The sequence below is a fragment of the Gymnodraco acuticeps genome, unplaced genomic scaffold (assembly GCF_902827175.1).
Source record: "Gymnodraco acuticeps unplaced genomic scaffold, fGymAcu1.1, whole genome shotgun sequence".
Taxonomy (NCBI): Eukaryota; Metazoa; Chordata; class Actinopteri; order Perciformes; family Bathydraconidae; genus Gymnodraco; species Gymnodraco acuticeps.
The window spans coordinates 17,224-161,402 of NW_022991461.1; the positions used below are offsets into that span (position 1 = coordinate 17,224).

The 144,179-nt window shown below is 42.1% G+C and overlaps 3 protein-coding genes across 3 annotated transcripts; all 3 read right to left on the reverse strand.

Moving 5' to 3' along the window:
- Positions 1-8,499: 8,499 nt before the first annotated feature.
- LOC117532984 (mucin-5AC-like) lies at positions 8,500-32,017 on the reverse strand. The gene is given in 31 exon segments (XM_034196607.1): positions 8,500-8,638; positions 8,889-9,012; positions 9,138-9,175; positions 10,048-10,066; positions 10,069-10,168; positions 10,170-10,194; positions 10,664-10,793; positions 10,946-11,102; positions 11,316-11,555; positions 13,892-14,071; positions 14,703-14,813; positions 15,372-15,510; positions 16,939-17,090; positions 17,210-17,319; positions 17,599-17,642; positions 19,543-19,798; positions 19,905-20,031; positions 20,117-20,211; positions 20,361-20,525; positions 20,690-20,827; positions 21,032-21,101; positions 22,227-22,337; positions 22,486-22,624; positions 23,771-23,888; positions 24,004-24,129; positions 24,244-24,448; positions 27,480-27,586; positions 27,985-28,069; positions 29,364-29,478; positions 30,507-30,765; positions 31,954-32,017. Coding segments are annotated over 31 exon segments (3,888 nt in total).
- An 18,434-nt stretch (positions 32,018-50,451) lies between these two features.
- Positions 50,452-63,265, reverse strand: LOC117532986 (intestinal mucin-like protein). Its single transcript, XM_034196609.1, has 19 exons — positions 62,890-63,265; positions 61,646-61,800; positions 60,937-61,108; positions 60,513-60,760; positions 60,166-60,349; positions 59,794-59,980; positions 59,392-59,570; positions 59,222-59,291; positions 58,988-59,118; positions 58,281-58,315; positions 58,019-58,187; positions 57,514-57,606; positions 57,362-57,405; positions 55,326-55,448; positions 54,451-54,546; positions 53,950-54,078; positions 53,701-53,740; positions 53,236-53,359; positions 50,452-50,786 (listed from the first exon to the last, which is right to left on the reverse strand). Exons 1-19 carry the CDS (start codon positions 62,984-62,986, stop codon positions 50,567-50,569), a joined length of 2,496 nt encoding a protein of 831 aa, XP_034052500.1. The 5' UTR covers positions 62,987-63,265; the 3' UTR covers positions 50,452-50,566.
- A 3,049-nt stretch (positions 63,266-66,314) lies between these two features.
- LOC117532985 (mucin-5AC-like) lies at positions 66,315-111,693 on the reverse strand. Its single transcript, XM_034196608.1, has 29 exons — positions 111,594-111,693; positions 104,030-104,089; positions 103,653-103,914; positions 103,007-103,121; positions 102,629-102,713; positions 102,443-102,549; positions 87,550-87,778; positions 84,688-84,813; positions 79,791-79,908; positions 79,381-79,519; positions 79,084-79,194; positions 78,602-78,671; positions 77,186-77,323; positions 75,077-75,241; positions 74,900-74,994; positions 74,674-74,800; positions 72,887-73,142; positions 72,464-72,516; positions 71,348-71,448; positions 71,073-71,224; positions 70,828-70,966; positions 70,275-70,385; positions 70,009-70,188; positions 69,670-69,909; positions 69,178-69,334; positions 67,751-67,879; positions 67,213-67,256; positions 66,673-66,897; positions 66,315-66,575 (listed from the first exon to the last, which is right to left on the reverse strand). Exons 1-28 carry the CDS (start codon positions 111,670-111,672, stop codon positions 66,811-66,813), a joined length of 3,675 nt encoding a protein of 1,224 aa, XP_034052499.1. The 5' UTR covers positions 111,673-111,693; the 3' UTR covers positions 66,315-66,575; positions 66,673-66,810.
- Between the last annotated feature and the right edge of the window lie 32,486 nt (positions 111,694-144,179).

Below are 144,179 nucleotides of genomic sequence, written 5' to 3' on the forward strand. Positions count from 1 at the left end.
AGTTTCAGGACTTTCTGTTATAACACCTGGCGAAGTTGTTGTAGTCTCAACAACAGCTGTGGTAGAGGTTGTTACTGGTCCAGTGGTGACTTCTTTAGGTGGTGTTGTCGTTGCCACCTTTACTGTGTTCCTGCTGATGTTGTTGTTTCTGCAGGTTTGGTTGTGGTTCCCTCAGTTTCTGTTACGGTAATTTCAGTAGTTGTGGTGAACACAGAGGGTTTGGATGTTACAACTGTAGTTTCAGGCCTTTTTGTTGTAACACCTGGCGAAAGTTGTTGTAGTCTCAACAACAGCTGTTGTAGAGGTTGTAACTGGGCCAGTGGTGACTTCTTTAGGTGGTGTTGTCGTTGCCACCTTTACTGTGATTCCTGATGATGTTGTTGTTTCTGCAGGTTTGGTTGTGGTTCCCTCAGTTTCTGTTACAGGAATTTCAGTAGTCGTGGTAACCACAGAGGGTTTGGATGTTACAACTGTAGTTACAGGACTTTCTGTTGTAACACCTGGCAAAGTTGTTGTAGTCTCAACAACAGCTGTGGTAGAGGTTGTAACTGGGCCAGTGGTGACTTCTTTAGGTGGTGTTGTCGTTGCCACCTTTACTGTTGTTCCTGCTGATGTTGTTGTTTCTGCAGGTTTGGTTGTGGTTCCCTCAGTTTCTGTTACAATAATTTCAGTAGTCGTGGTAACCACAGAGGGTTTGGATGTTACAACTGTAATTTCAGGCCTTTCTGTTGTAACGCCTGGCGACGTTGTTGTAGTCTCAACAACAGCTGTGGTAGAGGTTGTAACTGGGCCAGTGGTGATTTCTTTAGGTGGTGTTGTCGTTGCTACCTTTACTGTTGTTCCTGCTGATGTTGTTGTTTCTGCAGGTTTGGTTGTGGTTCCCTCAGTTTCTGTTACAGTAATTTCAGTAGTTGTGGTAAACAGAGAGGGTTTGGATGTTACAACTGTAGTTTCAGGACTTTCTGTTGTAACACCTGGCGAAGTTGTTTTGGTCTCAACCACAGCTGTGGTAGAGGTTGTAACTGGTCCAGTGGTGACTTCTTTAGGTGGTGTTGTCGTTGCCACCTTTACTGTTGTTCCTGCTAATGTTGTTGTTTCTGCAGGTTTGGTTGTGGTTCCCTCAGTTTCTGTTACAATAATTTCAGTAGTCGTGGTAACCACAGAGGGTTTGGATGTTACAACTGTAGTTTCAGGCTTTTCTGTTGTAATGACTGGCGAAGTTGTTGTAGTCTCAACAACAGCTGTGGTAGAGGTTGTAACTGGGCCAGTGGTGACTTCTTTAGGTGGTGTTGTCGTTGCCACCTTTACTGTTGTTCCTGCTGATGTTGTTGTTTCTGCAGGTTTGGTTGTGGTTCCCTCAGTTTCTGTTACAGTAATTTCAGTAGTTGTGGTAAACACAGAGGGTTTGGATGTTACAACTGTAGTTTCAGGACTTTCTGTTGTAACACCTGGCGAAGTTGTTGTAGTCTCAACAACAGCTGTGGTAGAGGTTGTTACTGGTCCAGTGGTGACTTCTTTAGGTGGTGTTGTCGTTGCCACCTTTACTGTTGTTCCTGCTGATGTTGTTGTTTCTGCAGGTTTGGTTGTGGTTCCCTCAGTTTCTGTTACGGTAATTTCAGTAGTTGTGGTAAACACAGAGGGTTGTGATGTTACAACTGTAGTTTCAGGCCTTTTTGTTGTAACGCCTGGCGAAGTTGTTGTAGTCTCAACAACAGCTGTGGTAGAGGTTGTAACTGGGCCAGTGGTGACTTCTTTAGGTGGTGTTGTGTCGTTGCCACCTTTACTGTTGTTCCTGCTAATGTTGTTGTTTCTGCAGGTTTGGTTGTGGTTCCCTCAGTTTCTGTTACAATAATTTCAGTAGTCGTGGTAACCACAGAGGGTTTGGATGTTACAAACTGTAGTTTCAGGCTTTCTGTTGTAACGCCTGGCGAAGTTGTTGTAGTCTCAACAACAGCTGTGGTAGAGGTTGTTACTGCGGGCCAGTGGTGACTTCTTTAGGTGGTGTTGTCGTTGCCACCTTTACTGTTGTCCTGCTGATGTTGTTGTTTCTGCAGGTTTGGTTGTGGTTCCCTCAGTTTCTGTTACAGTAATTTCAGTAGTTGTGGTAAACACAGAGGGTTTGGATGTTACAACTGTACTTTCAGGCCTTTTTGTTGTAACACCTGGCAAAGTTGTTGAAGTCTCAATAACAGCTGTGGTAGAGGTTGTAACTGGTCCAGTGGTGACTTCTTTAGGTGGTGTTGTCGTTGCCACCTTTACTGTTGTTCCTGCAGATGTTGTTGTTTCTGCAGGTTTGGTTGTGGTTCCCTCAGTTTCTGTTACAATAATTTCAGTAGTCGTGGTAACCACAGAGGGTTTGGATGTTACAACTGTAGTTTCAGGCTTTTCTGTTGTAACGCCTGGCGAAGTTGTTGTAGTCTCAACAACAGCTGTGGTAGAGGTTGTAACTGGTCCAGTGGTGACTTTTTTAGGTGGTGTTGTCGTTGCCACCTTTACTGTTGTTCCTGCTGATGTTGTTGTTTCTGCAGGTTTGGTTGTAGTTCCCTCAGTTTCTGTTACGGTAATTTCAGTAGTTGTGGTGAACACAGAGGGTTTGGATGTTACAACTGTAGTTTCAGGCCTTTTTGTTGTAACGCCTGGCGAAGTTGTTGTAGTCTCAACAACAGCTGTGGTAGAGGTTGTAACTGGTCCAGTGGTGACTTTTTTAGGTGGTGTTGTCGTTGCCACCTTTACTGTTGTTCCTGCTGATGTTGTTGTTTCTGCAGGTTTGGTTGTAGTTCCCTCAGTTTCTGTTACGGTAATTTCAGTAGTTGTGGTGAACACAGAGGGTTTGGATGTTACAACTGTAGTTTCAGGCCTTTTTGTTGTAACACCTGGCGAAGTTGTTGTAGTCTCAACAACAGCTGTGGTAGAGGTTGTAACTGGTCCAGTGGTGACTTTTTAGGTGGTGTTGTCGTTGCCACCTTTACTGTTGTTCCTGCTGATGTTGTTGTTTCTGCAGGTTTGGTTGTAGTTCCCTCAGTTTCTGTTACGGTAATTTCAGTAGTTGTGGTGAACACAGAGGGTTGGATGTTACAACTGTAGTTTCAGGCCTTTTTGTTGTAACACCTGGCGAAGTTGTTGTAGTCTCAACAACAGCTGTGGTAGAGGTTGTAACTGGGCCAGTGGTGACTTCTTAGGTGGTGTTGTCTGTTGCCACCTTTACTGTTGTTCCTGCTGATGTTGTTGTTTCTGCAGGTTTGGTTGTGGTTCCCTCAGTTTCTGTTACAGGAATTTCAGTAGTCGTGGTAACCACAGAGGGTTTGGGTGTTACAACTGTAGTTTCAGGACCTTTCTGTTGTAACACCTGGCAAGTTGTTGTAGTCTCAACAACAGCTGTGGTAGAGGTTGTAACTGGGCCAGTGGTGACTTCTTTAGGTGGTGTTGTCGTTGCCACCTTTACTGTTGTTCCTGCTGATGTTGTTGTTTCTGCAGGTTTGGTTGTGGTTCCCTCAGTTTCTGTTACAGTAATTTCAGTAGTTGTGGGTAAACACAGAGGGTTTGGATGTTACAACTGTAGTTTCAGGACTTTCTGTTGTAACACCTGGCGAAGTTGTTTTAGTCTCAACCACAGCTGTGGTAGAGGTTGTAACTGGTCCAGTGGTGACTTCTTTAGGTGGTGTTGTCGTTGCCACCTTTACTGTTGTTCCTGCTAATGTTGTTGTTTCTGCAGGTTTGGTTGTGGTTCCCCTCAGTTTCTGTTACAATAATTTTAGTAGTCGTGGTAACCACAGAGGGTTTGGATGTTACAACTGTAGTTTCAGGCTTTTCTGTTGTAACGCCTGGCGAAGTTGTTGTAGTCTCAACAACAGCTGTGGTAGAGGTTGTAACTGGGCCAGTGGTGACTTCTTTAGGTGGTGTGTCGTTGCCATCCTTTACTGTTGTTCCTGCTGATGTTGTTGTTTCTGCAGGTTTGGTTGTGGTTCCCTCAGTTTCTGTTACAATAATTTCAGTAGTTGTGGTAAACACAGAGGGTTTGGATGTTACAACTGTAGTTTCAGGAATTCTGTTGTAACACCTGGCGAAGTTGTTGTAGTCTCAAACAGCTGTGGTAGAGGTTGTTTACTCGGTCCAGTGGTGACTTCTTTAGGTGGTGTTGTCGTTGCACCTTTACTGTTGTTCCTGCTGATGTTGTTGTTTCTGCAGGTTTGGTTGTGGTTCCCTCAGTTTCTGTTACAGTAATTTCAGTAGTTGTGGTAAACACAGAGGGTTTGGAAGTTACAACTGTACTTCAGGCCTTTTTTGTTTGTAACACCTGGCAAAGTTGTTGAAGTCTCAATAACAGCTGTGGTAGAGGTTGTAACTGGTCCAGTGGTGACTTCTTTAGGTGGTGTTGTCGTTGCCACCTTTACTGTTGTTCCTGCAGATGTTGTTGTTTCTGCAGGTTTGGTTGTGGTTCCCTCAGTTTCGTGTACAATAATTTCAGTAGTCGTGGTAAACACAGAGGGTTTGGATGTTACACACTGTAGTTTCAGGCTTTTCTGTTGTAATGCCTGGCGAAGTTGTTGTAGTCTCAACAACAGCCTGTGGTAGAGGTTGTAACTGGGCCAGTGGTGACTTTTTTAGGTGGTGTTGTCGTTGCCACCTTTACTGTTGTTCCTTGCTGATGTTGTTGTTTCTGCAGGTTTGGTTGTAGTTCCCTCAGTTTCTGTTACGGTAATTTCAGTAGTTGTGGTGGTGAACACAGAGGGTTTGGATGTTACAACTGTAGTTTCAGGGCTTTTGTTGTAACACCTGGCGAAGTTGTTGTAGTCTCAACAACAGCTGTGGTAGAGGTTGTAACTGGCCAGTGGTGACTTCTTTAGATGGTGTTGTCGTTGCCACCTTTACTGGTGGTTCCTGATGATGTTGTTGTTTCTGCAGGTTTGGTTGTGGTTCCCTCAGTTTCTGTTACAAGGAATTTCAGTAGTCGTGTGGTAACCACAGAGGGTTTGGATGTTTACAACTGTAGTTTCAGGACTTTCTGTTGTAACGCCTGGCGAAGTGTTGTTGTAGTCTCAACCAACAGCTGTGGTAGAGGTTGTTACTGGTCCAGTGGTGACTTATTTAGGTGGTGTTGTCGTTGCACCTTTACTGTTGTTCCTGCTGATGTGTTGTTTTCTGCAGGTTTGGTTGTGGTTCCCTCAGTTTCTGTTACAGTAATTTCAGTAGTTGTGGTAAACACAGAGGGTTTGGATGTTACAACTGTAGTTTCAGGACTTTCTGTTGTAACACCTGGCGAAGTTGTTGTAGTCTCAACCACAGCTGTGGGTAGAGGTTGTGTACTGGTCCAGTGGTGACTTCTTTAGGTGGTGTTGTCGTTGCCACCTCTACTGTTGTTCCTGCTAATGTTGTTGTTTCTGCAGGTTTGGTTGTGGTTCCCTCAGTTTTCTGTTACAATAATTTCAGTAGTCGTGGTAACCACAGAGGGTTTGGATGTTACAACTGTAGTTTCAGGCTTTTCTGTTGTAAACGCCTGGCGAAGTTGTTTGTAGTCTCAACCACAGCTGTGGTAGAGGTTGTAACTGGGCCAGTGGTGACTTTTTTAGGTGGTGTTGTCGTTGCCACCTTTACTGTTGTTCCTGATGATGTTGTTGTTTCTGCAGGTTTGGTTGTGGTTCCCTCAGTTTCTGTTACAATAATTTCAGTAGTTGTGGTGAACACAGAGGGTTTGGATGTTACAACTGTAGTTTCAGGCCTTTCTGTTGTAACACCTGGTGAAGTTGTTGTAGTCTCAACCACAGCTGTGGTAGAGGTTGTTACTGGTCCAGTGGGTGACTTCTTTAGGTGGTGTTGTCGTTGCCACCTTTACTGTTGGTTCCTGCTAATGTTGTTGTTTCTGCAGGTTTGGTTGTGGTTCCCTCAGTTTCTGTTACAATAATTTCAGTAGTCGTGGTAACCACAGAGGGTTTTGGATGTTACAACTGTAGTTTCAGGCCTTTCTGTTGTAACACCTGGCGAAGTTGTTGTAGTCTCAACAACAGCTGTGGTAGAGGTTGTTACTGGTCCAGTGGTGACTTCTTTAGGTGGTGTTGTCGTTGCACCTTTACTGTTGTTCCTGCTAATGTTGTTGTTTCTGCAGGTTTGGTTGTGGTTCTCCTCAGTTTCTGTTACAATAATTTCAGTAGTCGTGGTAAACACAGCGGGTTTGGATGTTACAACTGTAGTTTCAGGCCTTTTCTGTTGTAAACACCTGGCGAAGTTGTTGTAGTCTCAACAACAGCTGTGGTAGAGGTTGTAACTGGGCCAGTGGTGACTTCTTTAGGTGGTGTTGTCGTTGCCACTCTTTACTGTTGTTCCTGCTAGATGTTGTTGTTTCTGCAGGTTTGGTTGTGTTCCCTCAGTTTCTGTTACAAGTAATTTCAGTAGTTGTGGTAACCAACAGAGGGTTTTGGATGTTACAACTGTAGTTTCAGGACTTTTCTGTTGTAACGCCTGGCGAAGTTGTTGTAGTCTCAACAACAGCTCTGGTTAGAGGTTGTAACTGGGCAGTGGTGACTTCTTTAGGTGGTGTTGTCGTTGCCACCTTTACTGTTGTTCCTGCGATGTTGTTCTTTCTGCAGGTTTGGTTGTGGTTCCCTCAGTTTCTGTTACAAGTAATTTCAGTAGTTGGTGGTAACCACAGAGGGTTTGGATGTTACAACTGTAGTTTCAGGCCTTTCTGTTGTAACGCCCTGTCGAAGTTGTTGTTTAGTCTCAACCACAGCTGTGGTAGAGGTTGTTACTGGTCCAGTGGTGACTTCTTTCGGTGGTGTGTCGTTGCCACCTTTACTGTTGTTCCTGCTAATGTTGTTGTTACTGCAGGTTTGGTTGTGGTTCCCTCAGTTTCTGTTACAATAATTTTCAGTAGTCATGGTAACCAGAGAGGGTTTTGGATGTTACAACTGTAGTTTCAGGCTTTCTGTTGTAACGCCTGGCGAAGTTGTTGTAGTCTCAACAACAGCTGTGGTAAGGTTGTAACTGGTCCAGTGGTGACTTCTTTAGGTGGTGTTGTCGTTGCCACCTTTAACTGTTGTTCCTGCTGATGTTGTTGTTTCTGCAGGTTTGGTTGTGGTTCCCTCAGTTTCTGTTACGGTAATTTCAGTAGTCGTGGTAAACACAGAGGGTTTGGATGTTACAACTGTAGTTCAGGACTTTCTGTTGTAACACCTGGCGAAGTTGTTGTAGTCTCAACAACAGCTGTGGTAGAGGTTGTTAAACTGGGCCAGTGGTGACTTCTTTTAGGTGGTGTTGTCGTTGCCACCTTTACTGTTGTTCCTGCTAATGTTGTTGTTTCTGCAGGTTTGGTTGTGGTTCCCTCAGTTTCTGTACAATAATTTCAGTAGTCGTGGTAACCACAGAGGGTTTGGATGTTACAACTGTAGTTTCAGGCTTTTTGTTGTAACGCCTGGCGAAGTTGTTGTAGTCTCAACCAAAGCTGTGGTTAGAGGTTGTACTGGGCCAGTGGTGACTTCTTTAGGTGGTGTTGTCGTTGCCACCTTTACTGTTGTTCCTGCTGATGTTGTTGTTTCTGCAGGTTTGGTTGTGGTTCCCTCAGTTTCTGTTACAATAATTTCAGTAGTCGTGGTAACCACAGAGGGTTTGGATGTTACAACTGTAGTTTCAGGCCTTTCGTGTTGTAACACCTGGCGAAGTTGTTGTAGTCTCAACAACAGCTGTGGTAGAGGGTTGTAACTGGTCCAGTGGTGACTTCTTTAGGTGGTGTTGTCGTTGCCACCTTTACTGTTGTTCCTGCTGATGTTGTTGTTTCTGCAGGTTTGGTTTGTGGTTCCCTCAGTTTCTGTTACAATAATTTCAGTAGTCGTGGTAACCACAGAGGGTTTGGATGTTACAACTGTAGTTTCAGGCCTTTTTGTGTATGTAACGCCTGGCGAAGTTGTTGTAGTCTCAACCAAAGCTGTGGTAGAGGTTTGTAACTGGGCCAGTGGTGACTTCTTTAGGTGGTGTTGTCGTTGCCACCTTTACTGTTGTTCCTGCTGATGTTGTTGTTTCTGCAGGTTTGGTTGTGGTTCCCCTCAGTTTCTGTTACAATAATTTCTGTAGTCGTGGTAACCACAGAGGGTTTGGATGTTACAACTGTAGTTTCAGGCCTTTCTGTTGTAACACCTGGCGAAATTGTTGTAGTCTCAACAACAGCTGTGGTAGAGGTTGTAACTGGGCCAGTGGTGACTTCTTTAGGTGGTGTTGTCGTTGCCACCTTTACTGTTGTTCCTGCTGATGTTGTTTGTTTCTGCAGGTTTTGTTGTGGTTCCCTCAGTTTTTGTTACAGGAATTCCAGTAGTCGTGGTACCAACAGAGGGTCTTGATGTCACAAACTGTAGTTTCAGGACTTTCTGTCTTAAACACCTGACGTAGTAGGTTGAACAACAGCTGTGGTCAAAATTGTGACTGGAAAAACTGTGGTTCCTAGTGATCCAGTAGTTGTAAACAGTTCTGGTCCCTGGAAGTGTCTGTGTTATTGGGCTAATAGAAGTTGTAGCTTCAGCTGTGGCTCCTGAAGTTATAGTTGTAGACTTTGTTGGCAATGTAGTACCTGTCTCCAATGTTGTTGCTTTTGATGTGGATACTTCTGCAGATGTGGTTCCCAATGTCATGTTTGCTTGTAATGTAGTTGCAGCAACTGTGAGGAAATCAGACATTTTGTGAACATTGCAAAATGTGTATATTTCAGAGAACATTATCAAAATGTACCTTTTATTAAAGTATTTATTTAATTTTTGTATATGTTTTTCTACCACATAATCAACGTTTATAACATAAGTGTTCATGCTGCACATATTTTTCTTACCTAAAGTGGTCTCTCCAACCGTGCTGAATGCAAAAGACGTAGTTTGAGGGCTTGGTGTGTAGTGGTAGTTACGCACGGGTACGTTCTTCTTGTTACAGTCCCATTTGCCCCACACTCAGCTGTGATGCAGTTTCCTATCCCATCCGTGGTGTTGTAGATGGTTCTCCCATATTCATATGTGTTTCCATAAATGAGGCATGTACAAGCTGCAGTTTAAGAGTAAAATGCTTTTAAAACTTTTTATATAGTGTGTTGTATTTGTATTCACATGAAATAATGAATAAATATTGTGTCAGGCTTGGGACAGTGTATATTTTCACTTACAGTTCACATTGTATCTGCACCCTTATTCCTGAAAATGTACAGGAGCTAAAATGAGAAGATATATTTAGTTTGCATGCCATGAGCCACCACAAATATCACTTAATGTAAGCCCACCCAAAGATGTTAATAACAACGTAGGAGTTAACATGTTTATTTTCGACAAGCATTAGTTTTGAAATATGAAAAAACCTGGTCTGCATGGACTGATTTTGGTTGTGTGTGTGTGGGTGTGGTGTGTGTGTGTGGTGTGTGTGTGTGTGTGTGTGTGTGGTGTGTGTTGTGTGTTGTGTGTGTGTGGTGTGTGTGTGTGTGTGTGTGTGTGTGGGTGCATGTGTGCTGTGTGGTGTGTGTGTTGGTGTGGTGTGTGTGTGTGTGTGTGTGTGTGCGTGCGTGCTAAACAAGTTTATCTATTTCCTTTTCATCAGGGGCCCACAGCTAATAAGGTGCAGATCCCTGTACATTAAGAAGACTATGTGTCGGCCTTATATATACAATTGGACCCGCCAATCCGCCTTTTCAGTTCAACAAGACAGCGCTTTCTACATTTTTTAAAGTATCTCCTGATCAGAGGAGCTTTAGCAATATCGACTTATCACAGAACTTTATCTGAATTAAGATCATTTTGATTTGAAGTCCTCTCATAGTCTCCTGTGCTGCAGTACACTTTTTGCCTGAACCATTGCTAATGGGGGTTGTTTTACTAAAACACAATTATCACTATGTGTTATTGAAATAATTGAGGGAATGTAGATGTGCAGAGAAAAGTGCTTTAAATACAGATTTCTTCTTCCTTACGACTGGTTTAAACTTCAACTTCAAGCTTTCACATCTAAGGCATACACATTTATCGGGCTTTTGGACTTGATTGAGACCAAATTTCAATGGTATGTACAATAAATATCATGAATGAGACATACCAAGTGTTACAGTTGGTTGTGGAACCTTATCTCCAATGCTGTAGTGGGTGCCTTTGTCATCATAGCAGCCACATTGAGGCCAGGTGACACACTTCATGGTGTCTTCATCAAAGTAGGGCTGGTGCTGGGGGACACTGTGGATAGGCAGCCTGCAACACCATTATAACATTGATTAACCTATGTAGAAATAGAAGTAATTGCTTAATGGCACTATATGAATGCAGTGGCATTCATATACATATCAAAACTCTTTACTAACACTGCCAAATGCAATTTGTTGAAAGGCTTGGTCTGATTTATAAGTCTCCACCTTCCAAACAAGAACCTCGATATTGCACAGTGGTTAAAATTCAGCAGAAAAGTGCCCAATATTTCCAGTTTAATTGTGAAAAAAACAAACAGGGAAGCTGCAGGTAGACGTGCATAAGCAGTTTTGGGGGTTTCAACCGTACGCAACTTTCTCCAGTGAATCCTACTCACAGTTTTACAAAATCTCTTTTATTTCTTAGAATAAAGGTGTATGTATCAGTCAGTTGACCTGAGTTGTACTCAAAGCATGACCTTAATACCTTCCTCTAGTCAAGATGATGGCATGTTAAAATATCTGTGGAAAGTACCTTCGAGGGCAGTGATGAGCGTGGAACAGTTTCCTGAAGGATTCCTACATGTCTTCATGCAGTCAGCTCCACAAGGCTTGTAATGCCACTCACATTCACCAGGAGAGTTATAATAGTCGCAGAAAACAGCTGCAAGAAACAAAATATGTACTTCATTGCTCTTGTTACAACATTCAAGGTATTACTTCATATGACAAACTTGTTTATTTTGTAAGGCACTTTCTACAAATCCTTGAATGCTGTATCTCAGATTTTCCTGGTGTAATGGTGGCAAAACTTACGGCACAGCTTTGGAGTTCTCCATTTAACACAGGCCCCAGCTTCATTACAAGCTTTGGCATAAGCAGCCACAGCAGTGCAGAGACACTCACAGTCCCCACCAGAGTCACAAGCACAAGAGTCTCTCACGCAAGAATCAAAGTATGGACCAGGGTCAACCTTGAACACACAATAGTGTACTGTTTAGCTAAATAGTTTAGGAAAATTATAAAATGACAAAAAAATGGCGTTCCATGCTTGTAGTAGGGGCAACTATGGCATCGGGAACAAAAGAAGTCATCGTAATCAGTCCTAGATTGGGACACATTTACAAATATAACATTTTCCAAATACCACAGCATCTGATTTGTATGAGTCTGATAACGTTGTTACCTTTGAATGGCAGCTCTGGAAGGTGACACTGATGATGATGCTGCACTGTTTCTGGGACCAGGCTGCTCGATAGCGGTTCGAGGCACAGGGATCAGTGACGAGTTTGGCATTTGGGCAGTCGGATGAAACCTTCCAACTGTTTGCAAATTCTAGAACATCTGCAACTTTCTCCTGGGAGCGTGTGGTGAAGTCATTCCTGCTGTTACCGTCGAAGTTTCCACACAGACCACATACATGACCCTAAAGGGGAAGGCAAGGCAAGTTTATTTATATAGCACAATGACAGTATATATATATAGCTATGATTGGACTGATACATAGTAAGGCAAATATTCTTCACTCAGGTGGAGGTATGCATAGGCGGCGCGTGAGGCTCAGGTTTGGGAAGGCTAAATAACTTTTTTTTACCTGACGCTGCCCGCATCCGGCGTCTATAGAAAAGAGATCAACTCAGTGAAAGCACCGCCTGCTGACCAATCAGAGCTCAGTGTGCGGAGTTTAAATCTATCAAGTCATATTACAGGAAAAAGGAAATACAGTTTAAACTGCCGTATGCAGAGAAGACGCCGACGTGTCGCACTTATCATTCATATCACATTCAATCAGATCATCGATCATATAATATCACAATATTTCCTTATCTGAGTCAGCTTCTCGAGCCGTATCTGGCCGCGTGCAACACTTAGTTACATTGTCACATACTGTATGCAGACGTATTATTTTAAGCAACACATTAAGTTGACGAAACACTCAACTCAAATGTAATAAGTCAGATCCACTCGTGTCTTAGATGGGGCAGTGATATCATAAAACTGTTGTACGCTTTCAAACGCTCGGTAGTTTATTTATTTTTTAACCAGTTGTTCTGTATTCTCCTTGTAGGTATGTGGCTTGTATCCTGGATTATATGTTTAAGTCATGGATGTTTAAAGTTCATATTTGTCTAATATTAGTTTACTTTTCATTAATGAAGTATGACGCTGCGCTGTCAGTACACTTGTCCCTGTTTGTGATTGGTCAAATGTAGCTAACCCCGCCCCTTTCACATGAACGCGCTCTCAGCTGGAGAGAGAAACCCTGGCTTGATTACCGAGTTGATAACCAGCGCCGTAGGACCGTTTAGCGAGATCTCGTTTGTTAGGGTTAGTTAAGATAACTCAAACATATCCAGGGTCTGTTGAACTGGTTTCGTAGCAGAGCACAGGTGGCTAGCAGCGATAATGTCAAAGACACAGACATTATATTTTTACCAGGATGCAGTGACACAAATATTTGGGAAGGCTTAGCCTTCCCTAGCCTACAGTACCCGCCGCCCCTGGAGGTATGGCATATTCATCTGATGCCTTGACCTTTCATAGAAACTGTACACTGACGTTCCAGAGGGCTAGTTTACACTAAACTAGCTGAGTCATTGGAAACTATCTGGGAAAAGAGTTTGCACAAAAAAGTACTTGGCAGGAGTCAATCAAACGCTAGTCACTAACTTGATGAGAACAGTGACAAGGCTGCACCTGTTAGCGAATGGGCTGTTCAAGATTATCGAGGCCGATATTCCGCATTTTACAGATTATCGGTATCTGCCTTTTTTTAAAAAAAATCAAATTGCCGATACAACTTTGGCTCTGATGCGGCCGTTTTCTCTGGCTGCAGTCACCACTGTTCACGAGCAATGTCCCGCCCACAGCGCTATCTGATAGGCTATTACTGAAGTGTCAATCAACACTGAAGATTTTCCGGGCTGCAGCCAGCCAGAGAGGCGGGACCTTCTCAGATTACACGCAGGTGCGAAAGAACGCAGACAGAGGCAAGCAGCAGTGATGAGCGGCAGAGCCATACATGTGTTTCGAAGGTAAATCAGTTGAAAGCCGAAGTTCAATAAACATCCCAATCCCCTATGCTGAAGTTGCAAAAAGACCACGATCTTATGATCCAATTCTATCAGTTTCCCAGTTACAAAGGGACCGGGGGCGGGTAGCGTCTCCCAGCGGAGAAACTGTGACGCGCTGGGACGACTGGGACTGTGACGGCTGCTAGTGGAGCCTCGCAGCAACTCTGCTTTCTGCACCACAATCTGGTGCTGCTGAATTGGGACTACTAAATGAGTGAGACTCAAATATCAGAAGTTCAGAACAAGTTTTAGTAGTTTTTATTGTATTTGTACTTCATTTAAACCAGTTTTAAGATGTTGAAAAGTTCATCAAACATAAAAAGGCATTTCATAGCAGTTCTGTTATTCTACATTTTGACACCAAGATTTTCTGATTTTACTGCAAATGTATATCAGTTCCAAATATCGGTTATCGGTCTCCTTGATTACTAATAATCGGTATCGGCCTTGAAAAAGCCATATCGGTCTATGCCTAATATAAAGATACAAGTGCCTTTAAAGCTCAATTTGGTTTCTGGGTTGGGTAATACATCTTGATATCAGCACCGTGTTATTTGACTCGCTGTTATTCAGCATGTCCACCAAAAATAAATAATATTGCAATATTTCCACCAACTATTGAGTAAATCTGAAACGTAACTGCCTGTATCAATATGAACAATTAAGAAATAGAGGCATGATTTTTTACCTGGAGCTGCGGGTTGAGTTTAATGAAAAGACTGGTCTTCTGGTCCCAAACAATCACAAGTCCCGGCTTGATGGTCACCACCAGGTAGATGCCCATCTTTTGTAACCGACCTTTACCATATTTACCAACGCTGCCCTTTACCACGCTGAATTTCTCATCTTTTAATTGGAATTCACTATCCTGTGGGCAAAATGAAATCATCATGGAGTTAAACAAGTGGGAACAGGTTAAGGTTTGATCAATTTGTCTTTCTTCTCTATTTGTAACATGATATGGTAAATACCATTTAATTAAAGGGAACGTAAAATGCCTTCTTCAGAAAGAAAGAACCAAATCCAAATAGACTGCATGCTAGTAGCAAGGACACATTTTCATTTGAAGTGACATTGAATGTGAATATACACACAGGCTGCACACGACCACGGTATTCTCTATAGTTAGGGCATTTGCATCAAGGCATTACCGTAGGACAACAATCTATCATTTAAATGTCTATAATATACAGAGCCCTGTACAAAATGAAGAGACCACTGCAAAACTATCAGTTTCTCTGTTTTTAAATATTTATAGGTATGTTTTGAGTCAAATAAAAGATTGTATTTTATTCTATAAACTACTTATAACATTTATCTGTGTTGGAATTCAGCAGACACTGGAATGCAATGGCTGCCATACATGTTGAGATTGAGATTAAAGAAACATTTGGAGTGGTTTCTTAATTTTCTCCAGAGCTGTATGTTGGTGTTAGAGTGTGCCTCATGCCAACAACTTTCGGCAGAACATGTGCTCGGTGTACGTGTGTTGTGTTTACCCCCATGTAGATCTTGATGGCCTTGGAGCAGGTGGTTCCTGTGCTTCCACATGGAACATTTTCCGAGATAATTCTGAAGCTTCCGTTGCTCTGACTGCCGCCACAGTAGTCCTGAGTTAGGCATAGACACAGGATGCAATTACTGGAAACCAAGTTACAATGCTTAACTTTTTTGCATGAAATAAGACCGCATTAGAGATGATTGATCTGCAATTTTTCTATGTTACTATGTATACTTATTTGTCTTTATTTGTATTCTAGTAGTAACTATAAATGTGCTTTTCTTCTCTATATTAATAAGTTAGCTTATTCTTTATTTGTGCATGCCTTTCTTTCCTGCTATGCCACTCTTTACTGTAATAAGGTGATTTCTGATCCTGATTCTGAAGTTGTCCTCTTAAACCTGAGGGCCTCGCAGGAATGGATGCAGCATTTTATCCAGCCAAATCTGATTTGAATGATATCCGCCTGCCTTAGTGATCATAACGGACATAGTTTTTAAGTTACAGCTAATTCAGTCATCAGATCATGGTTATGATGGAAAAAGACAGATTATCGAAAGATATTTGACTGCACTGTAAACATTTAGTGTAACCATAGTAAGCACAGTTGAGACATGTTAAGGAATTCAATTGTATTCACTGTTCCTCTTTCCATCTGCCACTTTACCTGTAGAAGTGTGTATTCACACTCTCCATTGAAGTCAAACCTCTTATCATCAAACGTGACGAAGTGCCCGTCACCATAGATACCACACACTGCATCACAGAGATTGGTGGTACATGTGAACTTCCTTCCACTGCAGGAGCTGGAGAGACAAACACCGGAAATAAACTTTAATAAGTTAAACCTACCATAAAGTACATCTTAATGTTCGTAACTGGAAAGCTTAATGTATTAAAAAAAAAGATATGCAAATATATAACATTACTAAGTTTGACCCAGAGTTGCCCCATAATACCAGAGTGGATGTTTACCATGGATGGCATAGCAGTGAAAAGAGAAAGTAAGTCATTGCTATCTTGCTGCTCTGGTTTGGTTCAGATGTGGTGCAAAGAGAGGAAAGGCATTTTTCTGTGTGTGAGATATTGGAGGGTCACCACTGTAGGAACAGATAGAGCTGCAGTATGATAGCAGCAGAGATGGTATGCCCTGTGTTGCACGCATTATACAGAGGGGAGTCGCTCTCTGGGACAGCAGCTTTTTAGCTTAGTGTCGGGATTCTTTGGGAAATTCATGCCAATAATTCATTGTAGACCGACATATTTTACAGCAAAGAATCAGCTAACACGAATGTGAAATGTTTAATACAAATATCAGATATAAATACAGACATTTTAATGAAGTTTATATTATTTTTAATAGTCGTATTTAAAGACAAGGACAAAATGAAAAAGTTAAAGATAAGAAAATATTTTAAGAAGATGTAGTGCTCAGGTTAGCTGTAAGGGGAGATATGTAGGAAACTTCACAACTACAGCATCAGTAGTTCCAGTTTCTGGAGAAAACCTGCATAGACCATTTCGATTTATTACACCGTTTTAACGAGCTCAATATAATTGATCAGAGACATCAAAATGTCAGAGAGCATGTGATGAAAAACATGCCAATTTCAGTCATAAACCTTGTTTTAATTTGTTTTACAAATATTAGATGTAGAATGTGTAGTACTTGGTAAAGTACTAAAAGAATGATAAACATGTACTTGTATATATTGGATTATGTCTTGACTGATGTATTTTCTAAATATTTGTATTTTCATAAAAGGTTGTATTTCAAAGTGCTGGTACTGTTTCCACCAATGTTACTTAATTTTGTTAATTTTACAAAAATAAAATGAAAATCTTAGGTCACGGGCTCCTCCAACAGTGCAACACAATAAAACAGATAAAATAGTGCAAGTAAATACAAATACAATAGAATAGAAATAGTGCAATCAGAGTATATATACATGTAATTGGAATATTATATATTAGATAAATGATTCGTAAGTTGTAAACAGGTAAATATTATGGATGTTCTAGTTCAGGTGTTTAACAGTCTTATGGCCTATGGGATGTCCCTGAGTCTGGTGGTTTTAGTCCTGATGCAGCAGACAGAACAGTTTGTGGCTGGGGTGATGGGGGTCTTTGATAATCCTGAGGGCTTTCTTTCTGAGCCGCTGGGAGTAAAGATAGTGTGTGTATTACCCAGCAGCTATATACAATACTGTGTATGTGTAAAGAAGTGCACAAACCAGGTGTTGCAGTCCACAGTGAGAGTCTGCCCGGGCTGATAGGCCTGTCCGTTGTGCAGGCAAGGACAGCTGCTCTCCGTGACGCAGCTTCCCTGCCCGTCCGACACCAGGCCGGCAGGGCACATGCAGCCCGATGTGCAGCCGCTACTGATCTGTAGCACACCAACGGGGGCGGAAAAGGCTGTTAGTCATGTATGTTAGACATCCGCGTTAGCGTGTGTGTGTATGTGTATGTGTGTGTGAGTGTTTGTGCATGCTATTCTGTACTTACACAACTCATGTCCAGAGTGCCGCAGCTCTTTTGACACTCAGTCCCAGGGACCCCAGGTTGAACGGTGGAGCAGTCAAAGTAAGCCATTGGGGAAGCACATGATGGGGAGGCTGGGTAATAAATGAGAAACTCATGATGAAGAGCGTTGTGATCTTGTCATAATATTGCATAGTGCATTATGATTATTATAACTATATTGCACACTACGAATGAACAGGAATATCTTTCATCAAAGGATCATCTTTCATGATTTGGAAGATAATTCAAAAGGTTTGGAAATTACAAGGGGATTAACATTTAATCATTATCATTCACGAATCAAAAGTTAAGCACAATAGCATTCACCAAATAGCATTTGATTCTGTGCATATTTTGAAACATACATGGTAGTTGTTTCCCTCCTAAGCAGCTGAGGGCTCCTTGTCTGCAGACACTGTGACAAAAAGAGTTCAAGTCATCAGCTAGCATCCTGAAACCATTTGTCAATGTTTGTCAATGGAATTCTTTATCGTACTGAAATAATATTGACTTGCTACAATGTCCTCTACTGTAGCTGCCCCTCGTTTTCCATAACAACTGTTCCATTGGTAGAATAGAAATGCCTATAATTCCAGCGTGGGAATGTTCACATATCCAAAATAGATTGCTAGATTTGAAGTAACACCAGTGAAATGAAAACTCAAGCCAAGTTTCTTTTTTCATTATGTTACAAAAAAGCTTTGAATGAGCTTAATTCACTATATTAGTGTTATGATTAGGGATGGGTATCGTTAGGATTTTATCCATACCGATACTGCTCATCGATACCGGCATTTTTCGATACTCTTATCGATACTTTTCAATAATTTGGTGTAGACATGATTACAAGATGTGAAGATTAAACAACAGTCATTTTATTGTAATTTATTTGTATTTATTATTTAATGTAACTTTTTCAATGTCATACCAAGCAGGTATGAGTGTGTTCGACAGTGTGTCTCTGGAAGGGGGCGGTAATTAGGGGCAGTTCATAAATCCATGTAAACATGACCATAGTTCAGTTAAAACGAGACGCTGCGTGCGCACCTCCTAAACCGGAAGCTCCTGTCAGCTAACCATTATAATCCGTTTATTATTTATAATTGTAATGATGGATTATCAGTAATTATTTTAAAGTTACACAGAGACATTGGATTAACCGTTTTTATGCCCTTGATCACAAAACAGCAAAGGTAAGACATCATTATCATCATGGCTACGTAAAGTGAAGTTGTTTTCTTGCTCTTTCCTGGCTGCTAGTTCAGTGAGTTTTGGTCGTACAGTTACACCAATGGAATCTCAGCTTTCATGTGATATGTTGTTTGTGCAGATACAATGATAAAATGACTTAGAAAAGATCGCTTTTGCCAGTTATGTGCTAAAGTAGCCGTTAGCCCCGTTAGCCCGTTTTGCTAAGTGTTGATTTAGACTATTGGTGTTGGACTTCTGTTCCGTGTAGGTCAAATGGTTAATATCGTCTGTTAGCTGAGTTTCTTCCCGTTAAGTGGGTATGCATCATTATTAGGTTGTTAAATGTTAAGAAGCCTTGAGACGCTGTTTCTAGCAAGATGTTGCATCTGCCCCTGCTATGGTCTGCCCCCGGGAGTCTCACAATAATAAGAGCGCTGTTAGGAGAGATGACAAGGGGCATTCACAGTGGCCAATCAGAGTGGTAATCAAACCGGATACGTCACACGGGATGAGGGTTCCCAACCAACCAGAATTGTTTAAACTAAGGAAGTAGCGTAATTCATATACCGATAGCAGCACCGTTTGTCCAGCGGCTTAACGGTATACCAATTCCGTCCAATCAGGTACCGGTACTGACTTAGTACCGGTTCTCGATACCCATCCTTAGTTATGATTAAACATTTTTTATTTCCGTCATTATTTATAATATTTGACTTAGAGATTTATATCATCCTCAGGATGAGTCCTAATAACTTTGGCGATCCCTTATTATATGTACTTTATGTACACTACTAGCAAATGTTAGCATGCTATGCTAACATTCGTAACTAGGATAGTGATGGTGTGTATTAATCTATGAATCATTAACATCAGTTGCTAATGCTAATGATAGCATGTTGCTATGATATCTACCTGGCTTGTTTCCATTACAGTTCCTCTTCCTGAAATAACTCATTAGTCTTTAAACTATGTTTACTATCCCCCACTTCATTTGACTCTCAAATGTATCCATTGTATAACCCTTAAATCGAATACAATTTTCAAGATTGGCAGCTCACTATAAACGGTTATTTTATGTTATTCCTGAATGCCTAACCTCTGACATCATTACACTGTGTTTTTACCATGTGTTGCCATCTTTGTTGACAGTCTGCCCAGCAGGAATAATGGTGTCTTTATCATAGCAGGGACATTGTTCTCTGGACACACACTGGCTCTCCTCGGTCATGTAGGTTCCCTCTGCACAGCCGCAGCCGTCCACCGCGGTGAAGCTGCTCTGGCAGGAGTAGTCGATCTGGCTGAGGGAGCGGCAGGTGCGCTGGCAGCAGGTCATGTTGTAGTCATACACAGTTGTTCCTGGACATGATTCACTGAATTTTCCTAGTATGAGAGATACGATTTGAGAAGTAGCAAAATAGTGTATGTTTAATTAAATACATTTTCCATCCAGGTTAATTATTTGTTGACGTCGATAGGGTGCACTCACCACAGATGGTGTTCCTCCAGCCTCTAAAATGGATACCTGCAGCTGCACAGGCATACACATAGGCGGAGACTGCGGCACACATGCTTTCCTCACTGTTCTCACAGTTACAGCTGTCATATATGCAGTTCTGGGAGGAGACACAGTCAACATTGACATTTAACAGTACATTAGTTTAGTTTTTTGTCATTACAGCTTTTTGTGTGCAGACCTACATCTTTGTACATGCTGGGGCTAATTAAGGAATGGCAGGAAGCAAACTGTCCCTGGGGATCGTCGAGTTTGGAGCACCAGTACTTGGCATAACTCTCTGAGAGACAGAAACATACAGAAATTAAGTATTTACAAAACACTGAAAATGTCATGATGAACTCTGAAAAGTGGCATGGTATGCTTTCGCATGGTATGACCATCTACATTACACCTTATGAGGTGTCAAAGACACAAGTCTAGCTCTACCTTTGTTGATGCTTTGGCGACAGGGGTGTCCAAATCCTGCTATAATGTCGGGGCACTTGGCTCTAGTTTTCCATGAGTTGCCAAAGGCTGGAGAAGTAGCCTCCACCAGCCCACTAATCACCTTGAAGTCATCACTCATTATGTTGTTGAAGTTCCCACACAAACCTGTGGGGTGAGGTGATACATTATTTCACAGAAACCTTACATGACATGTGAATTATTATGAACAGAAACATATTAGAACCAGTAATCTAATGTAATACTATGCTGAAATCATAATGTCAAATCAAATGTCTATCCAGACACTGAAACAATAATGTAGGCCATACCAGAGGTGGTTCCTTTCAGAGAAGTGTCAGCGAAGATGAAGACCTGCATCACCGGGGACAGCTGGACCACTACTTGAATGCCCACCTTGATGTCCAAGAAGATGAAGAAGGAGGACGGACTGAAGACGCTCAGCATCGCTGCGGCAGGCAGAACACACAGGTGTCAGTATTCTGCTATAATTCTCTTCTCATGTTCATATTCTCTTCATTTATCTTCATCTTCCGCATTAATACAAATTCAACACTCTTATAACTTAAAACTAACAACTCTGAAGTTTGTAGTTAAATAAATAAATAAACATTTACAGCTGTCTCTTAATCATTGTGTGTTCAGTAACTCACGTGTAAACAGTGGAAGCATAGAGGCAATCTGGTTCACATAGACCTGCCCGGTAGCCGTCATTTTAATAACCTGAGAGTTTGTGGAGGGAGACACAGAGTATGAAACAGGAGTCCAACAATCATCGCATCTTTTGTGTGTGTGTTTAGGGGAGACACTCGTTTGTCCTCCTTGTAAGATTATCTCTATTTGTAGGGTTGATAATAAATAGATACAAAGTAGACAATAATAACAAGAAATACAAAAATAAGCTATGTGCAAGTATACATGCTCTTAACCCTTAGACCAGGGGTGTCAAACTCAAATACACAGTGGGCCAAAATTAAAAAATGGGTACTACTGGAGGGCCGGACTGGTTCAATGTTTATTCCAAAACTTATAGAAATGCACATATTAAGCCTGGAACTAACAAAGCTTAAACTATTGCCTATAAAAACAACATTAAACATTAAATAATCAGTTGCATTCATTTCTTATGGCTCTATCTGCAGCTTTTCCAGAGTCATTTCTTATGATTACATTTTCCCACAGGCCAACAACAGCTTCAACAAAACCATTTCCCTCAAAGAGAAAACAAACATGCCCTGCTGTCGTGAGAGAAAGTGCAGAAGGAAACATCCATTAAACTCAGTGTGCTGCTCTGTGATGCTAGCTCAAGCAGACACTTGGCATCTCATCTTGGGTGCCAGTTCAAACGAAATTCCATACGAAATAAATGCGGGTCATTTTTTACCCACTTATGGAAGCTTGGGGTAGTAATACAACAACTACAATTTCTTAAAATGTCAATTTAAAATTTGAATGGCATGATAATCAAAACATGTTTTTTGAGGAATAGCTGGAATATGAAATGATAAAAAAATGTAATTACAAAGATACTCTAAGAAAACCACCTCACCGGTTAAAAAAAGACCCACTTTTGCATCTAATGGTTAAGAGTTGTAGTCTTACAGCAATGTCAGATACATATGTTTTATTTTACTGCTCAATAGGCAATACGATTTTCTCATGAGTAATCTTCTTCTACTTAGTGGTAGGTTTAACCTCTGAATTACCGATGTGAGTGAGTGAGTGAGTGTGTGTGTGTGTGTGTGTGTGTGTGTGTGTGTGTGTGTGTGTGTGTGTGTGTGTGTGTGTGTGTGTGTGTGTGTGGTGTGTGTGTGTGTGTGTGTGTGTGTGTGTGTGTGCGTGGCTTACCACAGAACTGCTGGCTAAGCTCACAGTTACAGCTCTAAGGCAGGTCTGACTGTCAGCCATGCCGCACTTGACCAGATCCACCAGCACTGCAAACGAGTAGCCATTACTCTTCTGAAACACACACAAGGGCAAAACTTGAAATTAATTATGACGGAAATAATGAAATGGAGGACAGTACAATAAATAGACACAACATACTCAGACGTTGCTGTAAATAGGAAAACAATGAGTGTTGCAGTTGAGGATGTGTGTGTACTACCTTAGCCAGGACGTAGGAACAGTCCCCATGGAAGGTGTAGGCTTTGCCATCAAAGGTGTTGATGTGAGCCCCCCCCTCCAGAGAGCAGGTTCCTGGACAGTTCTCCTCTGTACAACTCCACTGTCCACTCTCACACACACTGTCAACACACACACACACACACACACACACACACACACACACACACACACACACACACACACACACACACACACACACACACACACACACACACACACACACACACAGAGAGCAGTAGAATCAGTGTTCTAGTTATCTTTGGTAAAAAGAAGCCTATACTGCATGACAATTTAGGGTAACTTATTAAAATTGCATTACTGCATGAATAATGCTGCGATGCTTTGAAACAAACCTGTTACATTTAGAGAAGTATTTTGTATTGGCTTGACTGCATGATCGGCGGTTAGAACATGTTTTTGCAGAAGGAAAGATGTCATGATAGACTATTGTATGTGCCCATTAAGAACATCAAGTGTGGAGCTGCATTGGATCAGATCTGTAATAGTAGGAACTATTGTTTATGCAGTAAAGCTGCCTACCAATTGTGATGTTGCTACTCTGACATGTTTGGGTGTTACACACATGCAGAGCATACAGGCATGAGATGTAAGATGTTCACGTTTACTGGAGTTTAATAACCGAGGTAGGAACAAGGTATTCTGTAGTCTTTCTGTGATACAAAGAGCAGAATGGAACACGTTCGACCTGTTGCCGGTCTGAAGCATAACTCTAAGGACTTCACTAAAGGTCTCACTCCCTGATAAAGGAGCTAACATGGCTTTTTCAATGCTAACAGCACAAGGGTAAATGAAGAGATTTTTTATCACAGACTATATGTAGGTCAATTACAATATGTATGGATATCATATGCCTGCAATCTGTAGTGATAACTAAAGATTTGAATGCTGTGGATTCAATGTCAATGCAATTAACTGCTTTTAATTGATTACATATATAATAAACAAATAAAGCAAAACAACAACAGCGAGTGGACATAGTGTTATATTTAGCCATTCATGTGACATATGTGTGGATTATACCAAAAGTAATTCAAGACATTAGCACTTGTGGGTATGCAATAACTGTTTCACTATACTCATCATAAAAGATTAAATAACCTGGTAAAATATAAACTAAATTAAAAGGAGATCATTAAATGACTGTGTGAACAACATGTTGAAGTTATACATTTGGGACTTCAGAAAGCAGGTCAAAATTCAGTTCAGGTCACTCTTATTCAGTTGTATTCATGTTTTCATCTTACCAGGATCTACAGTTGTCTGAGTAGGACTCTCCTGACTTGTACAACTTGTTTTTCAGCAGACACGGACACTGATCTTGTGCAATACAGCCAGTTTTACTGATGTCATCAAAGACAGTTCCTGAGGGGAGATAATAATCATTTATTTCATGTTTTACGTCAGCACCAGGAATGATTGAGATAAGTTGTGAATGAACAAAGCAGGTGTATACTGTAGTGTACAATGTGTAGTCTACCGTTAGGGCAGGCGCAGCCACTCCTGTAGTCTCTGTTACAGGTCTGGCTGGCCTGAGGGGTGGAGCAGCTGTCAACACATGGACTGCTATACTCCATGAACTCCATGTTGTTTGGACATGTCTTGGCTGTGGAGACAAAGACTTAAACATTGCTGTACCAGGACAATCAAGCCATGTTGCAATCAACACAGCAACTGATGCAGAACATTCAAGTCAACTGCAAAAAAGCATCTCTCTTACGGCAAAACGTTGCATTCCTCCACTGTTCTGTCTTGCCCCCTGCATAGACACACTGTCTGGAGTATTCTGATATGGTTTTGCAGAGAGTAGTAGGTTCTTTTGAGTAGCACATATCATTCCTGCAGACTTTATTGAAGGAGTTCACGTCCAAAAGGTCTCTGCATCTTCTGAAAGGAGGTCTGGAGAAGATCTGGTCACAGAGTTGCTGAAAAAAACAAAATCAATCAATGTGTTATAAAAATCCAAATAGCTGTTTCTATCAAACTATAAACAGATACTTAGCTGCACAATCAACTCTGGCAGCCAACTGAGATACAAGTTGACCCCTTGCTGTAGGGAAAGCCTCTGGATGTTTGCACAGACTGGGCTGACAACATCTTTTGTATTCAAAATGGTTAATGGCTGAATTTATATATATTCTGATCTCATAGAGAATTAGTTTGTAGTCTGATGATTCACTCTTCCAAGCAAATCCAGAAACACAGGTTCACTGGTTCACACACTGCTTATCTTACACTATTACAATAACACGTAATAAATGGTGTAACAGGACATATGTTCTGGTTCATATTAGTGTAAAGGAATATTTTAGTCTTGTTACAGTATATAGAGTTTAGTGACTTGTCCTCGGGAATCTGTTTCTGGTTAAAGTGTATTCCTGCCTGTAATGTGATCCATAGCTTCTCAGGAAGACACAGGTCAAGAGGTCATCTGATGTCTTGTGGGGGGAGAAGCTTGGCTCATGTGGGTTTGCAATACAACGAGTCTTTGTCTCGACATCTGGCATGCATTAAAGGAAAACCCGTGTGTTTTAGGGCCCTCCTCTTCTTACATATAGATGGGTTCTTGGCGCTTTTGTCTTCAGAGTTGGCTGGTATCTTACATGAGAACTGTAGTATACTGTGATCTCTCCGGCCGTACGAATTCTCAATAAATATCAGTGTATTGACTAAGGCGAATCCAGTTTCCCTCATTTCATGATTGGCTCAACATTGCTGCAATGAAGTTTTTACTTCACAATTAGTATTTAGTGTGGGACATGTCTCCTTACTTTAATGTTCAAAAAGCTCTCTATTTGTCTCTTACTGCCTGTGCTGCAGCACCTCTTTTCATTTGATTGGTTAACTTGGGTTTGGAACCATGGCCATGCCTCAACCACACCTCTGACCCCTCTGCTTAGCTACTTGTACCTGGTCATCCGCCCTCATTTGTCTCAGATGTCACCACAGACAGACCATGCCGAAACGTACATTCACAGTTCAAAAATTCGACAAAGGCTGAAGTTCATATTTTGAAAGAATCCACTCACCACGGCTCCTCAATGGCAAACTAACCCAACAGATTCAGACACTCTTTTTGAAACCAGTCATCCTCCAGGCATGACACATAACAGACAACAGCATAGACCCAGTGGAGACGCTCAGCGGTCAGAACAAAGGCCCACGGGCATCTCCACTCAAGACAATCTCTCCCGATGGGTTCCATCACAGGCCCTCCACCACCTCTACGGCCACAGCCTGCTCACGCAGGGGGGGTTGGGGTGGTTTGTACTTCCCTAATGCCTCCACCCTTTGTCTGTCATGTCTCTTAGATAATCTCAGTTTTTTGGCTTGTAATAAATGCTGAGAATACAAGTATCACCGGGGTCAGGCAAACTGTTCTAAAAACCCTTGGGTGCAGATACACCATTCCAGGGGGTCCAGCCTGGTCTTCAATGCAGGTGTTTAAAGTGAAAGGTGGGTATCATTCGTGTTAGGAGAAAAAAACCCTTCTGTCTTCCTAACATTCTTGACTCCGTCTTATTGGCGGGCTGTTCCAGCTCAAATGGTGGTGGTATGGTCCTTTCTTGTGAAACAAATCTAAATGCAATCTTAAAGGTCCCATGTCATGGCCATTTCTACTGATCATAATTCCATTGTTGAGGTCTACTAGAATAGATTTACATTGTTCGATGTTCCAAACTCACATTGGTTTCTCAAACAGCATCTCTGTATAGTATGTGCATTCACTCTCTGTCCTAAACGGCTTGTTGGAGCTCCTGCCCCCCCCCCCTCCCTATGAGCCCAGTGGCCGTCTGCGAGACAGCGAGACACAGCGAAACCCAGCCAGAAACCAGCCTGAGCACAAACACACACCTGCAGCACAGAGTTTGTGTGTGTGCTCACACACAGACTCACAGCCTCGCCGCGTCCCACCGTGTCAGGGAGGAGAAATCGGCGGAGCTGCAGCTGAGAAAAGATTGAGTGTGTGTGTGAGGAAGTAACGGCTCTGTGGACGTAACATAACGGCTCCACGGATTGGTCCATTTGGGTATGGACACGTCACTGTACCCAGGAAGAAAACAATGGAAAGAGAAATGTCCAACGAGGCGTTCTGGGGCAGCATAGACAGGTATTTTCTGTGTTAGAGTTTTACTCGCTACAGGGTGTACTTTGAGGGTTTGTGACTCTGCTGACCGTTTACATGCAGAAAAACCTTCATAACACAAAAGGGGACGGGTAATAACCGGAAAAGCATGACATGGGACCTTTAATGTTACATTCTGGGCCTTTTTTCAAGCTTGGCATGGATAGTATAGTATAGGGCAGTGGTTCTCAAATGGGGGTACGCGGACCCCTAGGGGTACGTTGGAGTACTGCAGGGGGTACGTGAGATTTATTTTATGTTAATGAAAACAAATATTTAAAAAAATATATATATATACCAATTTTGGGAAAAGTAAGGAAGTTTGAGCAGTGTGGGTTTTATATGAACAGAGTTACACATATTTAAAAACGCGAAGTGTAATAACTGCAGTTTGCCTCCCTGTCAGAATGACAAAGATCCTCAGTGAAGCTCAAGCCCATATTTCACTACATTGTAAGTACAACTTATTAAAAAGATGAGTTCAATGCAACTAATGTCGTCTTAGTGTTATTGCATGATGTTAAAATTGGTTTGCCATGAATTTAGTGATGGATTGTAAACATTTGAAATGTAGCATTTAAGTGTTTCTCAGTTACAAGGTTGTTGTTTTAATAAATCAGACACCGATGGTGCAGCGCTGTACTGTACCTCTTTATATAGGCATTTCTTCCCTAACTTGTGCGCTGATCAGGGGGTACTTGGCTGCATTTTTTTTTCAAAGGGGGTACATTATTGAAAAAAGTTTGAGAACCACTTGTATAAGGAATCTGATCCCTCTAACAAATGACTTCATGAGATGTTAAGGGAACTTGTTTGGAGTGAGGAGTTACCTTATCGTCACAGCTCTGGACTGTGGTGGTTGCGGGCTCCTCACAACGCTCTGTTGGCCCATCCACCTTGTGGGTGTCAGCAAAGTCGCTCACGGACAGCTGAGCGCCTACAGACAATCACACATTATGGACAGCACTTTGATGTAAATAAATACTTGGAACACAGTTTGCACCCATTTTAAAGCAGGGAGGGTTTTTATTCCTTAGTCACATGGTAGCATGAAAGCAGCATCAGCTAAAACTTCAAGAGAAATTTGCACAGGCTGCACCTTTGCTAAAGATGTCTCTTGTCCGTTAGGAATGCTATTTGATGGTGATTTATAAATCAATTAAGTTAATAAATTAAGTAAATGTTCATTTTAAATAAAAAAAATATTGATTCTATCCATCATTGGAAGAAAAGGCCTAATTATATTCAGTGTGATTATGAAACATTTAACGAGACACAGGATTGAGCTAGTGCAGGCCTGTGATCCCACGTTGAGTACAGTGAGAAAAATCTTACCATTTTTCATCAGATCATTGGGCACACCGTCAAAGTTTCCACAGAGTCCACATATCTTGTTCTGGTATTTCTCATCAATTTCAATCTGTGAACATGGACGAAATATAGAGAAGTCATTGGCGAAACACAAGTTATAAATGAATCATTCATTATTCAAAGCAGGCTTTTAAGATGAAGCAAAATACTATTATAACATATTTTGACATACCAAATAACTTTTCCTATGTAATCCATATAAGATTTTGAGTAGGTCATACTCATGTGCTCTGTCAACTCTTTGGCATTGCTACGGTAGGAGAGTAACGTTTTGCTTTCCAAGCTGGTGCATGACCTGTTATTGCAAAATGCACTCTTTTATATTCATATTGTTTGCTTATCTCTAGGACATAGCCTGTCACACAAATTCCCTAAGTGACTCACTGCTGAACTCATCCAATATTTGAGTTAAGGCTTGGATGGCATCAGATTTATATAATATGTCGCGAGCCAAATACAACATGCTCACAAGCAAAGCTTACAGGTGACCAAAGGTTATTGGAAAGCATAAACACTTTATTCTGTGTACTTTCAAATATGACATTCATCACATTAACTCATCCCATATACATGTATATGGCCAAGCTTTAGAAACAACAATAGCTAATACTATGCCACTTGATTTTGGCACTGCATTCTTTCACAGCTATCAAAACCACACACATTGGGAAACTTGAAATAAGGGATGCGGGTTTTGTGAGCAATACTAAGTTCTTGTCTTTATTTCCAAATAAATGGCCTTATAATGGTACCTTTAAATGCCATAGCTGAGCCGCTATCATTCTTTCAGATTGGAAGGGTATTAAAGTGGTACAGTGCCGGTAACTAGAAGGCTTAATATATTGAGAGGAAAGAAAGTGTATCAATTGAATCGCTAAATAAAAGTGTTTAAATGGATCAGCACCAACTCTATATTTAAACAGTTGTAGTTAACTGTGTCAAGTATGTTTGCCTTTCGTCACACGCCACTATTAATATGAGTGAACTCCTGCTCCCCACTAAACTTGTTCATTCTTCATCAACCTTTTCAGGGGTTGTGATTTCTTGGAGGAACAAGCTCTTTCAAAGTGTGGCGATAAACAAAATAGCTTGTAAGATAGGTTTATTGTTTTATTGTTTTTGTTCGATCGTTTGGGCCTTTTCTTATGAGTTGTTGCTTTTATTAAAGAAATAAATAATACGAGCCTTATCCTTTAAGAATAATTGTGTTTCTTTGTTTTCATATGTATTCCAAGCATGTGCACAAACTGGGGTTTTCTAAGGCATATGTGTGAGAAATGAAGAGTGATTTTGTATGTCAATACAGCTGAACACAGAACTGGACAGAAGTGTGTGCTACATACGTCCAGGGAGTCGTCCAGGTTCCAGGTCACTGTAATTCCCTGCTTAGCTTCCACAATGATATTAAAATCCGTCCGCATGACGCTCACGCCGAATGTGACATGTGGCAGAGTCACCCTGCAGAGAGTAAGTGTACACATATGAACAAATATGTAACATCTGGAAACTGTCTCAATGCCATTTGCAGGTTGCATAAAGTTTCTGACTAATCAAAGCTGTGTTCAGGAAATGTCTGCATTCAAGGATTACTGATTTATTACTGATAGATTGATAGAATGATTATAATATCTTTCATGTAACCAACTTAGGTGAAAAACAACAAAGTACAAAACCAACCAATAACCCAAGATTGACAAAGTCTGACTTAATTATAGTCTTTAAAATGTGAAGTGGTGCTTTTTCATTTTTCTGCATGCAAAACCTCGCACTAATTATTTATATGAAGTTTTGATCACATAGAGTAATTTTCTACCGATTGTGGATTTGAGTAAAGATGCATCTCCAAGTTATTCCCATTGTAGTTAAAGGAACTTTATATCTGAACTTTATCTGCTTGCTAAGTATCTACAACATTGGGAAAGTCATTTAAATACGGTTTGCAGTAAAGCAGTCAGAAGTCATTTGTTGTGAAGGAACCTGAAGAATCTTTACTCGATGTTGGATTTTTATAAAGCTTTCAAGCAGTTATCACATTCCTGCGATTGCCCTGCGAATGGAGTTTTCAGAAGGAGAAAGGAGTTAGCTATGTCCGTGACCACTGCAGACCCTCCATCCACAGAGGCAGACCGAGATCCAAAAATAGCTACTCCTGCTTCCATAGCGTTGCACTGAATGTAAATGTCTAATCAAGGAAACATTATCAACATTATCAACACAGTCTCAGGCTGAAAGAAGAACTAATGAGTTTTCCTTTTTTGGAAGTTTTTCCATGTACGATGTGAGGGTCTAAGGACAGAGGGTCTAAGGACAGAGGGTCTAAGGACAGAGGGTGTCGTATTGTCATACTGATAGTCTGTACAAACTGTGAAGTCCACTGAGACAAATGTAACATTTGTGATATTGGGCTATATAAATAAACATTGATTGATTGATGAGGTAAAATGTCTCAGGGAAACATGTGGTGGACTGATCTGGACTGGACTTACGTCTTGCCATCGACTATCACTGAGCTGATGGACAGCTCCACCACAGAGCCTTCAAGCGTCATGATAATTGTGCTAATGGTGGGGATGTCATCGATGACTGTGCGCCTCATTTGGAGGTTTAACTCTTTGTAGCTGTTATTACACTCGAAGACCAAGACATGGTTACAGTTGGAGGCCAGCTGGAAGAAATCTCCATCAAAGGTCTTCCATTGGTAATGACCCCAAGTCGTGCACACTCGGCCGATCTTATTTTCGTTAGCTGAAACGAGATTAACATCAGAACATCTTTTTAACTGATATGAAAGGGTGTGCAAAAATATAATGCATGTACACAGTTAACTCAGGCTCCCTGTCAGAAGAGAAGGAATTATTTACTGTAGTAAAGAGAAGACATTTTAATTGAAATGTTTCCTACAACAAAAGCAGTGCATCAGCTGGTTTAGTTCTTCACTGAATATTGAAGTCTGATGATGCTTACAATGAGCAAACAGGGACATGTCCTCTGATTGGACCCTATTATCCTAGATTAGTATTGGCCATCTGCTCGGTCTGATGGGCAGTTGGACCAGTACTCTAAGACATATTTTAGTGCTATTGGTGGCATTTTAAACTGTGACTGTTTATTAGATTGTAGCGTCTTTTTGGCCTTTTAACTGTAGAATAGTTTTAATGAGATATTTGTTTTGTAGATCTGAAGTTTAGCACACTTTGTCAATACAATATTTTGTCCACACAGACTTATTCATTTGAATGGTTTTGCTACTTTATACTGTCCCTGTCATTTTGGAATGTGCCTTGTTTTCATTTTCTGTAGCCTAATTTTGGGGGTACAATTTATTTTTAGTAAATATATACTAATATAAATAAACTAATGTATGTAATGTAATGTATATATTACATTTGTATAGTCTCACTCGTATTGTTGTGACTGGTCTATAAAATACCTAAAAATACATTTTAAACAGGTATGTAAGAAATGGTGAGATGCAATGTTAATAATCATATGCAAAATATATAGTATATTAATGCTTGGGTGAACTAAACCCAACATGCCATAGACTAACAATCAAATGGATAGGTAATAATCACATAAACTCAAACTCATCAAAATTCAAAATCTTTGGAGCTGGCTGTTGAAACATGACATTAGTCTGTGTTTGGTATGATGATGGGTAACCTGTAATCAACTGGTTCTGCAATGAAAGCCAAAGTAAGACAATTATGTTATGTAATGTATTTGTAGTTTATTTTTATATTTTACAGACAAATAAAAGGAAAATATTAAAATATATTGAGTACGTCATATTTCCTTAATCATAAACCAAAATACATTTCTGTTAACGTCCAGTTTTCCTCTCTGTGACCTTTTCCAATCATCTTTTAGTCTATCTATAATATCTATCTGTAATAGTGTGAATCTGTAAGCGTTTCCCAGGTCCCCACTCACCTATCTGAGAGACTGAGCCGACAAGCAGCGTCAGGAAGATGATCCATGATCCTATGGTCCCCATGTTTGCTCCTGAGGACTGAACCACTGTGACACTACTCACCTGGAGGGCAAATCCTTTTATAACCATGAGCTCAGAGAGAAAGAGAGTTAGGCAGCTTCACTATTTGTCCCTCCTTCACTCTAAATGTCTTAAGAGAGGTTGGTATTTGCATATGCAATGAATACCTTTGGTACACACAAGATTGCTATTTGTTTGCTCAGCAAACATATCATCACCTCTATCACTGCACTTGATCCGTTTACAGGCCTCCGCTGAACCACAGACCTTTCAGCTGGTATGGATCGAGATGAGCTGCCTAGCTGTCTTGGTGCTGTCTTGTCGTGTAAGGTCCATGTCCTGACCTTGCTTATGTGAACCCTGTGGAGCACTTCAGCAAACTTGAATTTATCACACGTTCTTTTATTCAATCAATCAATCAATCAATCAATCAATGTTTATTTATATAGCCCAATATCACAAATGTTACATTTGTCTCAGTGAACTTTACAGTTTGTACAAAATATCAGTATGACAATACGACACCCTCTGTCCTTAGACCCTCACATCGTACAAGGAAAAACTTCCGAAGAAAACCCACAGTTTAAAGGGAAAAATGGGAGAAACCTCAGGGAGAGCAACAGAGGAGGGATCCCTCTCCCAGGACGGACAGACGTGCAATAGATGCCGTGTGTAAATTGAAAAGATAATACATTTGCAACATAGGTAGGCCAAATGTTTGGAAATGCATGTGTGTATAATAGGAAGATGAATCCACGAGGATATCCATCCAGGACCTATGATCCAGGACCACAGCCACGACTCAAGATCCAGGGCTCGCGATCCAGGACAGAGGAGCGCAGGATCATCCATGACTCCGGATCCCGGCGTATATAGACACCAAAAAGAAAGACATTTGGGGAAGCTGGGTTAATCGGAACATGAGAGTACACAGGTATAGACAGAGAGAAGGAAGAAGTAAGATGTCCCCCGACAAACTAAGCCTATATCAGCAAAACTAGGGGCTGAATCTAATCAGCCCTAACTATAAGCTTTATCAAAAAGGAAGGTCTTAAGCGCACTCTTAAAAACGGATAGGGTGTCTGCCGCCCGAACACAAACTGGAAGCTGATTCCACAAATGTGGAGCTTGATAAGAAAAGGCTCTGGCTCCCATTGTACTTTTAGAGACTCTAGGAACAACCAACAACCCTGCATTCTTGGAACGCAATGCCCTAGTAGGACAGTAGGATATAATGAGTTCTTTAAGGTAAGATGGCGCCTGCCCATTAAGGGCTTTGTAGGCGAGAAGAAGAATTTTAAATTATATCCTGTGTTCTATAGGGAGCCAGTGTAAGGCAGCCAGAACAGGAGTAATGTGGTCCCTTTTCCTAACTCTGGTTAGTACACGAGCTGCAGCATTTTGAATCAGCTGAAGCGACTTGACTGACTTCTTGGTACACCCTGATAATAAAGAGTTACAATAATCCAGCCTTGAAGTAACAAATGCATGGACTAGTTTCTCTGCATCGTTTTGAGGCAAGATATGCCTGATTTTTGCAATGTTACGTAGATGGAAGTAGGCGGGACTTGACATTGATTTTATGTGGGCGTTGCAGGATAAATCCTGATCAAATATAACACCAAGATTCCTTACAGTCTCACTGGAGGCCAAATTAATGCCATCCATAGTTAGTATATCCTTAGATAATTTGTTTCGTAGATTATTTGGGCCAAGTACAATAACTTCAGTTTTGGTCGTGTTTAACATCAAAAAGTTTAAGGTCATCCACGTTTTTAAGTCCTTAAGGCAGTCTTGAATTTTATTTAGATGATTAATTTCATCTGGCTTGATTGATAAATATAGTTGAGTATCATCCGGATAACAATAAAAATGTACAGAATGATTCCTTATAATATTGCCTAACGGAAGCATATATAATGTGAACAAAATAGGTCCGAGCACTGAGCCCTGTGGCACTCCATGGCTAACTTTGGTTTGCATGGAAGATTCATCATTGACCCGTACAAACTGAGAGCGTTCAGATAGATAGGACCTAAACCAGCCTAAAGCAGTTCCCTGTATGCCAACTAAGTGCTCTAGTCTTTGCAATAAGATATCATGGTCGATAGTATCAAATGCAGCACTGAGATCGAGCAAAACAAGAATAGAGACACGTCCCTTGTCAGAAGCTATTAGAATGTCATTTGTGACTTTAACCAGAGCTGTCTCTGTGCTATGATGTGTTCTAAAGCCAGACTGAAAATCTTCAAATAAATCATTGTTTTTTAAATAATCACACAACTGTTTTGCGACCGCTTTCTCAAGAATCTTTGAGAGGAACGGAAGATTGGAAATAGGTCTATAATTGGCTAAAACCTCTGGATCGAGGTTGTGCTTTTTAAGAAGCGGTTTTATCACTGCTACTTTGAATGATTGTGGAACATAGCCTGATAATAAAGACATATTCATAATGTTTAATAAATAAGTGCTAATTAATGGAAAAACTTCCTTCAACAGCTTAGTTGGAATTGGGTCTAACATACACGTTGATGGTTTAGAAGAGAGAATCATTGAATTTAATTGTTCAAGGTTTATGGCTGAAAAGCATTCTAGTTTACTATCTAGTGTAATATTAGAACTTACGTTTCCGGGAGCTTTTGATAACACTATACTGGTCAAAGGCAAGAGGTCATTAATTTTGTTTCTAAGAGTAACAATTTTATCGTTAAAAAAGCACATAAAATCATTACTACTGAGTGCTATGGGAATAGAAGGCTCAATCGAGCTGTGGCTTTCTGTCAGCCTGGCTACAGTGCTGAAAAGAAATCTTGCATTATTCTTATTCTCATCTATTAATGAAGAGTAGTAGGCTGCTCTCGCTTTACGCAGTGCTTTCTTATATTAATTGAGAGTAATATGCCAATTAAACGAGATTCTTCAAGTTTAGTGGAACGCCATATCCTTTTAAGTTGTCTCGACTTTTGCTTTATTTTGCGGGTTTCGGCATTATGCCATGGAGCTAATCTATGTTGTTTTATTTTCTTCTTTTTCAAAGGAGCAACAGAGTCTAATTTTATTCGCAGCGCATCTGTAGCACTATCAACAACATGATCAATTTGGGGTGGTCTACATTTTGTATAAGTTTCCTCCCTTACATGCAGACATGCTATCGAGTTAAGTATTGGTGGAATCTCTTCCTTAAATTTGGCTATAGCACTAACAGATAGGTTTCTGCTGCAGGAGCTTTTGACTAATGCTTTGTAGTCTAGTAACAGTACTTCAAAAGTTACTAAGAAATGGTCGGATAAAGCAGGATTATGCGGTTCGACTAATAGTTGCTCAATTTCAATACCATAAGTCAGAACAAGGTCGAGAGTGTGATTATAGCAGTGGGTTGGTTTATTTACACTCTGACAAAAACCAACAGAATATAATATAGAGTTAAATGCGTAAGGCTATTTTTATCATCGTCAACATGAATATTAAAGTCACCTACGATAATTACTTTATCTGTTTTAAGAACCAAAGTCAAACAAGCCTGAACACATTGAGGCCACAGGCTGAACACGTTGAGGCCACAGGCTGAACACGTTGAGGCCACAGGCCGAGGAACACGTTGAGGCCACAGGCTGAACACGTTGAGGCCACAGGCTGAACACATTGAGGCCACAGGCTGAACACGTTGAGGCCACAGGCTGAACACGCGCGCCAGACATACACACCTGTCGCTGCTGTGTGGAGGAGATTTCGCAATGGAGGAGTCCCGCGGCTGAAGGCCGCCATCCGCTGGGGAGACCTACACAGCTGTTTTCTGCTTCTGCCGGTGCGGAGGCCTGATCAGGGGATATCGCGGAGAAACCGGAGTGTTGCCACACTGCTGGTTGCCTATTCCTTGTGCTGTCCGTGGTTTTGTTTCGGGAACTTCGTGGATGCTGTTGTGCTGAACTGGGAAAATGGCAAATGTCGTGTTTCTGCTGTGTCTTTTTTTGACTGTGCTGGACAATGAGAAGATCGGTAGTCATCCTGAAAAATCTGCTGGATTCGGGTCTGTTCTGTCGCCGGCAGTGGACATCCCCTGTACAGGTTCGGATGGGTTGCACAACATTTGCTGGTTGCACTGTCGCGGACATTCATCTCGTCAAATGTCTGTCTTTCTCACTTTCCTGCCACGATGGTCCTTCAGAATTGTTTTTTGAACTCTAATCTCACTTTCGCGAAGTTTTCTGGTGACTCTAAAACAGTTGACAATGTTTGTGTGTTGATTAAGAGGAAAAGGTGCGTGGTATTTTTATTGTTGTTGCTATCGGCAGTGCTGGAATTGGGCCGGTACTCACCGGTACGCAGTACCGGCACTTCTGGTTCTGACCCATGGAGTACCGGCACTTCTTGCTCAGTACCGGCATGCTGGCGGTACTCCGGTACTCATGCACCGTGCCATTACTCAACACTCTCCCGCCGTTCTTATTATACATCCATATATATATATAGCTACAGCCGCCCGGTACTCAGTAGATGCGTCATGAGGTGCCGAACGGACATTCTCATCGCTCTAACCGCTGGAGTTTCACAGCGGCTGTCAGCTGTTTACTCCTGTCATTCAAACAGAACGTGCTGGAGAGGGGGCGGGGCTTATCTTCTCCATGTAAATACTGTGGTGGAAACGACTATGTCAAAATTAACCTATTTGACCGTGATTTAATAGTAATACACGTTTCAAAATAATAATAATAATAATGCCGAAGTAACAACATACTGAAAACTGTTAGTAAAACCATGTTTTAATGCTTTACAATTTACATACCTAGATGCACGTGTGTTGTGTTTATGCAGTGCAACTCCCACCCAGTGGGTGGCTATGTAGAGTGATAGAACAGAGCAGGCACGCCCCCGAGAGAAGGAAAGCAAGTCACGTCACAAATTAGCATTTCTAAAATGTTAGCGTGGATTAATAAAAGTGCATAAAGACAGTGGTTGTCGCCGGAAGAAACTTCAAATACAGAGAATGCTGTGCCTGTGTTGGAAATTGTGTCTGATGGGGAGCTTTCTTTGGTTGATCCTCCTGCTCCAAGTTCTAGTGCATTAGCATTAGCACTAGCTCCGCCGCCTCCTCCAGAGCCTCTAACGTTAGCTGCTGCTGGCTCAACTGCCACCACCAACACCGGGCAAAGCGATGCACCTGACTGCTGGACAACGGACCAGGTGCAATATTTTTGCAAGACCAATGCATGGCTCCTTCTTAAAGATAAGAAGCTAGGATGTCGGATATGCAGAGATGTCAAATCTTTGGGAATACACACTGGACAAGGACTGAAACTGTCAACTGAATGGGGTGAGTGTGCAGTGTCTCATTTCGGTGTTGACAAGGGCAAACAACAAGCTAGCCTGAGAAAAAAAATCAAAGAACATAAAGAATCACAAGCCCATGTAAAAGCTGCTGACATCCTTACATCTGCTTCATGTGAAACTATTCAACATCAAGTGCAGTCTATGCATAAATCTGAATTAGACACCACTATCAGAGTTTTTCGAACGGCATATAAAATTGGCAAACATAGCCGGCCATTCACAGACATGCCAATTGATTTGAATGTACAGAAACTGAATGGGCTGAACGTGGGCAGGGTTTTGCACTCCAATAAAACCTGTGGCGAAATCATCGACCACATAGCTCATGAGCTGAAGAAAAAATGGCAAAAGACATTACAGAAAACCAAAGAAAACTCTGTGTTTTGGTCGATGAATCTACCACTATTAGTGGTAAAACGGTGCTTGTTGTGTGTCTACGCTCAGCATTAGCTGATGCTGAGCCCGAAACGTTTTTTTTGGGAGCTGATCGAGTTGGATGGAACAACGGCTGATGACATCACAAAGGCGTTAATGGAGTGTCTTGGAAGAGATTTTAACGAGGACTTTTTAGGTCAGTGTTTCGTTTCTTTTGCATGTGATGGGGCTTCAGTCATGCTAGGGAAGAGAACAGGCGTTGCTACCCAGTTGTGTAGTAAATTCCCAAGCCTGTTTGTGTGGCACTGCTCCAATCATCGTCTAGAGCTGGCAGTTGGGGATGTGGTCAAGGAGGTCTCAGGGCTCAATCATTTCCAGATCTTTTTTGACAAACTCTATTCCTTGTTCCATGCCTCCCCCAAAAATCAGAGGCAGTTAGCGCAGTGTGCGCAAGCAGTCGGACAGCGTCTCCTGGTGATAGGGCGTGTTTTGTCCATCCGCTGGGTGGCTTCAAGTGAAAGGAGCGTCAGAGCAGTCTGGGAAAACTACCGAGTGCTTCATGATCACTTCACAAATGCTGCAAACGACACGAGCATGGATTCCAGAGACAGAGCAAAGTACAAGGGCCTGGATGATGTGCTCACATCTGCAACGTTTGTCAGCAATCTGGGACTGATGTACGATGCGCTCACAGAGCTCAGCGACCTCTCTCGGCAACTCCAAAAAAGAGAGATGACACTGCCTACAGCAGATAGGCTCTTAACTCGAGAAATACGAGTTTTTGAATCCATGGTCACCATGCCTGGCCCACACATGACTACAGTTCATACAGCTCTAGCTGAGAAGTCCTTCAAGGGTGTTGCCCTGCGTGAGAATGGCAGGCTTGTACAGATTCATGCAGGTCAGTTTTTCCGCAGTATGGTAGAGAATCTGAGACACAGAATGACTTCCACAACCTCCTCTCATGTCAGCACAAGAGAAATCCCATTACATGGCCGGGAGGCCCGGGACAATCAGCTAATCCAGGACATGAAAGTTATCCATCCTGGAAGTTGGCCTGAAGAGGAGTTAGACGTACAGTATGGGGACGTAGAGGTGCTACGTTTGTGCGAAGTGCTGAAAGTGGACAGAAGAGAGACTGTTCAGGGCTTTCGCGAATACAAGGAAACCAGGGCATCCCGTACACCTGCTGCCATGGAGCCTCTACTGAAAGCAGTCCGAACCATCGCTGTCTCCACTAGTGAGTGTGAGCGGGCATTCAGCTGCATGAACGATATCCTTACTGCAAAAAGGAATGCTCTCTCTGTCAGCCGACTGTCCAGCCTGGTTTTCATTAAATGTAATGGACCATCACTAGGACAGTTCAATCCGGAACAGTATGTGAGGTCCTGGCTGGCAAAGGGAAGGAGAAGTGCTGATGAAAGAGCCTGTCCAGCTCCAGCCCCTGATACTGATGTCCCCAAGGCCTTCTGGAGCCTTTTCTAACAATGTGAAGTATATTGCAAAGCAGCTCACCCAGTGAGAAGACTTTTGGCATAATGTGCCGATTTGTACAGATCCTGGAGATAGAAGGACTTCAGACCAACCAGGGAGTTATCTGATCAGCTTGGTGTTCAATGTAACTCTTTACCATGGCTCAGACTTTGTTACTTGCAGTTACAGTTTCTCATTTTAGATTGTGCACATTTTGCATTTGTTTTTACATGTTCTTTGTTCATGCTCTTTATCATTTTTCTGAGTTGGAAAGTTAGATTGCATCATAGTTTACTTTATACATATTTGTATTCTTCAGTGGTGAAGTATATTGCAAAGCAGCTCAGCCATGTGAGAAGACTTTTGGCACTTTTTCGTTTTTCGTTTTCTGAGTTGGAAAGTTAGATTGCATTCAAAATGTACAGAAATACTTAATTTTGTTAAAGCTTTTTATAAAAAATGCTTCTGACCAGAGCTTTGTTTCCTTGTCATTAATGTTGAACACCACCAGAGGGGCTCTCACCTGAAAGGTCTCTGCTTCATGTGTCTTCAGCAGAAGATCTAGACTTTGATTGCTATATTTTCAGTTAATATTGACCTTACTGAGCTTTAGCCATATCCGCTGCCTATCATAAAAAATGTTAAGTACAGTGAACCTTTCTAAAATATACAGTAGTAAAGAGACAAACCCACCAGCATTATAGTAGCCAAATTCTTGTTTGTGGGCTGTATATATAAAATTGACTTGAAAAAGTTGCTGATTTTAGAGTACTGGCACCTTTTTCATTCCAATTCAAGCACTGGCTATCGGGGAATGTACAGCCAAATCCGGGTCCACCTAGTACTTTTAGTCAAATAGCTACTCCTGCTGATTTTATTTCTAGATCGGGGTTAGGTTTAATTCATTTAAATGTGCGTAGTCTGTTACCTAAATTAGATTTTGTCCGTATTTGGGCGAGTTCAACTGATGCTGATGTCATTGTCTTATCAGAAACGTGGCTTGACAAATCCATCCTGGCCTCTGACATTTACATAAATGGTTACAATGTATATCGCACTGACCGTCCTAAAAAAGGTGGTGGCGTTGCCATTTATGTGAAAAATAAGTTTTGTGTAACAAATATGGTTTCCAAATCGGTTAGTAAACAACTGGAATTTTTAGCTGTGAATGTCGAAGTCACAAAGGGTCAACAGGTAATGGTGGTGGGTTGCTACAGACCCCCCTCAGCTGTCAAGGACTCCTTATCTTCACTGGCAAAACTGTTATCTCAACTTTCCTACAAGGAAATAGTGCTGCTTGGTGATTTTAATTGGGACTGGTTAACTTCTGTGTCAGAGGACTTTAAAAACCTGTGTACCTCTTTGAACATTACTCAGATTGTAGATAGTCCTACTCGCCCAAACATTAAGTCCCCAAATAAATCCTCCTTAATTGATCTCATTTTAACAAATGTGCCACATAAATACTCATCTGTGGGAGTATTTGCTAATGATGTGAGTGACCACTGTGTTGTAGCCACAATTAGGGACACTAAGATCCAAAAAGTGAAACCACGCATTATCACAAGGAGAGATAAAAAACACTTTGTGGAGCAGGGTTTTTTACACGATCTGTTTGATTTTGATTGGGGTAAGATCAATCTGTGTGCGGATGTAGAAACTGCATGGTCTTATTTTTATCTTGGTTTTATGAAAATTATAGATAAACATGCACCTCTGCGTAAATTCAGAGTGAAGGGTCGAGACAATCCCTGGTTTTCCGCTGAACTATCCAGTCTCCTTCATGAGAGAAACAATGCCTGGGCTAAGGCTAGGAAATCAGGCTCAGAGGTAGAATGGCTACGCTTTAGGCAGCTAAGAAATAGCTTCACATCACAAATAAAAAGTGCTAAATCAAAGTTCTATTTGTCAGTTACCACAGAAAACCTGAATAATCCTAGGAAATTTTTGGAAAGCCATAAAATAGATTTCCACTGGTGATATTCCAAATGAGCTACCTCCATGCCTTACCACAGAATCTGGCATTATATCAGACAGGGCTACTATGCTCAATTGTTTTAATAAGCATTTTGTGTCTTGTGGCTCGCTGTTTGATTCTGTCACTGACTGTGCTTCTGCTTCTGTGAACGCTCCAATCCTTGAACAATGTGGTCTGGAAAACCCTTTCAGTTTTACCCCTTTTACTGTTGGTGTTGTCCATGATATTTTATCCAAGTTAGATCCTAGGAAACCGGCTGGCCCGGACAACCTAGAACCTTTCTTTTTAAAGATAGCTGTAGATTTTATTGCTCCACCTCTTACTTCTCTTTTTAACCTCTCCCTCAGCACTAACACAATTCCTAAAGTATGGAAGTCTGTTTATGTCTTGCCTTTACTGAAAGGAGGGGAGGCAACTATTTTAAATAACTATAGGCCAATCTCGAAATTGTCAGTTCTGGCTAAAGTGCTTGAACGACTAGTGAGTGAGCAAGTAAAGGAGTTTTTATGTATAAATGATATCCTGTCGAAACATCAGTCGGGCTTCAGGAAAAAACATAGCACCATCACTGCCACAATGAAAGTTGTAAATGACATCACTAGTTTTTTAGATAATAAGCAGAGTTGTGCAGCTCTGTTTATTGATCTCTCTAAAGCGTTTGACACCGTTGATCATCGCATTTTAAAACAGAGGCTACTCAGCATTGGCTTGTCCAGCCTTGCAGTGGGGTGGTTTGTGAACTACCTCTCTGAAAGGTCCCAATGTGTTCACTTTGATGGGCTCACTTCTGAGTGGTTGAGCATTTCTAATGGTGTACCTCAGGGTTCTGTTCTAGGTCCACTTTTATTCTCCATTTATATTAATAGCTTGGGTGATAATGTGGAGGAAGCTACCTTACATTTTTATGCGGATGATACTGTGATGTATTGTGCAGGTACCTCAGTTAAGGAGGCTGTTGTTAAATTACAGACTGTTTTTAACACTGTTCAGACTCAGCTCTCAGCGCTTAAGCTTCTTTTAAATGTGGATAAAACCAAGTTAATGCTCTTTTCAAAAGCTAAAAAGTCACCAGAGCCTGTTTTAGATATTGTAACCATGCAAGGAAAAAAACTTGAAGTGGTAACCTCTTACAAATACCTTGGTATCTGGCTTGATGACTGTCTTTCTTTTAAACTGCATGTAAATAACCTGCTTAAAAAACCGAGGGTTAGGCTAGGTTTTTTTTATAGAAACAAGTCCTGTTTCTCTCTTGAGGCCAGGAAAAGGCTAGTCACTGTGACCTTTTTACCTGTGCTGGACTATGGTGATCTATTTTATATGAATGCGCCGGCCAATTACCTCACCAAGATAGATGCCGCCTATCATAGTGCACTAAGGTTTGTGACAGACTGTAAGACTTTGACTCATCACTGTACCCTGTATACAAGGGCAGGGTTGCTTTCACTTACTGTACGGCGGCTAAATCACTGGTATCTTTTTATTTATAAAGCAATGTTAGGGAAACTTCCGTCTTACATCTGTTCCCTGATCTCACAGCGTATTGTAAATGGCTACTGCCTGAGATCTAAAGCTGTGGTTGTATTACATGTGCCAACTGCTAGGACTGTATTAGGAAATACAGCTTTTAGATGCGCAGCGCCGCTAGCATGGAACAGTCTACAAAAGGAATGGAAGCTAAGCAGTTTGATTCCATTTCATGTTTTTAAAGCTAGGATAGACGCTATACAATCAGAAAATATTGGTGTCTGTAAATGCTACTAGTATACAAACTGTAGTATCATATAATGTCCTTTGTTTTCTGTCATGTTTGTATTAATGTTTGGAACTAATTGAAGCAGGTCACCATTGTAAAAGAGGTCTATGATCTCAATGGGTTTTATCTGTATAAATAAAGGTTTTGAATTGAATTGAATTGAAAGTTGATAAAAACTCAGAGAATTCAGATAAGAATTCTGAATAAGGACCTGGTGCACGGTACACTGTAACAAATAAGATTGGCTGCAAAGTTTTCCAGGTCGGGTGCGTAAGACTAAAAACGAGACTTTCAAAGGAGGTATAATTTAATTTTGGTTTAGTATTGATAAGTAAACTTGAGTCAAAGATTGCTGCAACTCCACCTCCTCGGCCCGTGCCTCGGGCAATATGAGTATTGATATGGCTGGGTGGAGTGGCCTCATTTATGCTGACATATTCTTCATGTCTCAACCAAGTTTCAGTGAGACAGCATATATCAATATTATAATCTGATATTAAATCATTTATCAATATTGCTTTAGATGCTAGAGATCTTATGTTTAAGAGACCACATTTAATATTCCTGTTTTGTTGCACTGTAGTAGTTGTTACATTTACTTTGATTAGGTTATTATGTATGACACCTCTATTAGGTTTTACCTTAACTTGGCCTTGGGCAGACACACACTTTTATTATTACTGGAAAAACAGTGGTGGAATGTTATAAATACATATGTAAGTAGTTTAATTGGGTTGCAAACCCTTGGACAATAAGTGCACTTGGCAGATGCTTAAAATTAAAAATTAAAACAGTTCAAACAGGTAAGGCATATTTTGCTCAGGTACATGGGCTCATCATTGTAGTTGCTCGTAAACCCCCAACAGAATGATGGTTTAACCTGTTAAGCCCTGAGCCTGTTTTTCAGGTTTCAGGCTCGAAAATGACATTCCCAGAACAAATGACTATATCTTCACTTCTAAAAGGGTTAAATTAATCCTCTTTTTTCAGTCAGAATCAATATAGATGTTTTTATTTTAAAGTAAATTCAGATTGAACATAGTAAAAAAAAAAAAGATAGTTTCCGTCCAAAAGAAACCCATTACTTATAGTGAAAACCACCCTTGAATGATGGGATAAAAAGATTTAGGAATCCAAACACCTATAATAAGTACCCTGTATCAAGATTGATGCAAAACAAGTGAAATGTGACCTTTTTAGACTGGTTTAGCACAAAAAAAACACTTCTGGGGTCGTTTGGGTGTATTTGCCATATCTCTGGAATCCATCGGTCGATTTTGGTGATTGACACCACTCTTGAACCGTTAGAGCCAATCGAATCGAGGGTAAGTTCCTACATCCATCTAAACATTACCCATTGGTGAAGAGAGTGCAGCCAGCAAGCCCAAACCTGGAAGCTGGGTTACAGCTCTCACACACGCTATATGAAAACTCAGTTTCTGACAAAAAATGTATGATAGATTATCAGTAATCATTTCAAAGTGACACAGAGACATTGAATTAACCTTCAGCAGCATTTGTATGCGTTGTAATGCCATTGAACATAACTTTTGATCAGAAAAGTGAAGTTGTGTGTTGTCTTTCCTTGCCTTCGCTGCCGCGAGTTTTGGTCGTGGAGTGATGATACTTATACCATTGGAATCTGTGGAATCTCAGCTTTCATATTATATCTTGTTTGTGCAGATCCGATGAAGTATACAATATTTCTACCGTGAGTTATGTGCTAAGTGCGTTAGCACTCCTTCGCTTAGTGCTAAATCAGACGCTTGGCATTAGAGTTGTGTTTTTTTTGGTAAAAATTGTTCATATCGTCAGGTACCTGGTTTACTTCCCGTTAAGTGGGTATGACATATGGCAAGCCATTTGAGAATGTATTCCATATCCTTGATATCACACGCTGCCTACACTAGTTGGCTCTTTGATTTCACTTGTTAGATACATGGTCAAACTAGTTTGGTACTCTGCTTTACTAGTTAAATAAAACATTACACTAGTCACTATTTTTCAGCAACTAGTGGCACTTTTGTCCGACTAGTGACCACATAAACCTTACTAGTGACGCCAGGAGCAGCACTAGTAGCTCCAAAGTCCCAACTTGTAAGCTTTTTGATGAACTAGTGACCCTCTGACCTTACTAGTTACTCAGTTTTGCTGATATAGGCTTAGTTTGTCGGGGGACATCTTACTTCTTCCTTCTCTCTGTCTATACCTGTGTACTCTCATGTTCCGATTAACCCAGCTTCCCCAAATGTCTTTCTTTTTGGTGTCTATATACGCCGGGATCCGGAGACATGGATGATCCTGCGCTCCTCTGTCCTGGATCTTGAGTCGTGGCTGTGGTCCTGGATCATAGGTCCTGGATGGATATCCTCGTGGATTCATCTTCCTATTATACACACATGCATTTCCAAACATTTGGACTACCTATGTTGCAAATGTATTATCTTTTCAATTTACACACGGCATCTATTGCACGTCTGTCCGTCCTGGGAGAGGGATCCCTCCTCTGTTGCTCTCCCTGAGGTTTCTCCCATTTTTCCCTTTAAACTGTGGGTTTTCTTTGGAAGTTTTTCCTTGTACGATGTGAGGGTCTAAGGACAGAGGGTGTCGTATTGTCATACTGATATTTTGTACAAACTGTAAAGTCCACTGAGACAAATGTAACATTTGTGATATTGGGCTATATAAATAAACATTGATTGATTGATTGATTGACTAGTGACCCTAAACGTTTTACAAGTTAACTAGTGCGCTGCAAAAGCTCTGACATGTTAACTATTTACAAAAAAGAAGCAGAACTAGTTAACTAGTGACATACATTTGTCTGCACTAGTTAACTAGTAGCACTCAGAATTACTCACTAGTTAACTAGTAAAGCCAAAACGTTAACTAGTTAACCACAATCATATAATTTGTGTCTCGATTGCCGGTGTTCACACAAGCATACGCACACTCGCACCAACAAAAACACACACACAAAGCGGAACAAAGCAGAAACAGAAACATGTATTTTTCTAGGCAAAACACACACTGACTGACTTCCCACGGACAATATTTTAACAGTAGGCACTAAATACCCGACTGATGCACCTCACGTCTTCGAGACGTTGCTAAAAACATTGCAAATTGACAAGCTGAACTGACCAATCAGAAACTGGGTCCCGCCTGCTTCATTTGCATATTACTAGTGAACGTGTTGGCCATATGAACGGAAACTAGTTAAGTGGATACATATTGCAGCTTTCACTAGTTAACTAGTTGAAGCCTCTTTTGGTTTTACAAGCTGACTATTGAGGCTCAAATGTGCACTAGTTAACTAGTGAGGTCCAAATTGTCCACTAGATACACTAGTACAATTGTTTTTACCTTACTAGCTAATTAGTTACACACACTTTATCGCCTTAGAGGCGTCACTAGTAAACTAGTGACATGAGCAAAATGTAAACGTAGTTTTTATTAGTGTATTTTTTTTTAACATAAATTACATTTTTATCACAAAAAACGATGGACACTTCCATTGTTACATTTTATCTGGCAAAGAGTATTTTCAAAAACTAATCATATATTTCATTTATATTGTTGGGGAATGAGTTAAAGACAATATATATAAGGAATTGTGCATGTTGAATTTAGTTCTGTATTTTTTTTAAACCCTGAAATATGTCCCGGGTCAATTTGACCCGAACATTACCAAAGGGTGCGAAATGTGAACATAACACAAGGACAAACTGCACTCTTGTGCTCAGATATATAGTATATTTATATGCCCTGCACTCCAGCTTCATCCCTTCTCCTCACTATGGACATAGATGAATGCACCTGGTAAAAAACAAAACAAACGCACCCACAATGATGCAAGGATAATTTTCCAACACTACAACTGTCGTTTTATTGGTTGGAACGCGGGAAATCTGCAAACATTCATATATCTAGGAGCAAGCATCAAAATATCTGAGAGCAAGCATGCAGTTTAAGTAAAAGCAGGGCTTATTTGTGTGAGGGCATGAATGGTTTTGAATAGAAGCTTTACAACATTTGAACATGAAAAGAAGGAGTCATGCTCTCAAATTCAAAAACACACTACTGGAAAAAGACAGAAAAAAAGCTACATACTGTATAGGTGCTATAGCATCCCTCCACTGGTTACCTGTTAAATGCAGATTTGTGATTACTTTTTTTTGTAATGCTTTATAAAGTCATACAGGAGATGACACATCTGTATATTTCCGGACTTCTTTGTCCCTACTCCAATTCAGGCTTCTTAAATCCTCAGTAAAGTTGCTTTTAGACGTGTCACCATGTCTTTGACACTTCTAAAACAAACTTAAAGATGTACATATTTTCCATCGTCTTCAATGGTTTTACTTAGTGCCTTTCATTTTCCCATCGCTATCTATTGTTGAAATTGTTGCTCTGGTGGTTACGTTTTACCACACTCAACACTCAAGTCGGCTCTGGAAATTGAACACAAAACCCCACATTGTTCAGGTGTGGATCAGGTTATCCAATGTGTTTCTCTAAGGAGGTAGGATTGTTTGATTTGTGTTGATGTCAGAGGCCTGCTTAAATAATCCACAATGACTCTGCTCCCTCAGTCCAGGATATGTATCCTGTGGTGCATCTTTCAGAAAAGCTCTGATCTGCTTTGCCAGCTCATTTGTTTGTGTGGTGTCAATAAAGTCTTGTCAGCCCTTTCAATGCAGAACATGTCAAGTGAAACAATATATTACATATTAAGTTAAGTCATTTAAGAATATGACTATTTAGTTATTGCTGGAGTATGCAATTCAATGTAAATGAATATGCTATTTAAGGCACTTTATAATTTTCAGGTGAATATATTATCTTATAATCCTACTTCTATCCTAGCCTTTTCTTTTCTTTTTCTTGTCATTCTACATGGATGAAGCCGACCCTGAGCAGTGGAATAGGTCCGGTGGGCTCAGAGTCTTCTAGTCACAAAGCAGACTTGAAGTGTTCCCTCCCAGACCCTTCAGACCGGACACACATTAACTATCTGTTCATGTTGGTCACCAACTCTTTTTTTCTGAAATCCAGTTGAAGCGTTGTAAGTTGTAAGTATTTCTAAATAGGACATCATTTTTGAACTTTTGGGACCACAAATCTACTATTGTACAAAAACTCTTGTTAAATTCTCAACTCATATTTCAATACTCAAGTCATGTAAGTCAGATGTTTGTGTGCAAAAGTCCAACAATTAAGGGTATTGATCCTTCATTTATTTTTGACTTACAGCGGATTAACATTTCAGTTCCACAAATATGTTTTCCAAACAGAGCTGCTCAGGTGAGAATGTGAGCAGAGCATCGGAGCAGCTGCTTACAATGATAAGGCATTGGCTCTAAAACAACTTAAAATAAATCCTACACTTGTGTGTGTGTGTGTGTGTGTGTGTGTGTGTGTGGTCTAGCATTACTATACTTGTGGGGACCTACATCTGTTTACATAGTCACGTGTGGGGACTGGCTTCCCTTATGGGGACAAATTGGAGGTCCCCATGAGGGGAATCATTAATTTTAGGGTGAAGACTTGGTTAGGTTTAGGATTAGGGTTAGGGTTAGGCATGTGTTGGTTATGGTTAAGGTTAGGATAAGTCTCCAGGAAATGCATGTAAGTCAATGTAATGTCCCCTGAAGTACATGGTATACATGGTATGTGTGTGTGTATGTGTGTCTGTGTGTGTCTGTGGGTGTGTGTGTCTGTGTGTGTGTGTTTGTGTGTGTGTGGGTGTGTGTGTCTGTTGTGTGTGTTTGTGTGTGTGTCTGTGTGTGTCTGTGTGTGTGTGTTTGTGTCTGTCTGTGTGTGTGTTTGTGTGTCTGTGGGTGTGTGTGTTTGTGTGTGTGTCTGTGTGTGTCTGTGTGTGTGTTTGTGTGTGTCTGTGTGTGTTTGTGTGTGTCTGTGTGTGTGTTTGTGTGTCTGTGTGTGTGTTGGTTCCCTGCTCCAGGAATCCTGTTTGCTGACCTGTTTCTCTCTTTCATAACTCCACACTGTTACCTGGAGACGTTGAAAGGTCAGTGATATTTCCCCGCATTAGTAAGGGAAAGGTAGTTTAAGTGAACATCCTTGTACTAAGACTTCTAAGACTACATATTCTGTTCCACCCCGAGCCTAACAAAGACCTGAATGGAGGATGTGTGTTGTGTGACACTGCCCTGCCCAAAGATGTCACACTGGGAGTGTTTGTCTGCGACTTGGCATAGTTTCCATGTCCTATATTCTATGATCTTTTATCTCAGAGTCCTGGGCAAATACTCAGGGTTGGGAAGTAAAGTGGAAGCAGGATGTGGTCACAGCCTGCATGTGTGCAGCTGATCGGCTTCTCACACAGCTGCTTGATTGATGGACTACAGCTGAACGTGCAGAATTAAAACATCCTCGATGTGGTAAACCACATACTGTACATCTATTGTGTGCATATTTTCCCAAGGATTGCTGCTCAGACAATACCCTGAACATTATAACCTTATCAAACATTGTCTTGCCTTAAAAGCTACAATATGCCGGAAAACATATTTAAAGGTAATTCTTGATTTACAGGAACTACTATATACATATATATTTATATATACTATTTCCTTGAAATAAACTAAATGTGTAATCTTAGAAAAGGTTCCGTTTTTGGTTCGGTCAAATGAAATGCTAACTTATTCATTCAGTAAACATCTCACAATTCATGAACATGAAATATTGGAGGACACATGTGAAAAATATAGTTTCTAATCATACATTAATTTTTATTAGGTTTAAATAGATCTGTTTTTTTATCAAACTCAAATAACAATAATAAGAACAGTTATTGAAAAAAGTTCACAATGAGTAAATGAAAGAGCCACTCCCGGTATAAGTTTAACTGTTGCTTCACAAAGAGTTTGAACCAGAGGGTGGGTGCAATATTCTGTCCTCTCTGATGGAATTTTGTATGACAACGAAAATGTGGGGGAAAAATCAGCTTAGCAGGAAACAGGGACACAAAGGTCTTACATATGGGAGGATATGTGAGAAAGTTGGTTTGGGAACTCAAAGCTCTTATTGTTATTATACGATAATTACTTTCAATAATAGTACATTTATGATGTTTGGTGAAAGTGCAGTTTAGATAACTCTTAATATCAACCAGGATCAAAACAATGATTCAGAATCCAAGGATGAATTAACAGTGCATTCAGCATTACATTTAATATGTATGCTGCTTATTTGTTATTACATGATATATACATCTAAAGAAAGTCCAATTGTCCCAGACTCAGCCCTAAACATGTCCTCCATTTGATGTACCTCTGCTCTCTGATGAACCTTCAGCTACTACAGAGCTGTAGAGTAAACACCTCAAACAAATTGACCAATCGGAATTGAATATTAAACTAAGCCATGTAATAATTTATTTTGAATCAATTAAAACGGGGTTTATTGTAGACATTTGATTTAGATTTCATTTCAAAGGGTGCACTTCTCACATTGACAGATCCTCACACTCACACACTGTGCATAGAAAACAAGACATACTCAGCCTGCAGTACTGTATGATCTTTATTAAAGAGATATATGTGGGTTTATAATTGTATCAGCCCTAATACATGAGACATAAATAGAGGAAAATGTATGCAGATGATGCCTGGTTTTGGCCTTATCTCCTGCGTCGGCGAGAGCCGGCAGCTGGAGCAGAGGTCTGCCCGCGGCGCACCACAGAGCAGTCGGTGTCCAGGCAGGCGCAGGTCTCGATGTGGGTGTAGCTGAAGCTGATCTCTGTGCTGTCGGGGCAGGAGAGCTGGATCTGCCTCTCAGACGTAGCCACCTCCTGGCAGCAGGAGCAGGTGTGCTGCAGAGCTCGCATTTTGGTAGAGTAACTGAGGAGAGAGTGGAACCATGTGTGAAGATAGAGGTGACAGGAAAAAAGCTAAATAATGTAATATATTTAATGATCAGTGCACTACTCTAAGCTTCATCAGAGGCAATAACAATGATGATGTCATAGCGAAAGTACAAAGCCTGAGATTATTATTACTTGTTTTATTAAAGAACAAAACCTCTGCTCAAATCTCCAAAACTCTAAACACATGTTCAGCTCTGCAATACATTTGCAAAACACTGCACACGGTTCTCTAAGTAAGAAAACCTGACAAATTCACTTGTTTGCAGTTTTTTTTCTATTTCCTCAAAGTTTCCTTTCACTTTACTATTGATTTGACAGAGTCATCATTTTTATCTATGTGGTGTGCTTGAATATTGCACCAAAGAAAAAATAATAACAGGGTGTTTCTGCACATATTTTTGTAGACCCGAACAATCTTTATAGGCAACATTCTCTACAGCAGGGGTCTCCAACCTTTCTCCATCTGAGAGCTACTTTGAAAAAATGAAAGTGGCCAAGAGCTACTTGCATCACAGTGCTTACATGTATTCACATAGCACTCATCAGTTGAATTAAGCTACTTTTGTACACGTGTGAAATTGCAATACCCAAAGCTTAACTTCACATCAAGGTTCCAGAAAATGACAATTTCTCATATATTATTATGGCCCACATAGTAAGTACTTCACTGAAGATTCACATACATGTCCAAGAGAAAAATACATTTGTTTAACTTCTTATTACTTATTTCACGTAGTAAATACATCGCCTTAATCACCACCGTACAAGCATCTTATGGCACATGTGTAAAATAAGTGCATTCACTCTTTTTCACAGTCAGTGAGATGACTGGCGCTGCACGGAGTCCACCATCGAGGGGTCTGTTGGAGTGTACCCGCTTATGGCGTATTTCTAACACGGCGCGGAGCGCGGTTTAAGCGTGCCGTGCCGGGCCCTTTTTGGTTGCGTTTCCACTATGCCTAGTTCCGGCCCGAGGCTACTTTTTCACCCTTTTTCTGGCCCGACAAAATCGTGGTTCTATCGGGGCCAACAACCAGACTGAGTCGGGCTGAGTCGGCTAAACTAGAGAGAGAATCGCTGGCAAGGGAGCTACAACTACAACAAGATGAACATATTTGACCGTGATTTAATTGTAATACGTTTCAACATGATGCCGAAGTAACAACATACTGATACCGGTTAGTAAAAACCATGAATTAATGCTTTGACAAGTCTGCAGACAGACGGCAGGCGAACAACCTTTTAAAATGCGTGATGCATCTTCTTATTACAGACACGTGCATTTCCAAACATTCGGTCTACCTACGCTGTCAAATGTATTATCTCTTCGATTTACACACGGCATCTATTGCACGTCTGTACGTCCTGGGAGAGGGATCCCTCCTCTGTTGCTCTCCCTGAGGTTTCTCCCATTTTTCCCTTTAAACTGTGGGTTTTCTCTGGAAGTTTTTCCTTGTACGATGTGAGGGTCTAAGGCAGTGGTTCTCAAACTTTTTCTGTCAGGCCCCCCCTTTGGAGAAAAAAAAAAGTCGGGCCCCCCCAACACAAATAGTCAGGCTCGGTGGCAGCGCCAGATATTTATTTTGGGGGTGCTGTGGGGTAGCTTGACGTTTCATAGAGGGTGCTCAAACATTTAGGGTTTCCCATTAATGTACCGGTCGCTACAGTGGAATGTTCTACTGCAACAATCCCCACGCAAATACACAACGTACCCGCAACTGTTACAATGAAGGCTCGATAATCAGCTCACGGCATATAGGTGTAAGCAGGGGTAAAGTGCTATTTTATAGGTGGTGTGTGGACCTCACATAGGGGGGTCCAGGGGCATGCTCCCCCGGGAAGATTTATTTTTAAATATTGAAATTAAACGCATCAATCTGGTGCACTTTGAGAGCAAAATGAATAGATCTATGGATACATCTCTCAACACCCATTTGAAACAGAAACAGATTTACTTTTTCTTTATGTATATTTTACAAATCACCCTTTTAAACGTTATTCTTGTTTTACTGTCATATAGTATTTCATACCTGTTTTTTATTTATTCTCTTATTTTTTTATAACTATAATGATCATATAAACGTGTGCCTCGGAAATAATTGTTTACATTAATGGTGACCAAAACATTTGAGACCCACTGAGATAACACTGAGAGTCCTTTAGCTCACTGAGTGTCTCAGTCTGACAGGAGAGGACTCTCCTCCACTTTGTTTTGTGCACTCCTTATATCCTATATCCTAGCCTCCCTATATCTGTGTGTGAAATTGTTCCATCCTGAAAAACTCAAAACTAATGCTTCTGCAGTCCCTGAATTGTGTTTAGTGTTTTGAGAAAATAAGTTTCCAAAAAACGTGTTTTATCAATTGAAAAAAATGTATTATTATTTGTACCCATCCTGGGACAATGACATGAGGGGGACTTACAAGCTGAAGGTTCCACATGCTCCGGCGCAGGACGTGACATTGACAACCTCTTTGGAGTGGCAGCCCTGGCTCTCCACGGTCACAGCAGTGCTGCTCACACTGCAGGGCTGACCTCTGTGAATACCTGAGGCAGGACAGAGGAGGGATGAGATCATTCTATCTGACCTGGTTTACACATTCATAGCAGCTGTATACCCTGGAGGCTACTTCTCCTGCTTTGATGGTAGCAGGTCATGGTTGAAAAGTAATTTCTTTTAGTAAAACAAATCTCTTTGTTCAACATGAGTACTTATGTGAGCTCCTAGCTGTCAGGTAACTTCCCTGGATCAATACCAACACTAGTTGTTGAATGGCCTGCTGATCACAATGCTTCTGAATGGTTCAATCATAAGTTGACATCAATGTGAAGCAGAGAGAAAGGAGGGCCGGCTAAATAGTGTGCAGGTTCATGAAAGCAATACATACAGGTGTGGCAGCATCCGTCTGGAGCGACGGTCTCAGTTCCCTGCAGGAGACACACAATCAGATCACATCAGTATACTGCTGCTTCTCATAGTGTGTGTGTGTGTGTGTGTGTGTGTGTGTGTGTGTGTGTGTGTGTGTGTGTGTGTGTGTGTGTGTGTGTGTGTGTGTGTGTGTGTGTGTGTGTGTGTGTGTGTGTGTGTGTGTGTGTGTGTGTGTGTGTGTGTGTGTGTGTGTGTGTGTGTCAGTTACCGGTATGCATTTTGCAGGGTCGTAGGGAGGACACATGGTCTTGGCCTCAATAGTAATGAAGTGATTAGCAATCTTCACACACTCAAACTTCACACAGGGGTTCCCAGCGGGACTCCAAAGGGTTCCAGGCTAAGGAATCAAATCAAATAATTGTATTTTTTGTAAAACAGTCTCTCAAAGAGCGCTTCATCAGAGTCATCTGAACTTCATATGTGGAATGTTGCCTTGTCTGCTCTTTCTTTCAATGTGTGTGTGTCATGGAGTAAAGATCTAGTGGCATGACCGGAAAAACGTGAAGCAATGTCACACCAGGGGTTATGTTTGTTTATTTAAGTTTTTACGCTAAATATATTGCTAAATATATTCCAAAACACAGCATGGTTGGCATTAACCAAAAGCAAACAAAAAATGAATGTTGATGACGTCACAGAATCATCACATCTAACCTCTTTCACTCTCTCTCTCCAAACGAACAGCGCATGCACACACACAGATACTAACCTTTAATGCGTGTGTGGAGTTGGGCAATGCGACAACGCAGCCGACCTGGACACACTGTCCACAGCACTGAGCAGGGCTGAGCTGGTACTCATAACCCTGAACAGAAACACAAAGACTCATTTAGCACAGAAAAACAATTAACATAATACAAGCTGCTGGAGATCTGATATTAACATCTGAAAATGTGCAGTGTGAGAACATTGCAATTTGGATTCAGGCTTGACATTAGTAGTCTGTTTGGTTACAGTATTGCTAAGTTGTATTAAATATTTACAGTGGCAGTAAAGATCAAAACTAAAGCTTGGGCAAATACAGAACACTTAACCTTGTCTATGTGTGTGGCTGGTGTGAAGACAAATGTGTGTCCTAGCACAAGTCATGAAAATGGCCTATAACTGGATTCACTAAGTGTACTAGATGGTTTTAAATCCAATGTGGAAGTGTTCTGTTTTTCTTTTGCTTATCCCATATTTTATGATTGAACCTACAATCAAAGCAGAACAGAAAAGTCCACTTCAGAGCTCAGTTCTTATGGGCACTAATGTGGATTGAAAAATGACAAACAGTGCTTTCCTTTACCATTGAAAAAAGAAGATGAATGTTTCTTGGATAGAATGTGATTAATTATCATAATTAATGTCATAGAACCTAGGTAGCATGAACTTAAAAACAAATATGTATGAGGGAGCGATGTGGGTCAAATATCCAAGAGGGCACCAGATTCCATCACCCCGAAATAAAGTTGACCAAAACTATGACTTAAGTCAGTTAAGGAAACACATAACTGTATGGTCTGGCAAGTACACAGCCTACCAGCAAACACTGTGCACAGTTTAAAAACATGTCAACAATTGATTGGATGTTGAACATCTTACCACAGGGCAGTGTGTGTCACATGGTAATGGCTGACAGTCTATAATGTTCAGGTGGCTGCTGGCATTTGTCCGGGAACTACATATGCACATCTCACATGACTTCATGGGCACTGAGTCTCCAACCTGGGTAGACAGGGTGAGCAGTCAGCAAGAAGACATTTCCTCTCTTATGCAGTCCTCAGTAATACACATATAGTTATACGTTCATACCTCCAAAGTTAATTACTGTATTGTTGAGTTGTGTTTTATAAGTGTAACTGGAAAAGTGGCAACAAACATATGTTCACAATTGACCTCTGTATCGATGGAAAGAGGACTCAAACATGAACCAGCTCCTCGTTGATATTTTATGGCTTATGAATTCAACTTTGCATTTGTAAGAGAGACTGCATATGATGCAAGACATTCATAGATTCACTGAATCCAAATGTCCAGTGGCTTTCTATGTATTTGGTTTCAACAGATCTAGTGCACGTGTTTAGAAATAATGCACTTTTTGTTATTTAATATACTTTAAATACTGGAACATGAGGCAAATAAACCTTTTCCTGGATTCATTGGCAGATCTCACACTATAAGACACACCAATTCCCATCTAGATTTGTCTAAATGTTGCATCATTTTTGTATTTTAAAAGCTTAACATCAGTATATAGGCAGTACAGCAACAACCACCATACATGTCCCACACTACTGCTACTTAGTAGGTCTAAAAATGTTCTTGATGACATATGGCTATAGAAAGATGACACAGTCTTCTATGTTTTAAACGAAGCTATCTTGTAATCCTTGATGATGATGTATTCTATTCCCATCACATCATGTTAACATGTGGGATCCAGTGGCGGCGCCAGAGATTAACTCTAGGGGGTGCTGTGGGGTAGCTTGACGTTTCATAGAGGGTGCTCAAACATTACCAGCGCTACAGTTGAATTTTCTACTGCAACACTCCCCACACACACACACAGTGTACCCGCGACTGTTACAATGAAGGCTCGATAATCAGCTCACGGCATATAGGTGTAAGCAGGGCTAAAGTGCTATTTTTACAAGTGGGGAGTGGACCTCACGTCCTCTAGGAGGGACCTCACCTCCTCTAATGGGGTCCGGGGGCATGCTTCCCCGGGAAGGTTTTTTTTAAATATTGAAGTTAAAAGCATCAATCTGGTGCACTTTGAGAGCAATGTGAAGAGATCTATGGATACCTCTCTCAACACCCAGATGAAACAGAACTGTAAACAGATTTTCTATTTCTTTATAGATATTTTACAACTCCCCTTTTAAAACAAACCGTTTGAGACCCACTGAGATAACTAGACTAAAGATAACTATCTAAACACTGAGAGTCCTTTACTTCACCTGAGCTGAGGTTATCTGAGACTCTCAGTCTGACAGGAGAGAGTTCTCCCTCCACCTTGTTGTTGAAAAAGCTCCTTATATCCGTTAGCTTGGCTAGCTAGCACCAGATGCTAACCACAACGATCTCCAGTAGATAGGCCTACCCACCGGTGCGTGAGCTCTCTCGCTCGCTCGCGCACGCACACAAAATGGCTCGTGCCACACACACACAGAGCAGAGCTTGAATGAAACACAGAGACCCAGAAGTAAGCTATTATGTGCAGAATCCCTCTCGCTTTCAGTTGGTTTTGATTGAGTGTCCACACGTGGACGTCTAAGGACTAAAAAACGATCCATTTTTCACTTTGCTGTTAGCAAATAAGTTGGCGCTCTAGCTAACAGGAAGTCACTCAAGTGTCACAAAGTCATTTAGCCTATGGGTAGGTCAAAAATCGAATCGGTGCTGGCCATTGGCCTAATCATATCACCTGTGTTGGCTTTATGTTTTTGGTCAAAAATGTGTTTGTTTCACATTTGCATTGATGTAATCAATAATATTTATAATTTAATTTAATACAAATTATTATTATTATTTTCGAGAAAAAAAACAACACATTTCTTGGGGGTGCTTTGGCAATCCTGGGGGGTGCTTCAGCACCCCCTAGCTCCCCCCTGGCGCCGCCCCTGGTGGGATCTCACCTGATATTCAAGGTTGTTGAAAACACACACATCCGGAATGGGCACTGTGAAGGAAAAATACCAATTCAATTCAATGTAATTCTGATATAAAAATCCTAGTGAAAATCAACCTGGTTATTGAGTGAAAGGATGGACCAGGATGGCACACTCACCGCAGGACGAACAGCAGACTCCCACAGTGGTGTGGAGAGTATAACCCACAGGACAGGGCGGCACAACCCCAGGGCACTGCTTCACATCACACTCTGTTTAAACACAAGCCAATAACATAAGATTCATCTTTACTCTATACATTAAAAACATCCTTATCCTAATCAGAACAGGCAAGAAAAGACCATGGTTTGGTCATTTTTGGTCCTCCATTATAATTAACATACGTACAATTCTCTAGGTTGTTATCTCACTTTGAACATGGCTTCCTGCAAACACCCTGCCATACATGATCTAGTGAAACCTTAGTTCATCCTGACTCAAGCTCATTTGAAACAACCACTGCATACATTCTGGAAGCATCAGATGTTTTGTTTTCTGGATCTGTCTAACACACATGGTTCCTTCCTGCACAGAGTCCTAGCTGCCTACATTACTCATCTGATAGGCCATCCTTGGGTTCAACTTAAAAGGGACAAACACAACCTGAATACACTGCTCACTTACCACACTTATCCTCTTGACAGCAGCCAACAGTATTAGTGACTTTAACCTGACCCGGCTCCTCACAGCTGACAGGTGGCGGTGCTGGACAGGACACGTGACTGCATGTGACCTTCAGTGTGTCCTCCTCACAAATACACGCGTTACAGTCTTCTGTCCACGTGGAATTGGCCTGAGGACACAATGTTAAGGTAAGTGTGGCAGGAGGCATAGTATTATCAAAGGGTTAAGAAAAAGGGTCTGGCATTGTTGAACAAATATTTACCTTTATCCATTTTCCATTTGCCAGTCGACATATTTCTGTTAGGAGGGAAATAGAATGAATAAAGTAATATTCAATCCTTTGTGGTTTGTCCAGCCAGCCTCAGGAGATAAGGCTAGTAAAAACTGAGTGTGTTCAAAATCCTCATATCTTTCCTAATCTTATGTTCAAACTTCATATTCCAAATGATGATTAACCGTTCAAACTTAACCCATTGCCTACGCAGGTTGCTTTCAGTTTGCATGCTCTGTATTTAAATTGGCTAAGATCTAATATCACAGCTTTACTGTGCTGAATCACTGCTTGTCTACCTTCACTTTAGGTTGAATATTTTGGTTTGCATAAACCAAAAGAGGTTAAGCTAAAACCTGTATAGTGTGCAGGTTATTAATTATAAGGAAAAGTTGGCAGTTCTGTGATACAGTGGAAAATTAAAGACATTTTTAATACATTTCAGAATACCTTTAGAATGTCAGCGACAGTATGGCAAAGTAATGGTAAAAGACTTTAAGGTGAAAGATAAGGATAAGAAACACAGGTGGTCTCAGATCAGGTGCAAACCTGGCAGAAGGGCCTTAAAGTTAGTTTCCCTTACATCCTAATTGTTCTACAGCACACAAACAAAAACAGTCAGATAAAAATACAGTCCATTAATGAATGCGAGATTGCCTTTACTACTTTTGCCATAGAGAAGTGCCATCTGCCCTTACCACAGGTAGGAACACATTCATCAGAAGCGGAGGAGAGGAGGTTGGTGCCACTGGGGCAGAAGCAACCCTCCATCTTCACACTATCCATCTCACTGAACTCATTGAAAGTATGGATAAACTTCTGGTTGTACCTGCAGAAACAACAACATATTGTGTGAGAGCCAATGTTGTATGTGAGTCAAAGCATAAATGAATGTTGATGGATTGACGATGAGAGTTGGTGAATGTCTGTACCAGAGATCACAGGTAGGCTCCACCGGAGGGCCACAGGGCTGATACACTTTGGGACTTGGACATGTATATACTATAAGAGACGAAGACAGAATAAACATCATGCTTTTTCAAGTTGAGGTCATTGCTTTGATATTGTTATAGTGCCTGTATAACATAATCTAGTTGCATACCACAGAGTCCTTTGGTGGAATTCCACCAGTCGATGCATATTCCAGCCAAAGCACAGACTTCAGCGTAAGTTTGTAAGCTGATGCAGCCAACGTGATTAATGTGCATGTGACAAACGTCAAACTCACAGGCCTCCACAAAAGGAAGGTAGTCAACGACCTTGTGGCAAGCTTCAAATACACTGGGGAGTATGAGATTTATAGTCAGAATGGACACAAGCTGAATATATTGACAGAAGAGTCAGTTATCAGTGTTCTTTCATATAAAGACTGTACTTACCTGCAATAAGTGAAAGAATTTGTAAAATCTCAAAATCATCAGCTGAAATGTATTATTAAAACTAAGCAATGTTAAATCTGATGTTACTGACGATTCGAGTTATAGATTACCTATTTTCCTCCTACCTGCTCTTGATGATCTCACAGATGCTTGTATTGCAGGTATCGGGCGTAGGAGTTGTGTTTGGTGTGGGAGGAGGTTGTTTACAGCTGCTGCCGTTAGTATGCCACTCGTGTGCCATATTAGGACATGAAGAATCAATTTTGCCACTGGGCAACATGCAGTCATCTGTCCGGTTGTTATCACATGTGCCTGGAGAAACCCTCATCATTATCAATCACACTGATGGCAGAATGTGTCTAATAGGTAAAATAGATTGCATCTTTTGTAAGTATTACAAATATTCAACCTCTGTAGATATGAAGCATGTCCATCATCGACTGCTTTCCAAAGTCTACATACATTGAGATGCTTTTTATTTAAACTGCAGGACTTACCACACTGTCCCCAGGTGTTGTTGCCAAATTGACTATAGGGTAGGGCGATGCTGAATATGAGCCCTGAGAAGGTGATCTTGGCATGGATTTTAGGGATAACAAGCACTGTATCAATACCAGTGGTGGTCATACGGAAGTCACCGTTCTGGTATGCAGGACTTACATGCCTGTCATTGACGGAAATCTAAAACAAAAAGCAGAAATTACAATTTGTAAGGGTCAATGCATTTGATAATTTTATAAATAAGGATCAAATCAGTTCTGTAAGGTTCACACAAAAGGGTTGAAGCTAAGATAATCACTAGTTTAAATTTAAAGGAAGAAAGTTAATAGTTGCTTTGAATTACCTGATTTTTAAACATGCCATTTATATCCTTTTGCGTTATAAAGATCTTGTAACTTTTGTAGACGACTGTGATGGACTGAGGACAGGACAAGCCATCAGCTGCTCCACAGTAGTAGTTGTCAATCATAACACTGAAGTCATATTTGGGCGAGATCTCTTTCACCAGCCAGTAGGAACAGTTGCCTTGAAAACCATAGTAGGTTCCATCGAATGTGACATAATGGGGATCTCCCCACCCGTAGCAGATACCTTCATACAAAAAATATATTTCGGTTTTTTTATGACATTTCACGCAATTGTTGAGACAATATAAGTCAAGAATATAGAGAAAGAAAAGAAGATAAAAGATTGTTTTAGGTCAAATGCTTTTACATGTTCAACCTTAGGATTTTTCAACAAGCAACATTTGAGCAGGTCAGACTTACATTGACATTCATAGTGGGGGCAGCATCCATCATCATCCAGCACTTTAATTGCAGCAAAGTTATTTGCACAGACTACAGGCTTTTGAATAGGGCACGGTCTGGGGCCCAGAGACACGCTGCCATTTAGACACGTTGCATTTGTACAGTTACTCACAATCCAACTTTCACCATTCTGTGAGGATAATTAAAGATTGGTGTTTAAAAGATGAGATGAGTGGTTTTAATGCATTAATAACAATCAAAGGATTTAACACCTGGTTCCATTTATCAGCCGATTAAGTGAGTGCTATCAGTGGTCTTCAGCTTTATAAATGAAGGTCAGAAGGGGCCTGCTAAAACAACTAGAAGGCAGTACTGATCATGTTTCAGCACGTTTTTTCATCAAAGGATTGAATAAAAGAAGACAACACGTATAGCAACAGTAGCAATTATGACAGGAGCAGAGGCTATAGTCAGTTGCATAGTATATCAGCTAGAAAACTCCATAAGGGAGGGATGGGACACAAAACAAAGGATGTTGACCTTGCTATTTAAACAAAGATCACATTTTCTTCCTAATCTTAACCAAGTAGTTGTGCTGACTAAACCTAAATAATTTGTCAGAAAAGTAGGTATAACAATTAATAATGCACATTTCATTATCCGACAACAGTTTGTGGGTTGAACAATTGCGTATAAAAAAAACAAAAACATTTGTGTATGGAATTACCTGTTTTGGACCTTGACCTGTTAAACAAACCACAGGTGGAGGGTGTGGAGGATATGTATGACATGGCTGTCCTATGGTTACTACATGACAGCTCTCATTGCAGTACCCTGTGTAACAGTAGCCATCATGGTCTGTCTCATTGTATACTATGGAGCCTGAAAATGAGACACAGCAGGTTCGTGAAAAGGAGTCACATAATGTTATATCCAGAGTTCGGAGGGTTACCCTGAATCTATATTCTCTTAAAATGATTAGTTAAATGTTAAACAAGTTGAATTAATAACATTATTTAAGTATCACAATATAAAAGTTATGTACCTGATTACTTTCAGTTACTTTTGGATTACCTCAATATGAAATGCAATGCCATCACCATGCAAACACTAAGATGGCTTTTACTTTAACGTATCATGTAAAAAAACAAATGAAATGTAAACTTAGAAAAGAAGAAACCAAAGTATTCCTTAAATAAAATGAGTCCTCTTTGATTAAAGGACAGGCCTACAGAATACTACAGTTGAATTAAAATCAAACACAGTATTTTTGTTTAATAAATCAGATTTCCACCCACCGCATTTAAAAAAAGAAAAAAAGAGATTTAGAAAAGAGAGACTAAATGAAAAGATAAAATAAGATTCAGTCTTCCTATGATCTAATTATCTTATTTTCAAATGTATTGTTACATTGTAATCCTGCTACTAATCTCCATTATTTGTATGTTAATATAATTGAATACAGTTACTCTTTTTTTATCCTCTATTCATTACGCAGATGTATTCAGATACTGTGCATCCAAAAAATACATGCAGACTTGGGCACTCTTTATTATTAATTTACCTCATTAGACTTACATTTGTCTTTCTAAACAATTTGGAAAATAGGATTGTAATGCCAAGCTGTGACAACATTTATCAAAATTCAACTGTGCCTTTGAGCGGACGGACAACTAGCTAGCATGCTAACGTACATATGATCCATATTTATTATGGTGAAAGACGTTCTGTTTTCCCTAAACTCATTGTACCAATGTCACTGGAGTTTGTTTGAGCAACAACAATGAACCTGCATGTTTGGTTTATTGTTCTAAAATAATTTAGTATAGGATTGTTTGGTACATGCCAAAAAAAATCTTATGTAGTATAGGCCTTTTTGTTATATTTGTGTTTTTATATCACATCACACTGGTGTGTTAAATTGATATGACCCATTTTCAAGATAAATCCGTTATTATGAACAGTACTTACCAGCAGGAAATGTTGTACCATTATGAAAACAATGGCAGTGTAAAGTAATTGGTTGAGTGGTTTCTTCTGTAACTACAATTATCGTAGTGGAAGGCATTGAGGGTGTAGTAGTTGTTGCTGTGGTGGAAGTAGTAAAGGGTGTTGTAGTTGGTACGGCGGTGGAAGTAGTTGAGGGTGTTGTAGTTGTTACTGTGGTTGAAGTAGTTGAGGGTGTTGTAGTTGTTACTGTGGTGGAAGGAGTTGAGAGTGTTGTAGTTGTTACTGTGGTTGAAGTAGTTGAGGGTGTTGTAGTTGTTACTGTGGTGGAAGGAGTTGAGGGTGTTGTAGTTGTTACTGTGGTGGAGAGAGTTGAGGGTGTTGTAGTTGTTACTGTGGTGGAAGGTAGTTGGGGTGTTGTAATTTGTTACTATGGTTGGAGAGAGTTGAGGGTGTTTGTAGTTGTTTACTGTGGTGGAAGTAGTTGAGGGTGTTTGTAGTTGTTACTGTGGTGGAAGGAGTTGAGGGTGTTGTAAGTTGTTACTGTGGTGGAGAGAGTTGAGGGTGTGGTAGTTGTTACTTAGCTGTTGGTGGAGAGTTTGAGGGTGTTGTAGTTGTTACTGTGGTTGAAGTAGTTGAGGGTGTTGTAGTTGTTACTGTGGTGGAAGGAGTTGAGGGTGTTGTAGTTGTTACTGTGGTGGAGAGAGTTGAGGGTGTTGTAGTTGTTACTGTGGTGGAAGGAGTTGAGGGTGTTGTAGTTGTTACTGTGGTTGAAGTAGTTGAGGGTGTTGTAGTTGTTACTGTGGTGGAAGGAGTTGAGAGTGTTGTAGTTGTTACTGTGGTTGAAGTAGTTGAGGGTGTTGTAGTTGTTACTGTGGTGGAGAGAGTTGAGGGTGTTGTAGTTGTTACTGTGGTTGAAGTAGTTGAGGGTGTTGTAATTGTTACTGTGGTGGAGAGAGTTGAGGGTGTTGTAGTTGTTACTGTGGTGGAAGGAGTTGAGGGTGTTGTAGTTGTTACTGTGGTTGAAGTAGTTGAGGGTGTTGTAGTTGTTACTGTGGTTGAAATAGTTGAGGGTGTTGTAGTTGTTACTGTGGTGGAGGGTGTTGAGGGTGTTGTAGTTGTTACTGTGGTGGAGGGAGTTGAGGGTGTTGTAGTTGTTACTGCGGTGGAAGGAGTTGAGGGTGTTGCAGTTGGTACTTTAGTTGAAGGAGTTGAGGGTGTTGTAATTGTTGCTGTGGTAGAAGTAGTAAAGTGTGTTGTAGTTGGTACGGCGGTGGAAGTAGTTGAGGGTGTTGTAGTTGTTACTGTGGTGGAAGGAGTTGAGGGTGTTGTAGTTGTTACTGTGGTTGAAGTAGTTGAGGGTGTTGTAGTTGTTACTGTGGTGGAGGGAGTTGAGGGTGTTGTAGTTGTTACTGTGGTGGAAGGAGTTGAGGGTGTTGTAGTTGTTACTGTGGTGGAAGGAGTTGAGAGTGTTGTAGTTGTTACTGTGGTTGAAGTAGTTGAGGGTGTTGTAGTTGTTACTGTGGTTGAAGTAGTTGAGGGTGTTGTAGTTGTTACTGTGGTGGAAGGAGTTGAGGGTGTTGTAGTTGTTACTGTGGTGGAGAGAGTTGAGGGTGTTGTATTTGTTACTGTGGTTGAAGTAGTTGAGGGTGTTGTAGTTGTTACTGTGGTGGAGAGAGTTGAGGGTGTTGTAGTTGTTACTGTGGTTGAAGTAGTTGAGGGTGTTGTAATTGTTACTGTGGTGGAGAGAGTTGAGGGTGTTGTAGTTGTTACTGTGGTGGAAGGAGTTGAGGGTGTTGTAGTTGTTACTGTGGTTGAAGTAGTTGAGGGTGTTGTAGTTGTTACTGTGGTTGAAATAGTTGAGGGTGTTGTAGTTGTTACTGTGGTGGAGGGCGTTGAGGGTGTTGTAGTTGTTACTGTGGTGGAGGGAGTTGAGGGTGTTGTAGTTGTTACTGCGGTGGAAGGAGTTGAGGGTGTTGCAGTTGGTACTTTAGTTGAAGGAGTTGAGGGTGTTGTAATTGTTGCTGTGGTAGAAGTAGTAAAGTGTGTTGTAGTTGGTACGGCGGTGGAAGTAGTTGAGGGTGTTGTAGTTGTTACTGTGGTGGAAGGAGTTGAGGGTGTTGTAGTTGTTACTGTGGTTTAAGTAGTTGAGGGTGTTGTAGTTGTTACTGTGGTGGAGGGAGTTGAGGGTGTTGTAGTTGTTACTGTGGTGGAAGGAGTTGAGGGTGTTGTAGTTGTTACTGTGGTGGAAGTAGTTGAGGGTGTTGTAGTTGTTACTGTGGTGGAAGGAGTTGAGGGTGTTGTAGTTGTTACTGTGGTGGAGGGTGTTGAGGGTGTTGTAGTTGTTACTGTGGTAGAGGGAGTTGAGGGTGTTGTAGTTGTTACTGTGGTGGAAGGAGTTGAGGGTGTTGTAGTTGTTACTGTGGTGGAGGGCGTTGAGGGTGTTGTAGTTATTACTGTGGTGGAGGGAGTTGAGGGTGTTGTAGTTGTTACTGTGGTGGAAGGAGTTGAGGGTGTTGTAGTTGGTACTGTAGTGGATGGAGTTGAGGGTGTTGTAGTTGTTACTGTGGTGGAAGTAGTTGAGGGTGTTGTAGTTGGTACTGTAGTGGATGGAGTTGAGGGTGTTGTAGTTGTTACTGTGGTGGAAGTAGTACAGGGTGTTGTAGTTGGTACTGTGGTGGAAGTAGTTGAGGGTGTTGTAGTTGGTACTGTAGTGGATGGAGTTGAGGGTGTTGTAGTTGTTACTGTGGTGGAAGTAGTAGAGGGTGTTGTAGTTGGTACTGTGGTGGAAGTAGTTGAGGGTGTTGTAGTTGGTACTGTAGTGGATGGAGTTGAGGGTGTTGTAGTTGTTACTGTGGTGGAAGGAGTTGAGGGTGTTGTAGTTGTTACTGTGGTGGAGGGAGTTGAGGGTGTTGTTGTTTCTGTTGTGGTAGAAGGCTTGGTGGTTGTACTGGTAGGTGTTTTTTGTGATGTCGTTGTGAAAGTAATAGTAGTTTGTGGTGTTGTGCTGCATTGAACTGTTCTGCAACATTCTACCCTTATTTCATAATTGAGACATATGGGAGGATACTGTAAATTGTTCTTACACAGGAGTCCTTGTTTATTACATGTCACTTGTTGGTAAAGGGGAACTGTTGGATATTCCTCAGCACGACATTCCACTGCCACTGGATCCTCGCAGATTTTAAATCCTTTCTGAATGATGTGTTTGATGGTTTCATTGTCTCCAACCCCATTACCATCTTCAGGGTAGTCAGAACTTATCAATTTTGACCATTGGCATAACGTTTCATGACAAGGTGTTTCTGTAACATGTTTGGTTGTAAGTATTATTGGGGGCGTTGTGGTTGAGATTGAAGGTGTCATAGAAGGAGTAGGCTTTGTTGGGCATGCACTATAGTCACAACACAGAACTCTGACTTGGTAGTTGAAGCACAAAGCCAGTGTTCCCGACTGGTCTTCATTTCTGCATGTGAGCCCCTTAGCCAGATCACATTGTACCACTTTTCCAACACTGTCAATGGAGACATTTGGGAATTTCTCAGCTCTGCATTGGATCTCGCTTGGCTTGGCACATATCTTGTGCCCTGCCTCTCTAATCTTGTCATAAGTTTCACTGTCTCCTCCTAGAGTTCCAAGAGTTGGGAAGCTAGTATCATACCATGGGGACCATTCACAGGGATCGCATGGGACTGTAACTGTATGGGGCTCTGTGGATATACATCAAAGTGGTCTGGTTATTTAGTATATCTTACATGATACAGCTGAATATGACTTCAGTTTGAAAAAAAAGGATGTTGCGCATACCTGGTGTGGTTGTAAAAACAAAGGTGGCTGAAGACTGGCTTGCTGTAGATGTGCTTACAATGGGCATAGGTGTTGTTGGTGTTGGTACTGGGCATAAATATGACCCCTTGTCAATGGTACCATTTGTCCCACACACTGCTATGAAGCAGTTACCATGCCCATCTGTTGTGTTATAGATGGTATTGCCAGGGTAATATGTTTTATTAAAATATGTGCAAGTACAGGCTGTAAAAAGATAATATGTTTTGTTAACATAGTTACTTTCACATGACATTACATGTCACTTGTTAGACGCCAATCCAAAGTGACTTACATACATTCAGTACTGTGGGCAATCCCCACAGGAGCAATTTGGGGTGAAGTGTCTTGCCCAGGGACACAACAACATGCTGACTGCAGTGGGACTCAAACTTGCTATCCCCTGATTCAAAGTTCAGCGCACTAAGTTCAGCGCACTATTCCATTGAGCCACAGCCTCCCAGTTACTTGACATATTTGTATATTTTTACAACCCTCAATCTCTCCAAACCTTTAGCATACCTTGGGCATCGTAAAAACATTGGATGGTCGTTGAACTGCAGTTACTACAAGAAAAAAAACAGAAAATATTACTGACAATAATATTGTTTTCATTTAATTTGAACCTGCAACAAACCCATACATCCTTGACTGGACATGTATTATATGCAAGACGTACCATGTATGACAGTTTTCGGTTGTTGGCACTTTGTCAGTATTATTATAGTATCTCCCCTCTTTATCGCAGCAGCCACATAGTTCTTTTGAAACACATGTCATAGTATCTTCATCAAAGTATGGCTGAGCAGGAGGACATTTTGGATAGCAACCTAATTTAAAAACAAACAAATGGTCATGTTGGAATATTTGCCGATTCATGGGTACAACCAGATTAAGTGTTTTTTTGTACTTTAACCTGACATTGTGGTTGAACGACAACTTTTAAATAAAGAACTTTTGAGAAATCCAGCCAATTTAAAGAGACAATGCGTTCAATCAGAAATCTTCAATCTTGAATGTGTTTTTGCGGTTAGGTCAAGTTAAAAAAAGTTGAACTTACCTTCAAGAGGAGGTATCTGTGGAGAGCAGCTGCCTGATGGATTCCTGCAGGTTTTCATACAAGGAGATCCGCATGGCTTGTAGTGCCATTCACATTCTCCAGGGGGATTGTAGTAATCACAGAAGAGAGCTGGAAAATAAAATTATACTTAGTATAGATATTTAAGACTGGACTTCTCAGAGAGAGTACTGGTGATATTAAAAGTGTGGCTGTACTATTTAAATACTGGCTACGAATAAGTAGAAACATAGTATGATCAATACGCCAATTGAACGTCTTAAGTTAATGCTGAGTAGTTGTGTAAATATGCAAAGATAATATTGGTCTCCGAAGTTTTCTCTCATCAAGTCCGACCAGTGATCAGAAGTTCAGCCTAATGTCATTGGTCCCAAGCTGGCTGCCGATGTGGTATCCAGCTGATGATCTGGTTATCTAGGAAACGCCTTGTCTGATTAGGAAAGAAGCCATATATCCCACTATGGATCTAGAATTAAGTTGATTAGACAACTTTATCCATAACCAACCAGAGTTTAAAATATGAATGCACAACTAATCAGAAGACTTATTAAACATATAAACGTTGTTTATTAATATATAGTTATTTTTGGTGATGTGTTGCAACAGTGCAATCAATCCACCCTGCCAGGTTGTATTTATACTCATGTTCCTTGAGGCACAGGCCAAGAAGGTAACCCATAACCCAATCTTAATTACAACTCTTTGAAAGGCCTTGTTTTCAATCTTTAAAAACCAACCTGGAAAATACTGCAGATATTATAATTTTTTCGTTTTTAGCTTTCTGAATTTGTATTCATTTTCGGATATACCTAAATTAATACAGTTACTTGTTTCTTGTAAGTGTTTTCAGACAGGCATCTGGCAGCAGTTTACTTCAAAAACCTTATATCCAAGGGTCCTGCATAGAAGCCCCCCATCAGGACTTTGCTGGATGACACTCAAATTTGTCGTATTCGTATACTGTATTTGTATACCTGAGACAAATGTAAAATCTGTAATTTTGGGCTTTATAACTAAACTTTTAGTCAAGAGGATCAAACTGACTCTACTTGATAAGGGATTTGCTCTTTGCTTACCGCAAGGTAGGGGGCAGAGCCTTGCGGTGAAGACTGCTAGTTTGTTTTGTTTACATGGTTACCACCCCTGCTAGCCTGTGCCTCATATTTGATGCTGCTTAAATAATAAAGAAGTTATATATTATTTGAAAACAGATCATGAAGGTGTTTGATGAATATCTTGTTATTTTTCCAGTGTAGCCCTCACTGACAAAGGTTATAATATCCAGCAAATCCTTACCTTAGTGATCTTGATAGGTATGTATTTATCTAAAATAACTTTGCTTGTTACCTTATGCAACCCTGATTCATTTTGTCTATTGCCTTAAATGATTGTTCATCTTAGATACTCACGACAGATCTTTGGGGTTCTCCATGGTATACAGATTCCAGCTTGATTACAGGATTCAGCATAAGCAGCCACAGCAGTGCAAAAACACTCACAGTCTCCACCCGTGTCACAAGCACATGAGTCAAACACACATGCATCATAGTATGGAGTTGGATCCACCTATAAAAAAATAATATTATTATACAATAATGGAAGAAAAATGCTATTCTTTTCCAAGTATATTTCTGCACTCCTTTTTGTTTGTTTTTTTAAATGGTATTTTTACAGTGTGGCATTGCTACTTTAACATGAGTAAAGGCTCTGGATAAATCTTCCACCAGTCAGTCATTGAGTGAACACCCTGATAAAGGTGTAAACATGTCCATGTTTGAAGACACTTTATATAGCATAATCAGTAGCTTATGTGCTGTCTTCCTAACAGGGACAACCTTTGGGCCAGCAGGCTGAAAAGGAAAGCTCATGAATAATCTAACATGGTCTCATCAACAACCTACAGTGGAGTGGCAGGCAGAGAAGACATCACTCTGTATAAGGCTGCACTGTTTCTGCGACCAGGCCTGTCGGTATGGGTTGGTTGTGCAGGGGCTGCTAATGCTCTGATCGTCAGGGCAACTGGGTAAATCCTTCCAGCTGTTTCCAAACACCAGTGGGTTGACCACCACAGCATTGCCCCTTGTTGTGAAGTCATTATTTGCATTGCCGTCATAATTGCCACACAGGCCACACACGCGACCCTGAAAATGTAGAGGTCCTTATGTCATGGCTGTCGGCTTAAATATCAAAATGAATCAATTTTTGTGACAATAAGACCAAAAAAATGTATCCGGCGGTACCTTATATTTTGAGCTTAGCTGGATGAACAAGCTGGTCTTTCTGTCCCACATGAGAATGAGTCCATTGTTGGCTTCAACTACTAGATAGATGCCCATAGTGCTGTAACGGAATGGAACTGAATGTTCATCTCCACTTGAAAGCAGCTGGTAGCGTCCCTCTGTTAGAATCACTTCTGCATTCTATAGAAAAGGACAGATTTGTATTGTTGATATAGATACATTACAGAGAGACAGACACACAGATGGATGGATATTTGACTGTTTACCCCCAGGAAGATCCTGATTGTCTTGGAGCAGGTGGTTCCTGTGGTTCCACAAGGAAGATTCTCAGAGATAACTCTAAAGGTTCCATTACTCTGTGCACTGCCACAGTAGTCCTGAGGAAGGCACACACACACAGAAAAAAGTCATCAATATTAGTGGCCCTGCTTGACTCCCGTTCTCTGCTTTGTCAGGGATATGTTATTTGAACGAACTGACAGGGACAGTTAAGGAAGCAGGGAGGTCACAGTGGTTTGAAATAACTCTACAAGCCAAAGGACTACAGCAACACGTTCAAAGAATGGTGGTTCCTCAAAAAGCATTCCTGATTCAGATCACTGGCCCGTCCTAATAATAATTTAATGTGAATTTAAGATGTTGGAGTGGTTATCTGTCGGTCTTGTCTCGTGAAATTAAGCAAGCCCATTCAACAGTAAGGCATATATCTTTGGTTTTCTGCAGCTTAGCAAAACCTTTTGAGGGATAGGGTTAGTTATAACATATTTACCACAAGTGCATTCATCTGTTCTATCCCTCTGTTTGTGAGTGAATTTATACCTGAGTGAGAATGTATTCACAGCTGCCATCAAAGGTGAAGCGTTTCTGATCAAAGGTCATGTAGTGTCCTGCTCCGTAGACAGAGCAGGTCCCATCACACGCCTCTGTAGTGCACTGCCACTTCCTGTCTTTACAAGTGCTGTAAACAGAGAGATTGGACTTCTCATTGTACGTGTCACTCAAAGATGAAGGTGTAACCAAAAAACTCAAGTAAAAGCCGTTCCCTCCACTTGGGATTCACCTACCAGGTGTTGCAGTCCACCTTGGTGCTCTCTCCAGGCTGGTAGGAGATGCCGTTGTGAACACAGGAGCAGGCATCTGGCTTGATGCAGCCTCCTTTATCATCGGACACCATCCCAGATGGACATATACACCCGGACACGCACCCAGTGGACACCTGCAGAAGTTGTCAAACTTACAGTTATATGTTTTACTTTGATTATCCAAATATTTGATCCATATAAACTAGTAATGTATTTGCAGATAAATGTTCCTCTATGTTGGGAAAAAGGTGACTCACACAGGCCATGTCTAATGTGTTGCAGCTCTTCTCACACTCAGTTCCTTTAGCAGCTGGACCAGCAGAGCAGTTGAAAAACTCCATAGGAAGAGCACAGGCTGCTAAGAAAAGACATATCTGAAGTTACTATACTTCATTCTAAAATGAATCTTGGTTTCTCTCTTTATATTACTACTGTTGCCCTGATTTTATGCAACATCTTGCATAAACTTGTTTTTCTGACAACCAAGATAACCTTGATTAATGGTGCCTTGTTGATGGAGTATTTTTGTTATCAAGATGTAATATAAAATGTTTTTTTTTACATGTAAACAAGCCCCATCACTCTAACACACAGCCAGAGTATGTCATGTCCCAGTAGGGGCTCCGTATATCGACACCCTAACTGCAGTTATATGATTACCATCAGCTATGGCCTCCCGTATAGAAAGTACAGCAGATGGGAAGTAGCGCTTTATTCTTTTGTCAAAGCGGCAAATCGTTCTGTTTTAGTATTTGTGATGCAAACTGTCCACTTGTACATATTTTCCCCAGACTTTTTGTCATTCTGCCTGTGTGTTGTCTTGATCTGAAGAACACATCTAAAGTTTAGGCTGTATCTTGTGCGTTGAAACGCTGTACACAAACATGACGGTAACAGTGATAGTGGTTCTAGAGGCAGTTGTGTGTGGTCACAGCGACTGTGTGCAGCTTCCCACATTATTTCTTGGTCACATTCAACAAATTAGCTTTATAGGTGTTGGTAGGTCTTTTTGATCAGAGCTGAGCAACCTGCTGTCTTTTACCTGACCCAACACATACATGAGATCATTACCCCTCTAAACAGCTCAGTCTCAGACAGTGTTAGTGATCAGTATATTCTTTGAAATTGTCATAAACCGGGTTAGTATTTTCAAATATAAAACAAGTGAAAATGATGATCTATGTTGGCAGACAGCAACTTTCCAAGGCTCTAAATCTGAAAGGGATATCAAATGTTTGAAACCTGTCACAGCTGGATGAAGTCCTATTCTCTCTTAGATGCTAAAACACAACTGCTCTGACATTTCACTTCAAAAGCTACCATCAGGAAGTAAGGCAACACTCCCTTTCAGGTGTTTCTATGGTGTTACTTACATGGCTGTACAATCATCTCCCCAATGCAGTCCAGTTTACCGTCCTTACAGGAGCTAGAGGAGGAATATAAAAACTCATGAATACACATACACGTATATAACACTGCAGCGCACACTTTAAACATTTGTGAAATTCTCACTTTTTCCAGATATGTCAGAGATAAACATTAATTTGTTCCTCTCAAGCCCGAAAGAAAGGAGGGAAGATCCAGAGCTGGCACAAAAGAACTACAGCCATAATGTTTATGATCAGTTGGCATACAATACCTTTCCCCGTATAATTCACAATTATTTTAAGTGCACACATATACTTCAGTTTGTTTGCAGATGCATTAAAGGATAATATGGGGAATCATTTAATTCTACCAAATCCCATACACATGCCTGGAATAACAATATCCAACATAACAAAAGCTTTACGTACCACATGAGCCCTTGCTTGTTAACGACCTGTCCAGGAGGCACCACTGAGCCTTCGTCATAACAGGGACAAGCCGTAGATGGAACACACTTCCCGGTGTCATCCAGGTAGGTTCCCTGTGCACAGACACAGCCGTCAATGGGGGGGAAGGAGGCGTGGCAGCTGAGGTCCGTGGAGCCGAGGCAGCGGCAGGTGTGGCTGCTGGTCGTGATGCTGTCCGAGTACACCATGCTGCTGGGGCACGAGCTGGCATATTTCCCTGAGGAGGACACAGCAGAGTCAGTGCCGGCCACGTGAAGACGTTTAAAAGGCCAGTGTTTTTTAGCCCGTTGTGCTGCAATGTCACAGCAAGATCTCGTTGTAGTTTTGCTGCAGGGCTTTAGGTTGTTGGATGTGTTTTCCTGCTAATGGTTTTGGTTAAGGGTCCAAGCAACAACAGAGTTACAACCCCCTTTTTCTGGTTATTAGTGGATTATTAACATTACTATTATTTAAAAAATAATGGCCTAAAACAACAATGTTGAAAATGTAGTCTGGCATAGCCACAGTACTGTGTCACATTATCATTCTGCTGAAGCTGTCTTCACGCCATCAGCAGTACACGGTTCTGCGCTGGCTGTGCCGTTGTCTTCCTCTGGAAGGAGGCTTGCTTTCGGTAAGACATCATAGTCCATTCTACTGTGTAGCAATGGCTGGAACAGCGTTGTTATGGCAGATTCCTTATTACAGCGTGTTTCTCGCTTATTCATTAAGGTCACACAGGTCAGAGAGGCCCATGAGTCTCTTTGCTAATTATCCATGGTCTTTGAATTATCAATAGATGTATTCATTTAAAGTGAGCTGATGCTGAGGTCAGAGGAAGTGCAGAGAGGCGCTAATTAGATAATACAGTTAAGTCTTTGTTAGTTAATTACTCCTAAAGACGTCATGAGATAATGACCTTTTGATATCTGGGACATATACAAGTATGGCATTCAGAGAGAAAACATGGCTGCATAATCAAATGAGGGTGGGTCATTTTAGAATCCTATATATGCTGGGGGAAACTTGTATTCGATGGGGCATTTCCGCGATTGGTTGCTATTGAATCAAGGTGATGTACCTCATTATTGTTTGTTGTTGTGCAACTGAATAATAATGAATCTCAACCATATCTGTGTTTGTGTTTTATTGATCTCTCTCTCTGTGTTAACATTTAAAGTTGGTGAGCCATTAATTGCCCTAACAGCGTCTACTGCGAAGTTACCTACATGATGGCAGAACTGATAGAGGTTTTTATGGAGATTTCTCAGGAACTGTTCACATTGGATTTTCAGGTAACCAGTCTTGAAACACTGATAGAGCCCATACTGTGTTCCTGTCTTGTTCTTCTGCTGATTTCTCTCTCGTCCCGCACTATGTCTTTCAACTCCATACCTTCTTCTGTGTTTGGTTCCTGTTCTTGTTCTATTCATTTTTTCACTGGGGGAATTTAAAGTTTCTTGTTCTCCACAAATATATAAAATATTACTCTGTGTTTTCTGATGGAGAAAAACTAATGTTTTTATTGGCCACAGCTGAGGTTAAATTGACCAGACTTCTTTCTGCTGATTAATATAAATGCAAATGGCCTCTTGATCAAAGTATCCTTAGCAATAATCTGCTGTTATAAAAAAAAAGCAGACTGCTCGACAATACAATATTAAAAGCAGTAAGATCACTTGTATTGTCATCATGCTGTCAGATTCAATGCTTCCATAATGATGCAACACTTTGGGTTTGACTCTGCTCCACAGTTACTCAGTGCTCACCACAGATGGTGTTCCTCCAGCCGCTGAGGTGGATCCCTGCAGCTGCACAGGCATGGACATAGGCGGAGACTGCAGCACACATGCAGTCCTCACTGTTCTCAGAGTTACAGCTGTCATACATGCAGTTCTGGGAGGAGACGGAACGGAAAAGGAAGGGCAGTGTGAGGTCATGTGACAGGCCTGGAGACTGGTCTAGGAACAGTCCACAGGAAACAGTGAGACTCACCTCTTTGTAAGAGTCAGGGCTGATCTCTGAGTGACAGGAGGCAAACATTCCCTCAGGCTCACTCAGCATTGAGCACCAGTGCTGGGCGTATCTCTCTGTCGGTGACAAAACAGGACCAACATCAGACATTCTGAAGAACCCAAAGTGTCAGCAAAGAGTGGAAAGAGTCAGACAAACCATTTTCCAGACTAAGACTGCAAGGGTTCTCAAAGCTGCTCTTAACATCGCGGCAACCAGCATGTGTCTTCCAACTGTTGACAAAACCAGCTGCTGTGGCATCTGGAACCCCACTGAGCTTCAGGAAGTCATCCGCCTGGTTGCTGTTGAAGTTGCCACACAGACCTGCAGGCAGGAACAACATGATCAGGACCCCACAGGGCACTTTACTATGTCTATCCAGCTTTCCTGTCCTTTCAAACTGAAACAGACTGATGCGTGATACATAAAAATGCCATGTCCCACACTAGAACTACACTTGTGCCACTTGAGTTAGCAAATATTGACTAATTTTGACGAACTAAAAGTTACTCAATGTGCTCCTAAGTGCATCATTAATTCATTCTTTCATAACTATTAATCTTTGAAAACAGCAGTACATGGAATATTAAAATGGTTGGTTCAAATGCTATTTATTTGAACAATATATGCTATAAGCTATATATATATTCAGGCAATATAATATAATAAGTAGGGCCGGGACTCGATTAAAAAAATTAATCTAATTAATTAGAGGCTTTGTAATTAATTAATCGAAATTAATCGCAATTTTGAGAAAATGAGAAGCAATTTTTTTCACATGGATTTTAGTATACCATTAGGCGCATTCACACCGCAGTACTTTTCCCACAAAGGTTCATGAGAACTCTTTGAACCTGGGGGTGGATTAGGCAAATGAAGCCGCTGACGTCACTTCTTCTTCTTCTGCTTTGGGTTTACTGGCAGGCCGCAAACCACTTCACGGCGTATACTGCCGCCCAAAGTCCCCGGAGTTGGGGACTGGCTTCAGTAGAAGCTGCTGGGACTCCCAGCAGCCTTCCGAGTAAATCGCCAGAACGCCGACACCTCCTCATCTCCAACGCTCCCATGTTTTATTTTGTGTTGCCATAAGTTAGTCTCTCTGCGTTTCTGCGCTGGGCTAATGCTAATGCTAATAATGCTAATGCGAGGATAATAAAATGGCGGCTTCACCAAACTTTTTGGGAGTTTTACGGGGCGTGGTTTGCAATCCGCCCAGCCAATCAGAAATATAGCTCTTTTCTCACAAGAGAGCGGTACGAAAGTCCCTGCTCTCTAGCAGCTCTCTGCTCTCTAGCAGGGACTTTCGTGGGGGTAAAAAGGTTCTCATGAACTAATTTTAGTACCTGCTCTTTTTGGTGTGAACGCGATAAAAGAGGCTAGCTTCCACGCTAGCTGCTATATGTTTTGCATTGAGGTGATACTTGAGGCTTGATGTGCTGCGGTGATATGCAAATTCCTTTTTGCATAATTTGTACACAACCGTGCTCTTATCGACGCTTCCATCCGTCCGTTTTTTAAAACAACATTTCCCACTGTTGTTCACTGTGGTTTGTTGTTGTCTGAAGTCATGAACGTTAGTTGGTGCTCCAGTATAATCGGTACGCCTGAAACTCATCCAGTGAGAAACGTTCCGCGGTGCAAAAATAAGTGCGATTAAAATGCGTTAATTTTTTTAACGCGTTAATTTTTGTGTAATTAATTAATCTTAATTAACGCGTTAAAGTCCCGGCCCTAATTATAAGGATTCACTCTGACTTTCTTTGTTATCCAGGTGATCAGCCAAGCCAGGTGGCACCTATCAATCTATATAGAGTTCAAGAATGCCTTAAGACATACCAACTTTGATGACCTCTAACTTTATTAAGGTTGAACACCTTTTTAGTTATTATTTTACTCACCCCCAAACAACTCCAAAAGACAGACAGGACTCACTCTGGATGGCATTAATTTGGCCTCCAACGAAACCGTAAGGAATCTCAGCATTATATTTGATCAGGATTTGTCCTTTAACGCCCACATAAAATGAATCTCAAGGTTCGCCTTCTTTCATCTGGGTACCCTTGCTAAAATCATCCTGCCTCAAAATGATGCAGAAAAACTATTCCCTGCATTTGTTACTTAAAGGCTGGATTATTGTAAGTCATTATTATCAGGCTGTACCAAACATGTGTTATTTGGGATATTGAGTTTACTGTTTGTAACAACAAACAGGGATCAATAGCCAGCACTATTTGAGTTCTGAAGTACAGATGACTTCAGGACACATACCACAAGTGTTGGCCTGGTAGTCGCTGGTCACTGTGAGGTGGAGCTGCATCACCGGGTGGAGCTGCACCTCCAGCAGCACCCCCACAGACGTCTGCACCAGCAGGTAGAAGGAGGACGCTCTGAAGGCCGAGATCCCAGCTGCAGGGGGGACGGGAGTTTGTTAAAAAAAATCACTTTCTGCAAGCTGTCATCCTATCCAGCTCAGAGGCAAATGGAATGACTCTGACTCTGCAGTAAAGATGTTGTTTGTATGTTGTTTGGTTGGTGGATGTGTGTAGAAGTTAAAAAGAGAAGCTCAAGTGTAGTATTACTGAGCCCATGCTGTTGATTTCCTTACCTGGAAAAAACGTATATATATACTGTATATCAGTGGTGAACCGTCAGGGCCTTCAAGGTATTCAGAGAACCAAAATCGATTTAATTATATTAAAAAATATATATAAAATGTAAATAAAATGAATAAATGAGAATGGTATCTGTGTTGTTGATCTGTAATATTACAGTGTCACGTTGATTTGTTTGTCCTTCTCGGACCATGCACTACGCATTTCAGTGGTTTTGTGTTAGAAAAGAAAGCAACCAATCAGATCTTGTTCTGGGTCTCTGGGTAGAATATCCTTCAAGGTATTCTACATCCTTGATCGAAGGCCCTGGCCGTTGCACTGAATGAGAGCGTACGTTTGGACTGACAGTTTGATCAACCAATCATATATTGATTTGTAGCCAATGGGCGTATTCTTTCAGAGTTCCCCTCGGTTCCAGGGTATTCTAGAAGGCCCGCTAGTTAACTGGCTCGAGACAGATGATAGATGAATGCGACGAAGCAATTCATGCCGTTTTATTGTTTTTAACGTTGAAATGACAAGTGCAACAGGTGGAGATGAAGTTGTTGCAGAATTGTTGTGAGTACCCTTTTCAAGACAACAATTCAGTGAAGATGGACATTATAATGCCGCGGAGGGGGGGAGCGGCAGGTCCAGTTGTGATAGACACGGTTCACCACTGCTGAATATACATATATATATATTAGGGCTGGGCAAGTGTAAGACAGATACACACTAACAATAACACACACCCCCAGGAACAAGGAGCCACAGCTTTACTGTCAGTGTGGTCGGGAAGGTTCCTAACAGATGAAATGTCAAAGAATTAGCTAACTTTCTGCCATAAGAGGAGCTATTTGAATGATTTAATGATAAGGAAAGAAGATTCAGTGTTTCCTTTGTTATCTCCGTTAGCTTAGGATTCACCGGTCCACTGTTTAATAACGGAAGGAGATGATGCTATCCTTGCAGTCTCTCCATTCAGACGTCCAGGAAGAACAACTGATTGTGACTGACAAACGCAGATCATGTAAGTTACGGTGCTACGGTGGAAGAAATGTAAGGATAAGATTAGATATGGAAAGTGTCTCACCAGCAGAGAAGGGTAACTGAGCGTAGATGCCATTCACAAACACTTTGCCACTGGGTTGGATGGTGATCACCTTCATATGAAAAGAGACCTGTTGTTATCATCTGTGTGGCGTGTGTTCATGATAAAAAAACAAGCAGCAAATCTTGTGTGCACTCCTTTACCTTGCAACAATACTTTCATAGTATTGTAATTGTATACTCAAATACATATAGGAAGCAATGGCAGGCTGGAGATAAACGATTATCCTTTCGAAAATGGTGACAAATTATTTGAAAACAAGTAAAGCAAAACTAGTGTGTGTGTGTGTGTGTGTGTGTGTGTGTGTGTGTGTGTGTGTGTGTGTGTGTGTGTGTGTGTGTGTGCGTGTGTGTGTGTGTGTGTGTGTGTGTGTGTGTGTGTGTGTGTGTGTGTGACTGTGTGTGTGTGTGTGCGTGCACACGTGCGCGTGTGTGTGTGTGCGTGCGTGTGTTTATTATACTCACGTTAGCCCCTCCAGACAAACCCAAGGTCACAGACTTAAGGCAGGTTTCACTCTCGGTCACTCCACACTGCAGCAGCTGCGCCTGCACCACAAACTGGGCTCCACTGCAGTCCTAAACACAGACACAGAACACTCTCACACTGCTGCAGTGAAACAACATGACTGCACCTAGCAGTGTATAGAACCCCAGTTGAAGAGCAACACTAATCAGAACCTTGCATGAATAGAACCCTCAGTTGCTTCAGGCTTGGGTAGCTCTGCTGTGCAAGTGTTACCATGGCATGGGTGTGTTTGGTACCTTAGCCAGGACGTAGGAACAGTCCCCATGGAAGGTGTAGGCTTTGCCATCAAAGGTGTTGATGTGAGCCCCCCCCTCCAGAAAGCAGGTTCCTGGACAGTTCTCCTCTGTACAACTCCACTGTCCACTCTCACACACACTGTCCACACACACACACACTAACTGTTAGCACACACAATTCTATTTAGCTTTTTATTGTTTCATTACTTTTGTTATGAAAGCCCTTATAAATTGATTGAGTATCAATATTTGTATTTATTTATTATATATTGATGTATTTTTGTTGAAATATTTTCCTTGAAAACAAGTTGGTTCATCTCAATAATACTCATAACAAATGTTTGCTCATAACACATTTTCCATTTGTGTGTCGTGTTCCTTTAACAACACTGAAATACTGGATGCTATACCATTTTTTGCAGTTGCTGGAGTAGGACTCCCCAGGTCGGTACGTCTGGCTGTTGTAGCTGCATGAACATTCCTTCGGCGGGACACAGCCCCGTCCATTCAGATCATCCAGCACCGTGCCTGCAGGACCGGAGAATCACTGCATTAACCCTCCTGTGGCTTACGGGTTACATCTGACCAATTCACTACTTTCATCAATCATAAATATTGTGATTTACATTTGATTTCTTCAAGGACTGATGATATCCTCCACAGTTTGAACACATAACAATGCTGATCACCACTTTCATTGAATTTTGAGTGGTTTAGTCAACTGTGGTTGCCGGTCAAATATGACGCCGTAGAAATTGAAAGGGTAACCCTAGATTACGTTTATGCATCAGATTGTACTCATCCGAAAATCTTCAACCATGTTGATTTTGGAATACTTTTTCCGTTTTTATTCATTGTATATTCTCTGCAGTTATTCATGTAAACCAGTATTAGGAGACATTGTTTACAGCCAGGGGTGTAGTGCTATTTCTATAAGTACAGGAGCGCACCTATGACTCGCACATGAATGCACGTGCACGGTTGTGGCACGACCACCAAAACAGAAACATATGGACATAGGTTACTATATCAAAAGTGTGCAAATGTATTTAGAATCCTATCCATGTGACCTTTTTTTTTAGTGGGTGGTGGACCTAACATCCTCTAGGGGGAAGATTTGTTTTTATGTTGAAGTTAAATGCATCAATCTGGTGCACTTTGAGAGCAAAAGTAGGGACTAAATCTATGGATACATCTCTCAACAACACCCATGTAAAACAGAACTGTAAACAGACTTACTTTTTCTTTATGCATATCTTACTAATCACTCCCTTTTAAAATGAATGGTATGCTCATGACACTCATTTTTAAATAATTATCATCCGATAAAACAGACCAGTCTCTGCCAGTCTTTCTTTTCTTTTTTTAATCCGATGACATTATCAGTGATTTTAAACTGATTAATTACCGAAATAACATCAACACTGTGGGCGGCGCCATTTTACCGGACGTGACGTAAACCATGCGTTTGGTTTCTAGAGATGGCAAATCCGGATCATTTTATGGACTCGGAGTCTTCTGAGTCAATCATTGAAGAGATCCGGATCATACGAGTCATTTGAGTCATTTGAGTCATATGAGTCAGCATGACCAAGACCGTAGAAATCCTACCGGTGAAACCGAAAAGTTGTTGCATTTAACCAGCATATTAAACTAACGTTACATTAACCTCCGCTACACAGTGTCTTTTGCTTTAATAAAACATGTGTGTGTGTGTGCATTTTAAAAAATAAGTGTTTTGCATTATATGTATATAGTTATTTTAATATGTTCCTGTACTTAAGCTAATTTTGCACAATTGTGTTTTCATTTAACAATAATAATAATAATAATAATAATAATTGTATAATTACATTTTATATATTCTAACTGTTTTGCAATTTTCTATCATTTGTTTCTTTTTGTGTGCCATGTTCAAAATAAACGAGTTTCCAAGTAAGATCCTTATTGGAAATGCAGATATTATTACAGGAGACTGTTGCACAACATGACCATTTTGTTAGAAGTCTACACTGAAACTTAATTTAGAGCCGGAAAAATCGCGGGATCCGTGAATCCAGGTCAATGATCGAGAGAGACCAGTAGCCTACGAGGACTCAGAGCCGTAACTTATAGCAGGCAGCAGATCCAGAGATCCAGCAGACTCGTCCCCATGCACGAATCTACAGCAGACTCAGCCCCTCCTCCGGCTCGCACGGCTCCCGCGAGTCCCACGGCTCCCGCGAGTCCCACGGCTCCCTCGACGAGTCGCAGCAGACTCAGAGATTTGCGGACTCACGGCTCACTCACGGCTCACGGCTCACTCACGGCTCACGGCTCACTCACGGCTCCCGCGAGTCCAACGACTCACGGCTCACGGGACTCTCGCGGGAGCCGGAGGAGGGGCTGCATTTGCTGTTGATTCGTGCATGGCGACGAGTCTGCTGGATCTCTGGATACAACAACGTTGTAATGTGATTGTACACGTTATAAAGAGAGTAAAGAGTGACGCAATTTATAGTTTTAATTGTTACGTCACATCAGGTGTAGGACTCAAAGGACTCGGGTTAATCGAGAGGGAGACTCGTCACGACCGGCTCATTACTAGGATCCGGGTTAATGATCCGGATGAATCATGACTCGCCCATCTCTATTGGTTTCGAGGACACGTTGATGTTCATGTTATTTACTGTAGTTACTCTCTTCAAATATGCCTCATTGTATCGCGAAACATTGCCACAATTCTGATAGGAACAATCCACGGAATGCTCGGTTCCATCTGTTGCCAAAAGGTAAGCGTAGGAAGTACGTTCGGAGGCAGTGGCTAGCGAAATGTGGCCGGCCCGAACCGAAAGATCCACAGGCGCAGGTATGCAGCGAACATTTCAAGTTTCCGGACGACTACTCTGAGAGTATGATAAAACATAACATGGGATTTATTGAACAACCATTACTTAATGGATATGCAGTACCATCGGTCTTTCTGGTGTCATCACCGACCAGGACACCAGTTCGGCCAGTTGAGAAATCGCCCTCTGCAAGTGTGAAGCGACGGAGGACCAGAAGTAGTGCTCGGAGTAAGAATAAGGTATGTTATAGAGCATTTCCATTGCAGCGGGTAGCCCCGTTTAAACGTCCTTTATCGTCCAGGCCAGGCCAGTTTTTGGTGGCCTTTTCATATAGCGTAGTACCGGCTAGTGGGTATTTTCCCCCAGTTTTTCCGGCCCCATAAAATCGTGGTTCTAGGGCCAGGGACAACGAGGCTCAGTATGCTAAACTAGAGAGGGAATCGCTAGCAAGGGTGGTACTCAGTGTTGGGACTAACGCGTTACAAGTAACGCGCTACTATAACGCCGTTATTTTTGACAGTAACTAGTACTCTAACGCATTACTTTTTAAATTCAGTAACTCAGTTACCGTTACCACATGGTGCGTTACTCCGTTACTGCGTTAGTTTTTTGATATAGTCAACAGCCAGGCGAACAGAGATGAGAACTGTACTTAAGTACAGTACTTGAGTAAATGTACTTAGATACTTCCTGTGTCACATGCGGAGACGCGCTGTGGGCGTGTTTGTGTTGTTTACTAACAAGACTATCATGGCGGCGGCGGAGCTCAAGTCTAGTTTCTCCACCTGGAGATATTCTCACTATTTCACTTTTGTCGAGCACAAAGAAAATAACGTTTTAGTTAAATGAAAGTTGTGTCTTGGCGGGTCAATGATCCTATCTACTGCCCAAACCAGTCATTCAAATCTCTTAAAACATCTGCAAAAACAACATGCTGGGACGAAGCTAGTAGCTAAGACCACAGTGACTCAGCCGACGCTACTCCACCTCCACCTAAGCAACAGCGGCTGGATTTTAACCAAGGGACTGCTAGCCAGGGAAAAGTCGATAAAGCCATTGCACGGTATGTTGTAGAACACATGCAGGCTATTGCTACAGTGGAGTCACCCGCTTTCAGGGAGCTAGTTAGCATGATAGCATGTCCGGGCGGCACACGGCATATGGGACGGAAAACTTTTTCCAACTACCTGGAGAAAGAATATACAAAAATGGAAAGCCAGCTAATATCGATGCAATCCAGATTGCATATAATGCATGTCAAGTTGATCAACAGATTGTATTATTCTCCAATGCAATAACATTACTGAAATGAAGGCTATAAGGGCATTAATGGGAGCCATTTTTTCAAGTAACGAAAACGTTACTGTTCACAGTAACGCATTACTTTTGCGTGTAAGTAACTAGTAAAGTAACTGAGTTACTTTTGACATGAAGTAACTAGTAATGGTAACTAGTTACTGGTTTTCAGTAACTAGTACAACACTGGTGGTACTACATGCATACATATCTAGTAATCAAAATCATTGTATCTACTAAGTAGTACTAAGTAGGCTCGAACCTGTAGGCTATGGCTGAATTCCCCCATCCAATCTCTTCATATTGCTCAAAACTTCTTCCTCGGCTGACGAGTCCGAACTCAAATACTCCGCCAAGTTTTCGTGTGTTTACAAAGTGAACGCATGGATGACGTCACGACCATCACGTGACTACTGAAAATGGGCAAAATGGCAGCGGCCTGACGGAATATACAGGTTTTGATAAAAAAGAGCTATAAAATCATTATTTACCAGGGAATATCGCTGATTTCTTCAGGGTATGGTTTAAACATAATGTTTCACTAAATACTGAAGTTTTGATTCATTATCTAATGAGTGGAGCATTCCTTTAAACTGTATTTTATTGTACTGTCCTATGCTATGAGTTAGAATTATTTCATACCTGTTTTTAACTTATTCTCTTATTTTTTATAACTATAATGATCATGTAAAAAGGTGTGCCTTGGAAATACTTGTTTACATCATAAATGGTGACCAAACAGTTTGAGACCCACTGAGATAACTTAGACTAAAGTGAACTATCTGAACACTGAGAGAGTCCTTCCCTCACTGAGCTGACGTTATAAGATCCTCTCAGTCTGACAGGAGAGGACTCTCCTCCGCCTTGTTGTAGAAACAACTCCTTATGTACGTTAGCATAGCTAGCTAACCAGATGCTAACAACAATCCCCCTGTGCTCCGGCAGCACTACACCCCTGGTTACAGCTTAAAAGGGTGTTGAATAAAAATGTGAAATGTGTGAAACGAACACTACAGGAGGGTTGAACGTGTGTGTGTGTGTGTGTGTGTGTGTGTGTGTGTGTGTGTGTGTGTGTGTGTGTGTGTGTGTGTGTGTGTGTGTGTGTGTGTGTGTGTGTGTGTGTGTGTGTGTGTGTGTGTGTGTGTGTGTGTGTGTGTGTGTGTGTGTGTGTGTGTGCGCGTACCTGCAGGGCAGAAGCATCCATCGAGACAGTGGTTGTCGCAGGTGTGGCTGGCCTCCGGGTTGGAGCAGGTATCAGCACAGGGACTACCACACTCCTTGTACACCATTTTGTCCGGACATGACTTCCCTGTAAATGCATTTTATTTTTAGTAACATTCACTTTTCATAACTTCTCTGCTGTAGCCTGGATCCAGACCCTCAACCGCACGCCAACACTTGTCTTCTAGAAATCAGCTTCTCCTCTCTGACCTGAATGAATGGTGAATGGTTGCTTAGGGACTTGCCTTTGTAGGCTACCTGAACATGAAATCAAAGTCAATAAATACTGTGTTTTGAGTCTGACAGCTTCAATCAACACGCCCATCATTTTAGTCCTGACATATTCACAGGCCCTGCAGATGGAGACCTTGTCTTGCTTGATTTGGTTAGAGAAACAGTTGAGTCATCAGTGCTCTGGTTGAAGGGTCTAAAGCAGGGGTGGGGAACCTCCGGCCTCTGGACTTGTATACGGGCTGCAGACCATTTGATCTGGCCCTCGAGGTAATTCATAAACACACGCAAAAAATACAAATCAACTCCAAATTTAGATTTTTTAAATCTAGACAGCATTAAAACACACCGGGCAACAAACTGTTTTTCCTGGCCACTGTCATGGTCCTTGAAACCAAAACGAGTAGAACGTGTCATCAAGTGATCAAGTCCTGTAAAAAAACTTCAAACAAACAAGACTGTCCGTAGGTCCATCTAATTTCTCTTAATTTGATTCCATGTTTCCCTCACTTGCGTCTTTTCTTCGCAAAACCACGTGAAGAGAGAGGAAGCAAGGGAGCTTTCTGATCGCTGCTGGGTCGGCTGTCAGTCGCTGCAGAGAGTTTTGATGGAGTTTGGGTTTGCAGACATGTTCGCTGATCTGCTACTAATACAAGGCAAACAGTTATCTCTGCCAGAGCAGCAGTGTGTTCCTGTTCCACACACACCTGCACATTAATAACCCTGCTCTCTGTAGTTATTCTGTGTCCTGCTGAGCTGACCTGGTATACCCGCAGAATGCCTTTAAATTATTCATTTTGAATTCATAATCTAATAATCCAGGATATGATCGTGGTATTTTCTGAACACTGACAAGGCTTCATTTTTTCAGGAAGAATTACAATAACTTGTTACAGTAGGCTGTTAAACCCAATGCTTCAAAGCAGAATGAAAATGAACATAAATAGGAATAAAATAATTATATAAAGGACGAAAGTTGTATGTGGTCGGTTTTGTTGTTCAGACGTATTATCACTTATTTTTAAATAGATGATACATGCTTTGAAAAAACACCCCCGAAAGATGTTGTAACAATTGAAATGGCCCTTGATAGGAAAAAGGTTCCCCAGCCCTGGTCTAAAGTAATCACAGAGTTGCATCCAGGTTCATGATCTCCTCTCTCAATTATATTACAATGTTTGTAGATATAGCATTAACAGTGATGAGTGGTGAGCTTTACTTTGGCAACAAGTAATGCTTTTTGTCCATCAGGGAACTCCGAAAGTCACAGAGAGTCGCAACTTCTAACGACACGCTCACCAAAGTGACTGCCAGACACCATTCTCTCACAAAGAACTCACAGTAGGTCCTCATTCTGTGTGACTGGCGAAGCCACACACAGTCTAGTGTTCGACATACTTATCTCATCTTATTCTCCTTCTTCCGCCACAAATGTTGTCATGCTACTCGTTGACACGAAACACACAAAAAACACATCAAAACGTGCGGCATGACCAGGATCACGTTGCTATGTCTTTTATGAGAGATTCGCCTAGCCGTTTTCACGCAAATCGCAGAGAACTGCGATCATTTGCCCCATAGGAATGAATGGGAAATCCATTTGAACAGAGCTCAAAAACACCCCACTTTGACCCCATACAGATTCCCCCTACTTTAACGTAGGACAACAAATACAATTTCAACGGTTCTCGAGAACCGTTTAACCCTAACCCTAATATCCAATTATTAGACTAATTGGATATTTTGATATAGCTAGTACAGTTCTCACGTAGCTTACGTTTTGTGAAAAGGTCACACTGTTTCACATTTTATAATGGGTGTGTATGGGAGAGCTGCTTAAGACTTAGAGTGGGTGACATCATGGCTAGAGGAGTTTTTTTCCAACTATTGCTCGGCTGGCCACCATTTTCACTCTTCATACATCATTTGGTGATCATATTATTGTAATCAGATCAATTTGTCACGGCCGCACAGATATGCTCATTTAATCAAACGGACACATATAACAAACACGAGAGTCATCAGGTGTTCATCTGGTATCCTAAATACTCTGGGTATATACTTAGCTGATTGGAGTTACAGTTTTTTACTTAGAAGCAATAATGGAGCACAATATTGTCTACATATTCTCTGACAGACTGTCTCTCGTTCACTGGCAGGGCGTTGCCGTGGAAACACTTTGGTCTTTGAACACACCTGTCGGTCGTTAACTAAATCCAGTGGTAATCTAAAGATGTTCAGAAACGATGCAGGAATGTGGTAAAAGAATCCGAAAATGTAATAGATAAACAGTTCAAATAGTCAGCTAAAATTAATGGATATATTTTTTGTTGTACCTTAACAATACAACTATGCTATTAGTACGTACTCAGCAGGGGTAATGTTAGCATCGGGACGTGCACCAGAGTTTCAGTCACATAGTCAACATGTCTCAATTTTCTAGTTCTACATAAAATTGAATAAATTAAACATTTGCATGATGCTGAACATATACGCTGTAGTGTATCTGCTTTTTAAAACCCTTAATTGGAAACTGAAATAAACCTCCTTCACATGGAATATTCCATTAGCAGTGTGTATTGAGTGAACTCACAGCAGAGCTCTTTGGTTCTCCAGTTTTGGGGTTGTCCACCAGCATGGCTGCACTGCCTGGATAACTCGGACACAGTGTTGCACAGACAGGCGGGGTCCAGCTGCTCACTGCCACCAGCATCACAGTGGCAGAGGTCAGCTACACAGGCAGAGGTAAAGGAGGCCACGTCCAGCAAACTGTGACAGCTGCTGAACGCCGGCCCAGTGAGGATCTGCTCACACAGAGGTCTCTGCAGACACACACACAAACAAACGCAGGACATGGTATGGTGGTCAATGTATTGTGAAGATGTTTTTAGGAAATACATTTATTTGCTTTAGTGCAGAATTAACTTTGATACCAGATTTGTAGGGTAGATATAAGGCTGGCTAGAAGAAGAAGAAGAAGAAGAAGAAGAAGAATTTTGATTTTTAAAACAAATTTTATTTGCATTTGTTTTAAACATACACCCACCCTGCAAAAGAGTCGGAACAGAACTAATACATTACACAATCAAATAAATAAACAGATTTTCATGACTACCAAATAAATATTATTTGAAAACCCCATTTGAAAAGCGTTTTACCCATTTAAAAACATCCTCTTTTACACACTTTAAAAACAAAAACTACACCTATCCTTTAAAACTTCAATATTAGAGAGTCATTCTCCCCCAGCGAGCACAGAACCTGCCCAACAGCCCACACATCCAGAAACCCCTGCAGATGATTGATCAGTGTATAGTACGCATGCTCCACCCTCAGACGCGCTGCCACCAACCCCCTCAGACAGAGCACTGCATCCGTCCATCCCACTCCAGCAAGTTGGTTCTTCCTACTTTTCCAGATTGCTAATTTTGCATTAGCAAACAAGAAATTCATCAAAAGTAGGGTTTCTTTCTTTTTCAGGATGTATTTGGGGCCATGGACAAAAAGTGGTATGGAGAAAACCTCCCCGAACCCTTCCACCCACCCCTGTAACATTTTTTTAAGACCAGCCAATCGGGGACAGGACACCACTAAATGCTCCAATGTTTCTGCCATAAAACAGAACGGACAGCCCCCCCTTGTGCCTGGGTCAAAATGAGCTCTGTATTTGTTAGTGGCTATTGCACCGTGTATAATTCTCCATTGGATGTCAGCCATCCTTTTCTCAACTGGAGATTTATACAGGATCCGCCAGCTGCCCTGAGGGGAAGAGCCCAAGCCAAACACATCCGTCCACCTCGACTCTCTGACGCCTGCGAGCGAGCTGAGGTTTAACACCTTTACACAGCTAAGGTATAGCTTCTTCCCATTGCAGGAGGTGAACTTTGCAGGTGTTAGAGTCCCCAGTGATAGCAGGAGACCATCCTCCTCTCTCCATTCCCCCACCGCAGGACCCACACTCAAGGCAGGAAAAACATAATCATGTCCCTTTCTCCACTGGTCAGCCAGATCTGCATTTAGAGAAAAAGTCCGGTGGGATGGCGACAGCGACTGCCACACCTCATCTACCAAGTTCTCCAGAACTCGGTTTGATCGAATGCCCGTCACCTCAGCCAGTTTTTCTGTGGAGACCCCCGTCAAATGGCCAAGTTTTACCACTCCCGCTTCAATGAACGCATTTTTTAGGGTGGCCGAAGAGAAAAGGGTTCCAGAAAGAAAACCAGTGTCAAACAGTAGCTCCTCAAACAGCCACATCCCAGGCCGGGGGTCAGGTGGTCTGGTAAAACTCAGAATCTTCCAGGCATTGATGACTGAGCAGTAAAAAGGTGTAAGTCCAGTTATCTTGTACGCAGGGGCCTTCAGCAGAAACAGGTGTTTATCAAAACCAAAGCCCCCTGCCCTCCAGAGCAACAGCCGGGCCATAGCCAGCCAGCCAGCAGGGAGAGGCACCATACAGCAGCCGCTGAGCTGCCTGCAGTCTAAAAGCAGCAGTCCTTGCAGTAATGTCCACGAGGCCCTGGCCCCCCTCTGCCACAGGCAGGTACAGGACCGATGCTGGCACCCAGTGATGACCCGACCAGAAGAAATCCACGAGGAGCCGCTGCAGTTGTTTCATGAGGCCCGGCGGTGGGGTTAACACCTGGAGTCTGTGCCACAGAGACGAGGCAACCAGATTGTTGGCTACAAGAACTCTTCCCCTGTAAGACAGCTGGGGTAGCAGCCATTTCCATTTGGCTAATTTTGCTTGCACCTTTCCCAGCAATCCCTCCCAGTTCTGTGCCACCATGTCCTCAGACCCCAACCAAACTCCCAGGACCTTTAAACCCTTGTTTCCCCAGCTAAGGTTACCAGGAAGACTGGGCCTATTTTCTAGACTCCACCGACCTACCAATACTGCCTCGCTCTTCTCCCAATTAACTTTGGCTGAAGCAGCCTTCCTATACAAAGCTAAACTGTCCTGTAGCTCCTGGATATCTCGCTGACCCTGGACAAAAACACTGACATCATCAGCATAAGCTGATACAACCACCGGGGGGGCCTGAGCTGACTCTGGCAGACACAGGCCCCTCTGACGGTTTCTAAGTCTGCACAAAAGCGGCTCGATGGCAATACTATACAATAGGCCTGAGATAGGGCAGCCCTGCCTGATCCCCCTTTTAACTGGTACAGGTCTGCTCAGCCCTCCCCCCACCTTCACAACACAGCATGCATCACTGTACAAACACTTCACCCAGGACAAAAAATGCTCCCCAACACCAAAAGCCTGCAATGTGGCAGCCAGAAACGTGTGATCCACACGATCAAACGCCTTCTCCTGGTCAATAGAAATAATACCAACATTTATATTATACAGTTTGCAAACATCAAAAGTGTCTCTCATCAAAAACAAATTGTCCACAATTGATCTGCCAGGGATACAATATGTCTGATCAGTACCGATAAGAAGTTCAATAAAACACTTCAGTCTGTTAGCTAAGACCTTTGACAGTATCTTATAGTCCGTACATAAGAGAGCCACAGGTCTCCAGTTCTTAAGCAGGGTTAGATCTCCTTTCTTAGGCAACAGTGAAATCACTGCACGCCTACAGGAAGCTGGAAGAGTCCCTTTCCCAAAGGACTCCATCAATACTTCTAGCAAGTCATGTCCCAGAATACTCCAGAAATGTTTAAAAAAGTCTGCAGGTAAACCAGTCTATGCCCGGAGCCTTGCCGGAGGCCATCTGTGTCACCGCAGAGGTCAATTCCACCAGCGTAATGTCAGAGCCCAGGGTGTCACTTTCAGCTGGACTCAGCTGTGGAAGACCCTGAAGAAGTTCATCAGCAGCTTCCACGTCACAACCTTCGGCTTTGAACAGGTCTGTGTAGAAGGACACTGCATGCCTCCTCATCTCAGCAGGTTCAGAGGTTACCTGTCCATCGGGGAGACGCAGACATACCATCTGCTTCCTTTGGCCCACAGACCTCTCCAGGTTGAAGAAAAAGGTGGTTGGTGCATCAATGTCTCTCATGGAAGTAAAACGGGCTCTGATCAGAGCTCCCTTGGCCTTCTCCTGAAGAAAACAGTTAAGCTGTTGTTGTTTTAGGAGGGACTGTTCTATATTTCGAGCAGACACACTCTCTAACTCTCTGATCTCCCTCTCTAACTGCTCTATAGCTCTCCTAATGTTTGCAGTGGAGTAGGCTGTATACTGTTGGCAGAACACTCTAATCTGAGCCTTTCCTACCTCCCACCACTGACTCAGGGAGGGAAAAGACTCTTTCTTTGATTTCCAGTTGATCCAAAATCATTTAAAATTCTCACAAAAAGTCAAATCTTGTAAAATGTTAACATTAAACTGCCAGAACGATCTAGGTTTCTCTGTGTTGGATAAAACCAAATCTAAAGAAACTAGCTGATGGTCTGTAAAACCAACAGGTTGGATGTGACAGTTCACTGCACGAGTAATAGAAGAAGCAGACATGTAAAATCTGTCTAGCCTGGCTGCACTGACGCCCCCATCTAGCATTCTCATCCAGGTGTATTGTTTAACAGAGGGGTGTTTCATCCTCCACACATCCACTAAGTCAGCCTCTCTTATCACCTGTGACAGTAAAAGGGACGACTGAGGATGCGGCTCCCGTCCTATTCTGTCTAAAGTGACATTAGTGCAAGCGTTCCAGTCCCCCCCCAGTATAACACACTCCCCCTGTACACTAGTGTCTAGCTCGTCTTTTAATAACTGAAACACAGATACACGTGCAGGGCCCTGATTGGGTGCATAAACATTAATAAAAGTGAAAAAGAACTCTAACAGTTCCACTTTCACCATCAAGGCTCTACCTGCCACTATCTCTGTGCTGGATCACATCTTAACATTTAGAGAGGGGGAGAAAAAAACAGCTACTCCAGCACTAAGGTTTGAGCCATGACTGAGTACATACTGACCCCCCCACCACATTCCCCAGTCCGTCTCATTCAGGCTATCACTGTGTGTTTCCTGCAGAAATATCACATCTAATTTTTTCTGATTAAAGACCTCCAACACTAAAGCTCTTTTCTGTGCACTTCTACCCCCGTTAATGTTTAAAGAAGCAACCCTTAAAGCCTGCATTAGAGGAAGGAGATAGAGAAAAACAACAGACAGGTACACACAGCAGAGAGGAGACACCCAGTGTTGCATGATCATTTTGAAACTATTTAGACCTTTTCAGTTTCCCCCCTTTTTTGCTTCCTTTCGTAACTTTTTTCATATTAGTACATGCTTCCTGAGACGATAGCGTCTCTTTTCTTCCAGCAGGTCTAACCCTACAACTTTCTGAAGAGTGCTCACTGTATGAAGAAACTTGTTAGTGTCAGGGGAAAAGTCTCTCACTTCCACTGCCTTGCCAAAGGACTCATCTAAAAAGACATTAATCTCTTCCAAAGAATATATCTCTGCGTTCTGAGAGAGACTATCTGCAACTGAAACACAGTCAGAATCCCCCTCACCGTCTGTGTCCATCTCTGTCACCTCATTATTGTCTGCAGCCTGTTGAAGCTCTTTTTGCCTCCCAGAACCAGACGGCAGCTCCTGCTGTGTGCCAACAGCCTCCACCTGTCCCACAGCACCAGTCCTGCTACATCATCTCCCACCCGTTTACCTGTTTCCACATTTTTTTCTCTCACACTCACCACACTCTCTACAATCCCTGTTTCATCTCTCACGATATTCATCCCTACTTCATCCGCAGCCCCTGGGGCCCCGGCGGGTGCAACAGCAGCCCCCGCGACACCGGCCTCCGCGGCCGCCGACCTAGCGGCCCCGGGCTCGGCGGCCCCGGGCTCGGCGGCCCCGGGCTCGGCTGCCCCGGGCTCGGCTTCCCCGGGCTCGGCTGCCCCGGCGGAGCGGCGTGCCGTCTCTGTGGACATGCAACACGTTTGTGACCCGACTCTCCGCACACAAAACACTTTACGTTCCCTGAGCTCGCATAAACCATATAAAAACCCTCTTCGTGCCTCACCCGGAAAGACACATCTAGTGTCTGAGTGGGACAATTCAGAAACATGAACACCTGTCTCCGCAGAGATTGGATATGTTTTAGCTTTTCATCCTTACACCCCAGAGCAACAGTGCGGAGAGTACTGGCAAACTTACCGAAACGCTTCAGCTCCCGTTCCAGCGCCTCATTCGGAATGAATGGAGGAACGCCAGACACAGTGATCCGCGTGGACGGTGTCGCCAACGGCGACACTTGAATATATTCCTCGTTTACCATTAATCCGCTCTCAATAAGTTCCGTCACATATTTCTGGTCTTTCAAAAAGACCACGACCGCTTTGATCATGCGGGAAGCATAGGAGATGTTTACATGACCGACCTGCTCCCCCACAGCCAGCAGCACCTGCTCCACTGTGCTTGCGGCCTGAGCCACCAAACGCACTCCGTGTCTCAGAGACACCGGCGGCGCCCCGAAGGACGCCATCCCCGCCACGAGGCACGGAAAAACACTCACGAAAAAGTATTAACCGTACTTTCAAAGAGTACAAATATCCCCACGTAAGATCATACAGTTAAAGAAACGATTGAAACAGAAACAAACGAAATAAAAGTGAAAATCCCTCTTCCCTCTTCAAAAACACACCTCCACCACAGAAGAAGAAGAAGAAGAAGAAGAAGAAGAAGAAGAAGAAGAAGAAGAAGAAGATTTTTAAAACAAATTTTATTTGCATTTGTTTTAAACATACACCCACCCTGCAAAAGAGTCGGAACAGAACTAATACATTACACAATCAAATAAATAAATAAACAGATTTTCATGACAACCAAATAAATATTATTTGAAAACCCCATTTGAAAATGTTTTACCCATTTAAAAACATCCTCTTTTACACACTTTAAAAACAAAAACTACACCTATCCTTTAAAACTTCAATATTAGAGAGTCATTCTCCCCCAGCGAGCACAGAACCTGCCCAACAGCCCACACATCCAGAAACCCCTGCAGATGATTGATCAGTGTATAGTACGCATGCTCCACCCTCAGACGCGCTGCCACCAACCCCCTCAGACAGAGCACTGCATCCGTCCATCCCACTCCAGCAAGTTGGTTCTTCCTACTTTTCCAGATTGCTAATTTTGCATTAGCAAACAAGAAATTCATCAAAAGTAGGGTTTCTTTCTTTTTCAGGATGTATTTGGGGCCATGGACAAAAAGTGGTATGGAGAAAACCTCCCCGAACCCTTCCACCCACCCCTGTAACATTTTTTTAAGACCAGCCAATCGGGGACAGGACACCACTAAATGCTCCAATGTTTCTGCCATAAAACAGAACGGACAGCCCCCCCTTGTGCCTGGGTCAAAATGAGCTCTGTATTTGTTAGTGGCTATTGCACCGTGTATAATTCTCCATTGGATGTCAGCCATCCTTTTCTCAACTGGAGATTTATACAGGATCCGCCAGCTGCCCTGAGGGGAAGAGCCCAAGCCAAACACATCCGTCCACCTCGACTCTCTGACGCCTGCGAGCGAGCTGAGGTTTAACACCTTTACACAGCTAAGGTATAGCTTCTTCCCATTGCAGGAGGTGAACTTTGCAGGTGTTAGAGTCCCCAGTGATAGCAGGAGACCATCCTCCTCTCTCCATTCCCCCACCGCAGGACCCACACTCAAGGCAGGAAAAACATAATCATGTCCCTTTCTCCACTGGTCAGCCAGATCTGCATTTAGAAAAAAAGTCCGGTGGGATGGCGACAGCGACTGCCACACCTCATCTACCAAGTTCTCCAGAACTCGGTTTGATCGAATGCCCGTCACCTCAGCCAGTTTTTCTGTGGAGACCCCCGTCAAATGGCCAAGTTTTACCACTCCCGCTTCAATGAACGCATTTTTTAGGGTGGCCGAAGAGAAAAGGGTTCCAGAAAGAAAACCAGTGTCAAACAGTAGCTCCTCAAACAGCCACATCCCAGGCCGGGGGTCAGGTGGTCTGGTAAAACTCAGAATCTTCCAGGCATTGATGACTGAGCAGTAAAAAGGTGTAAGTCCAGTTATCTTGTACGCAGGGGCCTTCAGCAGAAACAGGTGTTTATCAAAACCAAAGCCCCCTGCCCTCCAGAGCAACAGCCGGGCCATAGCCAGCCAGCAGGGAGAGGCACCATACAGCAGCCGCTGAGCTGCCTGCAGTCTAAAAGCAGCAGTCCTTGCAGTAATGTCCACGAGGCCCTGGCCCCCCTCTGCCACAGGCAGGTACAGGACCGATGCTGGCACCCAGTGATGACCCGACCAGAAGAAATCCACGAGGAGCCGCTGCAGTTGTTTCATGAGGCCCGGCGGTGGGGTTAACACCTGGAGTCTGTGCCACAGAGACGAGGCAACCAGATTGTTGGCTACAAGAACTCTTCCCCTGTAAGACAGCTGGGGTAGCAGCCATTTCCATTTGGCTAATTTTGCTTGCACCTTTCCCAGCAATCCCTCCCAGTTCTGTGCCACCATGTCCTCAGACCCCAACCAAACTCCCAGGACCTTTAAACCCTTGTTTCCCCAGCTAAGGTTACCAGGAAGACTGGGCCTATTTTCTAGACTCCACCGACCTACCAATACTGCCTCGCTCTTCTCCCAATTAACTTTGGCTGAAGCAGCCTTCCTATACAAAGCTAAACTGTCCTGTAGCTCCTGGATATCTCGCTGACCCTGGACAAAAACACTGACATCATCAGCATAAGCTGATACAACCACCGGGGGGGCCTGAGCTGACTCTGGCAGACACAGGCCCCTCTGACGGTTTCTAAGTCTGCACAAAAGCGGCTCGATGGCAATACTATACAATAGGCCTGAGATAGGGCAGCCCTGCCTGATCCCCCTTTTAACTGGTACAGGTCTGCTCAGCCCTCCCCCCACCTTCACAACACAGCATGCATCACTGTACAAACACTTCACCCAGGACAAAAAATGCTCCCCAACACCAAAAGCCTGCAATGTGGCAGCCAGAAACGTGTGATCCACACGATCAAACGCCTTCTCCTGGTCAATAGAAATAATACCAACATTTATATTATACAGTTTGCAAACATCAAAAGTGTCTCTCATCAAAAACAAATTGTCCACAATTGATCTGCCAGGGATACAATATGTCTGATCAGTACCGATAAGAAGTTCAATAAAACACTTCAGTCTGTTAGCTAAGACCTTTGACAGTATCTTATAGTCCGTACATAAGAGAGCCACAGGTCTCCAGTTCTTAAGCAGGGTTAGATCTCCTTTCTTAGGCAACAGTGAAATCACTGCACGCCTACAGGAAGCTGGAAGAGTCCCTTTCCCAAAGGACTCCATCAATACTTCTAGCAAGTCATGTCCCAGAATACTCCAGAAATGTTTAAAAAAGTCTGCAGGTAAACCGTCTATGCCCGGAGCCTTGCCGGAGGCCATCTGTGTCACCGCAGAGGTCAATTCCTCCAGCGTAATGTCAGAGCCCAGGGTGTCACTTTCAGCTGGACTCAGCTGTGGAAGACCCTGAAGAAGTTCATCAGCAGCTTCCACGTCACAACCTTCGGCTTTGAACAGGTCTGTGTAGAAGGACACTGCATGCCTCCTCATCTCAGCAGGTTCAGAGGTTACCTGTCCATCGGGGAGACGCAGACATACCATCTGCTTCCTTTGGCCCACAGACCTCTCCAGGTTGAAGAAAAAGGTGGTTGGTGCATCAATGTCTCTCATGGAAGTAAAACGGGCTCTGATCAGAGCTCCCTTGGCCTTCTCCTGAAGAAAACAGTTAAGCTGTTGTTGTTTTAGGAGGGACTGTTCTATATTTCGAGCAGACACACTCTCTAACTCTCTGATCTCCCTCTCTAACTGCTCTATAGCTCTCCTAATGTTTGCAGTGGAGTAGGCTGTATACTGTTGGCAGAACACTCTAATCTGAGCCTTTCCTACCTCCCACCACTGACTCAGGGAGGGAAAAGACTCTTTCTTTGATTTCCAGTTGATCCAAAATCATTTAAAATTCTCACAAAAAGTCAAATCTTGTAAAATGTTAACATTAAACTGCCAGAACGATCTAGGTTTCTCTGTGTTGGATAAAACCAAATCTAAAGAAACTAGCTGATGGTCTGTAAAACCAACAGGTTGGATGTGACAGTTCACTGTACGAGTAATAGAAGAAGCAGACATGTAAAATCTGTCTAGCCTGGCTGCACTGACGCCCCCATCTAGCATTCTCATCCAGGTGTATTGTTTAACAGAGGGGTGTTTCATCCTCCACACATCCACTAAGTCAGCCTCTCTTATCACCTGTGACAGTAAAAGGGACGACTGAGGATGCGGCTCCCGTCCTATTCTGTCTAAAGTGACATTAGTGCAAGCGTTCCAGTCCCCCCCCAGTATAACACACTCCCCCTGTACACTAGTGTCTAGCTCGTCTTTTAATAACTGAAACACAGATACACGTGCAGGGCCCTGATTGGGTGCATAAACATTAATAAAAGTGAAAAAGAACTCTAACAGTTCCACTTTCACCATCAAGGCTCTACCTGCCACTATCTCTGTGCTGGATCACATCTTAACATTTAGAGAGGGGGAGAAAAAAACAGCTACTCCAGCACTAAGGTTTGAGCCATGACTGAGTACATACTGACCCCCCCACCACATTCCCCAGTCCGTCTCATTCAGGCTATCACTGTGTGTTTCCTGCAGAAATATCACATCTAATTTTTTCTGATTAAAGACCTCCAACACTAAAGCTCTTTTCTGTGCACTTCTACCCCCGTTAATGTTTAAAGAAGCAACCCTTAAAGCCTGCATTAGAGGAAGGAGATAGAGAAAAACAACAGACAGGTACACACAGCAGAGAGGAGACACCCAGTGTTGCATGATCATTTTGAAACTATTTAGACCTTTTCAGTTTCCCCCCTTTTTTGCTTCCTTTCGTAACTTTTTTCATATTAGTACATGCTTCCTGAGACGATAGCGTCTCTTTTCTTCCAGCAGGTCTAACCCTACAACTTTCTGAAGAGTGCTCACTGTATGAAGAAACTTGTTAGTGTCAGGGGAAAAGTCTCTCACTTCCACTGCCTTGCCAAAGGACTCATCTAAAAAGACATTAATCTCTTCCAAAGAATATATCTCTGCGTTCTGAGAGAGACTATCTGCAACTGAAACACAGTCAGAATCCCCCTCACCGTCTGTGTCCATCTCTGTCACCTCATTATTGTCTGCAGCCTGTTGAAGCTCTTTTTGCCTCCCAGAACCAGACGGCAGCTCCTGCTGTGTGCCAACAGCCTCCACCTGTCCCACAGCACCAGTCCTGCTACATCATCTCCCACCCGTTTACCTGTTTCCACATTTTTTTCTCTCACACTCACCACACTCTCTACAATCCCTGTTTCATCTCTCACGATATTCATCCCTACTTCATCCGCAGCCCCTGGGGCCCCGGCGGGTGCAACAGCAGCCCCCGCGACACCGGCCTCCGCGGCCGCCGACCTAGCGGCCCCGGGCTCGGCGGCCCCGGGCTCGGCGGCCCCGGGCTCGGCGGCCCCGGGCTCGGCGGCCCCGGGCTCGGCGGCCCCGGGCTCGGCGGCCCCGGGCTCGGCGGCCCCGGGCTCGGCTGCCCCGGGCTCGGCTGCCCCGGCGGAGTGGCGTGCCGTCTCTGTGGACATGCAACACGTTTGTGACCCGACTCTCCGCACACAAAACACTTTACGTTCCCTGAGCTCGCATAAACCATATAAAAAACCCTCTTCGTGCCTCACCCGGAAAGACACATCTAGTGTCTGAGTGGGACAATTCAGAAACATGAACACCTGTCTCCGCAGAGATTGGATATGTTTTAGCTTTTCATCCTTACACCCCAGAGCAACAGTGCGGAGAGTACTGGCAAACTTACCGAAACGCTTCAGCTCCCGTTCCAGCGCCTCATTCGGAATGAATGGAGGAACGCCAGACACAGTGATCCGCGTGGACGGTGTCGCCAACGGCGACACTTGAATATATTCCTCGTTTACCATTAATCCGCTCTCAATAAGTTCCGTCACATATTTCTGGTCTTTCAAAAAGACCACGACCGCTTTGATCATGCGGGAAGCATAGGAGATGTTTACATGACCGACCTGCTCCCCCACAGCCAGCAGCACCTGCTCCACTGTGCTTGCGGCCTGAGCCACCAAACGCACTCCGTGTCTCAGAGACACCGGCGGCGCCCCGAAGGACGCCATCCCCGCCACGAGGCACGGAAAAACACTCACGAAAAAGTATTAACCGTACTTTCAAAGAGTACAAATATCCCCACGTAAGATCATACAGTTAAAGAAACGATTGAAACAGAAACAAACGAAATAAAAGTGAAAATCCCTCTTCCCTCTTCAAAAACACACCTCCACCACAGAAGAAGAAGAAGAAGAAGAAGAAGATTTTTAAAACAAATTTTATTTGCATTTGTTTTAAACATACACCCACCCTGCAAAAGAGTCGGAACAGAACTAATACATTACACAATCAAATAAATAAATAAACAGATTTTCATGACAACCAAATAAATATTATTTGAAAACCCCATTTGAAAATGTTTTACCCATTTAAAAACATCCTCTTTTACACACTTTAAAAACAAAAACTACACCTATCCTTTAAAACTTCAATATTAGAGAGTCATTCTCCCCCAGCGAGCACAGAACCTGCCCAACAGCCCACACATCCAGAAACCCCTGCAGATGATTGATCAGTGTATAGTACGCATGCTCCACCCTCAGACGCGCTGCCACCAACCCCCTCAGACAGAGCACTGCATCCGCCCATCCCACTCCAGCAAGTTGGTTCTTCCTACTTTTCCAGATTGCTAATTTTGCATTAGCAAACAAGAAATTCATCAAAAGTAGGGTTTCTTTCTTTTTCAGGATGTATTTGGGGCCATGGACAAAAAGTGGTATGGAGAAAACCTCCCCGAACCCTTCCACTCACCCCTGTAACATTTTTTTAAGACCAGCCAATCGGGGACAGGACACCACTAAATGCTCCAATGTTTCTGCCATAAAACAGAACGGACAGCCCCCCCTTGTGCCTGGGTCAAAATGAGCTCTGTATTTGTTAGTGGCTATTGCACCGTGTATAATTCTCCATTGGATGTCAGCCATCCTTTTCTCAACTGGAGATTTATACAGGATCCGCCAGCTGCCCTGAGGGGAAGAGCCCAAGCCAAACACATCCGTCCACCTCGACTCTCTGACGCCTGCGAGCGAGCTGAGGTTTAACACCTTTACACAGCTAAGGTATAGCTTCTTCCCATTGCAGGAGGTGAACTTTGCAGGTGTTAGAGTCCCCAGTGATAGCAGGAGACCATCCTCCTCTCTCCATTCCCCCACCGCAGGACCCACACTCAAGGCAGGAAAAACATAATCATGTCCCTTTCTCCACTGGTCAGCCAGATCTGCATTTAGAGAAAAAGTCCGGTGGGATGGCGACAGCGACTGCCACACCTCATCTACCAAGTTCTCCAGAACTCGGTTTGATCGAATGCCCGTCACCTCAGCCAGTTTTTCTGTGGAGACCCCCGTCAAATGGCCAAGTTTTACCACTCCCGCTTCAATGAACGCATTTTTTAGGGTGGCCGAAGAGAAAAGGGTTCCAGAAAGAAAACCAGTGTCAAACAGTAGCTCCTCAAACAGCCACATCCCAGGCCGGGGGTCAGGTGGTCTGGTAAAACTCAGAATCTTCCAGGCATTGATGACTGAGCAGTAAAAAGGTGTAAGTCCAGTTATCTTGTACGCAGGGGCCTTCAGCAGAAACAGGTGTTTATCAAAACCAAAGCCCCCTGCCCTCCAGAGCAACAGCCGGGCCATAGCCAGCCAGCCAGCAGGGAGAGGCACCATACAGCAGCCGCTGAGCTGCCTGCAGTCTAAAAGCAGCAGTCCTTGCAGTAATGTCCACGAGGCCCTGGCCCCCCTCTGCCACAGGCAGGTACAGGACCGATGCTGGCACCCAGTGATGACCCGACCAGAAGAAATCCACGAGGAGCCGCTGCAGTTGTTTCATGAGGCCCGGCGGTGGGGTTAACACCTGGAGTCTGTGCCACAGAGACGAGGCAACCAGATTGTTGGCTACAAGAACTCTTCCCCTGTAAGACAGCTGGGGTAGCAGCCATTTCCATTTGGCTAATTTTGCTTGCACCTTTCCCAGCAATCCCTCCCAGTTCTGTGCCACCATGTCCTCAGACCCCAACCAAACTCCCAGGACCTTTAAACCCTTGTTTCCCCAGCTAAGGTTACCAGGAAGACTGGGCCTATTTTCTAGACTCCACCGACCTACCAATACTGCCTCGCTCTTCTCCCAATTAACTTTGGCTGAAGCAGCCTTCCTATACAAAGCTAAACTGTCCTGTAGCTCCTGGATATCTCGCTGACCCTGGACAAAAACACTGACATCATCAGCATAAGCTGATACAACCACCGGGGGGGCCTGAGCTGACTCTGGCAGACACAGGCCCCTCTGACGGTTTCTAAGTCTGCACAAAAGCGGCTCGATGGCAATACTATACAATAGGCCTGAGATAGGGCAGCCCTGCCTGATCCCCCTTTTAACTGGTACAGGTCTGCTCAGCCCTCCCCCCACCTTCACAACACAACATGCATCACTGTACAAACACTTCACCCAGGACAAAAAATGCTCCCCAACACCAAAAGCCTGCAATGTGGCAGCCAGAAACGTGTGATCCACACGATCAAACGCCTTCTCCTGGTCAATAGAAATAATACCAACATTTATATTATACAGTTTGCAAACATCAAAAGTGTCTCTCATCAAAAACAAATTGTCCACAATTGATCTGCCAGGGATACAATATGTCTGATCAGTACCGATAAGAAGTTCAATAAAACACTTCAGTCTGTTAGCTAAGACCTTTGACAGTATCTTATAGTCCGTACATAAGAGAGCCACAGGTCTCCAGTTCTTAAGCAGGGTTAGATCTCCTTTCTTAGGCAACAGTGAAATCACTGCACGCCTACAGGAAGCTGGAAGAGTCCCTTTCCCAAAGGACTCCATCAATACTTCTAGCAAGTCATGTCCCAGAATACTCCAGAAATGTTTAAAAAAGTCTGCAGGTAAACCGTCTAAAACGCACTCCGTGTCTCAGAGACACCGGCGGCGCCCCGAAGGACGCCATCCCCGCCACGAGGCACGGAAAAACACTCATGAAAAAGTATTAAGCGTACTTGCAAAGAGTACAAATATCCCCACGTAAGATCATACAGTTAAAGAAACGATTTAAACAGAAACAAACGAAATAAAAGTGAAAATCCCTCTTCCCTCTTCAAAAACACACCTCCACCACAGAAGAAGAAGAAGAAGAAGAAGAAGAAGAAGAAGAAGAAGAAGAAGAAGAAGAAGAAGAAGAAGAAGAAGAAGAAGAAGAAGAAGAAGAAGAAGAAGAAGAAGAAGAAGAAGAAGAAGAAGAAGAAGAAGAAGAAGAAGAAGAAGAAGAAGAAGAAGAAGAAGAAGAAGAAGAAGAATATTATTATTTCCATAGAGTGGGTGGAGCTCACCATGTAGTTGCAGCTTTGTGTTGATTCCAGTGTGTAGTCAGAGCAGCTTTCAGTTGGACCATTCATTTTCCAGAAGTTAGAAAAATCCACTGGGGATATTTTCACGCCTGTGTTACATCAAAGAAACATCTTAGTTTTCTGGCCTAACCTACACTGATGGAGTTGTTTATGTGGCTTAAAGTGTACCATGGCTGAAGAACTCATTGTAGACTCCATTAAAGTCTCCACAAAGACCACACGTTTGGTTCTTGTACTTTGGGTCTAATTCCACCTGTGAGAACAAAACCATCGCATTAAGGGACAGCTAGAACCTGCAGATGATTCACCATACAATGCTAATTCTGATTATCAACACGACTTTTAGAAATCAAAGTACATATGATGCTTTAAATAATATTAATATGGCGGTTCTACTTGACAAATGGAAATGTTGCATTCCATTACAACTTATAAACATAATTTGTTTAGTGTGCAGCCTCATCTTGTCGCACTTTAATTCAAAGCTTTAAAAGTGATTCAACAATAATGGCGATAAAAGATGTTTCTCTGCCAACACAATCCTACCAGAAAAGAGTCTTCCTCATTCCAGATGGCAAATAATCCCAGTTTTGCTTTGATTTTGATGTAAGTGGGACTTCTCTCAATGAGTACACCTGTTTGACTATAGGGTAAGATAACTCTGCAAAAAGAAAAGTCACATCATTTCATGCTAGTTAGAGCCAAAGGGAGATTTTCAATGGTATCCAAAAAAGGCAAATGGAAATAGAGGATTTTAATCATATCCTTATTTACTCGTCCTACATAAGTACACAACACAAGTCCTAGTCCTGGGAGCAGTGGGCAGCTACTATACAGGGAGTAGTGTGGGGTTATGGTGCTTTGCTCAAGGGCACTTTGGCAGTGCCCTTACTTGGTCCATTTGGACTCTTGACCAGCAACCCTCTGGTAAGCAAGCCAAATCCATTCACAGTTGCCGACATTTTGTCAGGGATTGTTTGCAGGTAAAAATCATAAAACATTGAACCACATTTTTTCCCAACACAATTCAACAGTTTTAATAGGAATACCACACATAGACTTAAATAGTAACATACTAAAGTTTCCATGGTAACCAAGTTACTGTTTATGAAGTCACAGTCCCAGTGTATTTCTATTAAAGTTATGAGATTTCATATGTGGGTTAGGGTTAGTGCTTTGAAGGTTAACTTACGATTTGCCATTAACGACCACTGAGCCCACAGAGAGCTCCACTACCGAGCCCTCCAGCTTCATGATGATGTTTTTGATGGTGTGGTGGTCGCCATCTTCCCCCCTTCTTATCTGGATGTTGAAGTCGTTGTAATAGCTCCTGCATGAAGAGGTCAGGACGTAGTTGCAGGTGGAGTGCAACTGGAAAACATCTCCATCAAAGGTCTTGTAGTGGAATTTGCCCCAAGTACTGCAAACCTGGCCATTGTGGATGGGACTTACACCTTCAGAGAGAGATAGGACATTTATAAATGTGTCATTAGGTCCATGCATGATTCTCACATGTTGCCTCCATAAGGAAGCTGTTTACAGTTATGAACCAACAACCAAAAAGCTCACCTGTTATTCTCTCAGGAATCTGGGACCTGGAGGAGAACGGGTCCACAGCAGACGTTGCATCTGATGAAAGAAGTACGTTTTATTTTGTCAAGTAATCCATAACAAATCTCAATCTATATTTAAACACAACAAGACTGCATCCCACAGGTAAACATTTGAACTGTTAATAGTCCCTTTTGTTATATTGTCAAGCGTCCTAATGGAATATAATATATTTACCGCTGTACCAGGCAGCTACAATTGACAGCCATAGCAGCCACTCTTTAACCATAGCCATTTGCTTCTTCGGGAACTCTGAGGAAGATGAGAGAGTTCCAGCGCTTTATAGCGGAGGGCAAGGTCTTGCTGATGCAGGGGAGGGAGTGGCAATCCCATAGTTTGATATGGTGATTCATGATTGCTAATCTTACCTGTCCCATTTATTTCCATTGTTCCTGGTACACTCCCCTTCAAACAACTAATATGAAGGGCGAGGTTACAGAGCATGCAAACAGATGTTTACCTCACATCTGTGATGGAAACAAACTAGCACCAAAGGCCACAGCATGTTCTTATATGGAATAATGGCCACTCTGATGGCCGGACTCACATAGTGTGTGTTTTTGGTCCTTCTGATGTGATCTTGAACTGAATCTAGAGAAGTAAAAGTCACCCTCTCACACTTTTCACTTCACATCTTAATTAAAAAAGGCTAATGATTGTTTATTTTTTTAACCAAAACGATGTTCCTGTTTAACATTTTGTAATGTCTACAAATAACCACAGCTTAATTTGTTATCTTACCAGAGTAAAGCTTTGAGTTCAAGTGCAACAGTGAAGAGGAGTGTAGTAGTACCTGATGTGTAAGGGCTAATGGGCAACGGCCTGTCAGGGTTCATTTTGGCAACATGACCGGCTTAATTCACATTATACCAATTATGAAGCTGCAACTTACTACATTTTTTGTATAATGCTGCTACTTACCTTTTTATACTTGGAATGAGTAATTATTCAAATGTTTAAAATGTGTGCATGCCACTTTACTTGACTAAATACTGTTTAATTGTGTCTCTATCATTATTGTCTCTTTGCTGTAACAATGTAAATGTCCCCTCTGTGGGACTAATAAAGGAATTATATATCTGATCAGGAGATTCAGGTGATAAGGTGGGCGGATGTTACCTTGGTTGGTTATTGGCTAATGGTTGCACAACCCAAAGAAACCTTGTGACATCACAAAATGGCCAACATCTGATCAGCTCATTTTCAGACAGGTTTTAATCCAATCCAACTTTATTTATATAGCACTTTACAACCTTCAGACCAAAGTGCTGTATAGAGAGATAAGCTCACACAACATAATATAAATACATTTAAAATACAAGATACAAACACAAAACAAACCAGAATAAACGTAATAATTAAAAAATAACAGCCATATCATAAAAACAATAGACCACTGAAAGCAAATAAAAGCAACAATCTACTTGTTTCCGAATGCTAAGGAGAAGAGGTGGGTTTTAAGACGGGATTTAAAAGCAGACAGTGTGGGAGCCTGTCTGATGAGCAAGGGCAGGTCGTTCCACAGTTTAGGGGCGGTAGCAGAGAAAGCACGGTCCCCTCTGCGCTTAGACTTTGTTTTTGGCACACTCAGGAGTAACTGATCAGCTGACCTGAGAGTGCGAGTGGGCGTGTAGCTGTGTAACAGCTCAGAGAGGTAGGGCAGGGCCAGGCCATTGAGGGCTTTGAAAGTAAATAAAATAGTTTTTAAATTATTCCTCGAATGAACGGGCAGCCAGTGGAGTGAAGATAAAATGGGGGAAATGTGCTCGTATTTGCGTGTGCCAGTTAGTAGCCGTGCTGCCGCATTTTGCACCATCTGCAGGCGAGCAAGGGAGGATGCACTTATCCCCATATATAGTGCATTACAATAATCCAAGCGGGAGGTGACGAAGGCATGGATTACCGTTTCAAAGAGGTCACTATTTAAAAAAGGCTTTATTTTGGCTAGCTGCCTGAGGTGGAAGAAGCTGTTTTTAACAACTGCCTTGATCTGGCTGTCAAGCTTGAGTTCAGGGTCCATCTTTATCCCAATATTTGTGATGGTAGGCCTGGTGAAGTGGCCCAGGGATCCTAGGTCTATAGGAGTGGTCCGAGGGGCACCAAAAACCATCACTTCGGTTTTGTCATCATTTAATTAAAAAAAGTTGCATGACATCCAGGATTGAATGTCTTCAAGGCAGTTTAACAGCGGTTTAATTGAATATGAGTCGTTCTTTTTAAGTGGCACATATATTTGGCAATCGTCTGCATAGCAATGGAAAGCGATACCGTGCTTCCTAAGAATGGACCCAAGAGGGAGCAAATACAGGGAGAACAACAGGGGGCCTAACACTGAGCCCTGTGGAACCCCACAAAGGAGAGGAGCAGACGAGGACTCAGAGTCCCCAAGGCTGACGCAGAAAGTCCTACCAGTCAGATACGACCTAAACCAGGCATCCTCAAAGTCCGGACTACGGTCCGGATCCGGACCGAACCACATCTGTCTCTGGACTCTGAGCAAATTATACTTTTCATATGTATTATCTGTGTTATCTGCGAGACATCGCCACAACGCAACGAGTCAAAATGATCCGCTATGTCCATAGACTGCAAACAGCGCTCTGCATGTCCTGTTCCACTGTCTGTGTGTGTCTGTCAACGCATTGGTCCAATCACATTCAGTATCCCGTCAGCGTTTTTTCCCCCCAAACAATCTGCGAATCAGAGGCACAGTAGGGCGGGTCTTCCCGGAATGCGGGTGGGAAAAATGTGTGTCTCGTCTCTTTCAACCTGTCTGAGTCAGAGCGAGAGTTTAAAAAAAAAAAAATCAGAGCGAGAGTTAACAGCTCATCTAGTTCCATCTGTACTGTAGCTAGTAGCCTAGTTTCACCTACCGGGGTGGCAACTGACACCCTAAAAATAGGCCTTGCCACCCCAGCTGCCACCCCAGTTGGCAGCTTTGTTTTGAAAGAAAAGTTGTGGCTCATCGGACATTTATGAGAGAAAGTCTCTAATGTCCGAGTACAAGTGAATGCAGCACAAGATGCACGTCATGTAACCATAGACTGTATATATAAAGCATGTAACCCCTCCCCCGGTTCTGGCGCGAACGTGGACATATGATTGGTGGCGATTTCATTTGAACGGGACGGCGCAAAACGAGAAGCATTCGGACCCAAGCACTGAAGGAATGAGGTATTTGCGGTCTGCAACGACAGAGAAGAGACAGTCAGTGTGGCTGTACTCAGCATTGAATCAAAACGCACTAAAGCTGTTGATCTTAATACGTTTGTGAGGCGTTTTGCTGAACAAAATGGTAATCGCCGCATTCAGCTGTAATAGACATGTCAACTTGATGCTCTGCTCATGGATGAGCATACAAAACTATTAAGATTACCTTACGTGTGTAAAAAAAAATGTTTTCTTTGAGGGGGTCTGCCCCCAAAAAACTGTTTCAAGTCCTGAGAAAGTCAAATCAGACGGTGTGTAAAACTACACTGCCCAGCCAAAAAAAAGTCACCACTTTGATTTAACTAGGCCAGTAGGTAAGGACATTCCACTGGATAATAACTGAGTATAAAAGAATGCATGACTGAAGTGATGGAGACCATGTGAAGGCAAACAAAAAGAGGAAATAACAGGTCAAGCAAATCCCCCTCTCAGATTCCACAGCAACCAGAAGAACATAAATACTGGCTGGTGATTTGATTCATCAGCTTTGTGATGGAATAAAAAATGCACAGTGCATTTCCTTAGCTGTGGATGAGTCCACTGACACCACTGACAATGCTCAGTTGCTGGTGTTTGTGAGTTTTTATGATGAGGCAAAGGGGGAGTTTGTTGAAGATGTGTTGGGCCTGACAGACCTCAGTGGACACACAAGGGGGGAATACATTTATAAAGCAATAATGGGAATGCTGAATGAAAGAAGGGTGCAGTTGCCTTTATTCATAACTGTGCAGCTCTGACACTGCGACTCTGAGGGGTCAAGCACAGACACAATAACAATGAAAACTGCTGCATACAGATTATTTTTGTTTTTGCAACCTCGTGTTAAGAATCTTGTTGCAATTGTTTAAAAGTTTGAATGACCGTAATAAACGGACCTTTGTCTTATTAAAACATTTATTTTGGAACTTTAAGATTTGTATTTGAGTACCCCTGACCTAAACCATTCGAGGGCTTTGCCCCTAATGCCCACCCACTGCTCCAAACGAGCTATCGGGATCTCATGGTCCACTGTATCAAAAGTGGCCGTTAGATCAAGGAGTAAAAGGATAATGCATTCACCTGAGTCTGTTGCTAAAAGGATATCATTAAAAACTCTTAAAAGAGCTGATTCCGTGCTGTGCAAGGTTTTAAAACCGGATTGGAAGACCTCGAGTACCTTGTGCTCTTCCAGAAAAGCGAGAAGTTGACTGTGTACAATCTTCTCTAGGATTTTGGACATAAAAGGCAATTTGGAAATGGGCCTAAAGTTTGCAAGAACTGTGGGATCCAGACTAGGTTTCTTAATAAGTGGTTGTACAACAGCATGTTTCCAATTTTCCGGAACAACCCCTGTGAGCAGACTGCTGTTAAAAACGTCAAGAACAAAAGGTCCTATAGTGGGGAATACCTCTTTAAAAAACCAAGGAGGGACAGGGTCGATTGGAGAACCAGAGGGTTTTATTTTGGAGACAATCTCCTGCACAGAGGACAGAGTCATAGGCTCAAAACGGTCAAAAACAGCAAAGCAGGGGGCAGAGACAGATGTGTCGTTTGATGGAGCAGTGATTTGAGTCCTAGTTGAAGTGACTTTATTAATAAAAAATTTAAGAAAATGTTCACAGACTGCAGGGGAGGTCTCCACACAGGTAGTCTGAGGGGCATTAAGAGCTGAATCTATTGTCTGAAATAGTACATGAGGTTTGTGACAGTTTAAAAGAATGATGTCAGAGAAATGTTTTCTTTTTGCCTCTTTTACAGTTTTCTGATAGAGACGCCAACACTGCCTCAGCATTTGAAAAGAGACTTGTAGTTTGTCCTTATTCCATCTTCTTTCAGCTCTACGGTATTCACGTCGGGCAGCCCGAGTCGTGGCATTTAGCCAAGGCTCGGATTTAGTTTTGGGTTGCCTTGTTTTTAATGGAGCCACAGTGTCCATAGCAGCTTTACATGTGGAGTGAAACCATAAGCTATAGCTCCTCCGTAGTGTTAGACATAGGCTCATGGATAACACCGTTTTCATGATTAAACATGGCCGAAAACTGACCAGCAGTGAAAGTGTTAATGATACGAGATAGCCGGGCAGCAGCGCGCGGTTTGACAGTAGTACAGGCAAGTGTAACATCAAATAAAACAGGCATATGATCTGAGAAAACAGCGTCACATATCTCCAAGTTAAGAACAGGCAAACCATATGATAAAACAATATAAAGTGTGTGTCCGCGTTCTTGCGTGGGGCCAGACACATACTGAGCAAGACTAAATCAACGAGGTTTAAAAAATCCTTTGCCATAGGTTTCTCAGGACAACACACATGAATATTAAAATCCCCAACAATAAGGACATGGTCATATTGCGGCATAATTTCAGCCAGAAAGTCAGAGAAATCATTTAGGAAGTCCTTATTGTATTTAGGAGGTCTATAGACCACTGCACACAGCACTGTGTGAGAGCGGCCGAGCTCGAACACGCTCAGTTCAAACTAAGCTGCAAGGAGAGAATGACAGCGATAGTTGCTGACATTTAAAATCACTCCTAAAGACTGTAGCTACTCCTCCGCCTCGGCCCGAAGTCCGTGGAGAGTTAAAATAGCAGCAATCTTGAGGTAAACGTTTGATAAATGCGCTGGACTCACCAGTACCGAGCCATGTCTCAGTGACGAAGAGGAAATCCAGTCCTTTTGAAGTGAAGAACTCCTTAATGACAAAAGTCTTGTTTGTCAATGATCTGGCGTTTATGAGGCCAAACCTGGCAGGAGCCAGTGGGTCCGCGGCGTTTGAGGTCGAGGGAGTCCAACAAATAGACAACAGGTTATTCAGATTCACCCCGCGCCTGCGGGGACGAGGGGAGCAGGGCCCGCGGCCGGGCTGGAAAGCTTCGTCCGGGCCGATAACAGTACCAACCAGGCATCGACAGGGTCCAGATAGCGACGATGAAGAGACAGGTGAGGCACGGCGAGGTATTCAGTCCTTGAGATAGGACAAGCTGACAATTCCTTCATCCTCACCAGTCGACCACTGCGTTTTCCGCGGTGGCGTTTACGGCGGGGAGTTGGAGCCGGGGTGCGGCACAGGTAAGCTGGTACTCCCAGAACGGGTGGAGCGTTTTATGTCCACGATCCGAATTCACAGGATTTAATGCCGAAAAACGAAGATCCAGAAGTGTTTGGCAATCGTATACTAATAGAGAGTTGACATTTAGAGCAAAAAGTGACAAAAACAGCACAAACACACACAACACTCGCAGATACGGACGGCAGGCCACACACACGCCATCTTGGATTTTTCTAAAGTGACAGTGCCTAAATAAAGATGGGTCAGGACAAAAAGAGAGGGGGTCTTTGTTCCTGAGACCTTCAGAGTCTCCTAACGCAGAGGGGACACATGTTTATATAGAACAGACATGAAAGAGTGGATTTTGCATAATAGGTGACCTTTAAAGGCCGCTACACACCAACCTGAGACCAAAGAACGCGTACCGAAGGCGTCCCGACTTTTACGTCCGCTACGTCACCTGCGTCGGCTACGCCGCCCGCCTACGAACACACCGCAAAGACTTCAGTCGACGAGTGGCAATAACTGTCCTTACCAGCAGGCAGCGGTAGTGTGTATTAGTCATTCAAAAGAGGCAACAGCCAATCAGAGTGATTTCTTTGGCCGACTTTCTTTGGCTGATTCATCATGTTGAATCGGCCGCGGGAGGGGTGAAAATGACGGTGCGGGACACACCAACCTGAGTAGGGCGCCGCGAATGCCCGACTGCCTCTGACGGCCTCTGACTCCCAAAATCGGGTAGGTGTGTCAGGGCCTTAAGACCTCTGTTGGTGTAACCCGAAGACAGGACCCCGCTGAGAGGGAGAAGAAGGTGTAAGGACATCATCATGACTCTGGACACTGAATCAACACCTGACTAAAGCTTCTAACAGCATCCACTGTGGAAAGGTCAAAGGTCATCCGGCAGGAGTCATTGGACTCCAGGGGAAGATGAAGAAGGACGATCACAGCTGATACAGAGACATGGGGTACTATCTCCCCTGTATACTATCACACGTTCATATGACTGAAGTGAAGACCATGAGATGCAGTCCGAGGCTCCTAAGCAAGTTTAGATCTTTTACTCATTAAAGAGCTTTTTCTCACTACCTCATTACCTCCATTGTTTTCACTCTGGTTTTAAGATTTTAACATTTCTGTCTCAGAATTGAAATATTTATAAAAGTAGTAGTAATCTACCAAACACAAAAAGTAAGGACATTTGTGTTTGGTAGATTATTTATTTGTTGAAGCAATGCTTCTTGACAATAATCCTTATACTGTTGGAAAGCCTGTATATTTACCTTTCAAATGGTGCCCCATTTGTGAGGAACATGCATTTGTGGGATGAGCAGCAGAGCTGAGTATGTGGGTTGCACCCATGAAAAATGTGACAAATGTCCTCTGTCAATGCCAAACAGCTTTATTTTGCTGTTGACCGTTGTTTGGTGGATTGGATGATTGAAGTCTGATGAAACAAGACATGGACCTCCAATGATGAGAAGATGAGAAGCCTGGTTCTTCCACCAAAACATGTTACTCTATCGGTGCAGCAATCAGCAAAGGTTCTCCACATCTTCTGGCAGAATCTGGACTCATCGCTGAACGTAATGTTCCTCCACATGTTGGGGTTCCAGAGCAAGTGTTGCCGACACCAGCGCAAACGGGCCTGACAGTGAAGGGCAGTCATAGCGAGTGGCGTTTTTATATGTACAAAAGTGGTGGGGCACAAACAACTTAGATGTCTATAGCTTCTGCAGTGAGGTTCATGGCTGGTGAGGCTCTGACTCTTCAGGTTTACAAATATTATATTTTGACCTAAATCAAAATATAATATTATTTTCAAAAGCTTTTTTTGTCTGATGCTTCAATTAATTTTAAACAGACAGTTCAACAAAAGGATACCCAAAAAATGTAATGTTATCATTTAAATATTGAATTGTTCTCTCTTAGTAAGATCCCATTTTCAATAAAATTGCAGTCTTACCTTGACTTGAAGATTAAGTCCATTTGTCTATCCTTCTGGACAAAAATCTCTATTACTTTTTTGTAAAAGTCCTCCTTATCTTCTTGTAGTTTCAAAAGTCTATCATAAATCTAATCTAATCAATAGATTTATGATTAGAAAATTATAAAAGTAGGGTAGACATGTGGATATTATCCGGCTGAACAAAACGTGCATTTATCTAACAGCTACGTTTCCCACAGATCTTATTTGGAGCTATTTTCTAAAATCCTATGGAGAAATCTCATTGCTTTTTTGTCGAGGGAAGCCATGCGTAGCTTACTTCCGGGTTTTAGGACGCCTCACTGCAGCTCTCTCGTCTCCTCTTCACACACCACACTTTTCGCGGCACACGTACTTACAGCCAATCAGCTCTGAATGATGTGAGATGACGTATGGTGGGGATGGCAGCTCTATGCCCCTATGGTCATTATTTTTTTTGCCACACACATTAAATAGGAAAATATTCTGAGCATGCGCAGTGTAGTCACCGTTCACTTACACACAGACCCGGCGGCAGACATACGTCTCTGGGCGGGCATTTGATTTACCAGGGCGGGCCCACCCCGAAATTCACATTTCCCGGGAAATCTCGAGATTTGTCAAGGGGGGGGGGGGGGGGGTTTAGGTTGCCATAAGGCTGTTGACGGTCTTATTATAGGCTACATCCATTGGTTGGTTTTGTGGCACATTTGTAACGCTGTGCCAACTTGGGCAAGCATGCAGGCAAACTTGAGCACACACAGAGTGGAGAGGTGAGTAAGGTTGAGCGATTGAGAGAAAGGGAGAGAGAGAGAGATTGAGCGAGGCAGAGAGCATGTGCAGCGGTCTGCTTGCTTACAGAGCAGGAGTTTGTGAGAGCCGGCTTGAGAGTCAATTTCTCTTCAAAATATAATTGATTGCCAGCCTCCCTTGTCCCTGGCTGGCTTGCTAGCTCGTTGGTAACTGATGTCTTCTAATGTGCCTGCATCTGGCGCTGAGTTGCCATATTCCTTTCAAGTGTATAAGTGTGAACCACTTCCTGATATCCATTGTTGCAGATAAATATAAATGATAATAGCCAAACTAACCTAGCAAGCGTAAACTGACAGGCTGCTGTGCCGCATCTCACTCAAAAACCCACACGACTCAACCCAGCGAAAAACCAGTCTCGCGCGCAGTCTTTCATTCAGAATTTCATTCAGAATTTCATTCAGAATTTAATTCTGAATATCATAGCATAATAAAAAAAATTATATTAAACTAATCTTTCAACATAGTTTAAAACAAAAATAAATATTAGGACAAAGCCCTACAAATAACAACAATAAACATAATCAGTGGGGGCTCCAGAGTGTTTTTGTTGGGTAATCTATGGTAGGGCTAACCCATACAGTGGTGGGGCTCAAGTCAGTATTTGCAATGTAATTACATACACGCTCCCCATGACAGTGAAACGCCATGCGTGAGGTTTAGATTATTTCCCTGTCTCAATCCAAATTGAACTGTATGAAATAAAAAGGCACATTTGTGTTGTAGTAAATAAAAAGGACGACCAGCTGGAGCCAATCCTGCAATTTCCCCACAGGTGAAAGAGTTGACATGCTGAAAACCCAACCCCTGCAGGGGGGTCTGGGGGGGGATTCTCCCCCAGGAAATACTAACATAAAATACACATTCTGGTACTCTCTTGAGAAGAAAAATAAATAAATCTATTACTACAAGACATATTTAAAAAATGAATGCCATTTTAGTTTTCTGTTACTTTGTTCTGAAAGCTGAACCTGCTGCTCCTCACAGAGAGAAGAGGGAAGAGGCTGTGAATGACTTTACATTGTGGATAAGGGTGGATAGCCCCCATTGTTCTGTGTGTCAAAATGAAAGACAACCCACACACCTATCAATCATCAAACCGTGGGGTCTTATTTCATTACGTGTTGATTTCTATCAACACGTAATGTTGTATCGATGTATAGAGATCAGCGACGTGCAGTCAGGGGAGGCAGAGCCTCACCTGTCATACTCCAATGTAACGGAAAAACCACTAAAGAAAAACGAAATAGTAATAATAATAAAATGTCTCCACTGATCTGTGTTGTGATTTCTGTATGATTACAATCGCTTTTTATAGTGAAAATCAGCAAATTGGCCGAGCTCCGCTACAACTATGGGAGCGAAGAGGAGTGAGGCAGGGACGAGCTCTGGCTCACCTAAGCCCACAGTAAATGGCTGGAGTGCGGGCACTAATGTAGCGCGGGCACTTATTTTGTGAGCGCGCTCAAGCCAGTTACTGTGGGGTCAGGTCACCTCAGAATGCGTCACCCCACAGAAACTGGCTGGAAAGTGGGCCCTAAGCGCATGCCTGTTACCATCTCACTGTATGTCACCTATGTAATGTTTGTAGATCCCTTTATTACATTTATCCTCGCCATCCATAGTCTCTAAATAACTTATTTCACGTATATGATATTTAGGCTCGCTGGTCTCACCATACAACGGCAATGAAAAAAGCACCTGGAGAGGCAGCCATAACCTCTGCCGCACTGAAGGGGGCGCACGTGAGCCCACATGTTCTTGTTGCTACTGTTATTCTACGCAGAGACGGTAACAACAAACTAGACTTTTGTTTTGAAACTAGAGGAAGATAAGGAGGACTTTTACAAAAATGTAATGGAGATTGTTGTCCAGAAGGATATCATGGACTTCATCTTCAAGTCAAGGTAAGACCACAATTGTAAAATGAACATGGGATCTTACTAAGAAAGAACAATCCAATATTTAGATTTGGGGTATCCTTTTGTTGAACAGTCTGTTTAAAATGAATCGAAGCATCAGACTAAAAAAGCTTTTGAAAATAACCGAACATTTCGATTAAGGTCAAAATATAATATTTGTAAATCTGACTCTGAAAGAGTCAGTGCCTCACCAGCCATGAACCTCACCGCACGTCACTGATAGAGATGTACTACAGCAAAAGTATTCTCCGTCGGGACTTCCTGCAACAACACCACGCCGTTATCGTGATTCTGATTGGCCAGAAGACATTATCAAAGATGTTCTATTGAGAAGACGATCACTACGTGACAAAAGTTTTCAAACCGTTTCTAGTCTTTGGTATTTACTGCTGTCTGTGCAATTTACTCCGCGCGAGTTGGTGGACTTTATTTAGCTTACTTTAAAATCATTGTTCATGGTGGGGCTAAGCCATTTCTTGGTATGGCTGTAGCCTACCCCAGTATACCTTGGCGCCGCCACTGAACATAATAATAAAACAATTAAAATGTTGTATTCAGCCCTGATTAAAACAGCGGGCCCAAATCCTGGATGGGCGGGCCCGGCCCCATGGGGCCCGCCCATGACGCCGGGTCTGCTTACACAGATAGAGGGAGGGGCAGGATCGGGTTTTGTCCCACATGGCTCTAAACAGCTCAATAGGCACACACTGTAGACACTAATTTGAAGAACACAGACTAAAACAGCAATGTACAGACGAATCAGATGATTAAACATGATCTTAAAATATATTTTATATATTTTTTAATTTATTTTTTGCATTTTGTTGTAATCATTATTTTTAATACTTTCTGCTGACACTAGGTGGGGCTGTTCCCCACCTGCCCCTAATGACCAGTCGCCACTGGTCATAGCAGGTCTCCTGGCAGCCGTACGGCCGTAATGTGGCACCATTTGAAAAGTACATTAACAGGCTTTCCAACAGTTTAAGATGTATTGCCAAGAAGCATTGTTACAACAAAGACAGACAAACACAGATTTCCTTATTAATTGTGGTACATTTAGTTTGTTTATTGGACTAAATCTGAAGTAGCAGGAGACAACCTGAACCTTTGCCTCATATTACCCGCCACCTGGAGACCACCAGCTGAGGACATAATGTTAAAATATAAATATGTAAATTATTTACATGTAATCTGGATATACAAAAAAAGGAACTACGTGCTGTGCTGTACTACTATATACTATATACTATTGCCATGTATTTACAATAATACAATAAAATATGTTCAGTATTGTTATGAATAGTGGATGAGAGGTAGCTTGTGTACAGATGTGCAAATATTTGGAGGGCTGTACAGAACTGGCAATACTTAAATGAAATAAATAAAAACAAAATACTGTTTGCATGATGTGCATTAATGTAATGCATAATGTTATTATGGGGTGGATAATAGTCACTGTCAGTGGGGGTCCCGGGCCTTGTAAATGAGGCCGGTATCAGAGGGGAAGAAGCTGTTCAGGTGGCGAGAGGTTTTGGTCCTGATGGAGCACAATCTCCAGGGCCCAAGAGTTCAAAACTTTTAATCTCAATCAGATCCGATCAGATTTTGAAATCCCATTTTTTGTGATCCAGGATCAGACAAATCCGCCAAATTTTGTCCCTGGAGTTCAAAGCAATTAAGGATAGGATCAGCCTGATCCAGATTACGACTTTTCAAGATGTCTAGATCCTGAATATCAGTGCTTTAATCCTACCGAGCGCCATCTAGTAGATATGAAAAATACTACAAGGAAGACAAGAGACCACATTGCAGAGACATCTATAATGTCTAATTATAATTTTTTATTTGAAAGGTGATGACAGATGATGGACTTTTTTTTTGTTGAAGATATTTTTACTTTAATCTAAATTACATTCGTGATTGACAATCTTTGCTGTGATACTTTTATGAGCATAAACATTTATGTCATCAACATTTGGTTGAAAACAAAATAGGCCACCACAAATGTGAGCAACAAATGGAAAAAATAAAATGTATGTCCCATGAAGGCTAATAATTGTGTATTATTTCAGTTAACAAACTTTGCCATCTAATTTACATTGAAACATATTTTTAAATAAATTGTACAGTACATTTTGCTCTGGTAATCCACTGGAAATCCACCCCTCTGGTGGGATCAGGATAATCCAGTTTTTTGGGATCAAACTGATCCCAATCCTGTGTTGTCGGTTTGAACTACCCGTTTTGAAGATTTGATCCAGATTAAAGCTTGGATTGGATTTCCTGATCTGATCGGATATCAAAGTGATCCAAGTTCAAAACCAAAAAACAGGATTTGGATCACTTTGATATCCGATCAGATCAGGAAATCCAATCCAAGCTTTAATCTGGATCAAATCTTCAAAACGGGTAGTTCAAACCGACAACACAGGATTGGGATCAGTTTGATCCCAAAAAACTGGATTATCCTGATCCCACCAGAGGGGTGGATTTCCAGTGGATTACCAGAGCAAAATGAACTGTACCATTTATTTAAAAATATGTTTCAATTTAAATTAGATGGCAAAGTTTGTTAACTGAAATAATACACAATGTTTAGCCTTCATGGGAAATACATTTTATTTTTCCATTTTTGCTCACGTTTGTGGTGGCCTATTTTGTTTTCAACCAAATGTTGATGACATAAATGTTTATGCTCATAAAAGTATCACAACAAAGATTGTCAATCACAAATGTAATTTAGATTCAATTAAAAATATCTTCAACAAAATAAAAGTCCATCATCTGTCATCACCTTTCAAAAGTAATTGCGGACAATAGATGTCTCTGCAATGTGGTCTCTTGTCTTCCTTGTATTATTTTTCATATCCACGACTAGATGGCGCTCGGTAGGATTAAAGCACTGATATTCAGGATCTAGTCATCTTGAAAAATCGTAATCTGGATCAGGGTGATCCTATCCTGAATTGCTTTAAACTCCAGGGACAAAATTTGGCCGACTTGTCTGATCCTGGATCACAAAAAATGGGATTTCAAAATCTGATCGCATCTGATTGAGATTAAAAGTTTTGAACTCTTGGGCCCTGGGGGTAAACAGTTATATTTTACACAGGCTCCGCCCTCTACTGGACTCTATGGGTACTACCTCTTAACCATACTATGCAAGCATTCACCTACGGAGATAGTAGAGGGCTCCGCCTGTGCTTATATAACTAGGGTTACAATACGTAACCCCCCGTTTTTGTCCAGGGTGGGAGGGGTCGGCCACAATCTTCCCTGCCCACCTCAGGGTCCAGGAGGCATTCAGGTCGTGGAGGGATGGCAGAGCTGATGTTCTGCTCCCATTTGAGGTCCTGGGTGATGACAGTGCCCAGGAAGCGGAAAGACTCCAGAGCAGTGATGGGGGAGTCACAGAGAGTGATGGGGGAGTCACACAGAGTGATGGGGAGTCACACACAGAGTGATGGGGGAGTCACACAGAGTGATGGGGAGTCACACACAGAGTGATGGGGGAGTCACACAGAGTGATCGGGGTGGGTGGGGCTGTGTATTTTCAGAAATTCACAACCCCTCTCAACTGTCTTTAGAGCATTACGCTCCAGGTGGTTGCTCCAGGTCACCAGATGGTCCATCTCCCACCTGTAGGCAGTGGTGGGAGATGGACCCAGACTTGAGCTGGTGGAAGTTGTCACGGGGGTTGGTGTCAGGACTGTCCCCTTGGTCTTCATAGCGACATTAGAACTGGTTCAACCGGTTTGCAAGGCACCACTACTAAACGCCTGCTGTCTCAGTTTGGCTGTGAACCAGGGCTTGTTGTTGTTGTAACTCACCCTGGTGTGTGTTGGAATACAGCTGTCCTCACAAAAACTAATGGGGGACGTCACAGCATCTGTGTACTCATCCAAACTGTTGGTAGCAGTCCTGAACACATCCCAGTCAGTACAATCCAAACATGCCTGAAGATCCTCCATAGCTTTACTGCTCCACTGCCTGAATGTCCTCACTACAGGTTTACAGAGTTGGAGTTTCTGGGTGCTAATATACACGCCTGAGAAGGAAACCCCCCCCCGATATCCTGACTTGACTTCAGTTCCCTCAGTTCCAGCCAGACAGACAACGCCCCATCCTTCTACACCCCTCCTCTTACTTTCAATATTACCCCTAGACAGATTTCTCAAACCTCCTTATTCCATGATCTTTTGAAGTAGGATATGAACTATTTTTTAGATGTGTGGGGTCACAAACTCATACACAGCTTTATAGTTACACTTTACATGTATGTATTCAGCTGGTTTCTAACTGAAGCCATGACCAGCTAAAGTGAAAGCACATGTTTTGTGTTTTCAGGCTCAAGAGTTTCAGGATACAGCTCGCTATGACTAAATCTGACTTAGACCTGTGTGAATAATGGCCAACTGTTATGACCAATTTTGGATTGAGACAACATAATGCTGTAGATATGTAAAGACTTTGCTTTGTTTTTTTCATATTTTGACTGAGGTAATAACAGCTCAATGAGTGTTCAGATCTTTGAGTGATTAAAGCTTTTGTATTTTGTTTCTTATCACCAGCAGTAATCCTAAACAGTAGCAAGCCCTAACAGTGACTCAACATGAGTGGAGAGCAGAGATTACTTGACTTCACCTTAGTTCATTACAGATCCATTAATACTGTTTTACCGTCCACGCAAATGAGATTATGAGGCTGGCTGAAAAGGGGTTGCTGTTTACCTGGGTGTGGCCCTGCAGAGAAACACCAATCAGCAATTATTTTTAGTCATGCTATTTGAATCTTGTTGTTTCATAAGAGGTTCTGTTAATCACACCATCAATATTAGCCCATGAGATAAGATTAGATCAGCTTCCAGCAACAAGTACATTTTACTGTTAAACTTGATAACCGGTTGAACTCAAACGCAGAAAACAGTAAGACTGAGAGCTGAATGTGAGTTTATTAACAAATACTTAAGGTGGGGGTTGAGCTGAGCCAGGCAGGCAGGGTGAGGTTCAGAGTGTGGTCCAGGAGGAGGCCGGTGACAGCAGAATCTGCGATCTGACGGCTTGGTGGAGTTGGAGCCCAGTATTTATAATCCATATGATTGGGATTGACAGCAGCTTGGTTCCTAACACCAGCACCCCACTCTTATAATCAAGCAGAGACACACACCACACACACACACACACACACACACACACACACACACACACACACACACACACACACACACACACACACACACACACACACACACACACACACACACACACACACACACACACACACACACACACACACACACACACACACACACACACACACACACACACACACACACACACACACACACACACACACACACACACACACACAGAGAGGCCAAGGGCCTGACAGTTACCATCTTACCAAAAACCAGTAACGTGCTGAGTAAATCTAATCAAACCATAGAGGACCAAGTCTCTGTCTGCATGTAACTGGCTGGTGCAACTGGGACATGCAACACATTTAACTAAACGCCCTGATCACTTTTACATTTTACATTTACAACATTTATTTGGAAACAATTGTCCAAATATTCGCCAATATCAAAAATACTGCCATGATATGATTTTTCTTCGATGATTGAACTATTCTATTACTATAGGCTCTTCAAGACATTTAAAGTGTGTGCATTCTGCTTGTGAAGGATCTGCTTTACTTTACAGCTTTACTGCTAGAACTCACTCCTCACTATAGTTTATTTCATCGGCTCTTCTGTTCGGTTGTGCTCTGTCTAAATGCTTTTTGGTTCATTTTGTGATTACATTGTGACAGCAGGGTTTTTTGGGCCATCTATGGTTATTGAGTTAAGTCTCTTTTTGTACTGTATTTGTCCTTAGTATACTCTTAGTTTCTCTTAATGTGTCTTCTAGTAGATATCATATGACTTGCACATATTCTCTTTACATCAAGTCTTACCCTTGGCATTAGTAGCCCTTGTTATTCTGCAATGTATATTTATGATCATGTGACAACATTTTGAGATAAAGAATTTAATTGAATGAAATTCATTTATGAGGCCTGTGGAGCTTTCTAAAGACCACGCTGTTAGTACCATTTTCACATTTTTCGAAATAGTCTTCATTCATAAGTGTGACCACAAGTTTATTATAGCAGTTTGATAAGAACGTGGCAGGTTTGAATTCATGTTATAAGGGTTATCCCATAACTGGTGAGAGGATGAAGGGGATTGTGTGTGGAGAGGTGATTTGGGAAAAGGAATAATGAACGTGACGTGTGACTGTAGTGAATAACAAGTCAAATGTAGTTGTAGGAAATGTATTGTATATGTATACGTCCCTTAACATGTTTTCTTCAGCTGATAGAGTCCAATGCTTGATTGTAGCAGCTTTGGCTCAGGCTTGTATGTTAATGTTGAACAATATCAAAATGTTCTGAGTCAACCTGAGATGTGACCTATGTTTGTACAAATGTCCCCTCCTTTAACTAATGGCGCGTTTCCACTGCAGCGGGTAGCTCGCTTTAAGCGCGCCGAGCCGTGCGGGGCCCGTTTTTGGTTGCGTTTCCACTTGGCCTAGTTTTGGCCCGAGGCTACTTTTTCACCCTTTTTCTGGCCCGACTAAATCGTGGTTCTATCGAGGCCAACAAGCGGGGCCAACAACCGGGCGGAATATGCTAAACTAGTGACGACTGCTGATTGGTCAGAGAGAATCGTCGCAATTCTCGCGCGACTTAATCCCTAGTGTCGCATATATTAAGGGACGCTTGCAGCATTTGTGTAAACCTAAGAAAATGGCAAAGAAAAACATACCGTGGTCGATTGACAAAGTTGCGACGTTCCTCCAGCTGATTGCAGATGATAAAATCCAGTGGGAGCTCGACGGCACAACTCGCAACCTAAAAGTTTTTCAAGAGGTCTCTGCACTGTTGTCCGAGCGCGGATTCTCAAGGACTTTCCAGCAGTGTAGGGAAAAACTGAAAAAGCTTAAGAGTGAGTATAGAGCCGTGAAGGACCACAACGGCCGGAGTGGTTCAGATAGGAAAAGCTGGAAGTGGTTCGACCTGTTGGACGCTATTTATGGCCATAGACCGGCCAACGTTGGGAGGGAGGGAGGCCTGGACTCTGCAACCACGTTACTGGAGTCCCTGCATGGTAAGTCTTTGCTAACGCTCTGTTATTTGCTTGAAAGCGTTGTGTCCCTATCTATTCTAAAGCTCACTTCTAACAAACAAGTATTTTATCCTTACATTTATGTTCGACAACCCATGCTTTTATGGAGCCCCGAAGAGCTACATAGCTAGCTGGCAGATAGCATTAGCTAGAGCTATTGTTTGCTAACACCACATGCGCCATTGTTTAGGTTCTTCTTTTCTACAGTTGTTGTTGCTATTTAGTATTGTGCTACAGTAGTTTGTGGAATTAACAAGTCATGTTGCTGTTCTAGATGATGCCATTGGGACTAGTGAGGAGGAACAGTCCCGAACAACGGGTGGTGGCAGTGTTCCGTCCTCAACATCATCAGAACACACCTCAACTCGACCACAGACACCAGTCGAGGAACCGAAACCAACGCCGAGTGCCATCACGACACCGCAGCGTGTGGTTCTAGGTAAGAAATGGGCATGGCAAAACGACTGGAATTGTGACTTTTTTTTAACTTTAGATCATCCATCGTCATTAAATAAAATAAGCTATACCACTGTGTGGAAATGCTCTGTTACAAACTAGCTAGTACGCAGCTACTACAATTGTGTGTGACATCCTATTATATACATATATTTATATTCATTATCAACAGGCTGGACATAATGTAATTCACTTTCACAATCATTGTAAACATCTAGGGCATAACTGTCTTTAGTTCATCCTTACTGTTGTTCTGCTTATACATTGTATTGTATCCTTGTGTGACCTGTACCTGTCCTGTGTTTTTCATTGTTATTGCTAATTCTTATTGCTATAATGATCTTATCGTCATACAGGCAAGAGGAAACGAGGAGGAGACGAGCACCTAGCACAGCAGGAACGGCACCATGAACAGAGCCTGGCCCAGGTGGATCGGCACTGGCAGCTGACCATGGAGGCTGCTGCCCGGGCGAGGGAGGAGGAAATGGCCTTGAGAAGGGAGGAGAACGCTCAAACTCATGCGTTTAACCTGGCCTTCCTATCAAAAAGCTACAGGATAAATGTGCCATATTGGAAATAAAGGTGGAAGACCAGGAGAATAGGGGCCGTCGCAACAACCTGAGGCTCATCGGCTTGCCTGAAAAAACTGAGGGTCAAGATGTGTGTGCGTTTTTGGAGCAATGGCTACCTAGAGCCAGGGGCACCGACACTTTTTCCACATTGCCCGTTATTGAGAGAGCACACCGAATAGGACATCTAATCGCTGCTGGTCAGGACCCAAAACCAAGGGCGGTAATTATGAGGTTCCTTAACTACAGAGACAAGGAAAACGCTATGCGAGCAGCCCGGAGACACGGTCCCCGACGCAGAGAAGTTTGTCCAAAAGCTACAGAAGGACGCCAGGCCCACGCCAGTGCCAAACTAGAACGTTTAGCTAAACAGAGGCTTTGACACCATGGACTTGCTATAACGAGGTAAATCTTCGTCATAACAACTTGCCGTGTACACGCCGTGCCCACTAATGTTATCGGCTGAAAGACATTGCTGTTTCAGTTATTTAATTCCTAAAGTACAAACCCTTTCTGACACGATGAGCTCGTAAGAACTCAGATGCTCGATTCCGTTGCTTTGTAATATTCTTTATTGTAAAGAACACAAAGCTTTTCAATAATGACTTCTAGGATATACTAGGACTCCTAGGATTCCATAGAATCACTAGGTTCGACTAGGTAATGCAAACGGGTCTCTGGTAAACAGGCATGGATATGATGACAAGACAAGACGAACCCACACAAGACAAAGGGAGAGAAGGACTATATATACACACACATTAGGTAATGTGGCACAGGTGGACACAATCAGGGACGGGAACAACAATCAGTCTGACAGGTGACACACACGGACAGGAAGTGCAGACACCTGGAAAGAGAGGGTAGAGTCATTAACATAATAAGACAGATAGACAAACACTAAAAACACAACAACTAACAGGATAAAACCTTACACTTTCACATTATTATTCAGGTTTGTCTGTTTGTCACGGCATCATGGTTGTTCGGTTAATTCTCTAACTACAGATGATCTTGTGTGTGGATGTATGTATATGTGTATGTATATATATGTATATACAATTATTATTATTATCAATAAAAAAAAAAGGTTTTTTTTTGTCCATGGTTCAATAAGAGGCTTTTTATTTTCCTATTTTATTTGTATTCCTCTACTCTCTTGTTCTGAAAGATTGGCAAGTGGTCTAAATGTTTAATATTGCTGGAGCCTACGGAAATATGGGAATCTCCAAGTTTCTGCGCTACGCTGCTCCTCGCTATGAGGATCAAGCATGTAGAGTAACCAAAGTCTTTAGTTACCATGGGGGTGTTAGGGAAGTTCAGGGGGGATATATATATGGTATAATTATCCTACTGTTGTTGGTATTACTTTCTTTTCCTTTTTATTTCTCTATTTTGATAAAAAGAGCAGTAGCTAATAGAGATATCCCTGTGGTGTTACACTATACACTGTAAAATGTTTGGCTGTAAAATTACAGTAAATTACTGGCTACTAGTTGCATGGATTTCACAGTAATTTACTGTAAATATTTAATTGATTGTAAATATTTCACAGTAATTTACTGTAGATATTTGATAGTCAATTAGAATAAAAGTACAACTACATACTGTGACTTTACAGTTGCCATGCCCATGGAATTACTGTGATATAGCAGTACAGAGCTGTGGTATTATGGTACCTTGCTGTACATCAATTACAGTAATTACCTGTATTTTCACACTTTTACTGTAGAAGTAATGCAACACAGTAGCCAGTCATTTACTGTAAATATAAAAATGTAAATAATACGGTAGTATATTGTAAAGGTCACTAGTTAACTGGGATTTTACCATAACTACACAATTCAAGCAGCTCAATCAACAAAGAAAAACATATAAAATGCCCATTTTAACTTTGTATTACTCCATTGAAGTGCAAAGTACATTTCACAGTGTCTTGGACATGTTGTTACGGCCCCAACCTCTACTCCGCGGTAGTGGCTCGGGCTGAGACCCGCAACATGAAAGAATACACGCAATAACCGGTACTTGGTAACGAACATTTATTGATAATCAGCCGTTTGCTCACACAAGCGAAACGGGAAACAAAAAGAGGTCTGGAGGAGTGGCCAAAAGGAACAAACAGAAGGAGGGAACCCGAGCCAGCCACACCACGGGCCGTAGGACCCAGAGCTCCCCCCCCTAACCAGAAATCAAATATAAACCCTATGGGAAACTAAATAAAGCTGCGAAAACTGGACTACCAAGTCCTCCAGGCTGAACATAAACACATCTGCAAAAATATGCACCTACGCAGCAGGGAGACAGAAAAGAAAACAAGGAGGGGAGCACATAACACATGTCTACACAGACATCCACTCAAAGTCAACAAGTTTTCTGAAGAATGTGCTGACATGGGGGTTTAAATTGCCATGCCTCTTTTTGGCTTTCGAGCCCGTCTCAGGGTTAATGCCCAGGAAGCACCTGAAAACAATAAGCCAAGACAACAATTTCAATTTGACATAGATTTATATGTTGCATCGTTTATTTTAAGGCACATGCAGCGGTGCCCCTCTCAATTTAGTAAAACCTGCACCAAAGAAAGAAATTAGTATTTAAAGCCAAGCAAGAGCGATAAAAGCAAGAAAATCACTTAATTTGTTGTGTTATCACAGAGGATGGTCTGAATACAGTATTTTACTATGAAATAATACAGTAACATGTTGTGAAATCCTGGTAATCATTGATCCTGTACATTCACAGTAATTAACTGTGAATGTATTGATTTCACTGTGAAATTCAAAATTACAGTATTATATTTTGAACATTACAGGTAAAGACTGTAAAGTGGTAAAACATTTATTGTAAAATATTACAGTTACATATTGTGAAATCATGGTAATATTTTACAGTGTACAATTCACTCCACACTAAATGGCAGGTAAAACAGACATAAAGATCACATCCTGGAATGTGAGAGGATTGAATAAGCTTGTTAAGCTAAAACAGGTATTAGACAGAATTATACTTCTAAAATCACAAATCGTTTTTATTCAAGAGTCCCATTTAACTGATATTACTAAAGTTAAAAAAGATGGCCTGGACAAGTCTTTGCAGACCCATTTAACTCACAGGCCAGAGGGGTTATTATTTTGATCCACAAATCAATCCCGTTCAGACTTAGCCATAAAATAATTGACCCGGCAGGAAGATACATTATTTTGCAAGGAAAAATATTAGAGACTCAAATTACACTGGTCAATGTTTACGGACCTAACAAGGATAATCATGCCTTTTTTAGGAATGTATTTCTTACTGTATCCTCTATTCCTGGACAATATATAATAGGCGGAGACTATAACTGTGTGCTGGACCCAGAGAAGGACCGCTCCTCAGGCATTGATGTTTCTCATCCGCAAGCTAGAAAGGTGCTTCTTCAATCTAACGATCTTAATTTAATTGAAGTCTGGAGAAAGCTACATCCTACAAAAAAACATTTCTCATGTTATTCAGGTACTTATAAGAAGTCATCACGTATTGACTACTTTCTGATCTCCATGGCCTTATTATCACATGTGAATGAATGCAGTTATGACAGCATAGTACTGTCCGATCATGCACCCTTCTCATTAACCCTCCATATACCGAGGCTTGTTTGGTGTCCTTCTAATGTAGGTGGCGCCTCCAAACCAAATGGTTACAAGACCCAACATTTGTAGAATTTCTTGGTAAAAATATTGATATTTATTTTTGTATGAACACAGATCAGACTAGTGCAGGCATAAGATGGGAAGCATTTAAAGCCTACATTAGGGGTGTGATGATTAGCTATACAAGCTTTAAATCAAAAGCTCACTATAAAGAGTTAACCAACCTTGAGGCTCAAATGAAAACTCTGGAACTTGACCTATACCAAAATGATATACCAGAGAAACATAAAGAGCTCCTTCTGTTGAGAGCTAAGTATAAAGAGCTATCTGCTAGTAAAATTGCAGCAAACCTCCTTTGGTTAAAGCAATCTTACTATGACCAAGGTGACAAAGCTGGCAAGCTTCTTGCATGGAGAATAAAGAAAATGCAATCGGATAGAGCTATAAACTCAATCAAATTAGATAACGGAAACAATACAGTAGATCCAGCTGAAATAAACTCCTCCTTTAGAATATTCTACGAATCCCTTTATAGTTCAGAATACCCAGATAATACTCAGTTACAATCTGAATTCCTAGATCAGTTAGAAATCCCAACTATGACAGAGAAAGATAAGACTGAATTCGATACATATTTAACTGTTAAGGAAATGTCGGAAGCCTTGCGGAATATGAGAAGCGGCAAAACACCAGGACCAGATGGGATCCCTATAGAGATTTATAAATTATTTCCAGACAAATTACTCCCCCCTCTATTAGATATGTTTGAAGAGGCATACGAGTTAGGTACTCTACCACCATCTTTACGGTCTGCAATAATCACCTTGGTCCCAAAGCCTGGTAAACCACCAACAGAAAGGGGGTCCTATCGTCCCATATCCTTAATGTGTTGTGACACAAACATTCTGTGTAAAACTTTGGCAAGAAGGCTAGAATCATATGTACCGTCCTTAATCTCCAATGACCAGAATGGCTTTGTTCAAGGGCGTCAAGCTTTTCATAATATTCGCAGAGTGCTTAATATACTTCATGAAAGGAGCAGCCTGTCCTCCTACAAAAAACGACCATATAGGTCGATTGTTCAGCAGCTAAATACGACCCAGAGTCACGTTTTAAAGTGTAGCACCTCTAGTGGTCGTGTAAGAAACAACATGCTCCTGTCGATTGCAAACGCTCCGGAGGGTCGTTTATTCACAAATTACCCTCTGGAAAATCCTAAATTGTGGAATAGTTTGGCCATTAAAATGCTTTTTTATTAGATTTCTAGCGAGAAGTGTATATTGTACTTTTATAATCTACGTCCAGTGGATGTGTAGGATCTACAGTTTGATAGATATACGAAGATAATTTGAGGTCTCGCCAGGAGAACGTGTATATGGGGCAGCTTCCATGTAAAGTTAGCATGGGTGAAAACAGTATTTCCGGTCTCGAAGTTTTCATAATAAAACCGGAAGTATTCCCCACACTGTCAAATGATTACACAATGATATCTCCATTACTCATCCACTAAAAAACATCAGTTTATCCTTGTTAATTACACAATATTGATTGGTTTAAATTGTGTACAATGCTTTTGTGTTTTTAACCTTCGATTCGGAAAAACAAATAGTTTTTTCGGAGTTTAGACACTACAGAGTTTCCGAAGACACTACACTACCCAGAATCCCCAGCTATCGTTTGGGACTACAACATCCGCCTTGCTTTACAAACCCCGTGATTAGCCCTCAAGCTCTGTGATTGGATGTTGGAGTGGCAGTGCGACAAGGTTACGCCGAATGTCAAACAGCTCTTTGAAATGGAATGGAACCACGGCAGACTATCCAAAACTGGACTTGGACGGGTCCAGCCCAGCCCTCCCCCCCAGAATTACACATGCTGGCTATTGTGTGTTTCGCAATATGTTCTATGGCACGTCTCTACTGGGAATTGTAGTTTTATAAGACGTTTTCGTATTTCCCACAATTAGAAGTTGCCAGTATTAAACTGTATACATCCCTGGAGGTTTAGGGGATACGAAACACATTGGTGTTATCAAATTTAAAACATATCATTAATACATGGGTGAAAATTGCTTGTGTCCATAATGGGCAGCATTAATATACCCACATGACAGCTAAGGTCAGAAGAGCTTTATTTAACAGCTGGTCTTATGTCTGTGACCCCTCCTGTTGTTAATTGATAAGCCTGAAACATGCACTTGTCAAGGTTCAGATGCACATTTAGCAAATATGGCAGTAGCCATCGATCATCTTAAGATAAGATACTTTATTGATCCCAAGTTGGGAAATATTTTTGTTACAGCAGCATGTACTACTTTGTTCTACTCCACTACAATTCAGAGGTCAACCTGGTATTTTTACTCTACTACATTTATTTTTGTTACTTTGCAGATTCTGATTAATGATGTGAAATATAAACAACCCTTAAATCAGACTTTCGTTACACCTGAGTAAAATTCAGCCTTATCAGTTTGTCTGTTTTGCACATCCTCCTGTTAATATCTTTGGACGTCCTGCACTAAACTGTTTTATTGTAGAGATCACAGTATCTTCTTGATATTTTCTATTCTATATGTCTATCATTGACCCCTATTTTGTATGTAGGCTACTCTTAATATTTAAATGTTTTCATAAAAATTAAACTTATTCAACAACTAAATTCAATAACGTGCTTTAACCACTAGGAGGTATGGTTTAGACCAGTGGTCTAGTTAATAAAACATAATAATATCAAACATAATATGACTATTCACTTTATTGTGAAATTAAAACAGAACGGTAAAGGAAAATACAGTTTCAGTCTCTCAATGTGAAGCTTATGCATTGTACCATACACTTTTATAGACCTGTAACAGTCAACTGCATGAGGAGTTGGAAAGGTAGTTCAGAAAATCAGTAATATCTTTAAAAACTACAAAAAAATCCCTTTCTATCAGCTGTGCACCGTTATAGTGTAAATACAGACTATCTACTTATTGGATCAAATATAAAAGTCAGCCGAATTAGTGTTGATACTGCAAGGAGACGTATTGTGTGAAAAGAAATGGAAGATGTTGTTTAATTGTTGATATGTTATGGTCCACGTCACGTATTCAGTTTTGGCGGCATCTCTTCCAGTTTGTCAAAAGGTCTTCTGATCAGGGCTCTATAAATACATATCTATGGCAGATATGTAATATTTAATGCAGCCGAACCGTGTATTACAATGCCGTTATGTGATGACTTCCAAAGAGAAAAGCAAGAACACTCGGAATAAAGTATTATTTTTATTTTTTTAAATGTTTTCCGATTTCATATCACATAAACACCATATCCCGACGTGCATTGCGGCGTGATTTTAGCCTATCAAAACCTCTGAAAAAAGAAATGTGTCTCTCAGAATCGAAAGAGAAAACCCTATGGGAAAAACACAAAAGCATTGTACACAATTTAAACCAATTAATGTCGTATAATTAACTAGGATAAACTGATGTTTTTTAGTGGATGAGTACTGCAGATATCACTGTTAAATCATTTGATCATTGGTTTTATTATGAAAACGTCGAGACCGGAAATACTGTTTTCAACCCGTAACTTTACATGGAAGCTTGCCGCATATACACGTTCTCCTGACGAAACCTCAAATCATCTTCGTAATATCTATCAAACTATAGATCCTACATAACGACTGGACGTGGATTCTAAAAGTACAATATATACTTCTCGCTAGAAATCTAATCATAAAGCGTTTTAATGGCCAAACTATCCTACAATTTAGGATTTTACAGAGAGGGTTATTTGTGAATAAACGACCATCTGTAACGTTTGCATTCAACGGGAGCACTAGAGGCCGAAAACTTTCAAACGTAATTATAGGTCGTATTAAGCGCTTGAACAAACGACATATTTGGTCGTAATAAGGGCTTAAACAATCGACCCATTTGGTCGTATGAGTTGGAGGACTTGTTGGAAAGGAGTGATGCTAAAGACACCGCAATCCTGTCGTTGGATGCTGAAAAAGCCTTTGACAGGATTGAATGGAAATACCTGATGGAAGTCTTGAGGAGATTTGGGATGGGTGGAAAATATCTCAAATGGTTGAGACTTCTGTATTCAGATCCAACAGCTGAGGTATTAACAAATAACATGATATCCAAACCGTTTAGTCTACACAGGGGCACAAGACAAGGATGCCCCCTATCCCCTCTTTTATTTCTGTTTGCTATTGAACCACTAGCTTTGGCTATCCGGCAACATCAGAGAATTTCGGGTGTGAGGATAGGTGAATCTGAGCATATGATTTCCTTATTTGCGGATGATATTATTATGTTTCTGTCCAAGTTGAGAACATCTATCCCAACACTTGTTAGCCTAATCAATTCATTTGGGGAATTCTCTGGATATAAGCTCAATCATTCTAAATCCACCATATTATTTTTAAATAAAAATGAGAGACAAAACCCAGGGATACCCACCCCCTTTTCAGCTACTCAGGAGGGTCTTATATACCTAGGAATACAAATTGTCCCAGAAATTGAGAATATTGTCCCCTCCAATTATGACCCCATAATACAATCAGTAACAGAATCTCTGAATAGATGGATGCCAATGCCCATCTCCATGTTAGGCCGTATTAATATTCTTAAAATGTCTATTCTGCCAACATTTCTTTACCTGTTTCAGTCTATTCCTCTCCCTCTTTTTTGTAAGCTCAGGCAGCTCTTCTCAAAATTCATATGGAACAACAGGCGTGCAAGACTACGGCTCTCCCTTTTACATCTGCCTTATGATAGAGGGGGACTTCAAGTACCTAATCTACAATTGTATTATTGGGCAGCGCAGCTGCGCACAGCCATGTTTTACTTCTCCTCCTCTGACCCTCCAGCATGGCTAGCCATTGAGCACAATACAGCACCGGGCCTATCCCTCCAGTCATATATCTACTCTGCTCATGCTAAAAAAACAAAAAAACAGACAAAAAACCCATTTGTTAAAAATACTGTTTCTGTTTGGCATGAAGCACATGTCTAGGAGATGCTCCCAAACTATCCCAGTTCTCCCCAATATGGGGTAATGACAACTTTGTCCCCGGAAGAGCGGATGGGGGATTCAAACAATAGGCTGCCAAGGGTCTGAGTAAAATAAAAGACTTATGTCCTGTGATCAGTTGGTTCATAGATATGCCATCCCTAGAAGCCACTTCTTTAAATTCCTGCAGTTAAGGAGCTTCATATCAGCACAGACTAAATGCTTAGATGAGCCACCCTTGTCAGTTGTGGAGAGGGCCACTCTAAATTATATGGATGCTCGAGGCCACCTATCAGTCATTTATGTTCTGCTGCGGTCCAAATCAAAGGACAACTCACACTCAAGACGTAATGCTTGGAGAGATGATTTAAAAGTAGACATTACAGAGACTGAGTGGGAAAATGCTTGTTTAAAGGCACAAACCCAGACTATAAACACTGCACTGAAACTGATACAATTACACCTGTTAAACTGAATCTGTATAATCCTAACATTCCTGATAACTGTTCCAAATATGACGATAATGTTGGTACTCTGCTGCACTGTATGTGGGAATGCCAACAAATCCAATCATTCTGGAAAGATATAGTTAACCTGATTGCACGTGTAACTGCTATACAGATCCCTCTCGACGCAAAGCTCTGTATATTAGGTATAGATCCCGACCAATTTGTACCAAGCCGTAAAGCAGTGCCCTTGATTAATATTTGCCTACTTCAGGCTAGGAGAGTAATTGCACTGAGGTGGAAAAATACGGATGGTCCTACACCTGCATTGTGACTGTGGGAAATGGCGTCCTGCCTCGCTTTGGAAAAATGAACCTATGTGATCAAAAAGAAAGTAGATACGTTTAAGGAAATATGGGACACATTCATGCACTTCCTTGAAAGTGATCAAATGGAAATTGATGAGTGAAATTGATGGATATCGCTATCAAACACTGATAAATAATAAGGAATAATAACAATGCTTCTTATAATAATAACGATAATAATTATCTCTAAATATAGAAACAAATTATTCTTTCATATACATTTTTTGTATTATTGTTTCACATCCTTTACTTATATCTGATTGTATTTACTCCTGTTTCATTTCAATCTGTGAGGTTTCCCTGAATGTCCAACCCAGTCTCACAAAAAAACGTGTAATAACTACGTTGGTCCACAGCGTAGGACGTACAGTAGTATTTCTACAAAAACGCCTCTGAAATTGTAAGATGCCTACGTTTTTTTTCACCATTCATTCCAATGGCTGGCTTCTATGTCACGTGATCTTCAAATTTCTCCCTGCAGAAAAAAAAAACATGGCCGACCTTCGTTTTATTCTCGGTGTAAAATGCCTATTTTAAGGTTAGTTTGGTCATTAAAATGCGTTTTGATGTCATTTCATGCGAGAAATATGAGTTGTTATTTAAGATTATGTGTGCAGTGGGTGTACATGATCTTTAGTTTGCTAGTTATTACGAAGATTACTCCAGGAAATTGTGTCCATTCAACGTTTTCATTGTTACCAAGATGGTTGCTAGGGACGCTGCTATCGATATTATTTCTGTTATGTTGTGTAAAATGGTGTTATCTTTATTGCTACCCCCTTCCCCGTCAATGTATAGTGTTGGTCCACAGTGCAAACGTAGGCCTATTAGTTTAACAAAATCAAAGGTACAAGCTAGACTTTTATTTAGCATCTCAAAACACATCGGACCGGCGGAGACAGGAAGTTCGGCTCACTAAAATGTCCGTAAAGAACAATACCCTGGCCTAACCCATAGATCCGTGGGTGAATAATGTCAATCACCACAATAGATACGTTATTTTCCGTTACCAATACCGTTATTAGTGTTGGTCCACTGCTTTTCTCTTTGAAAGTCATCACATAACGGCATTGTAATACACGGTTCGGCTGCATTAAATGTTACATATCTGCTGTAGTTCTCTATTTATAGAGCCTTGATGAGACAAACATGATGAACTGGAAACGTGACATGGATCATAAATATATCAGTAATTAAACAACATCTTACATTTATTTTCACACAATACATCTCCTTGCAGTATCAACACTAATTCGGCTGACTTTTATATTTGATCCAATTGGTAGATAGGCTGTATTTACACCATAAACGTGCACACCTGATATAAAGGGACACCTAGTGGTTAAAGCATGTTATTGAATTTCATTATTTTTATTATTAGACATTAATAGAATCCCTATAAAGTATGTTCATTACTCGTTATTCTCTACTAATAGTTAATTAAAGACTGTATATAATGACTATTTTGCACATCCCTTTCAAGATTTTCTAAGGTTTATTGACATATTCACAAATGGTGTAGTTATGCAATGAATGTAAAACTTTGTGTATACCTCCAGGAATGTTAACTATGTTGAAGCACTTATTTTAACTGATATTATACATATGTATTATACTCTTATAAGATGTAGATAGTATAAGAAATGTGCAGAATATGACAATTTAATGGTGGAGGTACACAAATATTGAAAGATGTCTTGTGATGCATTGTTGAGGAACCTGTGACCCAAGTATTTCATCTCCGGCCTTGTCAGGTATTGAACAATCAATAAATAAAGAACAGAGAATTATTAAATATAAAACACAGAATTTGTGTGATTATACTAAATGATTTACAAATAAACACCACTGCATATGTACAACTATACACATGCTTATGTAACGCAAATGTTTCCAACAGTGGATCAATAAAGTATATCTTATCTTAAGCTGATCGATGGCTACTGCCAGATTTTCAAAATGTGCCTCTGAACCTTGACAAGTGCATGTTTCAGGCTTATCAATGAACAACAGGAGGGGTCACAGACATAAGACCAGCTGTTAAATAAAGCTCTTCTGACCTTAGCTGTCGTGTGGGTATATATTAATGCTGCCCATTGGGCACAAGCAATTTTCACCCATTTATTAATTATATTTTTTAAATTTGAGTGTTTCCTATCCCCTAAACCTCCAAAATCAAATCAAATCAAGTTTTATTTATATAGCACATTTATAAACGTTTTTTGGTCGAGCCAAAGTGCTGTACATATAATAAAATTAGCCTACAGTAGAGAAACTTTACAGCAAATACAACAGCACAGATTGTTCAGAATATCAGTATGAGAAAAACGACACCCTCTGTCCTCCAGGGATGTACACAGTTTAATACTGGCAACTTCTTATTATGGGAAATATGAAAACGTCTTTTAAAACTACAATTCCCAGTAGAGACGTGCCAACATGTGTAGTTCTGGGGACGGGATGGGGGAGGGGGGGGACGCGGTGGACCCGTTCAAATCCAGTTTTGGACAGCCTGCCGTGGTCCCATCCCATTTCATGGGTATTGTTCTGCACGGACATTTTAGTGAGCCGGACTGCCGGTCTTCGCCTCTCGGGCATGAAGCTGTTTACATGTGTTTTGAGATGCTAAATAAAAGTCTAGCTAATAACTAATACGTTTGCACTGTGGACCAACACTATACATTGACGGGGAAGGGGGTAGCAATAAAGATAAGACCATTTTACACAACATAACAGAAATAATATCGATAGCAGCGTCCCTATAGCAACCATCTTGGTAACAATGAAAACGTTGAATGGACACAATTTCCTGAAGTAATCTTCATAATAACTAGCAAACTAAAGATCATGTACATCCACTGCACACATAATCTTAAATAACAACTCATATTTCTCGCATGAAATTACATCAAAACGCATTTTAATGACCAAACTAACCTTAAAATAGGCATTTTACACCGAGAATAAAACGAAGGTCGGCCATGTTTTTTTTTCTGCAGGGAGAAAGTTGAAGATCACGTGACATAGACGCCAGCCATTGGAATGAATGGTGGAAAAAAACGTAGGCATCTTACAATTTCAGAGGCGTTTTTGTAGAAATACTACGTCCTACGTTGTGGACCAACGTAGTTATTACACGTTTTTTTGTGAGACTGGGTTGGAATGTCCGATGTTGAGGGTGGGGGGAAGGAAGGGTTATTTTCCCATGTGTATGTGTGACTGTATGTTCTTTCTATGTTGAAAAACCCAATAAATATAATGAGAAAAAGAAAAGAAAAAAGAGAACGCCCATGATGAGCTGATTATATGCAGCAGCGGAGTGAATGTATATACACTGAACAAAAATATAAACGCAACACTTTTGTTTTTGCTCCCATTTTTCATGAGATGAACTCAAAGATCTAAAAAAAAAATTAACAGCAATACGCCGGCCATAATGCCTCTGTACACGTATAGCACTGCGATAGCTTTGCTTGCGTTTTATCACTCTCATCTGCGCACTCCCACTAGCCTCCTCCCTTACAGGAGCTACGGCTGGGGCGGCGAGTGGGGAATCTGTACAGACATCATGTGTAAGTGTAGCATTGTGGAAACAAAGGACACTTAGACTTGGATACAGATCAACGTTTTCTTTATTTTAAAAAGTTTTCAAGGGAATCTGTGCATCAAATAGGGAGGAGGCGGGATTCACCCTTGCGTCCCGGGCGAAGAGATTTTCTCCCCCCGCCGAGACGCTACCTCCCCCGCCAGTCAGCTCCGGGCAGACGGCGCACCCCACCCGGCCGCTCTCTGCTGCTGAGGAGCATGCCGAGGTCGGGCAGCCCGTCCCCGTGGCTGCCGATATGCCGGTACCACGGGATGGGCCGTAGAGGTGGAGGGCGCCGTAGCCACGGGAACCCCGTGCCCGGCGCCTCTCCCTCCGCTTCATTGTTGCACTGCGCTCCCTCGCCTGCATGGAAATGCGTGGAGGAGCGCGTGGCGGGGCCGGAGGAGGGGCCAGCGGTAGCATCCGGCTAAGCTGGATCCTCTCCTCCTCCAGGCGGCTGAAGCGCTGAGTGACCGAGGAGATCGATCCAAAGAGCCCCTCCGTGGACACGGGGGCTCCGAGGAGATCTTCTCGGTCCTTCTTAGATAGGGCAGTGAGTCCCAACCACACGTGACGAGACGCCACTGTGGCCAAGGAAATCACCCGCCCTGCTGCAGTGGCCACGCCATGAATCAGATTGTTCATCTCACCCATAGCGCGGTCCGGATAATCGCTCCCGTCTTGAGACAGGAGGGCGGGGGCGACTGCCTGAGGGGTGATCAGGGAGACGCCCAACACGCTGAGATTATTCGCTGCAGCCGCCATCTGGGTACCGAGCTTGAACATCTTGTCCAGATATTCCAGAGTGTCTCGGTCCCGGGGCAGGGGTCGCTTACCCTCCGCCCAACCAGCCGCCCGCGGAAGCAGATGGGCCGCCAGGCTCTCATCAAGGGGGGGCACACCCGAACACGTTGTGTCCGAGCGGCCCTCCACCTTGATGATGCCTGCCATAGCGGCTACTGGGGCCTTCGTTTTAAATGGCTGCTGCCATGTCGCCTCCACACACCGCCATATATCAGGCAGCTGGGGCGAAACGAAGGTCAGCTGCGCTGGATGCACCGGGCCGTAAAACCCCTGTCTCAGGCGGCTTACAGGCCTCGGTGGCAGCGGTGGGGGGAGCGGTAGGCCTACGCGCTCCGCCGCCAGGGTCATCACCGCTTGGAAATCCATACGCGCAGACCTGAGAGTCGGACCTCCAGACACCGAGGCGTCCTCGTCCTCCGGAATCGGGGTCGTCTGGCCCCACGGAAGGGAGAACCGGAACGGCACTTCCTCCTCTCCTGAATCGCCCATCTCGACGACGTCGAGATCCGGATCCTCCAACTCCTCCTGCGGGGCCTCCGCCGACAGGAAATGCTGCCCACGATGCTCACGCGTGAGCCAAGGAAGCATCTGGCAGGCTGAGCATGGCGGCGCCGGGCCCATACCGCTCACGGCGTGGTCAGGCCCCATACACAGAAAGCAGAAGGGGTGTGGATCCGCCCCCGCGATCAGGTTTGGACATTTCGGGCAGGTCCTGTGGTCAAGAACTGACTCCATTACTCTCTATTCTTCTCGTCTTTTTAAGCTCAGTGGAATCACTTCCGCTGCTGAAGAGAAAAGGATGATAGTCAGGAGGCGAGGCCTCCTTTTATACGGTGTGATGCACGCGCATTCAGGTAGGCCCGCCCAAGGCCGGCTACGTCTATAGAAGTCTCAGTGGGAGAATGCTTGCAGGGTAAGGTAGTACTCATAGAGTCCAGTAGAGGGCGGAGCCTGTGAGAGATATAACAGACCGTATGGTACAGCACAAACAACACAAATGATCAATACTTACATATATTTCCACGCTCAGCTACCGCACCACAGCTGCATTGTACAATCGCTGGAGGACTGGGCTGTCACTCAAAAACTGAGTAGCCAATGGGGACACACCCCTGAAAGTCCCGCCCACCTGGGATGTTAGTGTCAGAATTGAAAACTAAAAATGAGGGAGCGCAAACGAGAGAGCTGCAGCGAGAGCAAAAGCCTGATCATTGAGAAAGAAGAAACAAGAACTGCAAACAAAAACAAATAAAAAAGATGTATTGTTTACATGATTACACAAATGATTTGTTTGCAACTTATAGTTTTATTTTTTAAATTACATTTTGCTTGACTCAGTTTTTTTTCTCTTAAACTCTTAGTTTTGCTTGATTCTGAGAAAGTGTTGCTTTATCTTTATGAAACAAAACTAATCCCATACAAAGTGGTTGACGTCAAACGACTGCAAATGAAAAGAAACTGAGTCAAATCTGACAGCCTTTCAGTCATGATTAAGTTCAATGAGCCAAAATTGCCATCCAAAGTATTTATAGGATACATGAGCTACGTTTCCCCCACCACTGAGATGCTTTAAGTGCCAACGATTTGGCCATGTAGCGGCGAACTGCAGGGGTAAACAAAGATGTGGTAAATGTGCAGGCGAGCATGAGTATGGTAAATGCGAGGATGGTGCTAAACTAAAGTGCTGTAACTGTGGGGGAGAGCATAGCTCAGCATATCGTGGATGTGAGGTCAGCAAGAAGGCAGCAGAGGTGCAGCGAGTCTAATGGCGCATTTCCACTACACGGCCTCGCTCGGTATGGCTAGGCCTCGTTAGGCCTTGTTAGGACTCACTTTATGGCGCATTTCCATTACAGTTTAGGAACTGGGGTAGTATCTATAGTAACGCAGTGTAGGCGGAGCCGTGACGTCATCTTCAATGAGAACCCCAGAAAAACAACATCAGCCGTTAGCTGTTAGCCCTCAGAGCTCACAGCTCTTCATATCTGTTCAGAAACTAGACAAAAGTTAAACAAGTACAAACCACAGACTGTCTGTGTCATGGCGAATACAGTCGCTGCTTTATTTATGTCTGTATAGGCCGTTGTTGTGAGTGTGGACGGTCGGAGCATATACTGTGCTAGCTTAGCCGATCTCCATTTAGACAACACGTATTTTAAAAGGGTTTTTCGCCTGCCGTCTGTCTGCAGACTTGTCAAAGCATTAATTCATGGTTTTTACTAACCGGTATCAGTATGTTGTTACTTCGGCATCATTTTGAAACGTGTATTACAATTAAATCACGGTCAAATATGTTCATCTTGTTGTAGTTGTAGCCCCCTTGCCAGCGATTCTCTCTCTAGTTTAGCATACTCAGCCCGACTCAGTCTGGTTGTTGGCCCGGAAAGAACCTCGATTTTATGGGGCCAGAAAAACTGTGAAATAGTACCCGCTAGCCGGTACTACGCTAAGTGGAAACGCAACCGAAAACGGGCCCCGCACGGCTCGGCACACTTAAAGCGAGCTCCGTGCTGTAGCGGAAATGCGCCAAAAGTCTCCCAGAGAATCTCTTACTCCGAGGCAAGAGACAGGAGTGAAAAAAAATGTTTTGGAAACAAAGTAGGCTACTTTGCAAATATAATTCCTGTTTATTATTATTATCAACATAGTTACTTTTTTATACAGTGAGGTAAATGGTAAATGTGCATGTATGTCGTTCAGTATGCGTTTACAGGTGAATACGTCTGCATTTCCTGCCAAATACTAGCCTCAAAAAGATTAAAATATAATTAATGCAAATAAACTACTTCTACTAATAACAATAATCATAATCAATTCAATAATATAAATACTATATTGTTTTATTATAATATAGTTGTAATATAGTCAAGACAAAACATGCTTATGACACTGATATTTCTTAAATCTGTAGTCAAATGTAGTTCCCTCTGTCAGCAATGTATCAACAACTACACACACATTTCTCTCAGTATTTCTCTGTGTTGTGGTTGACATGATGATGACTGTTAGGAGTTAAGGGGAGAGGCTGAGCATCACCATGAAATGTGCAAATTGACATAAAAATGAATAAAAGGGGAAAAAATGCTCCATGTTTTTAGGCTGTAAACGTTAACTGTTATGTAAGCCAACTAGACAGACAGTTTATCACTCTTCCTCCTGTACATTAGCAGATAAAAGGCATCACATACTTGAATGAATGTTAAATAAAGAATGCTGGAAATAACTGCATCTCCATTAGCCTATATGCTATGCAGAGACTGCCTTCTTCATGTTGTGAATTGCAGCTGATGTTTTAATATGGCAATTGGCAATTTGACTTATACAACATTCGCAAGTTGTACATTTGACTCATACAATAACCCACCTTCGGGTGATGCTCTAGTTTCTTCATGTTTTATTTTTTTCCCCTCTTGCTTGCGCCGGACTGAAACTGTCTTTTCACCGACATCTCTTCACCTGCACTAGTGGCCGTATCAAAGCCGTGATTGGTCAGATGTCGATTCATTGCAACGGTGTCGGGTTACAGACGTGCTCCCCTTGTCACCTCTCACTCTCGCGTGTCAGCAGGGGGGGCCCGTGGAGAACTGCGCACAGCAGCTGAGGCCCTCTGGGCGGGGCCCCCTGCGCAAGGCGGGGTCCCATGCAGCCTGCGTGATTGGCCTGTAGGGAGGCCCTGCCAGAGAGAGTGAAGACCAACAGCAGCAGCACACCCCTTAAGGCAGGGGTGGGGAACCTTTTTCCTCTCAAGGGCCATTTCAATTTTTTCAACATCCTCCGAGGGCCGTACACATTATTGACCTCTGCTTAAAAATACTAAAATCATAGCCCATTCATTTGGCCTTTCTTTCATGCTGTGCAAATAAAAAGTAACCTCTTAATACAGATATCTTACCATGACTCACGCATGCATGCACATGCACGGTTGTGGCATGACCACCAAAACAGAAAGATATGGACACAAGATGTGTGCAAATGAATTTAGTTTCCTATCCACGTGGACATGATTTAAGTGGGGGGGGACCTAACCTCCTCTAGTGGGGTTCGGGGGGTATGCTCCCCCGGGAAGATTGTGTTTTAAATGTTGAAGTTAAAAGCATCAATCTGGTGCACTTTGAGAGCAACATTAGGAGCTCTATGGATACATCTCTCAACACACATATGAAACAGAACTGTAAGCAGATTTATTTTTCTTTATGGATATTTTACAAATCACTCCTCTTTCTTGTATTGTTGTTTATTAATAACAACTTTTTTTTACTGTCATATAGCATTTTATACCTGTTTACTTTATTCCCTTATTTTTTTTATAACTATAATGATCATATAAAGATGTGCCTTTACCTCACTGGTTGTAGAAAAAGCTTCTTATATTCGTTAGCATAGCTAGCTAACTCCATAGCGTTTGATGAGGCTGCGGCCTCTCTTCACTTCAAACGGCCCAAAATAGTCAATGCCCACATTTGTGAATGGTGGAAGATCAGATTGCAGTCTTTCTTTTGGCAAATCTGCCATCTTTTGTTCACCCAGCTTTCCCCTATATCGTCTACAGACAACACAGGAAGAGAGGATCTTTCTAGCAGCAGCATTTGCTCTGGTGATCCAGTATTGTTGACGAAGTCTGGAAAGTAGGTGATTTCTTCCACAGTGTCCTAACTGTTCATGAGTGTGGCGTAAGATTAGAGTGGCGATCTGTTGGTCCTTAGCAAGAATGACTGGATGTTTTGTGTCTTCAGGCATTGCTCCCTTGCTAAGCCTACCTCCCACTCTCAAGATTCCTTGTTTCAGCAACGGATCAAGTTTATAAATGTGACTGCTTTTCTTCACTGCAGATGTTCCCTTTTTCAAAGCAGTGATTTCATCAGTATACTTGTCCATTTGGCAGTACTGAATGATGACACTTTCTGCCGCGTCAATATCTTCAGGAAATAAGACGTGACCACCCATTGTGGCTCTGAATCTTTTCATGTCCTCTTCCTCTTTGTTCTTTTGTTGAGTTGGGTCAAGTCCACTGCTGGACAGAGAAGCTTGTATTTATTTTCTCTTTTGACTCAACAACTGCAACGTCTTTCTCAGCTGGAGAAACCACGCAACTGAGATCTTAAGCCTTTTCCACGAGGAGAAGTGGGTTATCAGTTGATTTACTGCATTCTGTGGGTCTTCATCGGAGATGTTATTTGTTGCATTTGGTGCATCATTAATGATGACAGTATTAACTGAAACTTCTCCTCTAACCTCTGGGTCATCACTGCTGATGGAAGTTGAATCCAAGATGTTAAGAGGCCATTCCTCTTCACTCTTGGAAAGAAACTCTGGGCCATGGATCCATCTGCTGCAAGTGAGAAGTTATTCAACTTTCACCCCACGAGAGGCCTCATCAGCTGTGTTCCGTTTTGTGTCAACGTACCTCCATTGTGAGATGTCTGTGGCTTCTCTTATAACAGAGACCCTATTGGCAACAAAGGTATGAAAGCGCTTTGTTTCATTCCTGATGTACTTTAACACTGTTGTGCTGTCTGTCCAGAAGATTGAGTTTTCCAGCTCTAGTTGCAACTCTGCTTTCAGGAGTCTGTCAACTCTCGCTGCCAGCACAGCAGCTGTTAGTTCCATCCTTGGGATTGTCACATTCTTTAGAGGAGCAACTTGTGCCTTTCCTAGAATGAAAGTTACATGTATCTTCTCATCATCACTCTGTAGCCTCAAGTATGAAACTCTGCCATAGCCGTTCTCGCTGGCGTCAGAGAAATTATGTAGTTGGGCACTTGTGAGCTGTCCAAATCCTTTGGGTTTAAAACATCTCAGCACACTGAAAGTGCAGAGTCTTCTTAGATCTTCTAGCCACCCCACCGACTGCAACTGGTCGTTTTGAGGAATGTGCTCATCCCAACTGTAGCTCATCTTACAGAGGTTTTGCAGCATTATCTTGACAGGTAAGGTGAAGGGTGCTACAAATCCAATGGGGTCGTAGACCGAGCTCACCACCGACAGGATAGCTCTTCTTGTGAATGGTCTTTCTTGGACTGCCATCTTGAACCTAAAGGTGTCAGTTTCTGCGCACCACTGCAGTCCTAGGGTTCTTTCGACAGTAAGACTGTCTCTGTCGAAATCCAGTTCTTTCACTTCCTTGGCTCTTTTCTCCACATCAATGGCTTCCAACACTGACCTGCTGTTGCTGATCCATTTCAGCAGTTGGAATCCTCCCACATGGCATAGAGCGGTCAGGTCTGTAACCAAAGACATGGCTTCTGCCTCTGAAGACAAGGATTTCAAGCAATCGTCCACATAAAAGTTCTGCTTGATGGTGTCTGTTACATGAACTGGGAAGTCTGCTTTGTGGTCTTCAGCCGTTTTTCTAAGGGCAAAACTGGCACAGCTGGGCGATGATATTGCACCAAACAGATGAACAGTCATTCTGTACTCAGTGAGCGGCTGTGTCAGATCACCTATTGGCCACCATAGGAAGCGAAGAAAGTCTACATCCTGTTTTGCCACTTGGACTTGATGATACATAGCTTTTATGTCAGCCATAACTGCTATAGAGTTTAGGCGAAACCTTGTGAGAACTCCGAGCAAGGAATTTGTCAAGTCAGGTCCCTGGAATAGTTTAGTGTTTAGTGACACACCTTTGTAGCTTGCCACACAGTCAAATACCACTCTCAGGGTTTTCTTTTTAGGATGGTACACCCCATGATGCGGGATGTACCACACCTTTCCTTCTTTTCCTTTCACCTGATGCTCTGGCACACTCTCTGCATAGCCGTTGTTTATGACATCACCAAGAAAGTTGGTGTATTCCTCTTTGAATGTTGGATTTCTCTCCAATTTCCTTTTTAGGCAGAGGACCCTTTGCTCAGCAAGATGGCGGTTGTTGGGCATGACAACATTGTCCTCTTCTCTAAAAGGCAACTTCAAGCAGTAATGTCCATTGTTGAGTTCAGCTGAAGTGTTGGCAATTTGCATGAACTTAAGATCTTCTATGGACATTTCTGGCTTGTCTTCTGCCGATTTCTCATTGAAGTCATGGTTGTACTGCTTCACCAGCAGTTCCTCTATGTGAGCAATGGATATGCGGTTGGCTGTGACTGTGGGGCAGCTACTCCCACTCTCATTGCCTCCTCTCAATGGTCCGTTGACAACCC

Coding starts and splice junctions, on each gene's coding strand:
- LOC117532986 (XM_034196609.1), bottom strand. CDS start 62,986: ATGCCTTCCACTACGATAATTGTAGTTACAGAAGAAACCACTCAACCA. Junction 57,607..58,018: donor CTGTCAAGAGGATAAGTGTG/GTAAGTGAGCAG, acceptor GTGTTTAAACAG/AGTGTGATGTGAAGCAGTGC. Junction 54,547..55,325: donor GTGACACACACTGCCCTGTG/GTAAGATGTTCA, acceptor GTTTCTGTTCAG/GGTTATGAGTACCAGCTCAG.
- LOC117532985 (XM_034196608.1), bottom strand. CDS start 111,672: ATGGGTGCAACCCACATACTCAGCTCTGCTGCTCATCCCACAAATGCA. Junction 74,995..75,076: donor CAGTCTTAGTCTGGAAAATG/GTTTGTCTGACT, acceptor TGTCACCGACAG/AGAGATACGCCCAGCACTGG. Junction 69,335..69,669: donor TCTCTGCCTGCCACTCCACT/GTAGGTTGTTGA, acceptor ATTTTTTTATAG/GTGGATCCAACTCCATACTA.